Source organism: Bufo bufo, chromosome 2 (assembly GCF_905171765.1).
Source record: "Bufo bufo chromosome 2, aBufBuf1.1, whole genome shotgun sequence".
Lineage (NCBI taxonomy): Eukaryota > Metazoa > Chordata > Amphibia > Anura > Bufonidae > Bufo > Bufo bufo.
This window is the reverse complement of record NC_053390.1, coordinates 4,770,862-4,915,040: the sequence shown is the minus strand read 5'-3', so window position 1 is coordinate 4,915,040 and position 144,179 is coordinate 4,770,862. Positions and strand designations below refer to the sequence as shown.

The 144,179-nt window shown below is 46.0% G+C and overlaps 1 protein-coding gene across 4 annotated transcripts; it reads right to left on the bottom strand.

Annotated features, from left to right (window-relative positions):
- Positions 1-28,061: 28,061 nt before the first annotated feature.
- Positions 28,062-124,177, bottom strand: LOC120991960 (B-cell differentiation antigen CD72-like). 4 transcript variants are annotated; one of them, XM_040420711.1, is made up of 7 exons: positions 124,004-124,140; positions 88,650-88,778; positions 87,698-87,787; positions 63,302-63,616; positions 43,022-43,173; positions 30,546-30,646; positions 28,062-29,465 (listed from the first exon to the last, which is right to left on the bottom strand). In XM_040420711.1, the coding sequence occupies exons 1-7, from the start codon at positions 124,071-124,073 to the stop codon at positions 29,285-29,287; spliced, it is 1,038 nt and encodes a 345-aa protein (XP_040276645.1). In that variant the 5' UTR covers positions 124,074-124,140; the 3' UTR covers positions 28,062-29,284. The 4 variants fall into 4 exon arrangements, with proteins under 4 accessions (XP_040276645.1, XP_040276646.1, XP_040276648.1 ...); XM_040420713.1 differs by having other exon boundaries at positions 29,381-29,465; positions 30,518-30,646; XM_040420712.1 differs by lacking the exon at positions 87,698-87,787 and having other exon boundaries at positions 124,004-124,177.
- Positions 124,178-144,179: the final 20,002 nt, after the last annotated feature.

The following is a 144,179-nucleotide window of genomic DNA, read 5'->3' as shown; positions in this document are numbered from 1 at the left end:
TTATCAGAACACCCCTATAATAAGCCCCCGGGGAGTCCGGAGGGATAACGTATAGTGAAGTGTGCCTGCCTCCCATCTAACAGTTATCAGAACCCCCCTATAATAAGCCCCCGGGGAGTCCGGAGGGATAACGTATAGGGAAGGTGCGCCTGCCTCCCATCTAACAGTTATCAGAACCCCCCTATAATAAGCCCCCGGGGAGTCCGGAGGGATAACGTATAGTGAAGGTGCGCCTGCTCCCATCTAACAGTTATCAGAACACCCCTATAATAAGCCCCCGGGGAGTCCGGAGGGATAACGTATAGGGAAGGTGCGCCTGCCTCCCATCTAACAGTTATCAGAACCCCCCTATAATAAGCCCCCGGGGAGTCCGGAGGGATAACGTATAGGGAAGGTGCGCCTGCTCCCATCTAACAGTTATCAGAACCCCCCTATAATAAGCCCCCGGGGAGTCCGGAGGGATAACGTATAGTGAAGGTGCGCCTGCCTCCCATCTAACAGTTATCAGAACCCCCCTATAATAAGCCCCCGGGGAGTCCGGAGGGATAACGTATAGGGAAGGTGCGCCTGCTCCCATCTAACAGTTATCAGAACCCCCCTATAATAAGCCCCCGGGGAGTCCGGAGTGATAACGTATAGTGAAGGTGCGCCTGCTCCCATCTAACAGTTATCAGAACACCCCTATAATAAGCCCCCGGGGAGTCCGGAGGGATAACGTATAGGGAAGGTGCGCCTGCCTCCCATCTAACAGTTATCAGAACCCCCCTATAATAAGCCCCCGGGGAGTCCGGAGGGATAACGTATAGGGAAGGTGCGCCTGCCTCCCATCTAACAGTTATCAGAACCCCCCTATAATAAGCCCCCGGGGAGTCCGGAGGGATAACGTATAGGGAAGGTGCGCCTGCCTCCCATCTAACAGTTATCAGAACACCCCCTATAATAAGCCCCCGGGGAGTCCGGAGGGATAACGTATAGGGAAGGTGCGCCTGCCTCCCATCTAACAGTTATCAGAACCCCCCTATAATAAGCCCCCGGGGAGTCCGGAGGGATAACGTATAGGGAAGGTGCCCTCTATTGTACTGTACTTCATAGCTGGCTATAATAGCTTGCCGTGCATTTACTTCAGAAACCCCCCGGGGCTTATTAACCCTATGCTGAAGGGACAGAAGCAAGAACATTTACATGGGACTGTATATTAAAGAAGCTGACATGAGGACACCACTATTTGTTGCTGTTGTTCTGCTCCATTGGATAAGCACAACCATGAAATGAATGGAAATTCAGGACTGGGCACATAACTGGGCTGAACAGAGCTAAGCAGAATCTGATAACTATAATGGATCTGTTTAGGATCTTGTATCTTTACCAGACTGACATGGTGTCCGTACAATGCTGCCACCTACAGGATGCAACTGGAAAAGACTCACAAGCTGAACCGAGCATTAGCTTATTGAGCAACTGAAATGGACACTGATCCCCACCTCATTGGGAAATCTGACCCCTCAGAAAAAAAAAGAAAAGATGTCTGTCGATTAATGGTTAAATGTGGAAGAAATGAAAAGGTGTCTGAAAAAAAAACCTTTCACTTACAAGGCAAAGTAGATGCCAATCAGCCATAGCAGCAACACACATGGATGTGTGTGATTTTATATCCTTCTAAATAAAAAAATAGCAGTGTCATTCTCTATTAAAATGGTTATATTGCAGTTCAGTACTGCCACCTGCTGCACTCAACTGGGATAGCAACTTAGACTTTGTTTTACCATTGCTCCATGCAGACATTGCTATACCGCAGTTCATTGCTGCCATCTGCTGCACTTAACTGGGATAGCAGCAGAGGTTATTTTTACCGATATTCTATAAAGAAATTATTCTATGCAGATCATTCTTCTTCTTTGTATTATTTTTATTATACCAATATCATATATATATAATATTATTAAATCATATTTTTATATTAATATAATAGTATACTACTATATTATTATTATTATTATTATTATTATTATTATTCTACCATTATTCTATGCAGACTATATCTCAGTTCATTGCTGCCACCTGCTGCAGTGAGCTGGGATAGCAATTAGGATATTTTTTTACCATTTTTCTATACAGACATTGTTATATTGCAGTTCATTGCTGCCACCTGCTGCAATTAAATGGGATAGCAACAGAGGTTATTTTTTTACCATTATTCTATAAAGAAATTATTCTATGCAGATCCTTCTTCTTCTTGTTATTGTTATTTTTTTTATTTATTATATCAATATCATAAATATTAATATTATATATGATATTATTAAATAATATTATTATAATATTATTAATATAATAGTATGTTATACTATTATATTAATATTTAGTAGAACCTCGTTTGGAAATCTGACCCCTCAGGAAAAAGAAAATGGCTGTCGATGATTCTATGGGTTAGAAGGGTGTGTTTTCACCGAAGGAAGCAAAGTGTGAGCTGAAATCTATCTGCTCTGAGAGACAAACAGTCACTGGGAACATCGATCAACTTTGCTAAAAATATAATTCTGAATATGAAAAGGATTTATAGGCATTTAGTAATGGTTAAATGTGGAAGAAATAAAAAGAAAATATTGGCACCTCTGAGGATTCAAACCCAAGATGCTCACAAAGAAGGCAAATGACATACCAATCAGCCAGCACACCAACTCATAGATATCAATGTGTTTATTTTTCTAGCTCATGAACACACAGATATCAACACTGTTACTCTGTATAGCAATTGATATGTCTCAGTTCAGTGCTGCCACCCCCTGCACTCAACCGGGATAGCCACTGGGCTTTTTTTTCACCCATTATTCTATGTAGATAGCTATATCTAGCAGTTTAGTGCTGCCACCTTGTGGACCAAACTGGTATATACTAACCATGCAAACCAAGAAAGGAGCAGAATAGCCCAACCTCGAGTGTAAATCAGACTCTTAATAGAAACTTTAGCGTTGGCTGGAAGGGTTACCGTTGGCATCAAAAGACCAAATGAGGGCTGTAATCGATGGTTTCAGAGTGCCGGAAAAAATTGCACGCGACTGTCAGATTTGCGAATGCGGTACCACATAATTTTTGTTAATTTTTGGCCCATTTTTTATGGCTTATTTACCCTTAAACGTAAGTTGTGTCCTTCGTAAAAAGTACCAATATTTTGTGCAGACTTTTACTTTTTGCCATCCGGTGTCAAAGAACCCGGAAAACCCTCCTTACGAGGAATCTACTCAGCGGTTTCAACTGCCAGTGGAAAGAGCCAATGATAGTAGTGTGGAGCGCACCATAAACGCAAACTTTTGCGGTCCAGGTCATAGCCCCACTTCAAAAGAACGCTCCTAGTGAAAATCGAAAAGGTCTACGACTTCAGAAGACCGTCAATCTAGAGGCTGTTGAGGTTGGTGTTACTGAGCTCACGGTGTACCATGTATCTGGCAAAGTCATTCATGTCTGGTCTCTCACCCTTGGTGTCAAAGTAACTTGTGGAACCCCTTGGGTGTCAAAGTTCTCTGGTGATGTCGGGTGAGGTGTACCAGGGAAAAATGATGTTGCATGAGCGTTTAACTGTAGTGTAGTCTCTAAGGCTGGTGTTGGCTTTGGTTCGAGCTGCGGCTTATCACTGGAAGTCACCTTGTTGTTGACATGAGTTGATCCGGTTTGCTGCATAGATCTACTAGCGTTGTAGACTTGAAGAGTCTCAGGCATATAGAGCTGAGAGGTCTCTGCGTTGGGAGAACATTGTCGTTAGTAGGAGGTACAGGAGATGACTCTGTATCTTTGCAGATGTTATGCTTTAGAAGGTATTCACTGGTGCGTTCAGCTGGATCTTCCAGTTCTGCTGGACTAAGGCAGCCTGAATTAGTACTTTGTCCTATTGCTTGTACAAGGACTTTCAGCCTTGCTAGAGAAGCTGCTTCCTCCCCTTCCATTTGCAGAAACTTTATTTGTGACTCTGTCTCTGCTTGGAGAGCTTTGCTTTGAGCTTCCATCTTGGCTTGATGAGCTTCCATCTCTGCTTTCTTTCTGGTAAAGGAGCTTTGCGCCTTTTTTTATTCGGCATCAGCGCGGGCCTCTTTTAACTTGTCGCTTAATGTTGATCTTCTGGAACAAGAGGATCTGGAAGAAAGTTCAGTGCGCTTGGTTGTGGTGGATCTGTGAGATCTGGTCTCCTGCAGTTGAGTAATGCGGAGTTCTGCCTTAATCTTAGCATTTTGCACTGTGAGATCCCTTTGTTGGTTCAGTGCATCAGTCCTGGTCAGTTCTGCTAAAGAATCCTCTATATTAGAGTCCTGCAAGAAGGCTGAGTATTTTGCAGACAGCTGCTGGTAGCGTACATACACGGGAAATAGGCGATTTATAGAGTCTCTTATATGAGCTGGTTGATCATTAGAGTGTGACAAAACTGACATGCGGTGTGAGGTTCTGTCCCAGAGGCCTGACAGATTACTGGAGAACTCATCTCTAGACGCTTGATAGTTTTCTCTGAGTTTCTGTGTTGGTTTTATTGTACGTTTGGGTCTTACACTCTGTTCCGTAATATCTGCAGAATCTGCTCCCTGTATGTCTCCTAGTTCAGAGGCATGATGTATCTGCGTTGGTTCAGCCATAAAATAGTGTCCAGAGCCCTGTCTAGACATTTTTTACGGTTTTGCGAAAAATGGTACTGTCTCTTTAAGAAGACGAACAGCGGCTTATACAGGTTAGGCAACACAGTGCAATGTAGAGGAACAGTATTTAACATTCACTTGAAGTGCAGTAAGCTTGTGCGACCATGTGCTTTCACAAGATGGTAGATGGCACTGAGCTTGATTGCAGATTAGGCACGCACATATACACAGCAGGCTGTAGGAACTCTCTGCATCTTTTGACTATTCTGACTCCGATTGTTGTAATAGCGATTTATCCCTAGTGAGATCTCTAAGCCTGGCCTGGATAAGCAGATAGAAAATGAATGCAACACTGAATGGAAATAAATCTTGACATTGCAGAAGCTTATTGAAACAATGCCACAGCGAATGCGTGCCGTAATAAAACGAAATATTACAGTGTGTGATCTTCTTTTTTTGGTGGCAACCTTTTTTTGGGACAGGCCGTGTATATATATAATTTCTTAATAAAATTAAGCAATTTGTTTCAGTATAATAAAGTACAATATTTGACTAAAACAATGTCAGAATTACTTGGATGAGCAAAACTATTACAGCTTAGGCTACTTTCACACTTGCGTTCGGGGCTCCGCTTGTGAGCTCCGTTTGAAGGCTCTCACAAGCGGCCCCGAACGGATCCGTAGAGCCCCAATGCATTCTGAATGGATGCGGATCCGCTCAGAATGCATCAGTTTGGCTCCGTTTGGCCTCCGCTCCGCTCAGCAGGCGGACACCCGAATGCAGCTTGCAGCGTTTTCGTGTCCGCCTGGCCGTGCGGACCCAAACGGATCCGTCCAGACTTACAATGTAAGTCAATGGGGACGGATCCGTTTGACGTTGACACAATATGGTGCAATTTCAAATGGATCCGTCCCCCATTGACTTTCAATGTAAAGTCAGGAGTTCCTATTAATATACAATCAGATCGGAGTTTTCTCCGATCCGATGGTATATTTTAACTTGAAGTGTCCCCATCACCATGGGAACGCCTCTATGTTAGAATATACCATCGGATTTGAGTTACATCGTAAAACTCAGATCCGACAGTATATTCTAACACAGAGGCGTTCCCATGGTGATGGGGACGCTTCATGTTAGAATATACTGAGAACTGTGTACATGACTGCCCCCTGCTGCCTGGCAGATGCTGCCAGGCAGCAGGGGGCAGACCCCCCCCCCCCCTCCTGTAATTAACTTATTGGTGGCCAGTGCGGCCCCCCCTCCCTCCCCAGTATTAATTGTAACCAGTGCGGCCCCCCTCCCTCTATATTCATCGGTGTGGCCAGTGCAGATTCCCGGTATTAAATATGACCAGTGCGGCCTCCCCCTCCCTCCCTCCCCAGTATTAAATATGACCAGTGCGGCCCCCCTCCCTCTATATTCATTGGTGGCCGGCCAGTGCGGATTCCAAGTATTGTGACCAGTGCGGCCTCCCCTCTTCCCCCCCGTCCTAATTAAAATCACCCCCCCCCATCATTGGTGGCAGCGGAGAGTACCGATCGGAGTCCCAGTTTAAATCGCTGGGGCTCCGATCGGTTACCATGGCAGCCAAGACGCTATTGCAGTCTTGGCTGCCATGGTTACTTAGCAATAAATAGAAGCATTATACTTACCTGCGAGCTGCGATGTCTGTGTCCGGCCGGGAGCTCCTCCTACTGGTAAGTGAAAGGTCTGTGCTATAAGCAATGCGCCGCACAGACCTGTCACTTACCAGTAGGAGGAGCGCCCGGCCGGACTCAGAGATCGCAGCTCTTCAGGTAAGTATAATGCTTGTATTTATTGCTAAGTAACCATGGCAACCAGGACTGCAATAGCGTCTTGGCTGCCATGGTAACCGATCGGAGCCCCAGCGATTTAAACTGGGACTCCGATCGGTACTCTCCGCTGCCACCAATGATGGGGGGGGGGGGGATTTTAATTAGGGGGGGGGGGAGAGGGGAGGCCGCACTGGTCGTCACAATACTTGGAATCCGCACTGGCCGGCCACCAATGAATATAGAGGGAGGGGGGCCGCACTGGTCATATTTAATACTGGGGAGGGAGGGAGGGGGAGGCCGCACTGGTCATATTTAATACTGGGAATCCGCACTGGCCACACCGATGAATATAGAGGGAGGGGGGCCGCACTGGTTACAATTAATACTGGGGAGGGAGGGGGGCCGCACTGGCCACTAATAAGTTAATTACAGGAGGAGGGGGCAGTCATGTACACAGTTCTCAGTATATTCTAACATGAAGCGTCCCCATCACCATGGGAACGCTTCTGTGTTTAGAATATACTGTCGGATCTGAGTTTTCCGAAGTGAAAAATCAGATCTGAAATGAACAGTTATGCAAACGGATCCGTTCTGAACGGATCTAAGCGTTTGCGTTATAGGAGCGGATCCGTCTGTGCAGACACCAGACGGATCCGCTCCTAACGCAGGTGTGAAAGTAGCCTTAGTTCTTCTCTGCTGAAGTGACACATGCCAGATTTCCAAGCAGGCCACGAAGTGGTTACAATGTAAGAAATCAGATGTTAGACGTCACAACAAGGGTTGTCACCAGTGGCATAACTAGAGTGTTACGGGCCCCACTGCAAACTTTGGATCGGGGCCCACCCCCATTTTTACAAAGAGGCGGCAGATTTTCTTTACACTAAGGGCTCTTTCACACGAGCGGATGCCGTGCGTGGAATCGGCTGCGTGAAAGAGAGCCAAGCCCCGTTCCGGACAGCAGAGACACGGAGCAGAGACATGATTGATAATGCTCTGTGCCTCTCTGTGATCAGTGAGATAAAGTTGTCACCGTGATGTTGTAGTAAAAAGATCACAGAGAGGCAAAGAGCATTATCAATCATGTGACTGCTCCGTGTCTCTGCTGTCCGGAACTGAGCTTGGCTCTCTTTCACGCAGCTGATTACCCGCACGGGATCCACTCGTGTTAAAGAGCCCTGAGCCCAATGCATGGCTACACTCAGTCCTAATAAAATCAGGTCCTACCTCATCCAGAGTGTCACTGGTGTCGGCGTGATGTCCACTGGATCCAGAACAAGGTCCCTGCGGTGAGAAAAAATAATAATAATCACATAAGGAAGGGATGGCGACTGCCCCTGTGAAATCACCAGCAGGGGGCGCTGTGCTGGCCTGTAAGACTGAGCCATGCCAATGTATAGCAGGGTAATCTAGGACATTTCCCCTAAGTGCTATTAATACACAGTACTAATGCCCACATTGTGGCCCATCACAGTCACAGTAATTAAGCCCACCTGGTGGCACCTCACAGCAGTTGTGCCCATCTTTGTTCCTGTCATATTAGTTATGCCCACTTTTGTGCCCCTCACTGTAGTTATGCCCAGATATGTGCCCCTCTCACAGTAGATATGCCCAGATATGTGCCCCTCTCACAGTAGTAATACCCAGATATGTGCCCCCTCACAGTAGTAATACCCAGATATGTGCCCCCTCACAGTAGTATTACCCAGATATGTGCCCCCTCACAGTAGTATTACCCAGATAGGTGAACATTTAAAATGACAACAATAATTGTATTTAACATGGTTTATGCACATTTGTGAATGACATAATGTAAAATCATATCAGATGACAAGGTAAAGGCTCTTAACAGATAGTAGCGGGGTAGAAGAGTGTCGTAACACAACTCTGGGGTGCTACATTCCCCCTTACTTCGAGTTAAGCCACCCTTGGATTATGCTTAGGAGGGGAGGAACCAGCTCTGGGGTACCCAAATAAATACAAAGTGCTGTATGTATTACACATAAGACATACAAAGACAAACATATAATGGCTACCCTGAGGTACCTGCCCGCATGAGTAGGGTGTCCTAAGTGAGAGTTTCCCTCTCGGTGTACCCAGTGAACCAAAGATCTGCACAAAGCACTCACTACTGACTGACTTTTGGAGTATTGTCCACCAATCCCAAAGAAAGCATGAGGGTGTCTTTACTCTGTAGTCCCACCATTATGTAATGAAATGCCCGCAAATGGAAGGGTGGCTTTATCCTGTATTCCCTTCCCTGCACCAAAGTCAAAATATAAGGCTTATAATATAGATAAACAGGGCACTCAAGGAAACCGCGACCATGTATTTAAAGCAAACATGAGCTTTTATTATTAAAACAGATCAATATAACAGATGAATAAAACAATGGATAACAGATGGCTAATAGCAATATAATATACAATTGACTATCAATTATGGAGTAATATTAGTATAGAGTAATCGGTAATATAAATCGATAATCCAAACTAACACAATATATTCAGTCCAATGATTGGAAGCAAAAAATCGATAATCCGATTTAACACCATATATTCGGTCCAATGTTTATGAACACCCGAAAAAGTCACTGATTGTCGATAAAACTTGCCACTTATTATTGAGACCAAAACCAGATGTCCCACAATTGATTACAGCGGCGTCCCTCCGAAGCAGCGTGGGTAGCGGCATCCCGCTACTAAATAACTTGCAAGTTAGAATATTTCTTTACCTTACAATCGACCGAATGTTCATCCAAAAATTTTCATCAAAACCTTGAGGTGTTCCATTACTCCATAATTGATAGTCAATTGTATATTATATTGCTATTAGCCATCTGTTATCCATTGTTTTATTCATGTTATATTGATCTGTTTTAATAATAAAAGCTCATGTTTGCTTTAAGTACATGGTCGCGGTATCCTTGAGTGCCCTGTTTATCTATATTATACGTTTTCCTTTATTGAGTGAGTGGTCTCAATTTACAGGAGCACCTGGTGGTGTTCAGTGCCCTTAGTTCGACATCTTACCTATTATTCAAAATATAAGGCTTATAGCACGATCACTATGGTGACTATGGGTAGCTAAAATGTCTCTAAGGTTTGAGGTGCCATACCTTAGGCAAAAGAAAAAAAAAATTGGGTTAAGCGGCACTCCAGGTCCCAATCTGGGGACAGTTGCCAGTAGAAAAATAGATTAGGTGGTGCCCACGGATGGGGATCCTGGCTGGGGGTCCCATAAGGTAACAAATAAAATAGAAAATCCACAGCACTCCTCAGTTCTGGTGAAAAAAGCCGGTTATTTTATTGGTAACAGCAGCATACAGAAAGCAACGTTTCAACCATCTCTGGTCTTTCTCAAGCTAGCTATTAGCTTCTCCATGCACTTCTGGCATTCACAGGAGGAGGGTATGATAATCCCATGGAACTCCTGGAAGACACCTCAGGATGGGAGAAATCCTGAACATATAACAAACGGGAAGGAGGGGTCAAAAACTCCTTTAACCATTCCCGAAGCAGCGTGGTTACCCGTGTAGTTACTGGACCTGCCGGGACTTACCACTTGGTCCTACCCTGGGTACCTATGGGCATATAACACCGGGTGTAGGCCATTAGTATTAAGCGTCTAGATAGGCAGTCCGTATAAAGGGGGAAGAGAACAAGAGCTGTAAAGCAAAGCACACAAGTAAGGTGCTACATATCTGGCTAAGTGCAAAGTTAAGTGCAATTTCACAAAAAGTGTATAAAGGTCACATTGTGGCACCTAGAAGAGAATACACACAATGGGCATATGATACTTAAACGTTGCATAACCTGTAAACTTGTAATGAAATTAGTGCAAAAACATAGTGCATTTAATAGTGCAATCAATATTATCACAATACGCTCAAATATGACTTGAGTCCCTTTTTCTTTGAAGTGCTTTCTGTAGAACCCTCTGGAAACAGTTAAAAGTCAATTGTAATCCACAGGAGCAATAAAGTTAATTGTAATCCAATAAGAGGCATAAAATGTTATATAAAAGCACATAAAAGCAGCAGGATGAGAACCATAGTTCCATGAGGCTATCAAGTAACCTGAGAAAGGGGATAAAACAATGTGAACTTGGGTGCAAAGGAAAATAGTTGGGGGGGAGTCCTCACAAGAGTGGCCTTCAGCCGAGGCTGTAACTAGTGGCAACGGATTAAAACAGAACTGGCCAACAGTCTCTCAGTTTTCAAGACCAGTCCATGCTGTGGCTCCCAATAGTCCTTTATTTTTAGAATAAAAATCCTCGCTGCTAGAGCTACTGAACCTCATTAGAGGGCACTCTTGCTTTTGGTAGCTCAACTGAGCAGCTGTAGTGGTGCGCCACTGCCTTCTTGTGGTGTCTTTTGTAATTGGCCGAGCAGTCAGCTTGGTGAATGCTGCAGTGACCTGCTGCAAGCCGGAATCCCTTGCCGGTGCAGAGGTGGACAATACCTCTGGCTGGAGAGGCTCTGGAAGGCAAACTGGGGCTGCCTGTGGGAGCTAACATGGCAGAACATAAAGTTGTACCCTCGGGTTAAAGGTTAGAACAGAATTGTTAATCTGGCCCACCCGTAGTGTTGGTGGCGCGGCCAGGTCTGGGATGAGGGGCTCCGGTTCTGGCTGGGGTGTGTTCCCTGAACCTCATCCTGCCATCTTGGGTCTCCTGTAGGCAGCAGACTCTCCCTGCAGAGCCTGGGTCTTCCTGCCAGGTCTCTAGGGTAAGTGCAGGGCATAATGGTTTGGCCAAAAAGGTCACTCCTGTGGCAAAAGGGCCTTGAATGGAGCGCATTGGGGTGTACTCGACTTGGTCACCCACATACAGGTTGTGACGGGCCTGTGGCAAGTAGGGACGCTTAACGGAGTGGCGGCCCACAAATATTTCAGCTCCAGAATGATTGCCCACTCCTCTCTCCACAGCAAACCATAGGACTGTCCCGGTGCGTCTGGTGAGCTTTGGGTCACCGGGCCGGGGGTCATCTAGGAACTGCTTGACCCACTCCTCTATTGCCGTTTTATATTCCCATTACGCACTTCGGTAATCCAACATGACATTGTCACTGAGCCTCAGGCAAAAGTCCGGTTAAAGCCATACCGGGTACCCGAGGCTCGGCGAAAAGCCATCTCGGAGGAAGTGCAGCTCATGTTGCGGCTTGACGTCATCGAGGAGTCTAAAAGTGAGTGGGCCAGTCCACTAGTCTTAATTCTAAAGCCAGACGGGACATTGCGATTTTCTTGCGATTTTCGGAAATTAAACGAAATATCTAAGTTCGATGCATATCCCATGTTTCGGGTAGATGAACTAATTGAGAAATTAGGCCAAGCCAGGTATTTTTCTGTTTTGGACCTCACCAAAGGGTACTGGCAGGTACCCTTGACGGAGGCTGCCAAAGAGAAAACTGCCTTCGTCACGCCTGAGGGTCTGTATCAGTACAAGGTGTTACCCTTTGGCCTGCATGGCGCCCCCGCCACTTTCCAACGTTTAATGGACATTGTACTACGTCCACATCGGCGGTACCCCTCGACTTACCTGGACGATATTATCATTCACAGTACCGATGGGGAAAGTCACCTGCCCAAAGTACAGGAAGTAGTGGACTCCCTTCGAAAGGCGGGACTAACAGCTAACCCAAAGAAGTGTGCGATAGGGTTAGAAGAGACTAAGTACCTGGGGTATGTCATTGGGCGCAGAGTCATCAAACCCCAAGTAAACAAAATAGAGGCGATACGGAATTGGCCCCGACCTCCCACCTCTAGACAAGTAAAGTCGTTCCTGGGAATGGTGGGCTATTACATGAGGATTTACCCCCATTTTGCCACTTTAGTGGCTCCGTTGACAGGGCTCTTAAAGGGACGTAAGTCCGTGATAGTCCGCTGGAATGACCAGGCGTAAGAGGCTTTCTCCGCTTTGAAGTCGGCCCTGTGTGGGTCCCCAGTTTTGGTGACGCCCGACTTCAAGAGGGAATTTGTGGTACAGACCGATGCCTCAGAAGTAGGTCTCGGTGCGGTACTGTCTCAGGAAGTCAACGGGGAGGAGCATCCCGTTGTCTTCCTCAGCCGTAGGCTCACTCCAGCGGAGACCCGGTACAGTATAATGGAGAGAGAGCGCCTGGCCATCAAGTTGGCACTTTAGTCTCTCCGCTATTATCTGTTGAGGAGGAAGTTCTGTCTGGGGATCGATCACTCCCCTCTCAAGTGGATGAGCCAGGCCAAAGAGAGGAATGCTCGGGTCACCAGGTGGTTCTTATCGCTGCAAAACTTTAAGTTCACAGTAGAACACAGGGCAGGCCGGTTACAGGGAAACGCGGATGCCCTGTCCCAAGTACACTGTCTGGCGTGTGTTCACCCCCTCAAGGTTGAACAAAGGGGGGAGGTATGTAGGAAGGCGCAAGGGTCCGTCATTGACGGAAGGTACGTGTCACCGAGGTTCCTGGCCTTGGTGAGATAAGAACCGGTAAATTTGTGCGTCAGCCGCAGCTAGTGCTCGCTGACACTGTTTTACTTAGTGTGGCTGTAAAGCCGATCCGGGTCGGTTCTTATTGGGAGCAGCCAAAGAGCAGGGTGGGAGGCTGTTCCCCACGTCCAGGCCAGGTTTTGGGCTGGGATTTAAAAGCCCAGCCAGCAGCTCCGCTGGGTGTGGAATGACCCTCCAGGTGATAGTGGAGCTGTGGAAGTTCTGTGTTTGGGAGCTGAGGAGTTCCGCCATACTGCAAGGCTGAGCGCCGCATGTGAGCCGCCTGCTGGGAGTCTGCCCTAAACCCTGCTGTGGTCTGCCCGGTGACGTGTGTTGTTCTGTGGACTCTTGCTATGTGAATTAACACCAGGACTCTAGTTGTGTGAATTAACATCAGGGCCCTGCAAAGTATTGTTTTTCTTTTCTGCCTTTTTGTGTGAATATGGGTTGATGCTTGTAACAAGTTTATTGACAAAGTAACAACATGTCCCGTATTCTAGGACGCGTTTCGGCTATGGTAGCCTTTTTCAACAGGTATGTCTATTACAAAACACAGGTTTATATACACCTATAATGCCAGGAATAAGGAACCTCCCCGTGACATCAGAGCCCAGAAGGGGCGGTACATACAAAATAACAGAAAAGTTACAAAAACATATATAAAGGAAATCGTGTCGCGGCAATGAATCAAGACACCTATATTATAGTATATTATAGATACCATCTCAGATGAGAAATCCTTCATTGGGTAGAAGATGTCTAAAAAAATAATAATAATAGTATATATTAGATAACCAAATTAAACAGGAATAGTGCATTAGTTGACAAAGGATCTTAAATATGCGTGATTTCATAATCCCTGTTGAGACCTCTTGGGTGTAGGGTGTCTAGGGTATGGATCCAATAGGCCTCCCGACGTAGTAGTAACTTCTTAATATCTCCTCCCCTTCTGGGTCTGATGACCCGTTCTATTACCTGGAACTTCAATTGGGCAATAGTGTGTTTGTATTTTTCAAAATGGGAGGGAATTGGAAGCAATAAGTTCTTAGTCCTAATAGTGGACTTATGCTTTCCAATGCGATCTCTAATAGTTTGCATGGTCTCACCAATATATAATAACCCACAAGGACATTTAATTAGATATACTACATTAGTAGACTCAAAGGTGAAAAAACCATCCACCGGATATGTTCGTCCAGTATGTGGGTGATAAATATTGGGTCCTTTAATTATATTTGAGCACTGGAAGCAATGCAGACAAGGGAACGTACCCTTCCGCTGTGTGACTAGTACACTCTGTTTGAGTATGCCTTTAGGGCTCCCCATATCAGCGCGCACTAGCTTGTCTCTGTAACTCGGGTTTTTTTTGTTACAAATGAGCGGGGGATTTTTAAATTCTTCAATCTGGGGGTATGCTTTTCCCAACAGATGCCATGTTGGCATCTGTTGGGAAAAGCATACCCCCAGATTGAAGAAACGCGTCCTAGAATACGGGACATATTGTTACTTTGTCAATAAACTTGTTACAAGCATCAAGTCATGTCTGCTGGGATCTTTCACTCCATTGCACGTGGAAACTGGTCCTGGTCCCGCGCGGCGTGCATTCAAGCGAGTGCTGACCTACTTATCCTCATTTTTGTGTGAATAAACACTGAACTTTTGCTTTTCAACCGCGGTCTTGCCTCTGTACTGCGTCCGCTTACCCTGCCTACCAGAGCAAATCCCTACAGCGGTTATACAGGCGAAGGAATTATAGAAATGGAAAACTTCTACAAGGGGCAAAAATGGTTAAAACATAAAACAGTTTTTATTAAAAGTCATAAAACATATAATAGACAAATCTGAGTCCCCATAGTCTTAGCGCCCGGTGCAGTGATGTCACGTGTTAGTCGCACAATGATAGAAGAAACGCACCACGCTGATAGGACATCTCGTTTCATTTCATCCTGAAGAAATGAAGGCAAAGCTATTGCAATCACCACAGGATACACAGTACATCATAGAAGTCAGTCCCATCTCAGGGACCTGCACCTGCTGTATGTTCAGAATGGGGCCCCCAACCCCGTCCCTGTCTGATTAGGGCGTCACCGGCTGCTGCATCCAAATGCACTTCTATGAAAGCTATGGAAACACCTGAGAATGCCTGTACGTCTACTACTGGATGCTGCAGACAGACAGACGTACTGTACAGGTGTACAGACATACAGACGTGAAGGTGTACACATATACAGGTGTACAGATATACAGACGTACGTGAGGACAGATACACAGACGTGAAGGTGTACATATATACAGGTGTACAGATATACAGACGTACGTGAGGACAGATACACAGACGTGAAGGTGTACATATATACAGGTGTACAGATATACAGACGTACGTGAGGACAGATACACAGACGTGAAGGTGTACATATATACAGGTAAAAAAATATACAGATGTACAGATATGCGGTACAGACGTACAGGTGTACATATAGACATACAGGTATTTAGATGTTATAAATATGAAATATTGTGACGCACAAGATGAGCCTAAGATCAAATGAGGTGCTCCCAGTAAATTAGATTCACCCAATCTACTCAATAAAGTAGCAATGTAAACAAAAAATACACTGGGCACTCTCGGATATCTCAACCAATACTGAATTTATTATATATGCTAAGTGCTACCCTATAGTAAATGGTACTAGGCACAATAAAATATCACATAAAAATCGAGGACATTAACAATCAAACATCACAATAAAATCAATAAAAAAAATTGATAAAAGAATCGCTGAATAAAATGCCTATGCTAATTATCGAACCATTAATGAAACAGCATACACAATAGCAGCATTCACCGGTGTGGAATATAAAGCCTTTGAATCAGAAAAATCGATGGTTGTTCGATCAATATTTATAGCATGAAGATAAAAGTCTTAATCCAATATGAATCACTTTAGAAGAACAAGATTAGTCACTGGGAACTCATATACAGCTTGTTATAAGTAGAGTTGAGCGAACACCTGGATGTTCGGGTTCGAGAAGTTCGGCCGAACTTCCCGGAAATGTTCGGGTTCGGAATCCGAACCCGAACCGAACTTCGTCCCGAACCCGAACCCCATTGAAGTCAATGGGGACCCGAACTTTTGGGCACTAAAAAGGCTGTAAAACAGCCCAGGAAAGAGCTAGAGGGCTGCAAAAGGCAGCAACATGTAGGTAAATCCCCTGCAAACAAATGTGGATAGGGAAATGAATTAAAATAAAAATAAAATAAAAAAATGACCCAATATCAATTGGACAGAGGTCCCATAACAGAGAATCTGGCTTCACGTCAGCAGAGAATCAGTCTCTTCATGCCATAGCAGAGAATCAGGCTTCACGTCACCCACCACTGGAACAGGCCACTGTCACACATTTAGGCCCAGGCACCCAGGCAGAGGAGAGAGGTCGCGTAACAGAGAATCTGGCTTCATGTCAGCACAGAATAAGTCTTCATGTCATAGCAGAGAATCAGGCTTCACGTCACCCACCACTGGAACAGGCCACTGTCACATATTTAGGCCCCGACACCCAGACAGAGGAGAGAGGTCCCGTAACAGAGAATCTGGCCTTATGTCAGCGCAGAATCTGTCTTCATGTCATAGCAGAGAATCAGGCTTCACGTCACCCACCACTGGAACAGGCCACTGTCACACATTTAGGCCCAGGCACCCAGGCAGAGGAGAAAGGTCCCGTAACAGAGAATCTGGCCTGATGTCAGCGCAGAATCTGTCTTCATGTCATAGCAGAGAATCAGGCTTCACGTCACCCACCACTGGAACAGGCCACTGTCACACATTTAGGCCCCGGCACCCAGGCAGAGGAGAGAGGTCCCTTTAACAGAGAATCTGGCCTTATGTCAGCACAGAATCTGTCTTCATGTCATAGCAGAGAATCAGGCTTCACGTCACCCACCACTGGAACAGGCCACTGTCACATATTTAGGCCCAGGCACCCAGGCAGAGGAGAGAGGTCCCGTAACAGAGAATCTGGCCTTATGTCAGCGCAGAATCTGTCTTCATGTCATAGCAGAGAATTAGGCTTCACGTCACCCACCACTGGAACAGGCCACTGTCACACATTTAGGCCCAGGCACCCAGACAGAGGAGAGAGGTCCCGTAACAGAGAATCTGGCCTTATGTCAGCGCAGAATCTGTCTTCATGTCAAAGCAGAGAATCAGGCTTCACGTCACCCACCACTGGAACAGGCCACTGTCACACATTTAGGCCCAGGCACCCAGGCAGAGGAGAGAGGTCCCGTAACAGAGAATCCGGCCTTATGTCAGCACAGAATCTGTCTTCATGTCATAGCAGAGAATCAGGCTTCACGTCACCCACCACTGGAACAGGCCACTGTCACACATTTAGGCCCAGGCACCCAGGCAGAGGAGAGAGGTCCCGTAACAGAGAATCTGGCCTGATGTCAGCACAGAATCTGTCTTCATGTCAAAGCAGAGAATCAGGCTTCACGTCACCCACCACTGGAACAGGCCACTGTCACACATTTAGGCCCAGGCACCCAGGCAGAGGAGAGAGGTCCCGTAACAGAGAATCTGGCTTCATGTCAGCACAGAATCAGTCTTCATGTCATAGCAGAGAATCAGGCATCACGTCACCCACCACTGGAACAGGCCACTGTCACACATTTAGGCCCAGGCACCCAGGCAGAGGAGAGAGGTCCCGTAACAGAGAATCTGGCCTTATGTCAGCACAGAATCTGTCTTCATGTCATAGCAGAGAATCAGGCTTCACGTCACCCACCACTGGAACAGGCCACTGTCACACATTTAGGCCCAGGCACCCAGGCAGAGGAGAGAGGTCCCGTAACAGAGAATCTGGGCTGATGTCAGCGCAGAATCTGTCTTCATGTCATAGCAGAGAATCAGGCTTCACGTCACCCACCACTGGAACAGGCCACTGTCACACATTTAGGCCCCGGCACCCAGGCAGAGGAGAGAGGTCCCGTAACAGAGAATCTGGCCTTATGTCAGCACAGAATCTGTCTTCATGTCATAGCAGAGAATCAGGCTTCACGTCACCCACCACTGGAACAGGCCACTGTCACATATTTAGGCCCAGGCACCCAGGCAGAGGAGAGAGGTCCCGTAACAGAGAATCTGGCCTTATGTCAGCGCAGAATCTGTCTTCATGTCATAGCAGAGAATTAGGCTTCACGTCACCCACCACTGGAACAGGCCACTGTCACACATTTAGGCCCAGGCACCCAGACAGAGGAGAGAGGTCCCGTAACAGAGAATCTGGCCTTATGTCAGCGCAGAATCTGTCTTCATGTCAAAGCAGAGAATCAGGCTTCACGTCACCCACCACTGGAACAGGCCACTGTCACACATTTAGGCCCAGGCACCCAGGCAGAGGAGAGAGGTCCCGTAACAGAGAATCTGGCCTTATGTCAGCACAGAATCTGTCTTTATGTCATAGCAGAGAATCAGGCTTCACGTCACCCACCACTGGAACAGGCCACTGTCACACATTTAGGCCCAGGCACCCAGGCAGAGGAGAGAGGTCCCGTAACAGAGAATCTGGCCTTATGTCAGCACAGAATCTGTCTTCATGTCAAAGCAGAGAATCAGGCTTCACGTCACCCACCACTGGAACAGGCCACTGTCACATATTTAGGCCCAGGCACCCAGGCAGAGGAGAGAGGTCCCGTAACAGAGAATCTGGCTTCATGTCAGCACAGAATCAGTCTTCATGTCATAGCAGAGAATCAGGCTTCACGTCACCCACCACTGGAACAGGCCACTGTCACACATTTAGGCCCAGGCACCCAGGCAGAGGAGAGAGGTCCCGTAACAGAGAATCTGGCCTTATGTCAGCACAGAATCTGTCTTCATGTCATAGCAGAGAATCAGGCTTCACGTCACCCACCATTGGAACAGGCCACTGTCACATATTTAGGCCCAGGCACCCAGGCAGAGGAGAGAGGTCCCGTAACAGAGAATCTGGCCTTATGTCAGCGCAGAATCTGTCTTCATGTCATAGCAGAGAATCAGGCTTCATGTCACTCACCACTGGAACAGGCCACTGTCACACATTTAGGCCCAGGCACCCAGGCAGAGGAGAGAGGTCCCGTAACAGAGAATCTGGCCTTATGTCAGCACAGAATCTGTCTTCATGTCATAGCAGAGAATCAGGCTTCACGTCACCCACCACTGGAACAGGCCACTGTCACACATTTAGGCCCAGGCACCCAGGCAGAGGAGAGAGGTCCCGTAACAAAGAATCTGGCCTTATGTCAGCACAGAATCTGTCTTCATGTCATAGCAGAGAATCAGGCTTCACGTCACCCACCACTGGAACAGGCCACTGTCACACATTTAGGCCCAGGCACCCAGGCAGAGGAGAGAGGTCCCGTAACAGAGAATCTGGCCTTATGTCAGCGCAGAATCTGTCTTCATGTCATAGCAGAGAATCAGGCTTCACGTCACCCACCACTGGAACAGGCCACTGTCACACATTTAGGCCCAGGCACCCAGGCAGAGGAGAGAGGTCCCGTAACAGAGAATCTGGCCTTATGTCAGCACAGAATCAGTCTTCATGTCATAGCAGAGAATCAGGCTTCACGTCCCCCACCACTGGAACAGGCCACTGTCACATATTTAGGCCCAGGCACCCAGGCAGAGGAGAGAGGTCCCGTAACAGAGAATCTGGCCTTATGTCAGCGCAGAATCTGTCTTCATGTCATAGCAGAGAATCAGGCTTCACGTCACCCACCACTGGAACAGGCCACTGTCACACATTTAGGCCCAGGCACCCAGGCAGAGGAGAGAGGTCCCGTAACAGAGAATCTGGCCTTATGTCAGCGCAGAATCTGTCTTCATGTCATAGCAGAGAATCAGGCTTCACGTCACCCACCACTGGAACAGGCCACTGTCACATATTTAGGCCCAGGCACCCAGGCAGAGGAGAGAGGTCGCGTAACAGAGAATCTGGCTTCATATCAGCACAGAATAAGTCTTCATGTCATAGCAGAGAATCAGGCTTCACGTCACCCACCACTGGAACAGGCCACTGTCACACATTTAGGCCCCGGCACCCAGACAGAGGAGAGGTTCATTCAACTTTGGGTTGCCCCGCAATATAATGGTAAAATGAAATTAAAAATAGTATTGAATGAGGAAGTGCCCTGGAGTACAATAATATATGGTTAAGGGGAGGTAGTTAATGTCTAATCTGCACAAGGGATGGACAGGTCCTGTGGGATCCATGCCTGGTTCATTTTTATGAACGTCAGCTTGTCCACATTGGCTGTAGACAGGCGGCTGCGTTTGTCTGTAATGACGCCCCCTGCCGTGCTGAATACACGTTCAGACAAAACGCTGGCCGCCGGGCAGGCCAGCACCTCCAAGGCATAAAAGGCTAGCTCTGGCCACGTGGACAATTTAGAGACCCAGAAGTTGAATGGGGCCGAACCATCAGTCAGTACGTGGAGGGGTGTGCACAGGTACTGTTCCACCATGTTAGTGAAATGTTGCCTCCTGCTAACACGTTCCGTATCAGGTGGTGGTGCAGTTAGCTGTGGCGTGTTGACAAAACTTTTCCACATCTCTGCCATGCTAACCCTGCCCTCAGAGGAGCTGGCCGTGACACAGCTGCGTTGGCGACCTGTTGCTCCTCCTCTGCCTTCGCCTTGGGCTTCCACTGGTTCCCCTGTGACATTTGGGAATGCTCTCAGTAGCGCGTCTACCAACGTGCGCTTGTACTCGCGCATCTTCCTATCACGCTCCAGTGTAGGAAGTAAGGTGGGCACATTGTCGTTGTACCGGGGATCCAGCAGGGTGGCAACCCAGTAGTCCGCACACGTTAAAATGTGGGCAACTCTGCTGTCGTTGCGCAGGCACTGCAGCATGTAGTCGTTCATGTGTGCCAGGCTGCCCAGAGGTAAGGACAAGCTGTCCTCTGTGGGAGGCGTATCGTCATCGTCCTGAGTTTCCCCCCAGCCACGCACCAGTGATGGGCCCGAGCTGCTTTGGGTGCCACCCCGCTGTGAACATGCTTCATCCTCATCCTTTTCCACCTCCTCCTCATCCTCGTCCTCCTCGTCCTCCAGTAGTGGGCCCTGTCTGGCCACATTTGAACCTGGCCTCTGGTGTTGCAAAAAACCTCCCTCTGAGTCACTTCGAAGAGACTGGCCTGAAAGTGCTAAAAATGACCCCTCTTCCTCCTCTTCCTCCTGGGCCACCTCCTCTTCCATCATCGCCCTAAGTGTTTTCTCAAGGAGACATAGAAGTGGTATTGTAACGCTGATAACGGCGTCATCGCCACTGGCCATGTTGGTGGAGTACTCGAAACAACGCAACAGGGCACACAGGTCTCGCATGGAGGCCCAGTCATTGGTGGTGAAGTGTGTCTGATCCGCAGTGCGACTGACCCGTGCGTGCTGCAGCTGAAACTCCACTATGGCCTGCTGCTGCTCGCACAGTCTGTCCAGCATATGCAAGGTGGAGTTCCACCTGGTGGGCACGTCGCATATGAGGCGGTGAGCAGGAAGGCCGAAGTTACGCTGTAGCGCAGACAGGCGTGCAGCGGCAGGGTGTGAACGCCGGAAGCGCGAACAGACGGCCCGCACTTTATGCAGCAGCTCTGACATGTCGGGGTAGTTGCGAATGAACTTCTGCACCACCAAATTCAGCACATGCGCCAGGCAAGGGATGTGCGTCAAACCGGCTAGTCCCAGAGCTGCAACGAGATTTCGCCCATTATCGCACACCACCAGGCCGGGCTTGAGGCTCACCGGCAGCAACCACTCGTCGGTCTGTTGTTCTATACCCCGCCACAACTCCTGTGCGGTGTGGGGCCTGTCCCCCAAACATATGAGTTTCAGAATGGCCTGCTGACGTTTACCCCGGGCTGTGCTGAAGTTGGTGGTGAAGGTGTGTGGCTGACTGGATGAGCAGGTGGAAGAAGAGGAGGAGGAAGCTGAGTAGGAGGAGGAGGAGACAGGAGGCAAAGAATGTTGCCCTGCGATCCTTGGCGGCGGAAGGACGTGCGCCAAACAGCTCTCCGCCTGGGGCCCAGCCGCCACTACATTTACCCAGTGTGCAGTTAGGGAGATATAGCGTCCCTGGACGTGCTTACTGGTCCACGTATCTGTGGTTAGGTGGACCTTGCCACAGATGGCGTTGCGCAGTGCACACTTGATTTTATCGGACACTTGTTTGTGCAGGGAAGGCACAGCTCTCTTGGAGAACATACTGTGGGACAGCAAGTGACATGAGCTGTTTGAAGCTGTGTGTGTCCACCAGCCTGAATGACAGCATTTCATAGGCCAGTAGTTTAGAAATGCTGGCATTCAGGGCCAGGGATCGAGGGTGGCTAGGTGGGAATTTACGCTTTCTCTCAAATGTTTGTGAGATGGAGAGCTGAACGCTGCCGTGTGACATGGTTGAGATGCTTGGTGACGCAGGTGGTGGTGTTGGTGGTACATCCCATGTTTGCTGGGCGGCAGGTGCCAACGTTCCTCCATAGGCGGAGGAAGAGGCCGAGGCGGCGGCAGCAGCAGCAGAAGAGGCCGAGGCGGCGGCAGCAGCAGAAGAGGCCGAGGCGGCAGCAGCAGAAGATGTAGCAGGGGGAGCCTGAGTGACTTCCTTGTTTTTAAGGTGTTCACTCCACTGCAGTTCATGCTTTGCATGCAGGTGCCTGGTCATGCAGGTTGTGCTAAGGTTCAGAACGTTAATGCCTCGCTTCAGGCTCTGATGGCACAGCGTGCAAACCACTCGGGTCTTGTCGTCAGCACATTGTTTGAAGAAGTGCCATGCCAGGGAACTCCTTGAAGCTGCCTTTGGGGTGCTCGGTCCCAGATGGCGGCGGTCAGTAGCAGGCGGAGTCTCTTGGCGGCGGGTGTTCTGATTTTGCCCACTGCTCCCTCTTTTGCTACGCTGTTGGCTCGGTCTCACCACTGCCTCTTCCTCCGAACTGTGAAAGTCAGTGGCACGACCTTCATTCCATGTGGGGTCTAGGACCTCATCGTCCCCTGCATCGTCTTCCACCCAGTCTTGATCCCTGACCTCCTGTTCAGTCTGCACACTGCAGAAAGACGCAGCAGTTGGCACCTGTGTTTCGTCATCATCAGAGACGTGCTGAGGTGGTATTCCCATGTCCTCATCATCAGGAAAAATAAGTGGTTGTGCGTTAGTGCATTCTATCTCTTCCACCCCTGGGGAAGGGCTAGGTGGATGCCCTTGGGAAACCCTGGCAGCAGAGTCTTCAAACAGCATAAGAGACTGCTGCATAACTTGAGGCTCAGACAGTTTCCCTGATATGCATGGGGGTGATGTGACAGACCGATGGGCTTGGTTTTCATGCGCCATCTGTGCGCTTTCTGCAGAAGACTGGGTGGGAGATAATGTGAACGTGCTGGATGCACTGTCGGCCACCCAATTGACTAATGCCTGTACCTGCTCAGGCCTTACCATCCTTAGAACGGCATTGGGCCCCACCAAATATCGCTGTAAATTCTGCTGGCTACTGGGACCTGAGGTAGTTGGTTCACTAGGACGTGTGGCTGTGGCAGAACGGCCACGTCCTCTCCCAGCACCAGAGGGTCCACTAACACCACCACGACCATGTCCACGTCCGCGTCCGCGTCCCTTATTAGATGTTTTCCTCATTGTTCCCGTTCACCACAATTTTGAGAATGGCAAATTTGGGAATAGTTTTTCAACCCAGAACAAAAACTGTGCTTTTACGGTCACTACAAATAACTTGACCAGCTAAAACAGTACAGATTTGGTTGAATAGAAATGTCAGGTCTATTTTTTAGGCGCTGGGTGACAGGCTCAACTTGCCCCTGATGTAGTATATGGCCAAAAAATAACCACACTGTTGATGGTTAAATGCACTTGGGTGACACAGGCTCAGCCTGCAGCTGATGTAGTATATGGCCAAAAAATAACCAGACTGTTGATGGTTAAATGCACTTCGGTGACACAGGCTCAGCCTGCAGCTGATGTAGGATATAGCACAAAATAACCACACTATCGATGGTTAAATACACTTGGTGGTAGCTTGTGCTGGCGCACCACAAGTCACAAAATGGCCGCCGATCACCCCAGAAAAAAAGTGATCTAAAAACGCTCTGGGCAGCCTCAAAAAAGTGAGCAATTCGATATTAGCACTTCAATGATCCACAGCTGCAGATCGATCACAGAATGAAGTCTTTTGGAGGAGTTAATCTGCCTAATCTCGCCCTAACGTCGCAGCTGCAACCTCTCCCTACACTTGTATCAGCAGAGTGACGTGCGGCGCTACGTGACCCAAGCTTATATAGAGGCTGGGTCACATGCTGCACTGGCCAATCACAGCCATGCCAATAGTAGGCAAGGCTGTGATGGCCTCTTGGGGCAAGTAGTATGACGCTTGTTGATTGGCTGCTTTGCAGCCTTTCAAAAAGCGCCAAGAAAGCGCCGAACACCGAACCCGAACCCGGACTTTTCCGAAAATGTTGGGGTTCGGGTCCGTGTCACGAACACCCCAAAATTCGGTACGAACCCGAACTATACAGTTCGGGTTCGCTCATCCCTAGTTATAAGCTATTCCCCAACAGTGGTTCCACTGAGGAAGGGGTTAATCAATACCCTGAAACGCGTCTGGTTCAAACCCCCCAAAGGATCACTTGCCAAGTGCGATGAAATAATATTATATGTAATTGCCCATCCAATACCGTCTGCCGCGCAATAGGTGACCTAAAGCTTGTTGAATTAAAGACTGTGCAAAACTATCGAGGTTCACGTGCAAACAAGCCGCCAGCGTGGGGATCCAGACAGAAGAAATTCGCAAAACTCGTAAGACTTTGGTCGATTTTACTGAAAGACCAACGTCCAGAGCAATGTATGAGCATTCGCTTCATCGAATGGTAAGACTGTTCGACTTTTTATGCCGGCTTATGTGTGTTGGGAACACACAGCTAATTGTTTCAGCGGGACGCCGCTGAGATTCTAACATAGCGGGACGCCGCTAGAACATTTTGTTGGGGAATAGCTTATAACAAGCTGTATATGAGTTCCCAGTGACTAATCTTGTTCTTCTAAAGCAGCGGTGGGGAACCATTTTGCTGCCAAGGGCCATTTGGATATTTGTAACATCATTCGGGGGCCATACAAAATTCTCAATAAAAATTTTTTACTGCTGTATTTGGTCAAACATATAATTGACTTAGGGATAAGTTACAGAAATTGCACTTCAATTAAAATAATCTAGAGGGCTGTATTTTTGCAGCACAAAATAGCGCCTGCACTATATATATACAGTATATTACATACAATACAGGCGCCATATTGACCACACATAGCAGTCTAATTTTTAAGTTCAGAATGTTACTTATTTGACATTAATGGCAGGAAGCTAAACCCAGGGGGTCCAGAGAGGGGTTCACCCAGCTTTCACTCTCCCTGCCTCTTTCTTCGCAACTGTCCCTGCCTTTGTCCCTTTCTCAGCAAAATATCTGCCCCCACCTCCATCAGCCTGAAATCAGCCTCCTATCAGACCCCCCAGGCCTACATCAGCCTCAGATCAGACTCCCATCAGACCTCTAAGCCTCAGATTAGACCCCAATCAGACCCTTCCTAGCTTCAGATCAGACTCCCATCAGACCCCCAGCCTCAGACCAGACCCGGATCAGACGCCCAGCCTCAGATCAGCCCCCATCAGACCCCCCAGGGTCAGATCAGCCCCTATAAGACCCCCCAGCCTCAGATCAGACCTTCATAATACCCTCCCTAGCCTCAGATCAGCCCCCATCAGACCCTCCCCAGCCTCAGATCAGCCCCCATCAGCCCCCCTAGTCTCAGATCAGACCCCTATCAAACCCCAGCCTCAGATCAGACACCCCCAGCCTCAGATCAGACCCTCCCAAGCCTCAGATCAGACCCCCATCAGACCCTCCCCACCCTCCTTTAGCCTCAGATCAGCCCCAATCAGACATCAGATCAGATACTGTATTTAAGATAAACAAATAAACTTACCTCTCCAGCTCCGTACGGCGCTGCCTCTTGGCAGATTCACTTACCCTCCCTGTTCTTCTTCCTGCCGCACTATATTGTCACCTCACACCGCACAGCGTCAGGTCATAGTGCACGTCTACGTGCACTGCGTCCTGACGCTGGATGTGTCAGGACACAGTGTGGGGCTGAAAGAAGACCAGGGAAGGTGAGGACAGCCAGTGCAGTGCTGTTCTCACCTTCCTGTGCCTCCCGTATGCTAATGACCGCTTCCATAATGGAAGGGGTCATAAGCATTTTCACATTATGTTCTGGCAGGGGGCCGGGGGCCACATGAAATGATACCGTGGGCCGCATACGGCCCTCGGGCCGGAGGTTCCCCACCCCTGTTCTAAAGTGATTCATATGGGATTAAGACTTTTATCTTCATGCTATAAATCTTGATCGAACAACCATCGATCTTTCTGATTCAAAGGCTTTATATTCCACACCGGTGAATGCTGCTATTGTGTATGCTGTTTCATTAATGGTTCGATAATTAGCATAGGCATTTTATTCAGCGATTCTTTTATCGATTTTTTTTTAGTACCATTTACTATAGGGTAGCACTTAGCATATATAATAAATTCAGTATTGGTTGAGATATCCGAGAGTGCCCAGTGTATTTTTGTTTACAAGGTATTTAGATGTACAGATGATCAGATGAACTGTCCTCCCACCTCTCCTCCTACTCCCTCTTTGACCGCCTACAATCTGGCTTCCGACCCCACCACTCGACCGAGACTGCCCTTACCAAAGTCACCAACGACCTACTGACAGCCAAAACCAAGAAACAATACTCTGTCCTCCTTCTCCTTGACCTGTCCTCTGCCTTCAACACTGTTGACCACTCCCTTCTGTTGCAAACTCTCTCATCTCTTGGCATCACTGACCTGGCCCTCTCCTGGATCACATCATACCTCACAGACCGCACGTTTAGCGTCTCCCACTCTCGCACCACCTCCTTGTCTCATTCCCTCTCTGTTGGTGTCCCGCAAGGCTCTGTCCTAGGACCCCTGTTCCTCTCTATCTACACCTTTGGCCTGGGACAGCTCATAGAGTCCCATGGCTTTCAGTATCACTCCTACGCTGACGACACGCAAATCTACCTCTCTGGTCCAGACATCACCACCTTACTATCAAGAATCCCACAATGTCTATCTTCTATATCATCCTTCTTCGCCTCTCGCTTTCTAAAACTTAACATGGATAAGACAGAATTCATAATCTTTCCCCCATCTTGTTCAATCCCCTCAACAGACCTATCTATCATGATCAATGGCTGCACACTCTCCCCGGTCAACAAAGTCCGCTGCCTTGGAGTGACCTTGGATTCTGCCCTCTCCTTCAGACCGCACATCCAAGCACTTTCCACCACCTGCCGCCTCCAACTCAAAAACATCTCCCGCATCCGTGCTTTCCTTAACTTTGAATCTGTGAAAATTCTTGTACATGCCCTCATTATCTCTCGCCTAGACTACTGCAACATTCTCCTCTGTGGCCTTCCATCTAGCACTCTCAAACCCCTCCAATCTATCCTCAACTCTGCTGCCCGACTAATCCACCTCTCACCCTATTACTCCTCTGCCTCTCCCCTCTGCCAATCCCTTCACTGGCTCCCCATTGCCCAGAGAATTCACTTCAAAGTACTAACAAATACATACAAGGCCGTCCATAACCTGTCCCCTCCCTACATCTCTGAGCTACTTTCCCGATACATCCCCACACGCACTCTCCGATCCTCACAAGACCTCCTTCTCTCCTCTCCTCTTATCGCCTCTTCCCACAATCGACTCCAAGATTTCTCCCGTGCATCCCCCACACTCTGGAACTCGCTGCCCCAACATATCAGACTCTCACCTACAGTAGAATCCTTCAAAAGAAACCTGAAAACCCACCTCTTCAGACAAGCCTACAACCAGTGACCCTGCTGCCTCTATACCGCCACGACCAGCTTCACCCGCACCTACTGCATCCTTCTCCCATACCAGGTAGATTGTAAGCCTCGCGGGCAGGGCCCTCTCTCCTTCTGTACCAGTCTGTAACTCGTCTTGTTCATGCTTAGTGCAATTGTCTGTATTATGTATGTGCACCGCTTATCACATGTACAGCGCCGGGGAAGGAATAACGCTTTAATAATAAATAATAATAATAATAATAACCAGTATACAGATATACAGGTTTACAAGTATACCGATTTACAGAGGTAAAGATATACAGATGTACAGATATACGGTACAGACGTACAGGTGTACAAATATACAGATGTACAAGTGTACAGATATACAGACGTATATACGACACAGACGTACAGTTGTACGTATAGACATACAGGTATTTAGATGTACAGATGATCAGATGAACCAGTATACAGGTGTACCGACATACAGATATACATTTGTACACATATCCAAATGTGAGGGCTAATGCTAAGGCAAGGCTAAGTCTGGCAGTCCACTGGTTTTCAACCCCTAATAAGGGACCTGGCTTTTGCTGTAGGGGGACCACCAGGCCACCCCCTCTTGGAATCATCCTGGTGTAGCTGACTGCTGACCCACTGGGATCAGAGATACTGGTCAGTGGCAACAAAGGAACAAGCAATACTAGTACTCTGCAATAGTCATGGTCAGGGTTGGCTTTGAAGCAATCCAAAAGGTCAGGACAGGAGGCACAGGATCAGTACGGTGAACAGGTATGGGTCAGGTCAGGCAGCTGCAGGTCAGAATCCAGGAATCAGGCAGAGGTCAGGTACACAGGCAGACAAACATTATAGCTCTATTACAAATTTAGCAAGCTGACAACACCTAGAAATATATGTAGAGAGAACATTGCACAGGCAAGGAAGCGAGGTCAGCAGCACGGCTATATATGAGCTCATTAGTCAGGCAGCTGAGCACAGGGTCAGAAAGGGAATTAACTCCTGCAGGGAAAAGTCTCTCTCATACACACACAGGAGGAGACTTTTTAGCCAGACTGTGGTCTACAGCATGGGACATAGGAGTCGGTGGACGGGCAGAAACTAGGTCAGTGATCTGGTGCCCGTGCCCACCACAGAGGGCAGAATGGTGGATGGCACGGAGTGTCACCATGACGATAGATTTCCACATGTTACATGTATTTGAATGTCACTATTCAGGATGATGGCCGGTTCCATGTATCACGGTTATGGTTAGTCTTTCCCTATATATTCTGGATTATTGAATGCTTTGGAGTCTCTCAGTCTGGAGGACGTGTCCTGCTCCCTTCCTTATCCTTCGAGGTTTTGTCACTGATTGTAGATTCCTGGCGATATTTGGTGAATTTTTTGTGGATTTTTCTTCGATGCTGATATTTTGTGAATCGGAGAGGTGACGCGGCGGCATCCTGCTGTGCGACATATCTACCAGAATCATGGGTGTCTACATTCATACTCCAGGTCCCACAAAGAAAAGCTGAAATATTTATCATTGTACTTTTCGTGAGTCTTCATAGACGTTAGTAGCAGATTCTTTTGACAGATGCATTTATTCTTGGATTGACAGCTCTCAGTCGTTAATTTTCTATTACTTAGTTTCCAGCAATTGTAAGATCTGGAAAAGATGAGATCAGATTGTCAGTGAGCGCGAAGAACAAGAAGGATCAGTGACAGGACGGAGAGAATAATACCGCAGATAGTGTCACATGATCCCTCAGCTCATCCCATTCATCCCTATAGGATTCATGCTCATACAAAGATGTGATCTCTCTCTGAAGGGACAGAGGTTACTACAACGGTCCCTCAAGTTACAATGGCCTCCGTAGACAATATTTCCTACATGCAATGGTCTTTCCTGGGCCATTGTAACCAGACCCAACATACAACGTCATAAATCCGGCTGATATACGGCACAGGTGACTGACCATCAGCCATGAGCATGGGTGCTTCACTTGGGTGCTGTCTAGTGGCGCCTCTCTACGGTACAGTGCGGTACTACATGTTCTATGCTGCGCCATTGAGGGCGGCTACATTATTATTTTGGTGTGTTACATCGGTAGTAGTTCACTGAAGTCAATGGTAGCAGCGCTGTATTACCGAGCTCACCTCAATACAATATTGATGGGTGTTGTAGTTCCGGTGCTCCACCCGAAGAGCTGATTGGTAGAGGTGGAGAGTGTCAATCTTCCCTCAATCAGCTAGTGATGGCTTATCCTAAAGAAAGGCTAGACAACCCCTCTAAGGAGGACGTAGCTCACCCCAGTTGTGTTTAACCCTTTGTCTGCCAAGGACATCCTTTACATCTCAGCATCAGTACATTGGACATTTACACCCAAGTACATGATGTTCACACCCTGGCTTCGCACAGTCCAGGACTCCACAGTCGTGGTTAGAGTCCTGGTGTTGGTGCCATTTGAAAGTCAAGAGTCTTCACTATCAAGGAGTTTATCAAGGAGTCTGTAACTGTCTGCACAGAAAGCTGCATAACGTGGTATAGTGGGGGTCCGGGGAGGTGCTGACGGCACGCAGGGACATGGACATCCTGAATCTAGTTAGAGCACCTGACGAGACAGGACTGCTGCCTACATCTGGTGGACAGCCCAAGCTGGATGACGTGAGACAGGAGGAGCTGTGGACATCATGTGTGGGCTCCGTGCGGTACACTACGTGTCACTGAGGACGATGGAAGACTCACTTGTAATCATAGTATTCCGGCCATTTCCATTCTTGATTCCAATAATTCCCTTTTAATTCTTTGCCGACCCAGAAATCTTCTTGTTTTTCAGCAAAAAAATCCTGAAAGAGACGATTAAAGAGACGGTCAAAATACGGAAAAGAGCAAAATACTGTACATGGACAAGACATTTTGGATGGGGTGACGGAGAAGTGGTCGGTGTAACCTGGTGACTGTGAGCTGTCAGTACCTGCGGCCCATATCACTGTCTGTACCAAGGAGCCCAGGGGCGGACTGGCCATAGACCTTACAGGGGAAGTTTTTGGGGATGTATTTTGTGCTGCTGGCGGTATTTTGTGATAGACTGTGGTATTTGGCTCTGCAGTATGGTATTGCTGGCATGCCTTCCATAAATTTGGACCTGACTAAAAAACGGGGCCAATTTTAGTATTTTTAAGTTCCTAGTCCGCCCGTTAAGGAGCCTGTCCTGTTATATCTCCTGAGTGTCCTACAGGGACAACGTATATAGGAAGGAGCAGAAGGAGCAGAGTTCACACTGGTTATGGCAGAGGTGCAATTTCCAGAAAACGGTAACCTGTTAGACTGTATTCACACAGACGCATCTATAGGGCCCCACTGACCGCTCTCCTTTTCCCTTGGCCAGGCCTCTGTACATTGTATGGACAGTAGAGCTGATGGCACTGTCCACACCCGGCAGATGGGTCCTATGGACGTCACACGTCCCTCCAGATGAAGGCTCTGATGGGACCAATTCTGTCTGCACTGATGGACGGTCTGGATGCTTTGTTCTTCACGGGCGCAGCTTTTATTTCACCCCCGTCTCTGTATTTGTATTAAGAATAGCTTAACCCCTTAACCCAAAGTCCTGTACATGTATGGCACCATAATGAATGGTCCATCACCAGAACAGTCCAGGAGGGTTGAGCTCAACATCCTTTGTTTCCTCAGAACGGAATAAATCTCCTGATTGTAAACTTGACTGTTAAAATGGGAGAGAGACCCATGAGGGGCCGGGATCAGCAACCTCTGGCTGCAAAACTACAACTCCCAGCATGCACACTTGGCTGTTCTTGTAACTCCCAAAGCAGTGAAAGGAGGATTCTGGGAGTTGTAGTTTCAGAAGAGCTGGAGGCTGAAGGTTGCTGATCCCTGTTGTAGGCAAATGTCATTAGTAGAAACTTCTGTAAAGATATTGAGGGATGAAAAAAGTCCTGAATCCTGAAGGCCAAAGTAATCCGCGGGAACAAAGGAAGAGACGACCTTTGTGTTGAGAGAAATATTTTGGTTCGCTGTGTTCTGGAGGCCATAACCTCTTCTTCCATCTGAGGTTCGCCTTTTTGTGGGTAACATTTGGTACAATTGTGGGGCGCATACAACTTTTTATTCCGTTTTTTGGAATGTGGGATGAAAAAGTTCCAACACTTTTTCTTATTTTTTTTTTTCTCAACGGCATTCACCATGAAGGATAAATCCTGTGTTAGGCTACACACGAACGTTAGGGCTCCATGCCCGCGCAGACCATGGGGCTGCCGCATGCAGATCGTGGACCCATTCACTTGAATGGGGTCCGGGATCTGCATCTGACGGTCCGCACCGCAAAAAAGTAGTACATGCGCTACTTTTTTGCGGTGCGGAGGCAAGGCCAGAAACACCACGGAAGCACTCCGCAGTACTTCTGTGGGGTTCCAATCCATGCCTCCGTTCCGCATCTCTGTAAATGCGGACCTATTCGAGTGAATGGGTCCGCGATCCGTGATGCGGAATGCGCGAGGCCGATGCCCGTGTATTGCAGACCCGCTGTAAGCGGGCCGCGATACGGCCACGGGGGGCACACGGTTGTGTGCATGTAGCCTTAGTCCTATAGTGCGGGTCAGTATTAGGGTAAGGTGTCAGATTACAGAATATGTCAGATTACCGTCAGTGTTAAAATTACAGTTAGTACTAGGTTACAGTAAGGGTTAGTTTAACGTCAGTGAAAGGTTATAGTTAGTATTTAGTTACATTCAGTATTAGGTTACAGTCAGTATTAGGATATAGTCAGTATTAGGATACACTCAGTATTAGGTTACACTCAGTATAAGGATACAGTCAGAATAAAGTTACAGTCAGTATTAGGTTACAGTCAGTATAATGTTACAGTCAGTATAAGGATACAGTCAGTATTAGGTTACAGTCAGTATTAGGTTACAGACAGTATTAGGATACAGTCAGTATTAGGTTACAGTCAGTATTAGGATACAGTCAGTATTAGGTTACAGTCAGTATTAGGTTACAGTCAGTGTTAGAGTACAGTCAGTATTAGGATACAGACAGTATTAGGTTACAGTCAGTATAAGGTTACAGTCAGTATAAGGTTACAGTCAGTATTAGGTTACAGTCAGTGTTAGAGTACAGTCAGTATTAGGTTACAGACAGTATTAGGTTACAGTCAGTATAAGGTTACAGTCAGTATAAGGTTACAGTCAGTATTAGGTTACAGTCAGTATTAGGTTACAGTCAGTGTTAGGATACAGACAGTATTAGGTTACAGTCAGTATTAGGTTACAGACATTATTAGGTTACAGACAGTATTAGGTTACAGTCAGTATAAGGTTACAGTCAGTATAAGGTTACAGTCAGTATTAGGTTACAGTCAGTATTAGGTTACAGACAGTATTAGGATACAGTCAGTATTAGGTTACAGTCAGTGTTAGGATACAGACAGTATTAGGTTACAGTCAGTATTAGAGTACAGTCAGTATTAGGATACAGACAGTATTAGGTTACAGTCAGTGTTAGGATACAGACAGTATTAGGTTACAGTCAGTATTAGGTTACAGTCAGTATAAGGTTACAGTCAGTATTAGGTTACAGTCAGTATAAGGTTACAGTCAGTATTAGGTTACAGTCAATGTTAGGATACAGTCAGTGTTAGGTTACAGTCAGTATTAGGTTACAGACATTATTAGGTTACAGACAGTATTAGGTTACAGTCAGTGTTAGGATACAGACAGTATTAGGTTACAGTCAGTATTAGGTTACAGACATTATTAGGTTACAGACAGTATTAGGTTACAGTCAGTATAAGGTTACAGTCAGTATAAGGTTACAGTCAGTATTAGGTTACAGACAGTATTAGGATACAGTCAGTATTAGGTTACAGTCAGTGTTAGGATACAGACAGTATTAGGTTACAGTCAGTATTAGAGTACAGTCAGTATTAGGATACAGACAGTATTAGGTTACAGACAGTATTAGGATACAGTCAGTATTAGGTTACAGACAGTATTAGGTTACAGACAGTATTAGGTTACAGTCAGTATAAGGTTACAGTCAGTATTAGGTTACAGTCAGTATAAGGTTACAGTCAGTATAAAGTTACAGAAAGTATTAGGATACAGTCAGTATAAGGTTACAGTCAGTATTAGGTTACAGTCAGTATAAGGTTACAGTCAGTATAAGGTTACAGTCAGTATTAGGTTACAGTCAGTATTAGGTTACAGACAGTATTAGGATACAGTCAGTATTAGGTTACAGTCAGTGTTAGGATACAGACAGTATTAGGTTACAGTCAGAATTAGGTTACAGACATTATTAGGTTACAGACAGTATTAGGTTACAGTCAGTATAAGGTTACAGTCAGTATTAGGTTACAGTCAGTATTAGGTTACAGTCAGTATAAGGTTACAGTCAGTATTAGGTTACAGTCAGTATTAGGTTACAGTCAGTATAAGGTTACAGTCAGTATTAGGTTACAGTCAGTGTTAGGATACAGTCAGTATTAGGTTACAGTCAGTGTTAGGATACAGTCAGTATTAGATTACAGTCAGTGTTAGGATACAGTCAGTATTAGGTTACAGTCAGTGTTAGGATACAGACAGTATTAGGTTACAGACAGTATTAGGATACAGACAGTATTAGGTTACAGTCAGTATTAGGTTACAGTCAGTGTTAGGATACAGTCAGTATTAGGTTACAGTCAGTATTAGGTTACAGTCAGTATAAGGTTACAGTCAGTATTAGGTTACAGTCAGTATAAGGTTACAGTCAGTATTAGGTTACAGTCAGTATTAGGTTAAAGACAGTATTAGGATACAGTCAGTATTAGGTTACAGTCAGTGTTAGGATACAGACAGTATTAGGTTACAGTCAGTATTAGGTTACAGTCAGTATAAGGTTACAGTCAGTATAAGGTTACAGTCAGTATTAGGTTACAGTCAGTATAAGGTTACAGTCAGTATAAGGTTACAGTCAGTATTAGGTTACAGTCAGTATTAGGATACACTCAGTATTAGGTTACAGTCAGTATAAGGATACAGTCAGTATTAGGCTACAGTCAGTATAAGGTTACAGTCAGTATTAGGTTACAGTCAGTGTTAGGATACAGTCAGTATTAGGTTACAGTCAGTGTTAGGATACAGTCAGTATTAGATTACAGTCAGTGTTAGGATACAGTCAGTATTAGGTTACAGTCAGTATTAGGTTACAGACAGTATTAGGATACAGTCAGTATTAGGATACAGTCAGTATTAGAGTACAGTCAGTATTAGGTTACAGTCAGTTTAAGGTTACAGTCAGTATTAGGTTACAGACAGTATTAGGATACAGTCAGTATTAGAGTACAGTCAGTATTAGGTTACAGTCAGTTTAAGGTTACAGACAGTATTAGGTTACAGACAGTATTAGGTTACAGTCAGTTTAAGGTTACAGTCAGTATTAGGTTACAGTCAGTATAAGGTTACAGTCAGTATAAGGTTACAGACAGTTTTAGGATACAGTCAGTATTAGGTTACAGACAGTTTTAGGATACAGACAGTATTAGGTTACAGTCAGTATTAGGTTACAGACAGTATTAGGTTACAGACAGTATTAGGTTACAGTCAGTATAAGGTTACAGTCAGTATTAGGTTACAGTCAGTATTAGGTTACAGTCAGTATAAGGTTACAGTCAGTATTAGGTTACAGTCAGTATAAGGTTACAGTCAGTATTAGGTTACAGTCAGTATAAGGTTACAGACAGTGTTAGGATACAGTCAGTATTAGGTTACAGTCAGTGTTAGGATACAGACAGTATTAGGTTACAGTCAGTATTAGGTTACAGACAGTATTAGGTTACAGTCAGTATAAGGTTACAGTCAGTATAAGATTACAGTCAGTATAAGGTTACAGTCAGTATTAGGTTACAGTCAGTAGTAGGTTACAGTCAGTAGTAGGTTACAGTCAGTATTAGGTTACAGTCAGTGTTAGGATACAGTCAGTATTAGGTTACAGTCAGTATTAGGTTACAGTCAGTATAAGGTTACAGTCAGTATTAGGTTACAGTCAGTATAAGGTTACAGTCAGTATTAGGTTACAGTCAGTATTAGGTTACAGACAGTATTAGGATACAGTCAGTATTAGGTTACAGTCAGTGTTAGGATACAGACAGTATTAGGTTACAGTCAGTATTAGGTTACAGTCAGTATAAGGTTACAGTCAGTATAAGGTTACAGTCAGTATTAGGTTACAGTCAGTATAAGGTTACAGTCAGTATTAGGATACACTCAGTATTAGGTTACAGTCAGTATAAGGATACAGTCAGTATTAGGCTACAGTCAGTATAAGGTTACAGTCAGTATTAGGTTACAGTCAGTGTTAGGATACAGTCAGTATTAGGTTACAGTCAGTGTTAGGATACAGTCAGTATTAGATTACAGTCAGTGTTAGGATACAGTCAGTATTAGGTTACAGTCAGTATTAGGTTACAGACAGTATTAGGATACAGTCAGTATTAGGATACAGTCAGTATTAGAGTACAGTCAGTATTAGGTTACAGTCAGTTTAAGGTTACAGTCAGTATTAGGTTACAGACAGTATTAGGATACAGTCAGTATTAGAGTACAGTCAGTATTAGGTTACAGTCAGTTTAAGGTTACAGACAGTATTAGGTTACAGACAGTATTAGGTTACAGTCAGTTTAAGGTTACAGTCAGTATTAGGTTACAGTCAGTATAAGGTTACAGTCAGTATAAGGTTACAGACAGTTTTAGGATACAGTCAGTATTAGGTTACAGACAGTTTTAGGATACAGACAGTATTAGGTTACAGTCAGTATTAGGTTACAGACAGTATTAGGTTACAGACAGTATTAGGTTACAGTCAGTATAAGGTTACAGTCAGTATTAGGTTACAGTCAGTATAAGGTTACAGTCAGTATTAGGTTACAGTCAGTATAAGGTTACAGTCAGTATTAGGTTACAGTCAGTATAAGGTTACAGACAGTGTTAGGATACAGTCAGTATTAGGTTACAGTCAGTGTTAGGATACAGACAGTATTAGGTTACAGTCAGTATTAGGTTACAGACAGTATTAGGTTACAGTCAGTATAAGGTTACAGTCAGTATATGATTACAGTCAGTATAAGGTTACAGTCAGTATTAGGTTACAGTCAGTAGTAGGTTACAGTCAGTATTAGGATACAGTCAGTATTAGGTTACAGTCAGTAGTAGGTTACAGTCAGTATTAGGATACACTCAGTATTAGGTTACAGTCAGTATAAGGATACAGTCAGTATTGGGCTACAGTCAGTATTAGTTTACAGTCAGTGTTAGGATACAGTCAGTATTAGGTTAAAGTCAGTATTAGGTAAAGTCAGTATTAGGATATAGTCAGTATTAGGATACAGTCAGTATTAGGATAAAATCAGTATTAGGTTACAGTAAGTGTAAGGATACAGTCAGTGTTAGGTTACAGTCAGTATTAGGTTACAGTCAGTGTTAGGTTACAGTCAGTGTTAGGTTACAGTCAGTGTTAGGATACAGTCAGTGAAAGAATACAGTCAGTATTAGGTTACAGTCAGTTTTAGGTTACAGTCAGTGTTAGGTTACAGTCAGTACTAGGTTACAGTCAGTATAAGGATACAGTCAGTATTAGGTTACAGTCAGTATTAGGATACACTCAGTATTAGGTTACAGTCAATATAAGGGTTCAGTCAGTATTAGGTTACAGTCAGTATTAGGATACACTCAGTATTAGGGTACAGTCAGTATAAGGTTACAGTCAGTATTAGGTTACAGTCAGTATAAGGTTACAGACAGTATTAGGTTACAGTCAGTATTAGGTTACAGTCAGTATTAGGATATACTCAGTATTAGGTTACAGTCAGTATTAGGATATAGTCAGTATTAGGATACACTCAGTATTAGGTTACACTCAGTATAAGGATGCAGTCAGTATAAAGTTACAGTCAGTATTAGGTTACAGTCAGTATTAGGTTACAGTCAGTATTAGGATACAGTCAGTATTAGGATACAGTCAGTGTTAGGTTACAGTCAGTGTTAGGATACAGTCAGTGTTAGGATACAGTCAGTATTAGGTTACAGTCAGTATTAGGATACAGTCAGTGTTAGGTTACAGTCAGTGTTAGGATACAGTCAGTGTTAGGATACAGTCAGTATTAGGTTACAGTCAGTATTAGGATACAGTCAGTATTAGGATACAGTCAGTATTAGGATACAGACAGTATTAGGATACAGTCAGTATTAGGATACAGACAGTATTAGGATACAGTAAGTATTAGGTTACAGTCAGTGTTAGGATACAGTCAGTATTAGGTTACAGTCAGTGTTAGGATACAGTCAGTGTTAGGATACAGTCAGTATTAGGTTACAGTCAGTATTAGGTTACAGTCAGTATTAGGATAAAGTCAGTATTAGGATACAGTCAGTATTAGGATACAGTCAGTATTAGGTTACAGTCAGTATTAGGTTACAGTCAGTATTAGGATAAAGTCAGTATTAGGATACAGTCAGTATTAGGATACAGTCAGTATTAGGTTACAGACAGTATTAGGATACAGTCAGTATTAGGTTACAGTCAGTATTAGGTTGCAGTCAGTATTAGGTTACAGTCAGTGTTAGGTATCAGTCAGTGTTAGGATAAAGTCAGTATTAGGTTACAGTCAGTATTAGGATACAGTCAGTATTAGGTTACACTCAGTTTTAGGTTACACTCAGTATTAGGGTACAGTCAGTATTAGGGTACAGTCAGTATTAGGGTACAGTCAGTACTAGGTTACAGTCAGTATTAGGATAAAGTCAGTATTAGGTTACAGTCAGTATTTTGTTACACACAGTATTAGGGACTGTCGGAAAAACCAGGAAAAAAAAAGGGGGGGGGGTTGAACTCCATCCTCCTTCTGGCCCTTTACCAATATGCATAAACCCCTTCAATATTCAGTATTAGGTTACAGACAGTATTAGTAGACACTCAGTATTAGGATACAGTCAGTATTAGGATACAGTCAGTATTAGGTTACAGTCAGTGTTAGGATACAGACAGTATTAGGTTACAGTCAGTGTTAGGTTACAGACAGTATTAGGTTACAGTCAGTATAAGGTTACAGTCAGTATAAGGTTACAGTCAGTATTAGGTTACAGTCAGTATTAGGTTACAGTCAGTATTAGGATACACTCAGTATTAGGTTACAGTCAGTATAAGGATACAGTCCGTATTAGGCTACAGTCAGTATTAGGTTACAGTCAGTATTAGGTTACAGTCAGTGTTAGGATACAGTCAGTATTAGGTTAAAGTCAGTATTAGGTACAGTAAGTATTAGGATACAGTCAGTATTAGGATACAATCAGTATAAGGTTACAGTCAGTATTAGGATACAGTCAGTGTTAGGTTACAGTCAGTATTAGGTTACAGTCAGTATTAGGATACAGTCAGTGTTAGGTTACAGTCAGTATTAGGTTACAGTCAGTGTTAGGATACAGTCAGTGTTAGGTTACAGTCAGTGTTAGGTTACAGTCAGTGTTAGGATACAGTCAGTATTAGGTTACAGTCAGTATTAGGTTACAGTCAGTATAAGTATACAGTCAGTATTAGGTTACAGTCAGTATTAGGATACACTCAGTATTAGGTTACAGTCAGTATTAGGATATAGTCAGTATTAGGATACACTCAGTTTTAGGTTACACTCAGTATAAGGATACAGTCAGTATAAAGTTACAGTCAGTATTAGGTTACAGTCAGTATTAGGTTACAGTCAGTATAAGGTTACAGTCAGTATTAGGTTACAGTCATTGTTAGGATACAGTCAGTATTAGGTTACAGTCAGTGTTAGGATACAGTCAGTATTAGATTACAGTCAGTGTTAGGATACAGTCAGTATTAGGTTACAGTCAGTATTAGGTTACAGACAGTATTAGGATACAGTCAGTATTAGGATACAGTCAGTATTAGAGTACAGTCAGTATTAGGTTACAGTCAGTTTAAGGTTACAGTCAGTATTACGTTACAGACAGTATTAGGATACAGTCAGTATTAGGTTACAGACAGTATTAGGTTACAGACAGTATTAGGTTACAGTCAGTTTAAGGTTACAGTCAGTATTAGGTTACAGTCAGTATTAGGTTACAGTCAGTATAAGGTTACAGACAGTTTTAGGATACAGTCAGTATTAGGTTACAGACAGTTTTAGGATACAGACAGTATTAGGTTACAGTCAGTATTAGGTTGCAGACAGTATTAGGTTGCGGACAGTATTAGTTTACAGACAGTATTAGGTTACAGTCAGTATAAGGTTACAGTCAGTATTAGGTTACAGTCAGTATTAGGTTACAGTCAGTATAAGGTTACAGTCAGTATTAGGTTACAGTCAGTATAAGGTTACAGTCAGTATTAGGATACAGTCAGTATTAGGTTACAGTCAGTATTAGGATACACTCAGTATTAGGTTACAGTCAGTATAAGGATACAGTCAGTATTAGGCTACAGTCAGTATAAGGTTACAGTCAGTATAAGGTTACAGTCAGTGTTAGGATACAGTCAGTATTGGGCTACAGTCAGTATTAGGTTACAGTCAGTATTAGGTTACAGTCAGTATAAGGTTACAGTCAGTATTAGGATACAGTCAGTATTAGGTTACAGTCAGTATTAGGATACACTCAGTATTAGGTTACAGTCAGTATAAGGATACAGTCAGTATTAGGCTACAGTCAGTATAAGGTTACAGTCAGTATAAGGTTACAGTCAGTGTTAGGATACAGTCAGTATTAGGTTAAAGTCAGTATTAGGTACAGTCAGTATTAGGATACAGTCAGTATTAGGATACAATCAGTATAAGGTTACAGTCAGTATTAGGTTACAGTAAGTGTTAGGATACAGTCAGTGTTAGGGTACAGTCAGTATTAGGTTACAGTCAGTATTAGGTTACACTCAGTATTAGGATACAGTCAGTGTTAGGTTACAGTCAGTATTAGGTTACAGTCAGTGTTAGGATACAGTCAGTGTTAGGTTACAGTCAGTGTTAGTATACAGTCAGTATTAGGTTACAGTCAGTATTAGGTTACAGTCAGTATAAGGATACAGTCAGTATTAGGTTACAGTCAGTATTAGGATACACTCATTATTAGGTTACAGTCAGTATTAGGATATAGTCAGTATTAGGATACACTCAGTATTAGGTTACACTCAGTATAAGGATACAGTCAGTATAAAGTTACAGTCAGTATTAGGTTACAGTCAGTATTAGGTTACAGTCACTATTAGGTTACAGTCAGTATTAGGATACAGTCAGTGTTAGGTTACAGTCAGTATTAGGTTACAGTCAGTGTTAGGATACAGTCAGTGTTAGGTTACAGTCAGTGTTAGGATACAGTCAGTGTTAGGATACAGTCAGTATTAGGTTACAGTCAGTATAAGGATACAGTCAGTATTAGGCTACAGTCAGTATTAGGTTACAGTCAGTATTAGGTTACAGTCAGTATTAGGATACAGTCAGTGTTAGGTTACAGTCAGTGTTAGGATACAGTCAGTGTTAGGATACAGTCAGTATTAGGTTACAGTCAGTATTAGGATACAGTCAGTGTTAGGTTACAGTCAGTATTAGGTTACAGTCAGTGTTAGGTTAAAGTCAGTATTACGTCACAGTCAGTATTAGGTTACAGTCAGTATTAGGTTACAGACAGTATTAGGGTACATTCAGTATTAGGTTACAGTCAGTATTAGAGTAATACTGACTGTAACCTAATAATAAGGTTACAGTCAGTATTACGTTACAGTCAGTATTACGTCACAGTCAGCATTAGGTTACAGACATTATTAGGTTACAGTCAGTATTACGTTACAGTCAGTATAAGGATACAGTCAGTATTAGGCTACAGTCAGTGTTAGGTTACAGTCAGTATTAGGTTACATTCAGTATTAGGTTACAGTCAGTATTAGGTTACAGTCAGTGTTAGGTTACAGTCAGTGTTAGGTTACAGACAGTATTAGGCAGTGTCGGACTGGGGTACCTAGGGCCCACCAGTAAAATTTATTTTGGGGGCCCACCGTATGGGTACATTCAAATATAATAAATCATCTAACAAGTTTTTTATATGAACATCGGCTGGTGGAGGTGCTGTACATTGAATATATGTATGTAGTGCAGTAAGTCTAATGTGTCATTTGCCACTTGTGCAGAGGGTGGGAGACTAGGGGCCCATCTAGCTCAGGGGCCCACCGGGGGATTACCCTGTACCACTGTGGGCCAGTCCGAGCCTGGTATTAGGATACAGTCAGTACTAGAATATAGTCAGTATTACGTTACAGTCAGTATTAGGTTACAGACAGTATTAGGTTACAGTCAGTATTAGGATACAGACAGTATTAGGTTACAGTCAGTATAAGGTTACAGTCAGTATTAGGATACAGTCAGTATTAGAGTACAGTCAGTATTAGGTTACAGACAGTATTAGGTTACAGTCAGTATTAGGATACAGACAGTATTAGGTTACACTCAGTATTAGGTTACAGTCAGTATTAAGTTACAGTCAGTATAAGGTTACAGTCAGTATTAGGATACAGACAGTATTAGGTTACAGTCAGTATTAGGTTACAGTCAGTATTAGGATACAGACAGTATTAGGTTACACTCAGTATTAGGTTACAGTCAGTATTAGGTTACAGTCAGTATAAGGTTACAGTCAGTATTAGGTTACAGACAGTATTAGGGTACACTCAGTATTAGGTTACAGTCAGTATTAGGTTACAGTCAGTATTACGCTACAGTCAGTATTACGCTACAGTCAGTATTAGGTTACAGACAGTATTAGGTTACAGTCAGTATTACGCTACAGTCAGTATTACGCTACAGTCAGTATTAGGTTACAGTCAGTATTAGGTTACAGTCAGTATTAGGTTACAGACAGTATTAGGTTACAGTCAGTATTACGCTACAGTCAGTATTAGGTTACAGTCAGTATTAGGTTACAGTCAGTATTACGTTACAGTCAGTATTACGTTACAGTTAATATTAGACTACAGTCAGTGTGAGATTATACTCGGTGCTAGGTTTGTGTTAGTGTTCATCTTTATTTGCCGTTTCCTGTATAGAGCGCTGCAGGGAACATTTTCCTTGTTTTTGACAATTTTGATTTTCGTTTCAATTTGCAATTTATTTATTCAGTTACATTTATAATCTGGAATTCAATGTGCAACGATCAATAGACGAGAGACTCCACGGACTGTACCTTCAGTGCAGCAGCATCATCCTCTTTTTGTACGACTATCATATGAGACTCTTTGTTTTCACAAAATGTTTTACTTTTCCACCACGTTTCAGCCTTTTCAGAAAAGAGTAAACATGTTTTTCCAAATAATATCCAATTTTTGGGGCAAAAACCTGAAAGAAAATGCCACAGTTATTGATAAAACCACAAGAAGGCAACAAAATATTCATAAACTGACCAGGCCATTCCTTCAGCCTTTATAAGCAGAGTACAGTGAATCCATTAATTGATAAGAAAAAAAAAAAAAATAACACTGGAGATTTTTTGAAAAATTCAGTGTGGCAGCTTCACAGAAATTCGACAAGAAATTTGATTTGTTACGAATTAATTCATCATGAATCGCTATAAGCCACGTTAAAAGTAACACTGGCCTGTAATCCTGACTCTTGGTGCACTGCACAGTTATGTACATGGTGATAAATTGTAGCAGAGTCTGTAGTTCAGCAGTTTCCCACGCTCTCCCTGCAGTCTCCCTCCCCTCTCCCTGCACTCTACCTGCCCTCTCCCTGCAGTCTCCCTGCCCTTTCCCTGCACTCACCCTGCCCTCTCCCTGCCCTCTCCCTGCCCTCTTCCTGCCATCTCCCTGCCCTCTCCCTGCCCTCTCCCTGCCCTCTCCCTGCAGTCTCCCTGCCCTCTCCCTGCACTCACCCTGCCCTCTCCCTGCACTCACCCTGCCCTCACCCTGCCCTCTCCCTGCCCTCTTCCTGCCCTCTCCCTGCCCTCCCCCTGCCCTCTCCCTGCCCTCTCTCTGCCCTCTTCCTGCCCTCTCCCTGCACTCACCCTGCCCTCTCCCTGCCCTCTCCCTGCCCTCTCCCTGCCCTCTCCCTGCAGTCTCCCTGCCCTCTCCCTGCACTCACCCTGCCCTCTCCCTGCCCTCTCCCTGCCCTCTCCCTGCCCTCTCCCTGCCCTCTTCCTGCCATCTCCCTGCCCTCTCCCTGCCCTCTCCCTGCCCTCTCCCTGCAGTCTCCCTGCCCTCTCCCTGCACTCACCCTGCCCTCTCCCTGCACTCACCCTGCCCTCACCCTGCCCTCTCCCTGCCCTCTTCCTGCCCTCTCCCTGCCCTCTCCCTGCCCTCTCTCTGCCCTCTTCCTGCCCTCTCCCTGCACTCACCCTGCCCTCTCCCTGCCCTCTCCCTGCCCTCTCCCTGCCCTCTCCCTGCCCTCTCTCTGCCCTCTTCCTGCCCTCTCCCTGCACTCACCCTGCCCTCTCCCTGCCCTCTCCCTGCCCTCTTCCTGCACTCTCCCTGCACTCTCCCTGCCCTCTCCCTGCACTCTCCCTGCCCTCTCCCTGCCCACTACCTGCAGTCTCCCTGCCCTCTCCCTGCCCTCTCCCTGCCCTCTCTCTGCCCTCTTCCTGCCCTCTCCCTGCACTCACCCTGCCCTCTCCCTGCCCTCTCCCTGCCCTCTTCCTGCACTCTCCCTGCACTCTCCCTGCCCTCTCCCTGCACTCTCCCTGCCCTCTCCCTGCCCACTTCCTGCAGTCTCCCTGCACTCTCCCTGCCCTCTCCCTGCAGTTTGCAGCAACAATGTCCCTAGTGCATGAGGTCTTTTCACATCTCATAGGAGAATGTTGGCGACTCCATGGGCCTCTAGCCTGGATACAAGATGAGATACGGCCTCTAGCCTGGATACAAGATGAGATACGGCCTCTAGTCTAGATACAAGATGAGATACAGCCTCTAGCCTGGATACAGGATGAGATACGGCCTCTAGCCTGGATACAGGATGAGATATAACCTCCAGCCGGGATAAAATATTAGATTCAGTCTCTTGCCTGCATATAAAAAGAGTTACTGCCTCTAGTCTGGATACAAAATGGATACGGCCTCCAGCCTTGATACAAGATTGGATATGGCCTCTAACCTGAATACAAGAAGGTATACGACCTCTAGCCTGGATACAGGATGAGATAGGCTTGGGCCTGGATATATACAGGTTCTCTATTGTATCTTCTGGTACATTTTCCTACAGATCTGATATTCCTTTCACATCTGCGGCAGAGATTCCGGCAGGCTGTTCCACCACAGATGCACGCTGTGGTTTGTGTCCGGCCAATTCCTGGAATTCTCTGCCGGATCAAGCAGCTGGATCTCCGTGCTGCAGATATGAAAGTAGCCTTGCAGCTGGGCCTGTAGATCCTTCACACTCATAGGTTGCTGAAGCTGGCATCTCAGCTAGTCCCATAAATATTGGATTAGCGATAATTATAGCGTCCGGTCAAACAAGTAATTGTTGTAATCCGGAGGAGACATTGCTTGGAAAACCTTGCTGTGTGTGGGAAAGCCCTGCCGTGAGAGGAACACATGTGGCGGCAGGATGTCCTGCACATATTGCTGAGCTGTTAGTGTCCTCGTATCACTATTCGGGGTGACCGACTGTCTATGCGATGGCTCCCAGATCATCACACCAGCAGTTGTCAGTCCTGCCATAAGAGGAACACATGTGGTGGTAGGATGTCCTGCACGTATCACTGAGCTGTTAATGTCCTCTTATCACTACTAGGGGTGACCGACTGTCATATGTGATGGGTCCCCAGATCATCACACAGCAGTCGGGGCAGTGTGTCCCTCCATAGCCACAGCAAAGGCAGTTTTGAAGCCCTCAACTGAACTATCATCGGATCCCAAACAGAACCTGGATTCATTACTAAAGACAATGGCCCAGATTCAGGTAGATTTGCCCATTACTTACACCTGAGCCGCTCAGCTGAATTTCTCTGCGCTGGAGCAATTTTGCCAAATTGCCACCTGATTCAGGAATCGTTTGTTCATTTAATTTGCTCCTGTTTAAGGCAAAGCTGAGGGCGCAAGGCCGTGCAAGTCAAAGTGGGTGTGCCCCTATGTAAATGAGGAATTTTCGGCTCAGCAGAGGTTTGCTAGCATAATTTCAGGGCAAATCCTGCTCAGCTGCTTGCACTGAGCAAATAAATAGGAGCAGACTTGCGCAGGTTCTTTGCTGAATTTCATCCTGCTTTTTCCTACCCCCCCTCCTCCCCCCACCCCTCCATCCCCACCCCATGCCTCCTCCGCACCACGGAGATTGAGGAGCCAGAGCCGGGGCACCCTTGGCCCAAAGAAAAAAACAAAAAAATAATTTTATGTCTACATTTTTTTGCTCAACACAATATGATTTTTTAATTATTTTTTTATATGCTCAGGATATGAGTTTTTATATTTATTTGGAATAGAATATCAAGAACCATAGCTGCCCCTGGCATGTTGGTGCACAGATGTGAGGTCCCGAAAATGTGGGTGCTCTGCTTGTTCAGATCGTCTGTCTAGGTGCTGCTGAAGTTGCGCGCTCCTTCAGATGACATTTGGCCATCTTTTGCTAACTTGCCCCTGCTTTTAACAGGAGCAAGTTTGCCCAGGGAAAAAAGCTTGCACGCTTCCAGCGCAAGATGCGCATCACACGCGCATGTTTCTGAATCATCGGCAGTACCTAATTTGCATATTCGCTGAGGGAATTCCATGAAGGCGCAACTTACACCCCGCGCAAAATTGCACGAAAATTGCGCAGGAACAGCTAGGCTGCGTGCGCGGGAAAATGGCCGCATTTCAGGCTTAACTGGTTTACAGAATCAGCCGCAAATTTGCATAGGAGCAAATCAGTACTTGCGCGGCGCAAATCACACTTGTTCCCGCGCAAGTGCTTCTTGAATCTGGGCCAATATGTTTCCAGTACATAAAAGTCTGAGACTCTCGTTAATGGCACCACTGCCAACCAAGGTGATGGTGAAAGGCTGTCAGGACACATAATGGGCACTCTGTGACACCAAATCCCCTTCTGCTAAGCACCTGGAAATGGTCAGGACAGAGGACGGGAGTGGTAGTGGCTGTCCTCACACTGCTTCCGGATCCGTGGCTTTGTTCCGAACAAGTGTTCCAAAAACTCTCTTTTTTTGAAGAGCAGCAAACGGTTTGGTGTAAGGATGAGCGAATTGATTATAAACTAATTGGATTCATTATGAATTTCCCCATAATTTGTCTGTAAATGAAGCCAATAATTTTTTATAATTAAGAATCAAGTGAAAACCAAGGTCAGTGCCGTTTACTGTGAGAATCTGCAGGGGAAATCCCTGAGGGAGGAAGAAGGATGCGCTCATGACCTTGGGAGGAAGTGGTGGGGAGTGTATGCCCGCCCCTGATTGGCTCATATCCTGACAGACAGCCTGGATGAGCCAATCAGTGTGGCAGGAGGCACATCATTTGTGTTGAGCTGTTGGTGAGGGTGGTTGGGTCTATGCCTTGTCTGACAGAAAAGACACAAGCATCTTTTCTAGTGTAACAGGGACAATGGAGGGAAAGAATAGATAGAAATAATTGTGTAGAATACTAGGGACTTTGAGCAGGGAAAGCTTTGAAGGAGTGAGGGGCTGGGGCACAGTGGTTAACAACACAGCTGCTGCAGAACTTCATTATAGCAGTTCTGCTTTACAAAACCAGCCAACTACAAGAAAAAAACAGGCAGCACAGCACCCCAATACCATTCTGCTGCTGAGCAATTGCACATTTTTTTCCAGTGCATAATAGCCATCTGTGTTATTAAAAACATTGCACTATAGCAAAAGCATTTTACGGCAATAACAGCATTTTTATATCAGTGCTATTGTAAGACTAATTCCACTGTAAACATCAGTTTTCTATACCAGTTATCGGACATATTACTGCATCAAGCCAATAATTTCATAGTTGAACAAGTGTTATTTCACACCTAATGGAAAAAACTGTATTGTTTATCCGTGTCAATTAGGGTTGAGTGAACCCGAACTGTAAAGTTCTGGTTCGTACCGAACATTAGGATTTTTTGGATCCTGGACCCGAACCCGAACATTTCAGTAAAAGTTCGGGTTGGGGTTCGGTGTTCGGCGATTTCTTGGTGCTTTTTGAAAGGCTGCAGAGCAGCCAATCAACAAGCGTTTAATCTTGTGCCCTTAGACGCCATCACAGTCATGCCTACTAATGGCAGGGCTGTGATTGGCCAGAGCAGCATGTGACCCAGCCTCTATATAAGCTGGAGTCACGTAGCGCTGCCCGTCACTCTGCTGTTACAAGTGTAGGGAGAGGCTGCTGGTGATTTCAGGGAGAGAATAGGAGAGAATCTGTGATCAGAACTCAGCGATCTACATACATTTAGTTATGTGGGTGCAGGGCGCAATCTTTTTTCCCTGCCCTGAGCCCAGAGACAAAAAAAAATAAACTTGTATCCGTCTGTTAGTTAGGCGGGCGGCAGCGGCAGCAATTTTATGCAAGCTCAGTGCACCGGCACTTCATCTGAGCTTTTGTGACATTCAAATCCAAGCTTGAAATACTGCACTAATAATCTGGGTTAAAAAAAACACACCCTTTTTTGGCAATATCCAACATCTGGTGCCTTTGCAGCATTAGTCAGTTTGCAATTTAAGCTAGAAATACAGCCATCATTTTCTGGGTTTTAAAAAACACCCTTTTGGGGCAAAATACACAATTTTACAGCCCTTGCTGCATCTGCACGTGTGAAATTCAAGGGTTATATACTGCTGTCATATTCTGTTAGTAAAAAAAACACCCATTTTGGGCAAAAAAAATATTTTGCAGCCTTTGCTGCATATGTCTTTGTGAGATACACCCTTTAGATACTGTGGTTCTATTCTGCTATTAATAAAACACCCCTTTTGGGCAAAAATCTTTAATTGCGGCCTTGTCTGCATCTGTACGTGTGAGATACACCCTTTACATACTGTGGTTCTATTCTGCTATTAGAAAAACACCCATTTTGGGCAAACAACTTAATTTTGCAGCCTTTGCTGCATATGTCATTGTGAGATACACCATTTAGATACTGTGGTTCTATTCTGCTATTAATAAAACACCAATTTAGGGCAAGATCCTTAATTTGAGAAATATGAGGAGAGCGTCAAATAAGGGACGTGGCCCAGGTCGTGGTGCTGCTGGTGGAGCTCCTGTTGCAGGGAGAGGACGTGGTCGATCTGTGCCAGCTACACGCACAAGTGAAACCCCTTCCTCAGGTGCGAGTAGGCGACAGAACCTGCAGCGGTATTTGGTCGGGCCTAATGCGGCTCTACGAATGGTGAGGCCTGAACAAGTACAGGCGATAGTAGATTTGGTCACATTGTCTCCCACCCAGTCTCCTGCTGAAAGACCACAGTTGGCACCTGCAGCCTATGTCCATCAGTCTTTCACCTCACCCCCTTGCAAATCAGCCAAGCAGTCTGAGCCCCAAGTCATGCAGCAGTCTCTTCTGCTTTTTGATGACTCTGTTAGCAGGGTTTCCCAGGGCCATCCACCTAGCCCTGCCTCAGAAGTGGAAGAGATTGAGTGCACCGATGCCCAACCACTTATGTTTCAAGATGAGTACATGGGAGGACCATCGCAGCACGTCTCGGATGATGACGAAACACAGGTGCCAACTGCTGGGGCTTTCGAAAGTGTGCAGACCGACAAGGAAGGCAGGGGTGAAGACTGGGAGAAAGATGATGTGGAGGACGATGAGGTCCTCGACCCCACATGGAATCAAGGTCATGCGAGTGACCTATGTAGTTCGGAGGAAAAGGCGGTGGTCGCACAGAGCCACCAGCACAGCAGAAGAGGGAGCAGGGTGCAAAAGCGGAGCGGCCGTCCCCTAGACAGTACTCCTCCTACTGCCCACCGCAGCAAGGGACCGAGCACACCAAAGCCAGCTCCAAGGAGTTCCCTGGCGTGGCAGTTCTTCAGACAATGTGCTGACAACAAGACACGAGTGGTTTGCACGCTGTGCAGTCAGAGCCTGAAGCGAGGCATAAACGTTCTCAACCTGAGCACAACCTGCATGACCAGGCATTTAAGTGCAAAGCACGAGCTGCAGTGGAGTAGACACCTCAAAAACCAAGAAAGGTCTCTGTCTCCTCCTGCTTCCTCTTCTGCTGCAGTCTCGGCCTCTACATCCACCTCTGGCATGAGTGTCACCTGCTACCCCACAAACAGAGGAATAGAGAAGATATCCAATTGGATTGTGAACATCACGGGGACGCGCAACATGGTGGGGCAGTAAGTGTGCACACGCCTACACGTACTGACTGATGGTTCTGCCCCCTTCAACTTCTGGGTCTCCAAATTGGGCACATGGCCTGAGCTTGCCCTTTACCCCTTGGAGGTGCTGGTCTTCCCTGCAGCCAGTGTATTGTCTGAACGTGTGTTTAGCACGACTGGAGGGGGTTATCTCAGGTTATATTTCCCAATGTTTTGGGGTGTACCCTAATTAAAAAAAAAAAAAATGTAAAACCAAAAAGCAGTGTAGGCTACCTCCTCTTCCTCCACCGCCGCTTCCACCTACACCGCCACATCCACCGCCCCCTCAACCTCCTACTCCATATGGACCTCGTCCTCCTAGATCAAGATTATTATTTTTTATTTTTATGTATTTTATGTTATTTGAAGTCATGTCCCTATCCACATTTGTTTGCAGAGCACTTGCCATGCTCTTAACCACATTTTGACTCCATGACATTTTTACAGCCATTTTAGTGCTCAAAAGTTCGGGTCCCCATTGACTTCAAGGGGGTTCGGGTTCGGGGTCAAGTTCGGGTCTCGAATTCGAACTTTTTTGAGAAGTTCAGCCAAACCGTCAAACCCGAACATCCAGGTGTCCGCTCAACTCGAGTGTTAATCGATGCATAACAGATCAGACTGTGTATTTTGCTAGAAAAATTTAATTAATGACCCAGTGATACTAAATTAATAGTTGATAGACATTTCACCGCAAAAAATGCCTATTCCCAAAGTAAATTGTTAATACCAGTGCGCAGTGTGTTTGTGGAAAGTGAGGGATTCAGGACAATTAATTGCACCTCTGTTTTTAAATTACAGAAAGCACACTTGCATTTTTGCTTGTTCCATGTAATAGACAGTAATAGTAGTGGTGGCACTTGCATCCATGATGGTGGATGGGGATGAAGTAGTAACATAGGCACTTGGGACAAATACTGAGCAGGGAATTGGGAGGATGACCAAGGGTGCTGAGGACTATGATGATGATTGCTTGTTGGACAGGGCTGAGGAGCTGAACTGGGGTGCTGCAATGGCAATAAACGCCAGAGGCAACGTAGGGCCAAAGCCTCCGAAAAAACTGTCAGGGCCAGATCACCTTCTATTGTGGTCAACCTGGAAAGTGGTGATACCGCCGATACTGTGGGTGTAGGCTCAAAACATGCCAGACCAAAGACCAGCTCGGCTGCCTGTAGCTCTGTGCAAGCAACTCCCACATTGTGTTTTTTTCTCCATAAGGCCGACATGCAAGACCACAGCCATGTGCAAGATCTGCAGGATTAAAATGAAAGCAGTGGCTGTTCAAACACAATCATAGGTACCAGAGGTCCATTGCAGCACAGGAGGTGGCACTACCGGATCCTGTGGGAAAATAGAACTGGCCAGAATTTCCAGTCAGAACAAGTCTGTCCTCCTTCACCTGGTCCTTTTTTTGGCAGCCACTGCAACGGCTGCTATTCCATGCTGCTAATCCTCTACTGGCTCTATCATTACCATTATAAAGCCACTACTACTACTACAGCCAACCTACTGCCAGTGCCTTGTATACTCCATGCTATGCTGCTTCTGCTGCTGCTACTATTGCCCCAACATGCCTCTAATACCCTACCCTTTCCACATCCACACTGCACTGCTGCTGCCACAACTACTGCCATGACTATTACTACCACTACTACTACTACCGCATCCACATTGCCACTGCTACTATTACTGCTACAACTACCACCACTACTAATCCCACCTGCCCTTTCCACATCCACACTGCACAGCTGCTGCTACAACTACTGCCACGACTATTACTACTATTACTACTACTACTACTACTACCGCATCCACATTACCGCTGTTACTATTACTGCTACAACTACCACCACTACTAATCCCACCTGCCCTTTCCACATCCACACTGCACGGCTGCTGCTACAACTACTGACACAACTATTACTACTACTACTACTACTACCGCATCCACATTACCGCTGTTACTATTACTGCTACAACTACCACCACTACTAATCCCACCTGCCTTTTCCACATCCACACTGCACAGCTGCTGCTACAACTACTGCCACGACTATTACTACTACTACTACTACTACCGCATCCACATTACCGCTGTTACTATTACTGCTACAACTACCACCACTACTAATCCCACCTGCCCTTTCCACATCCACACTGCACAGCTGCTGCTACAACTACTGCCACGACTATTACTACTATTACTACTACTACTACTACTACTACCGCATCCACATTACCGCTGTTACTATTACTGCTACAACTACCACCACTACTAATCCCACCTGCCCTTTCCACATCCACACTGCACTGCTGCTGCTACAACTACTGCCACGACTATTACTACTACTACTACTACTACCGCATCCACATTACCGCTGTTACTATTACTGCTACAACTACCACCACTACTAATCCCACCTGCCCTTTCCACATCCACACTGCACAGCTGCTGCTACAACTACTGCCACGACTATTACTACTATTACTACTACTACTACTACTACTACCGCATCCACATTACCGCTGTTACTATTACTGCTACAACTACCACCACTACTAATCCCACCTGCCCTTTCCACATCCACACTGCACTGCTGCTGCTACAACTACTGCCACGACTATTACTACTACTACTACTACTACCGCATCCACATTACCGCTGTTACTATTACTGCTACAACTACCACCACTACTAATCTTACCTGCCCTTTCCACATCCACACTGCACGGCTGCTGCTTCTCCCAATTGAAGGGAGAATAATTTAGGCATATTCATAACCTGCCACTTTTTCTTCCGACAAGTAACCCTCTGCGTGTCGTACGGGCAGGGTTCTGACTCTGCCAGTGCATCATTTTTGGACGTTTAGTCCCCCAAGCCACTTTTTCCCCATAACACTGTGTGTTGTTAATCATCATCTACCCCCTATTTTTGGAATCTTTGGAATATGAGGAAGCAGAAGACATGTGCCAGCCGGTGTGATATTAAACATGCTGTACGTTACCGCTGTCATACGTGCGTTTCCCCACAGCGATGTATGTCAGTATCACTCAGACATCATTTACTACTGCTGGGATTGCGTTCCAGAGCTCGGGGAGGGAAGAAAAATGTATGACAAGTTAAGAAAATGACTCGAAGGTCTTATATACAATTTTTAGTGCAATTGGAGCAACTTTGATTCATGTAGAATCAACTTGGACATAAATTGTCTTTTTATTTTTTTATTTGATGAATTGGACACAAAACAAATTTTAGGAAATTCTCTCATCTCTAGTTTGGTGTTATTTTAAAGTACATATATCTTCACTGGGCTTGAGCAAATCGACCTTCGGTTCCTAGATTCAAAGTCGATTCGTTCAAACACTTCGTTTTAATACGGTAAGAAAACCTTTCTCGTACAGTATTAAAATGTATTGCCTCAGTCGAGGCAAAATTAGTATTACTGAAGTCTCGCAAGACTTCAGTGAATGAATTCGGTAAACATTTTAAATTAGGAATCCGGAGTCAGGTTTAGTACTGAGTTACCAGCCGGTACCAAACCCAATTTCGGATTCCTAATTTGAAATGTTTTTGAAGATGTAGAAATGAATAGTGAATCACTGAAGCCTGACACGACTTTGGTGAAACAAATTTTGCCTCAAGGGATGCAATACATTTTCATACCATATGGAGAACGGACTCCGTACCGTATTAAAACGTGTTTGAACTAATCGACTTCAAAACTATGATCCGAAGGTTGATTCGCTCAAGCCTAATCTCCACCCTCAGTGACACTATGCCTGAGTTCCCAGGAAAGCAAAAAAACAATATATATTTTTTTTTTACAAAAGCCATAAAAATAGAGCAGAAGCAGTGCGGTATGGAAACTTACTGACAAGTCAAGAGATGTAGGGGTAGTAGTAGTGGCAGTACAATATAGATCATGATGGCCGGCAGACAGCCAGAGTGCCATCCTCAGCAGTGGAGCTCTAATGGTCATCAGGTGAAGGTGTGAGAAAATCCTCATGGATCCATGTCTCATTCATTTTAATAAATGTGATGTTTTGCACATTTATGGAGAACAATTTTGTCAGCTTCTGTGTGACAACGCCACCTGCCACACTGTATGATGTCTCTGACAGTAGAGGCTGGACAAGACAGTACACTAAAAGCAAACTGACACAGTTCTGGCCACTGGTCCAATCTGCTGACCCAGACGTCCATGGGGTCAAAGAACAGGGTATTTGCAGAAGAAAGTGCACAGACCAGGTTGGAGCAGCAGAGGAAAAACGGTTCCATCATGTTTAGCAAACAGTATTGGCTGCGGCTTCTGCTACTTGTTATAGCCGTAGGGTTGGCCGAGGCGGTGAGGTGCATCCTGGTAATACAGCGATTTTCTCTCACTTTAGGAAAGAGAAATGCATTTCCCTATTTTGATTTTTGCAGCAAGGGTCTACTTTTTTTCTAAGAATCTGTGACGGTAACGCATGGTTACGGCTTCTGGACTTCAAATGGCCTTTGCTGAGCAAAAAGGCCACCAGCTTGCAGTCATACCAGTGGTAACTGAAGTCATATTTATGTGAGCTATTGCACCCCTTTTCTGGAATGCAATGTAGAAAAGTGATATGTCAGCAAGTACACCGGGAGGTGACCCCCTTGATACAGCCCAGAACTGTTTAAGGGTTTGTCCAGGCTTTTATTATTGATCGGCGGGGGTCCGACACCCGCACCCCCTCTTATCAGCATTATGAGGAGATGGTGCGCTCAGTGTGCATGTGCTGTTTCCCGTCTCTCTTCCTGTCCGCTGTTTTTGCCATCGACAGCAGCGGTGAACAGGAAGAGGGACGGCAGATGATACAGCTGATACTGTTGACCTATTCTGAGGATAAAAGCCCGGAGACCCCTTTTAAGATTTGTGCCTCCATTTCATCTGGATGACTGTCAGAACTTACTCTCCAGTAAAGACTTCTGGTAAATGTTGAGCTGCAGGACTATCCTCATCTGGTCCTTAAACTGCACTGACACCGAGGGCACCCCACCTTCCACCGGGCAGGAGACCACGACCTGGGTGTGTGGCCAGGGGAAGAACTACAGCTATCCTCCCTTGGCCCCCTCATCACTGTAACCACCCTGAGAGTGAGGGAGAGGGACGCAGCCACCGTGGGCATCGGGACTACTAGCACCATTGTCACTCCCATTCTCCTCCATTTTTACTCTTGACATAAACACTTTTGGACCGGTTTCCTCCAGCATCTTCACAAGGTCGTTTGCTGTTGTTCTTGGATTCATCTGTGTTTTCCTCACCAGGGTCTCTTCACCTCTAGGAGAAAGAATGTGTCTCCTTCCTGATTGGTATGATGGCTCCATGGTCTCACAGTGTTTAAGCTGGAATATCATCATATGAAGAGATGAACAAGGAACCATGTAGAGATGGCCTTGCGGTTCGCCCAGCGGTCGTTTTGCGGCGAACTTTGCTCTCTCACGATTCGCCAAACATGCGAACATACGGCGATATTCACACGCGCCATATTTTTTTGGCACAGCACCTAACTTTGACCCATGACACATCCATCAGGTGGGACAGGACAGCCAATTGAGACGTTTCAGCACATGGACACACCCCCAACCCTATAACAGAACCCGATCTGGCCGCCATTTTACATTCAATCTTTTGCCAGTGTAGGGAGAGGTTGTGGGTGGAGCAGGGACAGGCTGGTAGGGACACCAAACGCTGGCTAATAGGGCCACAAAAGTCCTTTTAAGGACTGGTATAGGTGTGCTATCGATAGGTGTGATACACAGAGGGGTGTGATATACTTATAATATATATATAACATAGAAATTATATTATAGTGCATTTGTATTGTGCGGCAGTTGTGTGCGGTTCTGCTGCGATACCACAGGTATACAGAGGGACAAACGCTATTGGGACAAATAATTGCAACAGGTGTGATATATCAGATGCCCCCAAAAAAACAGCTTGAGGGCTGCGATATACCTTCTTCCACAAAATCCTGATTGAAGGGTGCCATATACCTGTTTCCACCAAATACTGATTGAGGGGTGCTATATACCTTATTCCACAAATACTGATCTTCTCTACGGACTTAGGAGGAGGGTCATTTAGAAAATGACAGGCAGAGGAAGAGACAGGCCATTCCGCAGGGGTGGTAGGGGTCGGGCAGATGCACCAGGCCGGAGCCTAAGTGGGAAGTTGAAGAAGGCCATGCGATAACTTCCAAGGGGGCGCACCACAGTTGGTTGAGTGGCTCACTCAGCCTTCCGCTTCTGCACCCTCCTCATCCTCTGTATCTGCACCCTCCTCACTCTCTGCTGTCTACACCCCCAAAGACACCACCACCACCATAGCCCCTCCACTCGAGTAAGAGGAATTATTTTCCTATCCATTCCCAGACCTTACCGATGTGCAGCCATTCTTGGCATCGGATGAGGAAGAGGAGGTAGCAATGGCCGCCACCCAGCAGCCTGAAGACAGTACCCAGATCAGCCCACGGAGGGTGCTCCCCACTGTCGCTGCCTACTCCGAGATCTCTAATGTCAGTGGTGGTGAAGGTGACGATGATGACGTGTCGATGGACGTCACGTGGGTGCCCACAAGAGAGGAAGAGGAGGGGAGTTCAGAGGGAGAGACGGAGCAGCAGATAGGGAGGAGAAGGAGGAGAAGCAGGCAGAGCTCGCAAGGCACAGGAGGCAAAAAGCAGACTGCAAATGTATCTGGAGCGAGCCATCCACCATGCATGGTCACATCTGCCGCTCCCAGGATGCCGGCACTTAGCTCCGCAGTGTGGGCTTTTTTTTTAACATGTCAGCTGCTGACAATAGTGTTGCCATCTGCAGCCTGTGCTGTCCTCCAAGCCGAATATGTTGGCTAATTCTCAATTTTACACCAGTACGAGGGTTAGTAAGACCGCAGAGTGCACCTGTCTTTGTTTTTGTTATGTTATTTTGACAATAGTGTTGCCATCTGCAGCCTGTGCTGTCAACGCATAAGTCGCGGTAAGTCCAACACTCACCTACGGACAACCGCATTAGGAAGGCACCTGGCCTCCCATCACCGAACCCAGTGGGAGCAACACCGTCAGAACCCACAAAGCCACACTCCTGGCGCTCCACGTCCTGCCTCTTCTCCTTCTCCTCTCTCCTCCCATTTGTCCTCCACTCCACCTTCCACCGTGCCGTCGTCAAGTTCATCTGGCACAAGGCAGGCTTCCGAGGCCCAAATGTTTGAGTGTAAAAAGTTTATGACGGCGGATAATCCTCTTGCCCAACGGCTGACCGCTGGCTTGTCGGAACTGCTAGCCCGCCAACTACTGCCATATAAACTGGTGGACTTGGTGGGTGTTTAAAAAATTTGTGGCCATTGGCACACTGCAATGGAAGGTCCTCAGAAGGAAATATTTCTCCCAGAAGGGCATCCCAGAGCTATATGGCCATGTTCAGCGGCAAGTGAATGTATCTCTGGCACAACAGTGTCGGTGCCAAGATACATATGACCACGGATACGAGGTCTAGCAAACACGGGCAGGGAGGGTACAGAACTTTTACTGCCCACTGGGTGAACCTTCTGACAGCCGTCAAGCATGTAACCCGTGGCACCCGTGTGGATTTGGTGTTACAGCCTCGGATTGCATGCAGGCCTGCCTCTTCTTCTCCTCCTCCTACTCCATCCTCCGTCTCCTCCTTTGGCTGACTCCTCCTTTTCCGCTGCTACCGCCTCTTCCGCTGTGCCCCCCAAGCTCCCCAGAACCTATTCGACGTGCCAGGTGAGACGTTGCCACGCTGTGCTGCGGCTGTTGTGCCTGGAAGCCAAGAGCCACACCGGTCCTGCACTGCTTTCAGCTCTGTGGTCACAGGCCGATCAGTGGCTAACCCCGCTCAATTTGACAGGTGGTAAAGTGGTGTGCGACAACAGTGCCAATCTGCTGGGCGCGCTGAAACAGGGCAAAATGACACACGTCCTGAACTTAGTCACGTAGCGATTCGTTGCCAAATACCCCGGGGTCCAGGATGTCTTGAGGCAGGCCAGTAAAATTTCTGGCCATTTTAGAAGATCTTACAAGGCCATGGCTCGCCTTGCTGATGTTCAGCGGCGACACTACCTGCCCTTCAGGCGTCTGATTTGTGACAGCACGACGCGCTGGAACTCCACCTTGTATATGCTCGATAGGCTGCTCCAGCAGAAACAGGCCGTTAACGACTACCTGTACGAACTCTGCGGCAGGACAGGTTCTTGGGAGCTTTTTTTTTTCACCGCGCCGGTGGCTGCTCTTGCGCGATGCATGCAGACTTCTGCGGCCATTTGATGAGATCACCAAACTGGTCAGTCGCAACAAGGGCACCATCAGTGACATTGTACCTTACGCCTTTTTTCTGGAGCATGCATTGCGTCGTGTCATTGATCAAGCCGTCGCGGAGCAGGAGCTGGAAGATAAGGAAGTCGCAATGCTGGATGAATTCCCAGGGGGGACTACTTCATCTGAAACAAGTCAGCAGGAGTCTGAAGAGGAGTCAGAGGAGGATGGTGCCTGTGGGGAGGAGGAGGAGGAGGAGCAAGAAGAGCAGGCTTTAAACCTTTCGGGGATCCCTGGTGTTGTTCGTGGCTGGGGAGGGAGACCGAGGACGACATTATCCTGGGCGATGAGCAGGAGCCAGGGCGCTCCACCGCTTCCAATTTAGTCCAAATGGGGGCCTTCATGCGCCAGTGTTTGGAGAGGGACCCCCGTATAAAAAGCATAAAGGTCAAGGACCTGTACTGGGTGGCAACGTACTTACACCACCGGTACAAACAAAATGGCGGACATGTTACCAGCATCACAGAGGGCTGTCAGAATGCAGCATTTCCAGGCCTTGCTGCGAGAGATGCTGCATTTTGCTGTTGCAGGCGCTGGCAGAGGAATTTCCACCCATAGCGAAACAGGTGCGGGTACCAATCCTACAGCGCCTGCAAAAATAGAGCGGTTTGAAGATGTGTTGGTCACTTTGGATAGGAGATCATTCTTGCAGCCAACCCATTAACAGCCACTCTCCAGATCCAGCCTCATGGAATACCAAGACTGACAGGTGTCCGACTACATCGGGTTAACGGCCGATGTGGACGCTCTGAGAATCGAGGAACCCCTGGACTACTGGGTGGGAAGGCTTGACCTGTGGCCAGAGCTGGCACAATTTGCCATGGAACTCTTGGCTTGCCCCTCCTCGAGTGTCCTGTCCGAAAGGACGTTTAGCGCAGCAAGGGGAATTGTGACCAATAAGCGCACTCGCCTCACGACAGTGTGGACTACCTCACATTTCTAAAAATGAATGAGGCATGGATCTCTGTCACGGCTGAGGATCGGGGAAACCCTCAGCCGTGTGCCGGGGGATGATGGTCGCTGCTTGACCAGGACGAACAGGATTAGGGAGCAGGTCACCTCCTAACAGCGTCCCTAACCTGACCCTAACTCCTACCTGCATGGGCCGACCTTGAAGGTAGGAGGACCCATGCGCAGGAACCTCGGATCCCTACTCGCCCTCCGCCGGTCCCTAGGCTAGGAGTCAGAGTAAGACATCCTGTTCCTTCTGGATACGGAGGAACAGGAGTCTAACTGGCCAAGCTGCAAGGAAGGGAGAACAAGTGCAACCTGTGGCAGTGGCAGGTACTTGCCACAAACATCACACTGACCTGCCACAGACAACCAAGCCTGGAACCCATGTGGGTGTACTGCCCACAGACAGCAGGACTCAGCACACAAACATACAACACACGGGAACCCAGGACCACAGGTGCAATAAAACAACATAAAGCAAACACATCTTCAGACACCAGAGGACATATATAAGCTTATGACCAGAAGGTTGGCCCCCACTGGCAGTTGGTAAGTAACCAGGAGGATGTCTACAGCCAGCATGGCTGAAACACCCTCACTGGCTACTGCCTACAACTGAGGCTTTATAGGGCCAAGAGGCCACACCCAACAATCAGACACACCCCGTGACTCAGACACACAGAAAGGGAGTTAACCCTTCCAATACCACAGAAGGGAAAACATAACTAAAGGGGAAGTGTCAAAACTACAAACACACTGTGGCTGTTGCCGCAGGCAACGACATGGGTGGCAAGCGTGTCCTGGGAGTCAGCCCGAAGGCCGGGACACTGCCACCACATGTACACATACAACCAAACGTTGCCACGGGCAACCACAGTGAAGGGAAGATGTCAGTGCACACCACACACAAAACAGAGTGCACACAGACATACGAAAGTGCATACAAACGTGCACATAACTCCAAGGGAACCGCACACATAGCTGTTGTCCGCGGCAACCGCACCTGAGGCTAACTACATTATGCCTCAAGCTGCGGTTGACACAACAACCCAAAACCGCGGGCAACAGTATGCGGCCCCCAAGGAGTCACGGCCAAAACCGTGGCCGTGACAATCTCGGAGGAAATCAACACCTGTGATGACCACGTGTAATTGAATTTCCTCATGACAGCCCACACATATCCGCCACCACCCAGAACAAAGAATGGTCCTTGCCTTATGTATAAACAGCGGCATAAAAGGCCTTTTCTGTCAGGTGAATGCCTAATTTTTGGGGCCTGTACTGGCCGGCAGTTACATATTTATCCTGTGACCGCCTATTGTCCCTCCAGCCACAGAATCCACAGTTCTTTGCTATTAGGTGAATGCCTATTGCCTAATTTTTGGGCCTGTTCTGGCCGACAGTTAATTTTTTTTATCTCTAGCCACATAATCACACCCCTGTCTCACTCCTCTGCCTCTCATTATGGTGGCGTATGAACCGCATTTACCATAAGGACCTTCTAATGTCACAGGGTCATGTGACTATGCCCCCACTCCGTACTGTGCCCCCTTATACCCTTTTATCCGGTCACGGTATGGCACTGTTATCCGGTCACGGTATGGCGCTGTTATCCGGTCACGGTATGGCGCTGTTATCCGGTCACGGTATGGTGGTGGTATCCAATGACTGGATGGCCATAACTGTAACCCTTTCCTGCCCACGCCATCCTTTTTTAGACCTGGCATGAGCGGGAAATATATACAGATTGCATTGCTAATGACCTTTGCGCCACAATCTGTGTCAGAAATACGCCTAACATAGACATATTTCTATATAATAAATGATCACCTAATTGTATTATTATTCGGGGGTAGGGCTAATATCGTTATATTATATAGATTCTGGTGTATTATACTGTGCCCTGTATTTCCCAGTAGATAATGATCCTTGGGAGACACAGTCCTCACCCCCGACCACCAGGACCAGGTAGCGCTCTGTCAGTACATGGCGGCCTCCTCTCTCCGCCACGCTACTCTGCTGCGTACTGGGGCTTATTTTGACACTAGGCCTGGGTTCACATCCTATTTGAAGCATCCATCTAATGCATACCAAAAATGTACGCGTTACCAGATGCCTCAGACTGATGTCGTACAGCGGCGTCCGTTCACCGTACTGTTCCATAGTAGAAAAAAAATGTACTTTAACGGCTGCACATTTGTATACATCAAACAGAGAGAATATAAAATCCTTCTAGGCTCCAACAGGGCACATTTTTGAGAGTTTCCCTTTAAGACGCATAAAAATTGCCTCTGATTAAAATACATATTTTTGGTGGGAATTTTTCCCAATGATCCCCCTCTGGTCACTGTCCATGTTGTGGGACTATTTGTGCACTTCTAGTAAGTGTTTGCTGGCTACAAATATGACCTGAAGGTTTTTCAGGTTCCCCTGCCATTAAAGTGAATTGGGCCCGCCACGAACGCGCGGTTCGCGAACATTTGATCATGAACGCGTGTTCTCGAATCGTCCCGGCGATGTTCATCCATCACTAGCGCTATGCACGAGGGCATGTGACGGGTGAGCTTCCTACATATTAGTTTGTATCATGTAATGCCTGGCTGACTGCGGCTTCTTCTGGTGAGATCAGAAGTTAGGTGGCCTTTTGATGAGACAACCCCTATAAGGTGGTAATCAATGTAGGGGGCACTTACTTATTCCACAGAAGTTAATGGGGGTGTAACGGTCACGTCCACACACACATAGGGGGAAGGGTAGTGACCACTGCGCTCCACCCTCACCCCTGGCCCTGCCTACTTGCCTCACGAGTCCTGATGACAGGGGACAACTGGACGGCAGTCCCTAACTTAGGATATGTGCAGGGAAGACAGACAAGACAAAATACGGAACATAAACGGACCGGGTCAGAACCAAGAGAGCTACGCAGTACAACGGATTAAGCTAAGAATGGTCAGGAGAAGCCGGGGTCAAATACCAGGAGAGTAGCGAAGTACAAGAGGAGTCCTAAGAGAGTAGTCAGGTGGGAGCCGAGGTCACAATACCAGGATGTATGCGCAGTACAGGAGGAGCAGGCAGAGGATCGTCAGGGAACAGGATCAGGTAAGTATTCAGCAGTCCAACAAATAGCCAGGAACCTAGAAATTAACAGGCAACCTGTAGCCAGCAGGCTGCCTGTATTTATAGTGGGGAGTGAGGGTCATGTGACGTGGCCAGCGTCACATGACCGACAGACCAACCAGTCGAGCACCGAGTGATCAGCTCGGCGCTCAAGGCAGACTTAGGAGCAGGGAGCCACCCAGCCAGCAAAGCCGCCCTGGGAATGAGGTCAAACACAGATCCTCATTCCCAAAGCTAAGCAACAGGTCTGCGGGCGATGGGGGACCGAGTGCACCTTCGGAACCCCGTGACAGGGGGATTTGAATATAAGTCAGGAGGAATTTATCACCCCCCTCCCGCCAGTTTGAAGATTCCTCTGGGGTGGAGTTTCTCTATTGTCTCCACCCAAATCTTCATTATTGCCCTCATGTACTTGTAGTATTTATAATACATGTTAAGTCAGTATTAGATAACCCCATATCTTATACTCCAGTCACCATCAAAGCGACATCCCCAGTATTGATTTCCAAAGGAACCAACCTTATGCTTAAAACACTCTGACTCTAATTAAAAACTGTAAGTAACGAAGCCGCCCGGCACTCGCTCGTTGCACACGCTGCCAAGGGAAGGAGCGAACCCCACACACGCAACATGAAGAATCCCAGCAGCAGCTGGGATTCTTCTAATTATGAACTGAACTCCCACAATGCATTGCAGTCTGTGAAAAAAGCAGAAATGTGGCTGCAGATCTAGTTTGGATTGGAGTAAAAGACCTGATATAAAGTTGGTTCCTGTACCTTTATTAAGCTCTTCTATCTGAAACTTTGCCTTCTTCAGATGTTCCTCCACTGTTTCCTTCTCATCTGTAGACTTCTTGACCTTCTGAAGACTCTCCAGTAGTGATGTATTAAGATTCTCTATCAGAGACATTGCTTTCTTCAAACTTTCCTCTGCTGCTTCCTTCCTCTCCAGTAGTGATGTATTAAGGTCTTTCATGTTCCACCCCAGCCTTTCCTTCTCCATCTGCCATCTTTTTAGGCTCTGGGTTCCATTGCTGATCACCTCCATGTGACTCACAGACAGATGATGGAATTGATGAGACAAGTCGATGTCTGTAATGAGAGGACAGAGTTTTGTGAATTTTTTGATGTTTCCCTTCAGTTATTAATGTGCATCAGATATGTTGGGACTCATGAGACCTGAAAGTAATACCAATAGTGAAGCTCAACTGGGCAGAGGGTGTGAGGGCGACCAGGCAGAGTAGATCAGTCCTACCCTCATAACAGGCTGTACAGCTTCACTTTGTTCTCACACTGGAAAATACAGGCAGGTCCATAAATATTGGGACATGGACTCAATTGTAACATTTTTGGCTCTATACACCACCACAATGGATGTGAGATGAAACGAAAAAGATGTGCTTTACCTGCAGACTGTCAGCTGTAATTTGAACGGTGCAGGAATTACAAAAGTTTACATATGTGCCTCCCACTTGTATATAATAATCATAAATCAAACTTTCACTTTTTAATACTTGGTTGCAAATCCTTTGCAGTCAATTACAGCCTGAAGTCTGGAACGCATAGACATCACCAGGCGCTGGTCTCATCCCTGGTGATGCTCTGCCAGGCCTCTACTGCAACTGTCTTCAGTTCCTGCTTGTTCTTGGGGCATTTTCCCTTCAGTTTTGTCTCCATCAAGTGAAATGCTCAATCGGATTCAGGTCCGGGGATTGACTTGGCCATTGCAGAACATTCCACTTCTTTCCCTTAAAAAACTCTTTGGTTGCTTTTGCAGTATGCTTTGGGTCATTGTCCATCTGCACTGTGAAGCGCCGTCCAATGAGTTCTGAAGCATTTGGCTGAATATGAGCAGATAATATTGCCCGAAACACTTCAGAATTCATCCTGCTGCTTTTGTCAGCAGTCACATCATCAATAAATACAAGAGAAGCAGTTCCATTGGCAGCCATACATGCCCACGCCATGACACTACCACCACCATGCTTCACTGATGAGGTGGTATGCTTAGGATCATGAGCAGTTCCTTCCCTTCTCCATACTCTTCTCTCCCCATCACTCTGGTACAAGTTGATCTTGGTCTCATCTGTCCATAGGATGTTGTTCCAGAACTGTGAAGGCTTTTTTAGATGTCGTTTGGCAAACTCTAATCTGGCCTTCCTGTTTTTGAGGCTCACCAATGGTTTCCATCTTGTGGTGAACCCTCTGTATTCACTCTGGTGAAGTCTTCTCCTGATTGTTGACTTTGACACACGTACACCTACCTCCTGGAGAGTGTTCTTGATCTGGCCAACTGTTGTGAAGGGGGTTTTCTTCACCAGGGAAAGAATTCTTCGCTCATCCACCACAGTTGTTTTCCATGGTCTTCCGGGTCATTTGGTGTTGCTGAGCTCACCGGTGCGTTCCTTCTTCTTAAGAATGTTCCAAACAGTTGTGGACCTTTCATCTGCTCATTGTAATTGGGATAATGAGGGAATAACACACACCGGCCATGGAACCGCTGAGAAGACAATTGTCCCATTACTTTTGGTCCCTTAACAAGTGGGAGGCACATATGGAAACTGTTGTAATTCCTGCACCGTTTTGAGGGGATTTACTGGGGAGGGAGGGAGGGGGGCCGCACTGGCCACCAATGAGTTAAATACTGGGAGGGGGGTCTACCCCCTCCTGCCTGGCAGCACCTGATCTCTTATAGGGGGCTATGATACGCACAATTAACCCTTCAGGTGCCCCTGTAAGAGATCGGGTGCTGCCAGGCAGCAGGGGGAAGTCATGTACATAGTTCTTAGTATATTCTAACTTGAAGCGTCCCCATCACCATGGGAACGCCTCTGTGTTAGAATATACTGTCGGATATGAGTTTTCACGAGGTGAAAACTCAGCTCTGAAAAAGCTTTTATGCAGACGAATCTTCGGATCCGTCTGTATGAAAGTAACCTACGGCAATTTCATGGCCTTCAATTTCATGGCCTTCAATTTCATGGCGGATCTTTGGATCCGTCTGTATGAAAGTAACCTACGGCAATTTCATGGCCTTCAATTTCATGGCCTTAAATTTCATGGCCTCCAACTCAAAGCTCGCCCCCTTGGTACAGTTTCGTCTAATCTGACAGAACTGGCCAGAAGGAATTTCCTAACTATATACAGTTTGTACAGCCATTATTAGAGGGAGTGCGTTACATACAGATTATATAGTTACCCCTAGAGGGAGCTCACTACATACAAAATATACAGCGACCACTAGAGGGAGCTCACTACATACAAAATATACAGCGACCACTAGAGGGAGCTCACCGCGTACATATTATACAGCCACCACTAGAGGGAAGCTCACTACATACAGATTATAAAGTCACCAGTAGAGGAAGCTCACTGCATATAGATTATACAGCCACCACTAGAGGGAGCTCACTACATACAAAATATACAGTGACCACTAGAGGGAGCTCACTACATACAGATTATACAGTCACCACTAAAGGGAGCTCACTACATACAGATTATACAGCCACCACTAGAGGGAGCTCACTACATACAGATTATACAGCCACCACCAGGGGGAGCTCACTACATACAGATTATACAGCCACCACTAGAGGGAGTTTACTACATACAGATTATACAGCCTCCACTAAAGGGAGCTCACTACATTCATATCATACAACCACCACTAGAGGGAGATCACTACATACAAATTGTATAGCCAGCATTAGAAGGATTGCACTACATACAGATTGTTCAGCCACCACTAGAGGGAGCTCACTACATACAGATTATACAGCCTCCACCAGAGGGAGCTCACTACATACAGATTATACAACCACCACTAGAGGAAGCTCACTACATACGGTCATACAATCACTAATATTGGGAGGTCACTACGTATGGATCATATAGCTACTACAAGAGGCATTTTACTACGAACAGATTATACAGTCACCACTAGAGGGAGCTCACTACATACAGATTATACAGCCTCCACTAGAGGGAGCTCACTACATTCATATCATACAACCACCACTAGAGGGAGATCACTACATACAAATTGTATAGCCAACATTAAAAGGATTGCACTACATACAGATTGTTCAGCCACCACTAGGGGGAGCTCACTACATACAGATTATACAACCACCACTAGAGGGAGCTCACTACATACAGATTATACAGTCACCACTAGAGGGAGCTCACTACATACGGTCATACAATCACTAATATTGGGAGGTCACTACGTATGGATCATATAGCTACTACTAGAGGCATTTCACTACATACAGATTATACAGTCACCAGTAGAGGGAGCTCACTACATACAGATTATACAGCCTCCACTAGAGGGAGCTCACTGCATACAGATTATACAGCCACCAGTAGAGGGAGCTCACTACATACAGATTATACAGCCACCAGTAGAGGGAGCTCACTACATACAGATTATACAGCTACCACTATAGGGAGCTCACTACATACAGATTATACAGCCACCAGTAGAGGGAGCTTATTGCATACGGTCATACAATCACTAATATTGGGAGGTCACTACATATGGATCATATAGCTACTACTAGAGGCATTTCCCTACATACAGATTATACAGTCACCAGTAGAGGGAGCTCACTACATACAGATTATACAGCCACCACTAGAGGGAGCTCACTACATACAGATTATACAGTCACCACTAGAGGGAGCTCCATACATATAGATTAGACAGTCACCAGTAGAGGGAGCTCACTACATACAGATTACACAGTCACCACTAGAGGGAGCTCACTACATACAGATTATACAGCCACCACTAGAGGGAGCTCACTACATACAGATTATACAGTCACCACTAGAGGGAGCTCACTACATACAGATTATACAGCCACCACTAGAGGGAGCTCACTACATACAGATTATACAGTCACCACTAGGGGGAGCTCACTATATACAGATTAGACAGTCACCACTAGAGGGAGCTCACTACATACAGATTATACAGCCACCACTAGAGGGAGCTCACTATATACAGATTATACAGCCACCACTAGAGGAAGCTCACTACATACGGTCATACAATCACTAATATTGGGAGGTCACTACGTATGGATCATATAGCTACTTAGAGGCATTTCACTACATACCGATTATACAGTCACCAGTAGAGGGAGCTTACTGCATATGATCATACAGACACTACTATGGGTAATTCACTATATATGGATTATACAACAACCACAATACGGAGCTCACTACATGCAGATTAGGCTACTTTCACACTAGCGTTTGGTGCGGATCCGTCATAGATCTGCAAAAACGGATCCGCTACAATAATACAACCGCATGCATCCTTAATGAAAGGATCAGATTGAATTATCTGTAACATAGCCAAGATGGATCCGTCATGAACTCCATTGAAAGTCAATGGGAGACGGATCCTGTGACAAACTGCCATTTGCCACTGGGCATTGTAGAAAACTTATGGCTAGCCTCCTGCCCTACGACTATGGCCCCGGGACATATTACCCTTCAAGAACAGTGTAACAGAACTATGCCGCATGTCTGGACTGTTAATAGGACTGAACGCGGTTGGAATTTGTGACAGACCCACCCGTATGGATTAAAAAATGGCACCCAGATAGCTAATTTTATTGTATTTGTGTACTCTGAGCGGCATTCCCCTAATGATATGCCCTCAGACTTGAGCTATCTGGGAATAGGTTAAATGTCTGTGTTTGCTGGGAGAGTGTGACATTGTGTGTTTGGGTGGTGATTCCTGTCCTGTTGTTCCCACATATGTATTGGTGATTTCCCTTTGTCCTGAGAGATAATTGAATTGCTCTTCGGGTGTCTCCAGGGCAGAGAGGAGGAAACCATGATGCATTGTGGGGATGTGTTGTGTCTGTGTATCCTGAGTGCTACGTATCTGTCCTGTGTCACAGTCTTCCTTCTGGTCCCCTAGGGGCGTGTACACCAGATGGGGACCTGCATAAATACGGGCAGGTAGCCCTCAATAAAGTGTTCATGATCTTTTTGATCCCTCAAAACGTAGCCTTGTCTCGTTATTGGAGGGAATTGCTGTGTCACGCTGGGGATTGCTATGCTCTGCATATTCCCTGGAGGAGAGATCTTTTCCACACGGTCCTGAATGCTGTAGGTTCATTCAGGGTGGAAGGAAGACGGCGCGGCTCCAGTTAAGCTACGGCGGTTGTGGAGTCTGCGGTGGTTGTGGTGTCCAGTGTGGTGCTTGTGGTCCTCGGCGCAAGCTAGGAAGCGTCCATTAACGGAAGGTGATCCGTTACATTGGTGGCAAGCGGTGGGATGTCTTCCCTAGTGCGAGGAGCAGCATCCTGGGAACACCAAGCAAAACTGGAATATTGGTATAGTCACGTACGGTTTGACGCTATACTGAAGAGGCGGTTGGCTATCTACGGGCCCCACCTAACAGAGGAACTTGTACCGAAAGTGAGGAGAGAACTGGCGGAGTATCTGCAGAAGGAAGCAGAATATCGGGCAGAGATAGTGAAGTATTCCGTCCCTGCGCCCCAGCAAAAGCGTGAGTTACAGGGGGCCGAAGGTGTCGTTCTTCCCCCCCAGCGGCAGTGTGTACCCCAGGGGGCTGAAGGTGTCGTCCTTCCCCCCCAGTGGCAGTGTGAACCCCAGGGAGCTGAAGGTGCCGTCCTTCCTCCCCAGCGGCAGTGTGAACCCCAGGGAGCTGAAGGCGCCCTCCTTCCTCCCCAGCGGCAGTGTGTACCCCAGGGGGCTGAAGGTGTCGTCCTTCCCCCCCAGCGGCAGTGTGAACCCCAGGGAGCTGAAGGTGCCGCCCTCCCTCCCCAGCGGCAGTGTGACCCCAGGGAGCTGAAGGTGCCCTCCTTCCTCCCCAGCGGCAGTGTGTACCCCAGGGGGCCGAAGGTGTCGTCCTTCCCCCCCAGCGGCAGTGTGAACCCCAGGGAGCTGAAGGTGTTGCCCTTCCTCCCCAGCGGCAGTGTGTGTTACAGGGAGCTGAAGGTGCCCTCCTTCCCCCCCAGCGGCAGTGTGTACCCCAGGGAGCTGAAGGTGTCGTCCTTCCTCCCCAGCGGCAGCCTGTGTTTCAGGGAGAGGAGCGCAGCACCCTCTCTCCCAGCGGCAGCTTACCATAACAAGGGGAGACACCAATCGCCCAGACGGCGCAGATGGGACCGTGGTTTCTGCGCCTGACCTACCGGGATGCTGGACAGCCTGTCCAGATCCCCCACTACCCTCACCAGGGCAACAGTACAAATTCCCCTCCCCAGTTAACTCCCAACGTGGCCTCAGGGTTAACAGAGGCGATGTTAACCCCTACTGACTCCCATGTTCCTCTGGCTACTGAGCCGGACTATGGTCTCAGCACCCCAGCAGAAGAGCTGGCAGCCGGGCAGAGTGCAGTCGGCCTCTGCCCTCCCTCAAGTCCCCACAGCAAAATACCCAGGTGCAGTAACTGTTTCTTGTGGGTGGGTCACCCTTGTACCTGTTTGTTGTGGGTGGGCTACTCGGGCATTTGGTTACTGTGGGTTGGTGGATCGACTAACGGAGGCACTGACTGACAGAAGGTCAGGTGCCTGGTTAGTCTTCCCCCCAAAGGGGAGATGTGTGACAAACTGCCATTTGCCACTGGGCATTGTAGAAAACTTATGGCTAGCCTCCTGCCCTACGACTATGGCCCCGGGACATATTACCCTTCAAGAACAGTGTAACAGAACTATGCCGCATGTCTGGACTGTTAATAGGACCGAACGCGGTTGGAATTTGTGACAGACCCACCCGTATGGATTAAAAAATGGCACCCAGATAGCTAATTTTATTGTATTTGTGTACTCTGAGCGGCATTCCCCTAATGATATGCCCTCAGACTTGAGCTATCTGGGAATAGGTTAAATGTCTGTGTTTGCTGGGAGGGTGTGACATTGTGTGTTTGGGTGGTGATTCCTGTCCTGTTGTTCCCACATGTGTATTGGTGATTTCCCTTTGTCCTGAGAGATAATTTAATTGCTCTTCGGGTGTCTCCAGGGTAGAGAGGAGGAAAACATGATGCATTGTGGGGATGTGTTGTGTCTGTGTATCCTGAGTGCTACGTATCTGTCCTGTGTCACAGTCTTCCTTCTGGTCCCCTAGGGGCGTGTACACCAGATGGGGACCTGCATAAATACGGACGGGTAGCCCTCAATAAAGTGTTCATGATCTTCTTGATCCCTCAAAACGTAGCCTTGTCTCGTTATTGGAGGGAATTGCTGTATCACGCTGGGGATTGCTATGCTCTGCATATTCCCTGGAGCTTTAATCTCTTTCTTCTTGTCCCTGATACCCTCTCCTGGAGGAGAGATCTTTCCCACACGGTCCTGAATGCTGTAGGTTCATTCAGGGTGGAAGGAAGACGGCGTGGCTCCAGTAAAGCTACGGCGGTTGTGGAGTCTGCGGTGGTTGTGGTGTCCAGTGCGGTGCTTGTGGTCCTCGGCGCAAGCTAGGAAGCGTCCATTAACGGAAGGTGATCCGTTACAGATCCTTTTTCTATTGTGCCAGATTGTGTCCGAGAAAACGGATCCGTCCCCATTGACTTACATTGTGTGCGGTTTGGCTCAGTTTCGTCAAGCAGACAACAAAGCGCTGCAGGCAGCGATTTAGTGTCTGCCTCCAGGACGGAATGGAGACGGATCGGAGGCAAACTGATGTATTCTGAGCGGATCCTTTTCCATTCAGAATGTATTAGGGAAAAACTGATCCGTTTTGGACCGCTTGAGCCCATGATGGATCTCACAATCGAAAAGCCAAAACGCAAGTGTGAAAGTAGCCTAAGGCTGAGTTCACACGAGCGTGTCCGGATAAGGTCCGGATGCATTGCGCAAACCCGCACGAGTAGGTACCCAATTGTAGTCAGTTTTGACTGAGATTGCGTTCTGTTGTTCAGTTTTTATCACGCGGTTGGAATGTGTTTTGCACGCGCGTGATAAAAAACTGACTGTGGTACCCAGACCCGTACTTCTTCACTGAAGTTCAGGTTTGGGTTCGGTGGTGTGTAGATGTTATTATTTTCCCTTATAACATGGTTATAAAGGAAAATAATAGCATTCTTTAATACAGAATGCTTAGTAGGTGGTCAATTGAGAGTTAAAAAATAAAAAATAATTAACTCACCTCCTCCTCTTGATCGCGTAGTTGCCGATCTCTTTTTACTTCTTTAATCATGAGCTGCCGGCTAAAGGACCCGTGGTGACGTCAGATCACATGGTCCAATCACATGGTCCATCACCGTGGTTTTTAACCCTCAATTGACCACCTACTAAGCATTCTGTATTAAAGAATGCTATTATTTTCCCGTATAACCATGTTATACGGGAAAATAATACAGTAAATAGACTGTCACCTAGCAACCGTGCGTGAAAATCGCACCTCATCCGCACTTGATTGCGGATGCTTTCGATTTATACTCAGCCCTATTCACTTCTATGGGGCCTGCGTTGCATTAAAAAACGCACAATATAGAGCTGCGATAAGTGATGCGTGAAAATCACCGCTCATGTGCACAGCCCCATAAAAGTGAATGGGTCCGGATTCAGTGCGGGGGCAATTCGTTCACCTCACGCATTGCACCCGCGCGGAAATCTCACCCGTGTGAACTCAGCCTAACATAGAAAGTATATTATAGTGCATTTGTATTGTGCAGCAGTTGTGTGCGGTTCTGCTGCGATACCGCAGCTATAAAGAGGGGCAAGCGTTATTGGAACAACTATTTGCAAAAGGTGTGATATAACTGCTAACCCCAAAAAAACTGATTGAGGGCTGCAATATACCTGCTTCCACCAAATACTGATTGAGGCCTGCAATATACCTTCTGCCACAAATACTGCTGTTCTATAGGGACTTTTGTCACAGGGCCATTTTGAAAATGACAGGCAGAGGAAGAGGCAGGCAGTTCCACAGGGGTGGTAGGGGTCGGGCAGGTGCACCAGGCCGGAGCCTAAGTGGGAAGTTGGAGAAGGTGCGTGAGATTACATCAAAGGACGCACCAGAGTTGGTTGAGTGGCTAACTCAGCCTTCCGCTTCTGCACTCTCCAGATCCCGCGTGTGCGCACTAGGTACTAGCTTTGAACCCGGCTGTAGGAGGTTGGATGGCTGGGATGAGCTGTAATAGGGCAGTCAGTGGAGGTTTGAGCGAAGTGCGCCGGCCGGCGCATGCGCACTTCGCTAAACGAGGCCGCTGCCAGTAGTCCGCACGGGCGCATCAGGTTATACCTATTGCGCACACGCGGGATCTGGATGAAGCGAGCGGTGGTTAGGGAGGCAGTGATGACGTGAGGTAGGCGGATCGAATGAAAGGGAGGGCGGCGATTTCAGCTCAGAAGGCGGCGCTGGGCACCTAAAGGAGATGGCTGCAGCCGGGCACTTTTCAGCATGAGTCCCCTTGGACACATTTTGAAGTATTGACAGGTGATATAAACCTCTTTTTTTATGAATATAGAGACACAGGGGCATTTGATAAACTCACTTTAGGATTTAGTGTTTTACAAGGGACATCGCCATATGTTTAGCTTATAGGACTAAGTTCTGATGACAGAATCCCTTTAAGAAGGAACCTGGCCTCCCATCACCGAGCCCAGTGGGAGCAACACAGTCAGAACCCACAAAGCCACACTCCCACTGCTCCACGTCCTGCCTCTTCTCCTTCTCCTCCCATTTGTCTTCCACTCCACCTTCCACCGTGCCGTTGTCGCTTTCATCTATCATAAATAAGGCTTTCATGGCCCAAATGTTCGAGCGTAAAAAGTTGATGACGCCGGATAACGCTCTTGCCCAACGGCTGAACGCTGGCTTGTCGGAACAGCTAGCCCGCCAAATACTGCCATATAAACTGGTGGACTCGGAGGCCTTTAGAAAATTTGGAACACCACAATGGAAGGTCTCCGGAAGGAAATATATTTCTCCCAGAAGGGCATCCCAGAGCTATATGGCCACGTTCAGCGGCAAGTGAATGTATCTCTGGCACACAGTGTCGGTGCAAAGATACATCTGACCACAGACACGTGGTCTAGCAAACAGGGGCAGGGAAGGTACATAACTTTTACTGCCCACTGGGTGAACCTTCTGACGGCTGTCAAGCATGTAACCCGTGGCATCCGTGTGGATTTGGTGTTACCACCACGGATTGCATGCAGGCCTGCCTCTTCTTCTCCTCCTACTCCATCCTCCGTCTCCTCCTCGGCTGACTCCTCCTTTTCCACTGCTTCCGCCTCTTCCGCTGCCCTCCCCCCAAGCTCCCTAGAACCTATTTGACGTCCCAGGTGAGACGTTGCCATGCTGTGCTGCGGCTGTTGTGCCTGGAAGCCAAGAGCCACACCGGTCCTGCACTGCTTTCAGCTCTGTGGTCACAGGCCGATCAGTAACTAACCCCGCTCAATTTGACAGTTGGTAAAGTGGTGTGCGGCAACGGTGCCAATCTGCCGAGCGCGCTGAAACAGGGCAAAATGACACTTGTGCCTTGCATGGCACACGTCCTGAACTTAGTCGTGCAGTGATTCATTGCCAAATACCCCGGGGTCCAGGACGTCTTGCGGCAGGCCAGGAAAATCTCTGGCAATTTTAGATCTTACACAGCCATGGCTCGCCTTGCTCACGTTCAGCGACGACACCACCTGCCCTTCAGACGTCTGATTTGTGACTGCCCGACACGCTGGAACTCCACCTTGTACAGTATACAGTATGCTTGATAGGCTGCTCCAGCAGAAACGTGCCGTTAACGACTACCTGTATGAACTCTGCAGCAGGACAGGATCTGGGATGCTTGGTTTTTTTCACCACGCCAGTGGCTGCTCATGCGCGACGCATGCAGACTTCTGCAGCCATTTGATGAGATCACCAAACTGGTCAGTCGCAGCCAGGGCGCCATCAGTGACATCGTACCTTATGCCTTCTATCTGGAGCGTGCATTGCTTCGTGTCATTGATCAAGCCGCCGAGTAGCAGGAGCAGGAAGATGAGGAAGTCGCAATGCTGAATTAATTCCCAGGGGGGGGCTACTCCATCTGAGACAAGTCAGAAGGAGTCTGAAGAGGAGTCAGAGGAGGATGGGCTGGGGGGAGGAGGAGGAGGAGCAAGAAGAGCAGGCTTTGAGGGATACTTTAAACTTTTCGGGAATCCCTGGTGTTGTCCGTGGCTGGGGGGAGGAGACTGAGGACGACATTCTCCTGGGAGACGAGCAGGAGCCAGGCCGCTCCACCGCTTCTAATTCAGTGCAAATGGGGGCCTTCATGCTCCAGTGTTTGAAGAGGGACCCCCGTATAAAAAGCATAAAGGGCAAGGACCAGTACTGGGTGGCAACGTACTTAGACCCCCGGTACAAACACAAAATGGTGGACATGTTATCAGCATCACACAGGGCTGGCAGAATGTAGCATTTCCATGCCTTGCTGCGAGAGATGCTGCATTATGCTGTTCCGGGCTCTGGCACAGGAATTTCTACCCATAGCAAATCAGGTGTGGGTACAAATCCTACTGCGTCTGCAAGAAGAGGGTGGCTTGAAGATGTGTTGGTCACATTGGATAGGAGATCATTCTTGTAGCCAACCCATCGACAGCCGCCCTCCGTATCCAGCCTCAGGGAACGCCTAGACCGACAGGTGTCCGACTACATCGGGTTAACGGCCGATGTGGATGCTCTGAGAAGCGAGGAACCCCTTGACTACTGGGAGTGCAGGCTTGACCTGTGGCCAGAGCTGGCACAATTTGCCATGGAACTCTTGGCTTGCCCCTACTCGAGTGTCCTGTCCGAAAGGACGTTCAGCACAGCAGGGGGAATCGTGACCGATAAGCGCACTCGCCTAGGTCACGAATGTGTGGACTACCTCACATTTCATACTAAAAATGAATGAGGCATGGATCTCAGAGGAATTCAACACCTGTGACGACCACGTGTAATTGAATTCCCTTATGCCAGCCCACACATATCCGCCACCACCCAGAACAAAGAACGGTCCTTGTCTTATGTACATCAGCAGCATAAAAGGCCTTTTCTGTCAGGTCAATGCCTAATTTTTGGGGCCTCTACTCCATTTGGGGCCTCTACATTTGATCGCGAACGCGCATTCACATTCGTGAAACACCCCGGTCAATGTTCGTCTACTAGTCACAACTAATGAAAGCTCTCTACATTGAGCTTATACATTTTCTACTAGGAGGAGCTCACTACATACAGATTTACTGCCACTACTAGAGGGAGCTCACTGCATACATGCTGTATTATACAGACACTACTAAGAGTAGCTCATTACATTCAGATTTTATTACAAGACCCGGAGGCTCCTATTGCTATTCTCCTTCTTCACTCTGACCAATAGCAGCAAAGAAAAACTGAACACGTGATCAGCCCCTCCCCATAGTCCCAGTATAACAGGCAACTCCGCCTGCATATCCTCCTCTTTCTTTGCTGCTGACCGCAGAGATAAGTATTTGTGATTGATTATTGCTTTGACTGCTTTATTGTATATATAGGTTTATCCTTACTAGTCTTATTTTATTTCTATTGTCCTCCACAAGTATTTATAACTTGTGTTTTTTCCTCTTGGGGGCTTATTGCCCCGTTTTGTATATATATCTGGTATATTTTTCCTCTAGGGGGTTAATTGCTTTTCCATCTGCCTGCGCTTGTCGGCTATTACCTTCCTTTTCGCTCCGGCCCCCTCCCCGCCATCCCCCCACCCCCCTTTTCTGGTCCGTTCCCGCCGCTTAGGTTGTTACCTTCTCATCTTGCCGCTTCGGCGCCTTCCAGCCTCAGCTTTCGCGAGCGAGATCTCGGGCGCTTCCTCTTCCGGACATCTCCTGTGCGGCGCTCTGGAGCTCGGCTGCCTCGGCCCATCTTGGGGATTACCTTCAAGATGGAGGGCATCCATCTTCTTCGAGACTTACTGCAGATGAGCGACTGGATGGTCAAACTGGACCTAAAAGACGCTTATCTAACGGTCCCAGTAGAGGACGCGTCCAGGAACCTCCTCTGTTTTTCCTGGAAAGACAGGATTTGGCAGTTTACGTGCCTCCCATTCGGCCTCTCATCAGCTCCATGGTGCTTTACCACACTGATGCGCCCGGCCATGGCCTGGCTGCGCAGTCGGGGAGTTCGCCTCATCGTGTACCTGGACGACATCCTGATCATGGCTCAGGATTGTTCGGTGTTGCTGGACCACCTTCGCTGGACCATGGAACTTCTATCCGATCTGGGCTTCCTGCTCAACCAGGAGAAGTCCTGCCTCACCCCGTCTCACAAAATGGAGTTCCTCGGGTTCATGGTAGATTCCACGGCAGGGACCCTCAGCCTACCATCGGCCAAGATTCGGTCTATTCGGAAAGAATTGCACAGAGCGAGGTCTTCTACCCAGATCCCACTGCGTCAACTGGCAAGGATAATTGGTTTTCTAGCCTCGTCTATTCAGGCGGTATTCCCAGCCCCACTCCATTACCGGGCTCTACAACGTCTGAAGATTTCTCATCTACGGACGGGAGCTTCCTATGCAGATTGGATCTCCTTGGACAAGGAGACCAAGGAAGAGCTATCCTGGTGGATCCACAACTTACACGCCTGGAACGGCAAGGCTATTTTCGGTCATCGTCCGGATTTCACGGTGGACTCGGATGCCAGCCTGTCGGGCTGGGGGGCACACTGCGAGGGAATCGCAACCGGTGGTGGCTGGTCAGAGACCGAAGCGGGATTCCACATCAATGCGCTGGAGCTGTTGGCGGGTTCGTTCGCAATCAAGAGTTTTACGAGGAACACGGCCAGATCGTGCATTCAATTACGCATGGACAATGTGTCGGCGGTGCGTTACATCAATGGCATGGGCGGAACCCGTTCCACCATATTATCACGTTTGGCGACGGACTTCTGGGACTACTGCCTATCCAGGGATTTGATGGTTTTGGCGGAATATCTTCCGGGCGTCCACAACATTAACGCGGATTGGAGCTCTCATTATCTATCGGACTCCAGCGATTGGCAGTTAGATCCAACGGTATTCCTTTCCTTAGCATCGATTTGGGGTCCTTTCTGCATCAACCTTTTTGCCTCCCGCCTGAACACGCAACTGCCACGGTTCTACAGCTGGCGCCCGGACCCGGAAGCCGAAGCGGTGGACGCATTTCTACAGGATTGGTCCAAGGGCCTTCTCTACGCGTTTCCTCCGTTCCAACTGATTCCCCGGACACTGATTCAAGTCCGCCGTTACATTGCCGATCTGACACTTCTGGTCCCATTTTGGAGCTCCCAATCGTGGTTTCACCTTCTGGAGATGATGATAGAGATCCCGCTGCTGCTTCCGATGTCTCAGACTCTCCTCCGCGGCCCGCATCACCAACCGCATCCTCTACTTCTGGACGGGTCCCTGCGCCTGTTGGCGCGTCGGATTTCAGGGGACCCTGGGAGGTCCCGGGAGTTTCGGGAACAGCTAGAGTCCTTTTGGAGAACGCATGGGCCCCAGGAACCAGAAGGTCTTACAGGTCAGCCTGGGGATCTTGGGCTAGCTGGTGCTTGGCTCGGGACTTGGATCCCGTTTCAGCACCTGTGACGGAGATTTTACATTTCCTGTCTTCCCTCTTTGACCAGGGCAAGGCCTATCGTACGATCAGCCTGTTCAGATCGGCCATCTCAGCGTCTCATCAAGGCTTTGACGGTACTCCGGCGGGTCAACACCCTTTGGTGTGCCGTCTCTTGCGTGGCTCGCGTATGTCTCGACCTCCAAGACCAAGGTTTTCTGCCACTTGGGACATGTCATGTTGTGGCGAAACCAACCTCGCCACTGGGTTTTGGAGGGGCCTGGCTCTGTTCTGATTGTCCTCATATGGCTTGGATCTGAGCGCTCAGATGCCACAAACACAGTCAAATCGCCATGGGGTTTAAGTTTTGCATGGGCTGATGAGAGGGCCCATAATCCTGGGGCAAGAGGCTGGTAGCCAGGCCCCTCCAAAACCCAGTGGCGAGGTTGGTTTCGCCACACATGTGTCCTCTCATTTTTGTCCTCTTGGCCTCAGAATTCAGACCTTTCCCTTAGGCAACTGTCTGCGAAGCTTGTCACCCTTTTCTGTTTGGTTTCCTGCAAGCGGGTTTCAGACGTCCGGGCTTTAGATCATGATGCCCGCTCGTACACCCCGGATGGCGCCACTTTCGACATCTCTAGGAGGACTAAGACCCACATACGTTCGGTCTCGTACCCTGCTTTCCTGGGCCACACACACGTTTGATAAAAATGTGCGCAAAGAGCTTCTATTTTTTCATTTCTAATAGGTATAATACCACTTTCATTTAGAATGATCCCTATTTCTCAGGTCTATTGTTTGCATGTGAAATGTTGTGCAGCCATGCTTTTATTAATTCAGATTATACAGTCACCACTAGAGGGAGCTCACTATATACAGTTTGTACAGCCACTATTAGAGGGAGCTCCCTACATTCAGATTATACAGTTACCCCTAGAGGGAGCTCACTACATACAAAATATACAGCGACCACTAGACGGAGCTCACCGCATACAGATTATACAGCCATCGCTAGGGGGGCTCTTCCCATAACCAACATACAAACACCACTAGAGGGAGCTCACTACATACAGATTATAAAGCCACCAGTAGGGGAAGCTCATAACATAAAGATTATACAGCCACCACTAGAGGGAGCTCACTACATACAGATTATAAAGCCACCAGTAGGGGAAGCTCATAACATAAAGATTATACAGCCACCACTAGAGGGAGCTCACTACATACAGATTATACAGCCACCACTAGAGGGAGCTCACTACATACAGATTATACAGTCACTACTAGAGGGAGCTCACTACATACAGATTATACAGCCACCACTAGAGGGAGCTCACTACATACAGATTATACAGCCACCACAAGAGGGAGCTATATCCTGACCACACAGTGCGTCCCGGTATATCACACATAGTCCTGTGTACTATCCTGATGACTATACTGGAGGTCTACATCATGGAGATGGATGACTGATCTACATATACTATATCCTGACCACACAGTCTGTCCTGGTATATCACACATAGGCCATTGCCATATGCATGACGCCGAGGAGCAGCATCCGCCGCCTTTTGATCTGTGGACAGTTAACATCGAAGGCTGTACAGATAAGTGACATTGTTGTCTCATGCACCTACCTAAAACCGCCGTTGAGCATGTAGGAGCATACACATTTGAAGAGCTCTTTGAATATTTCTTGATGTGAATGGTCAGGAGAGCTGTATTCAACATGTGGTAGTTAAACACTATTATGAACATAAGTGTGCAGGATCCAGGCTGCGCTTTGTATATATCTGGACTTTATCTTCACTGTTGAATGAATGTTTCTATAACAGTCGAGTAGTGACCCTAACAGATTTGGTCACATGAACTGAGGGGAAACCTGGCCATGAGCACTTGACTGTAGGGTGCTACCTAGCCTGGTTTAAATGGAAATTTGTTGAGGACTGGACTAATAAACGGACCTCACATGACCATCAGCACCCATGATTGACTGCAGCTTAACACTGCAGGGTGCTGTATAAGACTTGGTCTTCCATTTATACCCCATTGGATTAAAGTGACTTTGATTGATTGGTCACTGACATCATCATTTTTTGGTCCCCTGAGGAATCAGGAACCTCTGAGGAAACGCGTCGGGACTACCATTATATCTAGATACGCAGCTACACCATACATCTGCCAGTTGGTTGATTATACCGTACACTGTGGCGTCAGCCCCAGTTGTCACTTGGTTCTATTGACTCCATCATGCTGCCAGACGTACCTTATCTGCGTGTCTAGCAACTTATATACTATATATGTCAGATTGTTGATTGTACTATATTTTTTGCAGTGTCTGTTTCCATTAGACCGCAATTTAGTTCAATCAACTAGATTTTTCTGTCAGTTCACCTGCCCTCCTACACTGATCGATTAGCTAAGGGAACTTACGGACCTTATTCTGTCTATCGGGCAAAGCTGGGCAGTCCATTTTTAGGGAGGGTGACGGCAGGGTTATAGTAGTAGGCTAGTAGGACAGGGACTAGAGCAAGGGACATCTAGGGCGATTGACCCAGCACTGTGTCCCTCTTTCTACGTTTTTCTCCTCCTGCTCTATTTATACACCGCTATCCCTGCAGGTCCCCTTTCATCTCCTTGTTAGCTTTAATTGCCCAAGGGGATAACGCAGCCTTCTGCTGCAGCTTTTTGTATGTTTCATGTGTTTTGGGCCTATTATTTTATTATAGACATTATTAAATGTTACGTTTTAAACAAGCTACCCACTTATTGTGATTTTCTCTGGATTAGAAGGGTTTAGCATACCTGTATTAACAGTAGTTTGACCCACTTAAATTGGTTGTGTTAAATTTATATCCTGTTCACACAGTCTGTCCTGGTATATCACACATAGTCCTGTGCACTGTCCTGATGACTATACTGGAGGTCTACGTCATGGAGATGGATGACTGATCTACATATACTATATCCTGACCACACAGTACATCCTGGTATATCACACATAGTCCTGTGTACTGTCCTGATGACTATACTGGAGGTCTACATCATGGAGATGGATGACTGATCTACATATACTATATCCTGTCCACACAGTCTGTCCTGGTATATCACACATAGTCCTGTGTACTGTCCTGATGACTATACTGGAGGTCTACATCATGGAGATGGATGACTGATCTACATATACTATATCCTGACCACACAGTACATCCTGGTATATCACACATAGTCCTGTGTACTGTCCTGATGACTATACTGGAGGTCTACATCATGGAGATGGATGACTGATCTACATATACTATATCCTGACCACACAGTCTGTCCTGGTATATCACACATAGTCCTGTGCACTGTCCTGATGACTATACTGGAGGTCTACATCATGGAGATGGATGACTGATCTACATATACTATATCCTGACCACACAGTGTGTCCTGGTATATCACACATAGTCCTGTGTACTGTCCTGATGACTATACTGGAGGTCTACATCATGGAGATGGATTACTGATCTACATATACTATATCCTGACCACACAGTCTGTCCTGGTATATCACACATAGTCCTGTGTACAGTCCTGATGACTATACTGGAGGTCTACATCATGGAGATGGATGACTGATCTACATATTCTATATCCTGTCCACACAGTGCGTCCTGGTATATCACACATAGTCCTGTGTACTATCCTGATGACTATACTGGAGGTCTACATCATGGAGATGGATGACTGATCTACATATACTATATCCTGACCACACAGTGTGTCCTGGTATATCACACATAGTCCTGTGTACTGTTCTGATGACTATACTGGAGGTCTACATCATGGAGATAGATGACTGATCTACATATACTATATCCTGTCCACACAGTCTGTCCTGGTATATCACACATAGTCCTGTGTACTGTCCTGATGACTATACTGGAGGTCTACATCATGGAGATGGATTACTGATCTACATATTCTATATCCTGTCCACACAGTCTGTCCTGGTCTATCACACATAGTCCTGTGCACTGTCCTGATGACTATACTGGAGGTCTACATCATGGAGATGGATTACTGATCTACATATACTATATCCTGTCCACACAGTGCGTCCTGGTATATCACACATAGTCCTGTGTACTGTCCTGATGACTATACTGGAGGTCTACATCATTGTGATGGATTACTGATCTACATATTCTATATCCTGACCACACAGTCTGTCCTGGTATATCACACATAGTCCTGTGTACTGTCCTGATGACTATACTGGAGGTCTACATCATGGAGATGGATGACTGATCTACATATACTATATCCTGACCACACAGTCTGTCCTGGTATATCACACATAGTCCTGTGTACTGTCCTGATGACTATACTGGAGGTCTACATCATGGAGATGGATGACTGATCTACATATACTATATCCTGACCACACAGTCTGTCCTGGTATATCACACATAGTCCTGTGTACTGTCCTGATGACTATACTGGAGGTCTACATCATGGAGATGGATGGCTGATCTACATATACTATATCCTGACCACACAGTGCGTCCTGGTATATCACACATAGTCCTGTGCACTGTCCTGATGACTATACTGGAGGTCTACATCATGGAGATGGATGACTGATCTACATATACTATATCCTGTCCACACAGTCTGTCCTGGTCTATCACACATAGTCCTGTGCACTGTCCTGATGACTATACTGGAGGTCTACATCATGGAGATGGATGACTGATCTACATATACTATATTCTGACCACACAGTGTGTCCTGGTATATCACACATAGTCCTGTGTACTGTTCTGATGACTATACTGGAGGTCTACATCATGGAGATGGATGACTGATCTACATATTCTATATCCTGTCCACACAGTCTGTCCTGGTCTATCACACATAGTCCTGTGCACTGTCCTGATGACTATACTGGAGGTCTACATCATGGAGATGGATTACTGATCTACATATACTATATCCTGTCCACACAGTGCGTCCTGGTATATCACACATAGTCCTGTGTACTGTCCTGATGACTATACTGGAGGTCTACATCATGGAGATGGATTACTGATCTACATATTCTATATCCTGACCACACAGTCTGTCCTGGTATATCACACATAGTCCTGTGTACTGTCCTGATGACTATACTGGAGGTCTACATCATTGTGATGGATTACTGATCTACATATTCTATATCCTGACCACACAGTCTGTCCTGGTATATCACACATAGTCCTGTGCACTGTCCTGATGACTATACTGGAGGTCTACATCATTGTGATGGATTACTGATCTACATATACTATATCCTGTCCACACAGTCTGTCCTGGTATATCACACATAGTCCTGTGTACTGTCCTGATGACTATACTGGAGGTCTACATCATGGAGATGGATTACTGATCTACATATACTATATCCTGTCCACACAGTCTGTCCTGGTATATCACACATAGTCCTGTGTACTGTCCTGATGACTATACTGGAGGTCTACATCGTGGAGATGGATGACTGATCTACATATACTATATCCTGACCACACAGTCTGTCCTGGTATATCACACATAGTCCTGTGTACTGTCCTGATGACTATACTGGAGGTTTACATCATGGAGATGGATTACTGATCTACATATACTATATCATGTCCACACAGTGTGTCCTGGTATATCACACATAGTCCTGTGTACTGTCCTGATGACTATACTGGAGGTCTACATCAAGGAGATGGATGACTGATCTACATATACTATATCCTGTCCACACAATCTGTCCTGGTCTATCACACATAGTCCTGTGTACTGTCCTGATGACTATACTGGAGGTCTACATCATGGAGATGGATGACTGATCTACATATACTATATTCTGACCACACAGTGTGTCCTGGTATATCACACATAGTCCTGTGCACTGTCCTGATGACTATACTGGAGGTCTACATCATGGAGATGGATGACTGATCTACATATACTATATTCTGACCACACAGTGTGTCCTGGTATATCACACATAGTCCTGTGTACTGTCCTGATGACTATACTGGAGGTCTACATCATGGAGATGGATTACTGATCTACATATACTATATCCTGTCCACACAGTGCGTCCTGGTATATCACACATAGTCCTGTGTACTGTCCTGATGACTATACTGGAGGTCTACATCATTGTGATGGATTACTGATCTACATATTCTATATCCTGACCACACAGTCTGTCCTGATATATCACACATAGTCCTCTGCACTGTCCTGATGACTATACTGGAGGTCTAAATCATGGAGATGGATTACTGATCTACATATACTATATCCTGACCACACAGTGCGTCCTGGTATATCACACATAGTCCTGTGTACTGTCCTGATGACTATACTGGAGGTCTACATCATGGAGATGGATGACTGATCTACATATACTATATCCTGTCCACACAGTGTGTCCTGGTATATCACACATAGTCCTGTGTACTGTCCTGATGACTATACTGGAGGTCTACATCATGGAGATGGATTACTGATCTACATATACTATATCCTGTCCACACAGTGCGCCCTGGTATATCACACATAGTCCTGTGTACTGTCCTGATGACTATACTGGAGGTCTACATCATGGAGATGTATAGCTGATCTAAATATACTATATCCTGACCACACAGTGCGTCCCGGTATATCACACAAATGTGCGCAAAGAGCTTCTATTCTTTCATTTCTAATAGGTATAATACCACTTTAATTTAGAATGATCCCTATTTCTCAGGTCTATTGTTTGCATGTGAAATGTTGTGCAGCCATGCTTTTATTAATTCAGATTATACAGTCACCACTAGAGGGAGCTGTCACGACTGTGACTGATCCAGACAGGTCTGGGAGGAGAAGGTCGCAGCGACTTGCTACTCGCGATAGCTTGTGAGTTTGCTCCGTGGTTCAGGGTATGTCATCTGGGTTTGCCTTGTGAACCTTTTTGTCCTGACTGGGAGTTTGTAGGCATCCTTCTCAGGTGAGTCCTGTCTGCCACTCCCAGCTGCTATATTAGTTTCAGTTTCACTTGCAGTCATTGCCAGATATAGTCCTTACTTCCAGTGCTACTCTGACCTTGGAAGGAGATCGTTTGATGGTGTTGCTGTGGAGCTCTTGTCCGGCGTGGACTGTCGTGTTTGGGATCGCCTTCTCTGCTCGTGACTGGATAAGTCTATCTCTGCTGTCGTTTGTTTGTTGCTGTCTTCCCCTGTTGTTTTCCGAAGAGAGAATGTGGGTTCCAGCATCAGAGATAAAAGCGGACAGACTCATTCGGGCTTTTCATAGCTCCCATCCGGAGAGGCCTGGTCTTGAGGGTCCAGGGGCCCCTCGTAGAAAGGGGGGTACTGTCACGACTGTGACTGATCCAGACAGGTCTGGGAGGAGAAGGTCGCAGCGACTTGCTACTCGCGATAGCTTGTGAGTTTGCTCCGTGGTTCAGGGTATGTCATCTGGGTTTTGCCTTGTGAACCTTTTTGTCCTGACTGGGAGTTTGTAGGCATCCTTCTCAGGTGAGTCCTGTCTGCCACTCCCAGCTGCTATATTAGTTTCAGTTTCACTTTCAGTCATTGCCAGATATAGTCCTTACTTCCAGTGCTACTCTGACCTTGGAAGGAGATCGTTTGATGGTGTTGCTGTGGAGCTCTTGTCCGGCGTGGACTGTCGTGATTGGGATCGCCTTCTCTGCTCGTGACTGGATAAGTCTATCTCTGCTGTCGTTTGTTTGTTGCTGTCTTCCCCTGTTGTTCTCCTAGACGTGAGTGATGGTGACTAGCGCTCCCATCGGCCTTTCCCCAGTCCAGACTTGTTAGGGCGACTGAGGGTTTAGGCATCCTGCTCGCCGCACGGGTTCACACCCCGTCTAGGGTATCAGGGCAGACAGGTGCCAGCTTAGGTTTAGTCAGGGGTGGCCATTCTATTTCCCATCCGAAGATAAGGGTCCCCCTTCCCCTCCGTCTGGTGCGACACGACTGCTGCTGGGATAGCGGTCGTGACAGGAGCTCACTAGATACAGATTATACAGCCACTATTAGAGGGAGCTCCCTACATACAGATTATACAGTTACCCCTAGAGGGAGCTCACTACATACAGATTATACAGCCGCCACTAGAGGAAGCTCAATACATACAGATTATACAGCCACCACAAGAGGGAGCTCACTACATACAGATTATACAGCCGCCACTAGAGGAAGCTCACTACATACAGATCATACAGCCACCACTAGAGGGAGCTCACTACATACAGATTATACAGCCACCACTAGAGGGAGCTCACTACATACAGATTATACAGCCACCACTAGGGGGAGCTCACTACATACAGATTATACAGTCACCACTAGAGGGAGCTCACTACATACAGATTATACAGCCACCACTAGAGGGAGCTCACTACATACAGATTATACTGCCACCACTAGAGGGAGCTCACTACATACAGATTATACAGCCACCACTAGAGGGAGCTCCCTACATACAGATTATACAGCCACCACTAGGGGGAGCTCACTACATACAGATTATACAGTCACCACTAGATGGAGCTCACTACATACAGATTATACAGCCACCACTAGAGGGAGCTCACTACATACAGATTATACAGCCACCACTAGAGGGAGCTCACTACATACAGATCATACAGCCACCACTAGAGGGAGCTCACTACATACAGATTATACAGCCACCACTAGAGGGAGCTCACTACATACAGATTATACAGTCACCACTAGGGGGAGCTCACTACATACAGATTATACAGTCACCACTAGAGGGAGCTCACTACATACAGATTATACAGCCACCACTAGAGGGAGCTCACTACATACAGATTATACTGCCACCACTAGAGGGAGCTCACTACATACAGATTATACAGCCACCACTAGAGGGAGCTCCCTACATACAGATTATACAGCCATCACTAGAGGGAGCTCACTACATACAGATTATACAGCCTCCACTAGAGGAAGCTCACTATATACAGATTATACAGTCACCACTAGGGGGAGCTCACTACATACAGATTATACAGTCACCACTAGAGGGAGCTCACTACATACAGATTATACAGCCACCACTAGAGGGAGCTCACTACATACAGATTATACAGCCACCACTAGAGGGAGCTCACTACATACAGATTATACAGCCACCACTAGGGGGAGCTCACTACATACAGATTATACAGCCACCACTAGGGGGAGCTCACTACATACAGATTATACAGTCACCACTAGAGGGAGCTCACTACATACAGATTATACAGCCACCACTAGAGGGAGCTCACTACATACAGATTATACTGCCACCACTAGAGAGAGCTCACTACATACAGATTATACAGCCACCACTAGAGGGAGCTCACTACATACAGATTATACAGTCACCACTAGAGGGAGCTCACTACATACAGATTATACAGCCACCACTAGAGGGAGCTCACCGCGTACATATTATACTGCCACCACTAGAGGGAGCTCACTACATACAGATTATACAGCCACCACTAGAGGGAGCTCACTACATACAGATTATACAGCCACCACTAGAGGGAGTTCACTACATACAGATTATACATATTATACGATGATTACCTAACTTGACAGTTGTCACTTACACTTCACTGACAGTCCAATAGTGGAGGCCAGTAACATGACAGATGCCAGTAAGGGGACCAGCATCAGGAGCGGGGCTCTGGACCAGAATCCTAAAAGAGACACATAAGAGTCAGAATTACTGATTTTCGGACGTTTTCAGGCGCCTCATCCTCTGATAAATATAATATCCTACACCTCGCTCTGTTATCCCGCTGGAGACACCTGAACGAGTGTCTGTGAAATCCCCAGGACATAAAAAAAAAAAATGAGATGGGATCACTGTAAGCTTTAAGAAGACCCCCGCCCTTCTTTACAGGTGGTGACCGGAGGGAAGGTTTAGTTGTATCAGTACAAATCACATCATGCAGATGATTGAGATCACGTGTGCAGGTGACGGCGTCATTAGTGTCGGGTACCCTGATAGGTAATCACATCAGGGTAGCCATTCAGGCCACCTTCAAAAGACGGACTTAAAAACCACGCCCCCGGTCCAGTAGGCCACGCCCCTCCCACTCCGCAGCCGACAAGGATTGAAGGTAATAAAGGTAAAAATCAACTTCTGTCAGCTGCAGGGATGGGAGAGAGGGTGACTTTCTCCCTGCAGCTCACGCTCAGACAGCACGGTGCTGCTGTCTGAGAGTGAGCTGTTCAAAAGGACATCCCTGCGTCTGTCCAGGCCCAGCGCCGGATGAAGGACAGGGAGTCTGAAAGCCGGACTTTCAGGCCTAAAACCGGATCTCTGGCCACCATAAACCACACTGGAAAATCACAGGGGCACTGAAATTGATGACTGCACAGAAAAAAAAAAATTCCATCACAAAAACATCTGCACAACGGACAAAAGCGCTCCAGAAAATACTACATTTTCATCCTGAGAAGAGAAAACTTTAAACCAGGAAATATTCCACTCATTTCTCGATAATCCATAATCTAATTTTGCAGACACATGTACTAGCCCTGTAATACACAGACCTGTCCTCAGTGGGCGCTCTGGTCCAGTACGGAATGTTGGTAATTCTGTTCTCACCCTTGATGGTTTTGTACCAGTAAAATTCTCGTAGGTGACATCCCCATCATCCACAACATTCTCCTGGAAATCATCTGTAATCACAAAGTACAAGTGTGAATAAAAGATACTGTGTTCAGCTGAACGGTCCACAAACCCAGACATTGTAGGACTATGTGGATCCCATAAGGAACTATTTCACCACTGTAGAGCATTAATGTGTCTCAGCATTAAATAACCTAAAGGTTACGACACAGAGCAATGTAGTCCATAAACAGTCCTGTGCACTGTCCTGATGACTATACTGGAGGTCTACATCATGGAGATGGATGGCTGATCTACATATACTATATCCTGTCCACACAGTCTGTCCTGGTATATCACACATAGTCCTGTGCACTGTCCTGATGACTATACTGGAGGTCTACATCATGGAGATGGATGGCTGATCTACATATACTATATCCTGTCCACACAGTCTGTCCTGGTATATCACACATAGTCCTGTGTACTGTCCTGATGACTATACTGGAGGTCTACATCATGGAAATGGATTACTGATCTACATATACTATATCCTGACCACACAGTGCGTCCTGGTATATCATACGTTGTCCTGTGTACTATCCTGATGACTATACTGGAGGTCTACATCATGGAGATGGATGGCTGATCTACATATACTATATCCTGTCCACACAGTCTGTCCTGGTATATCACACATAGTCCTGTGTACTGTCCTAATGACTATACTGGAGGTCTACATCATGGAAATGGATTACTGATCTACATATACTATATCCTGACCACACAGTGCGTCCTGGTATATCATACGTTGTCCTGTGTACTATCCTGATGACTATACTGGAGGTCTACATCATGGAGATGGATGGCTGATCTACATATACTATACCTGTCCAAACAGTCTGTCCTGGTCTATCACACATAGTCCTGTGTACTGTCCTGATGACTATGCTGGAGGTCTACATCATGGAGATGGATGACTGATCTACATATACTATATCCTGTCCACACAGTGCGTCCTGGTATATCACACATAGTCCTGTGCACTGTCCTGATGACTATACTGGAGGTCTACATCATGGAGATGGATGACTGATCTACATATACTATATCCTGTCCACACAGTCTGTCCTGGTATATCATACATAGTCCTGTGTACTGTCCTGATGACTATACTGGAGGTCTACATCATGGAGATGGATGGCTGATCTACATATTCTATATCCTGTCCACACAGTGCGTCCTGGTATATCACACATAGTCCTGTGTACTGTCCTGATGACTATACTGGAGGTCTACATCATGGAGATGGATGGCTGATCTACATATACTATATCCTGACCACACAGTCTGTCCTGGAATATCACACATAGTCCCGTGCACTGTCCTGATGACTATACTGGAGGTCTACATCATGGAGATGGATGGCTGATCTACATATACTATATCCTGTCCACACAGTCTGTCCTGGTATATCACACATAGTCCTGTGCACTGTCCTGATGACTATACTGGAGGTCTACATCATGGAGATGGATGACTGATCTACATATACTATATCCTGACCACACAGTCTGTCCTGGTATATCACACATAGTCCTGTGCACTGTCCTGATGACTATACTGGAGGTCTACATCATGGAGATGGATGACTGATCTACATATACTATATCCTGACCACACAGTCTGTCCTGGTATATCACACATAGTCCTGTGTACTGTCCTGATGACTATACTGGAGGTCTACATCATGGAGATGGATGACTGATCTACATATACTATATCCTGACCACACAGTCTGTCCTGGTATATCACACATAGTCCTGTGCACTGTCCTGATGACTATACTGGAGGTCTACATCATGGAGATGGATGGCTGATCTACATATACTATATCCTGTCCACACAGTCGTCCTGGTATATCACACATAGTCCTGTGTACTGTCTGATGACTATACTGGAGGTCTACATCATGGAGATGGATGACTGATCTACATATACTATATCCTGTCCACACAGTGCTGTCCTGGTATATCACACATAGTCCTGTGTACTGTCCTGATGACTATACTGGAGGTCTACATCATGGAGATGGATGGCTGATCTACATATACTATATCCTGTCCACACAGTCTGTCCTGGTATATCACACATAGTCCTGTGTACTGTCCTGATGACTATACTGGAGGTCTACATCATGGAGATGGATGACTGATCTACATATACTATATCCTGTCCACACAGTCTGTCCTGGTATATCACACATAGTCCTGTGTACTGTCCTGATGACTATACTGGAGGTCTACATCATGGAGATGGATGACTGATCTACATATACTATATCCTGTCCACACAGTGCGTCCTGGTATATCACACATAGTCCTGTGTACTGTCCTGATGACTATACTGGAGGTCTACATCATGGAGATGGATGACTGATCTACATATACTATATCCTGTCCACACAGTGCTGTCCTGGTATATCACACATAGTCCTGTGTACTGTCCTGATGACTATACTGGAGGTCTACATCATGGAGATGGATGACTGATCTACATATACTATATCCTGTCCACACAGTCTGTCCTGGTATATCACACATAGTCCTGTGTACTGTCCTGATGACTATACTGGAGGTCTACATCATGGAGATGGATGACTGATCTACATATACTATATCCTGTCCACACAGTCTGTCCTGGTATATCACACATAGTCCTGTGCACTGTCCTGATGACTATACTGGAGGTCTACATCATGGAGATGGATGACTGATCTACATATACTATATCCTGTCCACACAGTACTGTCCTGGTATATCACACATAGTCCTGTGCACTGTCCTGATGACTATACTGGAGGTCTACATCATGGAGATGGATGACTGATCTACATATACTATATCCTGTCCACACAGTGCTGTCCTGGTATATCACACATAGTCCTGTGCACTGTCCTGATGACTATACTGGAGGTCTACATCATGGAGATGGATGGCTGATCTACATATACTATATCCTGTCCACACAGTGCGTCCTGGTATATCACACATGTCCTGTGCACTGTCCTGATGACTATACTGGAGGTCTACTCATGGAGATGGACTGGCTGATCTACATATACTATATCCTTACCACACAGTGCGTCCTGGTATATCACACATAGGTCCTGAGTACTGTACTGATGACTATTACTGGAGGTCTACATCATGGAGATGGAGGGCTGATCTACATATATATATCCTGCCACACAGTGTCCTGGATATCACACATAGTCCAGTGCACTGTCCTGAGGACTATACTGGAGGTCTACATCATGGAGATGGATGGCTGATCTACATATACTATATCCTGTCCACACAGTCTTCCTGGTATATCACACATAGTCCTGTGTACTTTCCCTGATGACTATACTGGAGGTCTACGTCATGGAGAAGGATGACTGATCTACATATACTATATCCTGTCCCACACAGTGTTCCTGGGTATATCACACATAGGCCTGATGTACTGTCCTGATGACTATACGGAGGTCTACATCATAGAGATGGATGCTGATCTACATATACTATATCCTGTCCACAACAGAGCGTCCTGGTATATCACACATAGTCCTGTGCTACTGTCCTGATGACTATACTGGAGGTCTACATCATGGAGATGGATGCTGATCTACATATACTATATCCTGTCCACACAGTGCTGTCCTGGTATATCACACATAGTCCTGTGTACTGTCCTGATGACTATACTGGAGGTCTACATCATGGAGATGGATGGCTGATCTACATATACTATATCCTGACCACACAGTGCGTCCTGGTATATCACACATAGTCCTGTGCACTGTCCTGATGACTATACTGGAGGTCTACATCATGGAGATGGATGGCTGATCTACATATACTATATCCTGTCCACACAGTCTGTCCTGGTATATCACACATAGTCCTGTGTACTGTCCTGAAGACTATACTGGAGGTCTACATCATGGAGATGGATAGCTGATCTACATATACTATATCCTGTCCACACAGTCTGTCCTGGTATATCACACATAGTCCTGTGTACTGTCCTGATGACTATACTGGAGGTCTACATCATGGAGATGGATAGCTGATCTACATATACTATATCCTGACCACACAGTCTGTCCTGGTATATCACACATAGTCCTGTGTACTGTCCTGATGACTATACTGGAGGTCTACATCATGGAGATGGATGGCTGATCTACATATACTATATCCTGTCCACACAGTCTGTCCTGGTATATCACACATAGTCCTGTGCACTGTCCTGATGACTATACTGGAGGTCTACATCATGGAGATGGATGACTGATCTACATATACTATATCCTGACCACACAGTCTGTCCTGGTATATCACACATAGTCCTGTGTACTGTCCTGATGACTATACTGGAGGTCTACATCATGGAGATGGATGGCTGATCTACATATACTATATCCTGACCACACAGTCTGTCCTGGTATATCACACATAGTCCTGTGTACTGTCCTGATGACTATACTGGAGGTCTACATCATGGAGATGGATGACTGATCTACATATACTATATCCTGACCACACAGTGTGTCCTGGTATATCACACGTTGTCCTGTGTACTGTCCTGATGACTATACTGGAGGTCTACATCATGGAGATGGATGGCTGATCTACATATACTATATCCTGACCACACAGTCTGTCCTGGTATATCACACATAGTCCTGTGCACTGTCCTGATGACTATACTGGAGGTCTACATCATGGAGATGGATGACTGATCTACATATACTATATCCTGACCACACAGTGCGTCCTGGTATATCACACATAGTCCTGTGTACTGTCCTGATGACTATACTGGAGGTCTACATCATGGAGATGGATGGCTGATCTACATATACTATATCCTGACCACACAGTCTGTCCTGGAATATCACACATAGTCCTGTGCACTGTCCTGATGACTATACTGGAGGTCTACATCATGGAGATGGATGGCTGATCTACATATACTATATCCTGTCCACACAGTGCGTCCTGGTATATCACACATAGTCCTGTGTACTGTCCTGATGACTATACTGGAGGTCTACATCATGGAGATGGATGGCTGATCTACATATACTATATCCTGACCACACAGTCTGTCCTGGAATATCACACATAGTCCTGTGCACTGTCCTGATGACTATACTGGAGGTCTACATCATGGAGATGGATGGCTGATCTACATATACTATATCCTGTCCACACAGTACATCCTGGTATATCACACATAGTCCTGTGTACTGTCCTGATGACTATACTGGAGGTCTAGATCATGGAGATGGATGACTGATCTACATATACTATATCCTGTCCACACAGTGCGTCCTGGTATATCACACATAGTCCTGTGTACTGTCCTGATGACTATACTGGAGGTCTACATCATAGAGATGGATGACTGATCTACATATACTATATCCTGTCCACACAGTGCGTCCTGGTATATCACACATAGTCCTGTGTACTGTCCTGATGACTATACTGGAGGTTTACATCATGGAGATGGATTACTGATCTACATATACTATATCCTGTCCACACAGTGCGTCCTGGTATATCACACATAGTCCTGTGTACTGTCCTGATGACTATACTGGAGGTCTACATCATGGAGATGGATGGCTGATCTACATATACTATATCCTGTCCACACAGTGCGTCCCGGTATATCACACATAGTCCTGTGCACTGTCCTGATGACTATACTGGAGGTCTAGATCATGGAGATGGATGACTGATCTACATATACTATATCCTGTCCACACAGTCTGTCCTGGTATATCACACATAGTCCTGTGCACTGTCCTGATGACTATACTGGAGGTCTAGATCATGGAGATGGATGACTGATCTACATATTCTATATCCTGTCCACACAGTCTGTCCTGGTATATCACACATAGTCCTGTGCACTGTCCTGATGACTATACTGGAGGTCTACATCATGGAGATGGATGACTGATCTACATATACTATATCCTGTCCACACAGTGCGTCCTGGTATCAGTGGCGTATCCAAGCTATGGCAGCCATGGCTAGTGCCATAGGCGCCAAGCGGGGGGGGCGACAAAAAAAAAAAATATCATGAAAAAAAAATTCCCACCCATTCTGCAGCCACCTCCTTTAGCCCCAGCGCTGGCGGCGGCACGCAAATTAACTTGGAAAGTACTTTTACCTTGGCTGGACAGTCTGGACTGAGGGCTGGCATGTAGGAGAAAGACAGGCGCCCCCATGATTTTCTATGAATGGGATCGCCCAGTCCGTCCGTGTATCTGCTAACTTGCAGAGGCTCCGCCTCCAGCTCCGCCTCAAGCTCCGCCTACCCTCCTCTGCGTATCGTAGCTTCATATTATCCAAGCGTGTCACTCGTGAGGTGACTGACTGCACTGAGGTGAAGTGAGGAGAAGAACTGTGAGAAGTTGGACGATTGGACCCCCAGCCAGGCAGCACTGCTAGTCTGCTACGGTACACACACACATCATGATCACACTGTATAATGATGTACTGACATTCTGCAATCTGCCAAGCACTGCAGGCAACCTAATAAATGTAACCTTGCTAAATACCTAATATAGTGCTGCTAAATATATGGAATAAATAAATTAGAATTATGCATAGATATCCTAAATAAAGTGATTTGTGCAAGTTGTACCTGCTGTTGCACAAATCACTTTATTTATATCTATGGCTATGCATAATTATAATTAATTTAATCCATATTGTGCAAGCACTATATTGGATGGGCTGCTTGCTTCTGTTTGAGACTGTCATGATGCCAGGCTTAGGCTATTGTCACACTGGGGCGTTGCGCTATTGGCGGTAAAGCGTCGCTATTTGAGCGGCGCTTTACTGTAGTTTTTGCGGCGCTATTCAGCCGCTAGCAGGGCGCCTCAAATATGCGGCTCGCAGGACTTTGAGCTTCCACTAGCTGCCCAAAAAGGGTTAAAACCGCCCGCAAAATGCAGCTTGCAGCGGTGCATTGCTGGCGGTTCGGCGGCGCTGCCCATTGATTTCAATGGGCAGTGGCGCTTTCGAATCAGTGTGTACACTGTTCCTACAGCGCCTCAAAGATGTGGCTAAAAGGACTTTTTTTATTGTCCTGCCAACGCACCGCTCCAGTGTTAAAACCCTCTGGCTTTCACATTGGAGTGCTCTATTTTGTAGCGCTGTAGCACCTGCAAAGCGCCCTGAAAGAGCGGCTCCATTCACTCCTGTGTGAAGAAAGCCAGAGGGCTTTAACACTGGAGCAGTGCGTTTGCAAGCAGCATCTTTGAGGCGCTGTAGGAGTGGCTCCTAAAGTGCCCCTGCCCATTGAAATCAAAGCGGTGCTTTGCAGGCGTTTTTTTTAACCCTTTCTCGGCCGCTAGCGGGAGTTAAAAGCGCCCCGCTAGCGGCTGAACAGTGCCGCAAAAAAGACGGTAAAGCGCCGTTAAAAATAGCAGCACTTTACCACCGACGCCCCCACCCCCCAGTGTGAAAGAGGCCTTAAAGTCATCATCAGGTGCGATTGTGCGTATGTGCTAAGCAGACAGGGCCGCTGGTGATCCTACTTCCTCTCTCCCCCCAGGGGCGCAGTTTCAGTGCTTGCCATAGGCGCCATTTTCACTAGATACGCCTCTGCCTGGTATATCACACATAGTCCTATGTACTGTCCTGATGACTATACTGGAGGTCTACATCATGGAGATGGATGGCTGATCTACATATACTATATCCTGACCACACAGTCTGTCCTGGTATATCACACATAGTCCTATGTACTGTCCTGATGACTATACTGGAGGTCTACATCATGGAGATGGATGACTGATCTACATATACTATATCCTGACCACACAGTGTGTCCTGGTATATCACACATAGTCCTGTGCACTGTCCTGATGACTATACTGGAGGTCTACATCATGGAGATGGATGGCTGATCTACATATACTATATCCTGTCCACACAGTCTGTCCTGGTATATCACACATAGTCCTGTGTACTGTCCTGATGACTATACTGGAGGTCTACATCATGGAGATGGATGGCTGATCTACATATACTATATCCTGTTCACACAGTCTGTCCTGGTATATCACACATAGTCCTGTGTACAGTCCTGATGACTATACTGGAGGTCTACATCATGGAGATAGATTACTGATCTACATATTCTATATCCTGTCAACACAGTGCGTCCTGGTATATCACACATAGTCCTGTGTACTGTCCTGATGACTATACTGGAGGTCTACATCATGGAGATGGATGGCTGATCTACATATACTATATCCTGACCACACAGTCTGTCCTGGTATATCACACAAAGTCCTGTGTACTGTCCTGATGACTATACTGGAGGTCTACATCATGGAGATGGATGACTGATCTACATATACTATATCCTGACCACACAGTCTGTCCTGGTATATCACACATAGTCCTGTGCACTGTCCTGATGACTATACTGGAGGTCTACATCATGGAGATGGATGGCTGATCTACATATACTATATCCTGACCACACAGTCTGTCCTGGTATATCACACATAGTCCTGTGCACTGTCCTGATGACTATACTGGAGGTCTACATCATGGAGATGGATGGCTGATCTACATATACTATATCCTGACCACACAGTCTGTCCTGGCATATCTCACATAGTCCTGTGCACTGTCCTGATGACTATACTGGAGGTCTACATCATGGAGATGGATGACTGATCTACATATACTATATCCTGTCCACACAGTCTGTCCTGGTATATCACACATAGTCCTGTGTACTGTCCTGATGACTATACTGGAGGTCTACATCATGGAGATGGATTACTGATCTACATATACTATATCCTGTCCACACAGTACATCCTGGTATATCACACATAGTCCTGTGCACTGTCCTGATGACTATACTGGAGGTCTACATCATGGAGATGGATGACTGATCTACATATACTATATCCTGTCCACACAGTGCGTCCCGGTATATCACACATAGTCCTGTGCACTGTCCTGATGACTATACTGGAGGTCTACATCATGGAGATGGATGGCTGATCTACATATACTATATCCTGTCCACACAGTACATCCTGGTATATCACACATAGTCCTGTGCACTGTCCTGATGACTATACTGGAGGTCTACATCATGGAGATGGATTACTGATCTACATATACTATATCCTGTCCACACATTGCGTCCCGGTATATCACACATAGTCCTGTGCACTGTCCTGATGACTATACTGGAGGTCTACATCATGGAGATGGATTACTGATCTACATATACTATATCCTGTCCACACAGTCTGTCCTAGTATATCACACATAATCCTGTGCACTGTACTGATGACTATACTGGAGGTCTACATCATGGAGATGGATGACTGATCTACATATACTATATCCTGACCACACAGTCTGTCCTGGTATATCACACATAGTCCTGTGCACTGTACTGATGACTATACTGGAGGTCTACATCATGGAGATGGATGGCTGATCTACATATACTATATCCTGTCCACACAGTGCGTCCTGGTCTATCACACATAGTCCTGTGCACTGTCCTGATGACTATACTGGAGGTCTACATCATGGAGATGGATGGCTGATCTACATATACTATATCCTGTCCACACAGTTCATCCTGGTATATCACACATAGTCCTGTGTACTGTCCTGATGACTATACTGGAGGTCTACATCATGGAGATGGATGGCTGATCTACATATACTATATCCTGACCACACAGTGTGTCCTGGTATATCACACATAGTCCTGTGTACTGTCCTGATGACTATACTGGAGGTCTACATCATAGAGATGGATTACTGATCTATATATACTATATCCTGACCACACAGTCTGTCCTGGTATATCACACATAGTCCTGTGTACTGTCCTGATGACTATACTGGAGGTCTACATCATGGAGATGGATGGCTGATCTACATATACTATATCCTGACCACACAGTTCGTCCTGGTATATCACACATAGTCCTGTGTACTGTCCTGATGACTATACTGGAGGTCTACATCATGGAGATAGATTACTGATCTACATATACTATATCCTGTCCACACAGTCTGTCCTGGTATATCACACATAGTCCTGTGTACTGTCCTGATGACTATACTGGAGGTCTACATCATGGAGATGGATGGCTGATCTACATATACTATATCCTGACCACACAGTTCGTCCTGGTATATCACACATAGTCCTGTGTACTGTCCTGATGACTATACTGGAGGTCTACATCATGGAGATAGATTACTGATCTACATATACTATATCCTGTCCACACAGTCTGTCCTGGTATATCACACATAGTCCTGTGTACTGTCCTGATGACTATACTGGAGGTCTACATCATGGAGATGGATGGCTGATCTACATATACTATATCCTGACCACACAGTTCGTCCTGGTATATCACACATAGTCCTGTGTACTGTCCTGATGACTATACTGGAGGTCTACATCATGGAGATGGATGGCTGATCTATATATTCTATATCCTGTTCACACAGTGCGTCCTGGTATATCACACATAGTCCTGTGTACTATCCTGATGACTATACTGGAGGTCTACATCATGGAGATGGATGGCTGATCTACATATACTATATCCTGACCACACAGTCTGTCCTGGTATATCACACAGAGTCCTGTGCACTGTCCTGATGACTATACTGGAGGTCTACATCATGGAGATGGATAGCTGATCTACATATACTATATCCTGACCACACAGTCTGTCCTGGTATATCACACATAGTCCTGTGCACTGTCCTGATGACTATACTGGAGGTCTACATCATGGAGATGGATTACTGATCTACATATACTATATCCTGTCCACACAGTCTGTCCTGGTATATCACACATAGTCCTGTGTACTGTCCTGATGACTATACTGGAGGTCTACATCATGGAGATGGATTACTGATCTACATATACTATATCCTGTCCACACAGTGCGTCCTGGTATATCACACATAGTCCTGTGTACTGTCCTGATGACTATACTGGAGGTCTACATCATGGAGATGGATGACTGATCTACATATACTATATCCTGTCCACACAGTCTGTCCTGGTATATCACACATAGTCCTGTGTACTGTCCTGATGACTATACTGGAGGTCTACATCATGGAGATGGATTACTGATCTACATATACTATATCCTGTCCACACAGTCTGTCCTGGTATATCACACATAGTCCTGTGTACTGTCCTGATGACTATACTGGAGGTCTACATCATGGAGATGGATGACTGATCTACATATACTATATCCTGTCCACACAGTCTGTCCTGGTATATCACACATAGTCCTGTGTACTGTCCTGATGACTATACTGGAGGTCTACATCATGGAGATGGATGACTGATCTACATATACTATATCCTGTCCACACAGTCTGTCCTGGTATATCACACATAGTCCTGTGTACTGTACTGATGACTATACTGGAGGTCTACATCATGGAGATGGATGACTGATCTACATATACTATATCCTGTCCACACAGTCTGTCCTGGTATATCACACATAGTCCTGTGCACTGTCCTGATGACTATACTGGAGGTCTACATCATGGAGATGGATGACTGATCTACATATACTATATCCTGTCCACACAGTCTGTCCTGGTATATCACACATAGTCCTGTGCACTGTACTGATGACTATACTGGAGGTCTACATCATGGAGATGGATGACTGATCTATATATTCTATATCCTGTTCACTCAGTACATCCTGGTATATCACACATAGTCCTGTGCACTGTACTGATGACTATACTGGAGGTCTACATCATGGAGATGGATGGCTGATCTACATATACTATATCCTGTCCACACAGTGCGTCCTGGTATATCACACATAGTCCTGTGTACTGTCCTGATGACTATACTGGAGGTCTACATCATGGAGATGGATGGCTGATCTACATATACTATATCCTGACCACACAGTCTGTCCTGGTATATCACACATAGTCCTGTGTACTGTACTGATGACTATACTGGAGGTCTACATCATGGAGATGGATGGCTGATCTACATATACTATATCCTGTCCACACAGTGCGTCCTGGTATATCACACATAGTCCTGTGTACTGTCCTGATGACTATACTGGAGGTCTACATCATGGAGATGGATGGCTGATCTACATATACTATATCCTGTCCACACAGTCTGTCCTGGTATATCACACATAGTCCTGTGCACTGCCCTGATGACTATACTGGAGGTCTACATCATGGAGATGGATGACTGATCTACATATACTATATCCTGTCCACACAGTACATCCTGGTATATCACACATAGTCCTGTGCACTGTCCTGATGACTATACTGGAGGTCTACATCATGGAGATGGATGACTGATCTACATATACTATATCCTGACCACACAGTCTGTCCTGGTATATCACACATAGTCCTGTGCTACTGTCCTGATGACTATACTGGAGGTCTACATCATGGAGATGGATGGCTGATCTACATATACTATATCCTGTCCACACAGTCTGTCCTGGTATATCACACATAGTCCTGTGCACTGTCCTGATGACTATACTGGAGGTCTACATCATGGAGATGGATGACTGATCTACATATACTATATCCTGTCCACACAGTGCGTCCTGGTATATCACACATAGTCCTGTGCACTGTCCTGATGACTATACTGGAGGTCTACATCATGGAGATGGATAGCTGATCTACATATACTATATCCTGTCCACACAGTGCGTCCTGGTATATCACACATAGTCCTGTGCACTGTCCTGATGACTATACTGGAGGTCTACATCATGGAGATGGATGGCTGATCTACATATACTATATCCTGACCACACAGTCTGTCCTGGTATATCACACATAGTCCTGTGTACTGTCCTGATGACTATACTGGAGGTCTACATCATGGAGATGGATGACTGATCTACATATACTATATCCTGTCCACACAGTGTGTCCTGGTATATCACACATAGTCCTGTGCACTGTCCTGATGACTATACTGGAGGTCTACATCATGGAGATGGATGCTGATCTACATATACTATATCCTGTCCACACAGTCTGTCCTGGTATATCACACATAGTCCTGTGCACTGTCCTGATGACTATACTGGAGGTCTACATCATGGAGATGGATGACTGATCTACATATACTATATCCTGACCACACAGTGCTGTCCTGGTATATCACACATAGTCCTGTGTACTGTCCTGATGACTATACTGGAGGTCTACATCATGGAGATGGATGTCTGATCTACATATACTATATCCTGACCACACAGTGCTGTCCTGGTATATCACACATAGTCCTGTGTACTGTCCTGATGACTATACTGGAGGTCTACATCATGGAGATGGATGGCTGATCTACATATACTATATCCTGTCCACACAGTCTGTCCTGGTATATCACACATAGTCCTGTGTACTGTCCTGATGACTATACTGGAGGTCTACATCATGGAGATGGATGACTGATCTACATATACTATATCCTGTCCACACAGTCAGTCCTGGTATATCACACATAGTCCTGTGCACTGTCCTGATGACTATACTGGAGGTCTACATCATGGAGATGGATGACTGATCTACATATACTATATCCTGTCCACACAGTCTGTCCTGGTATATCACACATAGTCCTGTGTACTGTCCTGATGACTATACTGGAGGTCTACATCATGGAGATGGATGGCTGATCTACATATACTATATCCTGACCACACAGTGCGTCCTGGTATATCACACATAGTCCTGTGTACTGTCCTGATGACTATACTGGAGGTCTACATCATGGAGATGGATGGCTGATCTACATATACTATATCCTGACCACACAGTCTGTCCTGGAATATCACACATAGTCCTGTGCACTGTCCTGATGACTATACTGGAGGTCTACATCATGGAGATGGATGGCTGATCTACATATACTATATCCTGTCCACACAGTCTGTCCTGGTATATCACACATAGTCCTGTGCACTGTCCTGATGACTATACTGGAGGTCTACATCATGGAGATGGATGACTGATCTACATATACTATATCCTGACCACACAGTCTGTCCTGGTATATCACACATAGTCCTGTGCACTGTCCTGATGACTATACTGGAGGTCTACATCATGGAGATGGATGGCTGATCTACATATACTATATCCTGTCCACACAGTCTGTCCTGGTATATCACACATAGTCCTGTGTACTGTCCTGATGACTATACTGGAGGTCTACGATCATGGAGATGGATGACTGATCTACATATACTATATCCTGTCCACACAGTGCGTCCTGGTATATCACACATAGTCCTGTGTACTGTCCTGATGACTATACTGGAGGTCTACATCATGGAGATGGATGGCTGATCTACATATACTATATCCTGTCCACACAGTCTGTCCTGGTATATCACACATAGTCCTGTGTACTGTCCTGATGACTATACTGGAGGTCTACATCATGGAGATGGATGACTGATCTACATATACTATATCCTGTCCACACAGTGCTGTCCTGGTATATCACACATAGTCCTGTGTACTGTCCTGATGACTATACTGGAGGTCTACATCATGGAGATGGATGCTGATCTACATATACTATATCCTGACCACACAGTCTGTCCTGGTATATCACACATAGTCCTGTGCACTGTCCTGATGACTATACTGGAGGTCTACATCATGGAGATGGATGACTGATCTACATATACTATATCCTGTCCACACAGTCTGTCCTGGTATATCACACATAGTCCTGTGTACTGTCCTGATGACTATACTGGAGGTCTACATCATGGAGATGGATGACTGATCTACATATACTATATCCTGTCCACACAGTGCGTCCTGGTATATCACACATAGTCCTGTGCACTGTCCTGATGACTATACTGGAGGTCTACATCATGGAGATGGATGACTGATCTACATATACTATATCCTGTCCACACAGTCGGTCCTGGTATATCACACATAGTCCTGTGCACTGTCCTGATGACTATACTGGAGGTCTACATCATGGAGATGGATGACTGATCTACATATACTATATCCTGTCCACACCAGTCTGTCCTGGTATATCACACATAGTCCTGTGTACTGTCCTGATGACTATACTGGAGGTCTACATCATGGAGATGGATGGCTGATCTACATATACTATATCCTGACCACACAGTTCGTCCTGGTATATCACACATAGTCCTGTGTACTGTCCTGATGACTATACTGGAGGTCTACATCATGGAGATGATTACTGATCTACATATACTATATCCTGTCCACACAGTCTGTCCTGGTATATCACACATAGTCCTGTGTACTGTCCTGATGACTATACTGGAGGTCTACATCATGGAGATGGATGGCTGATCTACATATACTATATCCTGACCACACAGTTCGTCCTGGTATATCACACATAGTCCTGTGTACTGTCCTGATGACTATACTGGAGGTCTACATCATGGAGATGGATTACTGATCTACATATACTATATCCTGTCCACACAGTCTGTCCTGGTATATCACACATAGTCCTGTGTACTGTCCTGATGACTATACTGGAGGTCTACATCATGGAGATGGATGGCTGATCTACATATACTATATCCTGACCACACAGTTCGTCCTGGTATATCACACATAGTCCTGTGTACTGTCCTGATGACTATACTGGAGGTCTACATCATGGAGATGGATGGCTGATCTACATATACTATATCCTGTCACACAGTGCGTCCTGGTATATCACACATAGTCCTGTGTACTGTCCTGATGACTATACTGGAGGTCTACATCATGGAGATGGATGGCTGATCTACATATACTATATCCTGACCACACAGTCTGTCCTGGTATATCACACATAGTCCTGTGTACTGTCCTGATGACTATACTGGAGGTCTACATCATGGAGATGGATAGCTGATCTACATATACTATATCCTGACCACACAGTCTGTCCTGGTATATCACACATAGTCCTGTGCACTGTCCTGATGACTATACTGGAGGTCTACATCATGGAGATGGATGACTGATCTACATATACTATATCCTGTCCACACAGTCTGTCCTGGTATATCACACATAGTCCTGTGCACTGTCCTGATGACTATACTGGAGGTCTACATCATGGAGATGGATTACTGATCTACATATACTATATCCTGTCCACACAGTCTGTCCTGGTATATCACACATAGTCCTGTGTACTGTCCTGATGACTATACTGGAGGTCTACATCATGGAGATAGATTACTGATCTACATATACTATATCCTGTCCACACAGTCTGTCCTGGTATATCACACATAGTCCTGTGTACTGTCCTGATGACTATACTGGAGGTCTACATCATGGAGATGGATTACTGATCTACATATACTATATCCTGTCCACACAGTCTGTCCTGGTATATCACACATAGTCCTGTGTACTGTCCTGATGACTATACTGGAGGTCTACATCATGGAGATGGATTACTGATCTACATATACTATATCCTGTCCACACAGTCTGTCCTGGTATATCACACATAGTCCTGTGTACTGTCCTGATGACTATACTGGAGGTCTACATCATGGAGATGGATGACTGATCTACATATACTATATCCTGTCCACACAGTCTGTCCTGGTATATCACACATAATCCTGTGTACTATACTGATGACTATACTGGAGGTCTACATCATGGAGATGGATGACTGATCTACATATACTATATCCTGTCCACACAGTCTGTCCTGGTATATCACACATAGTCCTGTGCACTGTCCTGATGACTATACTGGAGGTCTACATCATGGAGATGGATGACTGATCTACATATACTATATCCTGTCCACACAGTCTGTCCTGGTATATCACACATAGTCCTGTGCACTGTACTGATGACTATACTGGAGGTCTACATCATGGAGATGGATGACTGATCTATATATTCTATATCCTGTTCACTCAGTACATCCTGGTATATCACACATAGTCCTGTGCACTGTACTGATGACTATACTGGAGGTCTACATCATGGAGATGGATGGCTGATCTACATATACTATATCCTGTCCACACAGTGCGTCCTGGTATATCACAATAGTCCTGTGTACTGTCCTGATGACTATACTGGAGGTCTACATCATGGAGATGGATGGCTGATCTACATATACTATATCCTGTCCACACAGTCTGTCCTGGTATATCACACATAGTCCTGTGCACTGCCCTGATGACTATACTGGAGGTCTACATCATGGAGATGGATGGCTGATCTACATATACTATATCCTGACCACACAGTCTGTCCTGGTATATCATACGTTGTCCTGTGTACTGTCCTGATGACTATACTGGAGGTCTACATCATGGAGATGGATGACTGATCTACATATACTATATCCTGACCACACAGTGCGTCCTTGTATATCACACGTTGTCCTGTGTACTGTCCTGATGACTATACTGGAGGTCTACATCATGGAGATGGATGGCTGATCTACATATACTATATCCTGACCACACAGTGCGTCCTGGTATATCACACAGAGTCCTGTGTACTGTCCTGATGACTATACTGGAGGTCTACATCATGGAGATGGATGACTGATCTACATATTCTATATCCTGTCCACACAGTGCGTCCTGGTATATCACACAGAGTCCTGTGTACTGTCCTGATGACTATACTGGAGGTCTACATCATGGAGATGGATGACTGATCTACATATACTATATCCTGTCCACACAGTCTGTCCTGGTATATCACACATAGTCCTGTGCACTGTCCTGATGACTATACTGGAGGTCTACATAATGGAGATGGATGGTGTGACGGTAGTAGAAAATATCCCCGTCAAGCATTCCCTTCTTCTCATAAAATAAAATCACCCAATATTCCACGAGTAGGAATATCCCTGGAATCGCCGAATAATCCACACATGAGTCAAAACTTAATGCTGGAACAGACTGATTACTGGTACACAGAACTCACACTTTATGCAGCATAAAACTCCTCCTCTGGGCCAGGCTAGATAATTGAGTTCTGACAATACACACAGCTCAATTATCTGCTGGCCAGAACATTTACAATTTTTAACAATTTCAGAAAAGTACTTTCTATCCCACATACAAACATAATCTCAACATCTCTGTTCGGTACACGAATACATTCATTCTTGACATTTGGAACCGAACAATATAGACCTTAAAATAGCAGGGAGAGAATTAAACTGAAGCATATAGGCAATTGCATAAAAGTCCTTCACAGATGGCTGATCTACATATTCTATATCCTGTCCACACAGTGCGTCCTGGTATATCACACATAGTCCTATGTACTGTCCTGATGACTATACTGGAGGTCTACATCATGGAGATGGATGACTGATCTACATATACTATATCCTGTCCACACAGTCTGTCCTGGTATATCATACATAGTCCTGTGTACTGTCCTGATGACTATACTGGAGGTCTACATCATGGAGATGGATTACTGATCTACATATACTATATCCTGTCCACACAGTCTGTCCTGGTATATCTCACATAGTCCTGTGCACTGTCCTGATGACTATACTGGAGGTCTACATCATGGAGATGGATGACTGATCTACATATACTATATCCTGACCACACAGTCTGTCCTGGTATATCACACATAGTCCTGTGTACTGTCCTGATGACTATACTGGAGGTCTACGTCATGGAGATGGATGGCTGATCTACATATTCTATATCCTGTCCACACAGTCTGTCCTGGTATATCACACATAGTCCTGTGTACTGTCCTGATGACTATACTGGAGGTCTACATCATAAAGATGGATGACTGATCTACATATACTATATCCTGTCCACACAGTGCATCCTGGTATATCACACATAGTCCTGTGTACTATCCTGATGACTATACTGGAGGTCTACATCAAGGAGATGGATTACTGATCTACATATTCTATATCCTGTCCACACAGTGTGTCCTGGTATATCACACATAGTCCTGTGTACTGTCCTGATGACTATACTGGAGGTCTACATCATGGAGATGGATGACTGATCTACATATACTATATCCTGACCACACAGTCTGTCCTGGTATATCACACATAGTCCTGTGTACTGTCCTGATGACTATACTGGAGGTCTACATCATGGAGATGGATGACTGATCTACATATACTATATCCTGTCCACACAGTCTGTCCTGGTATATCACACATAGTCCTGTGTACTGTCCTGATGACTATACTGGAGGTCTACATCAAGGAGATGGATTACTGATCTACATATTCTATATCCTGTCCACACAGTGTGTCCTGGTATATCACACATAGTCCTGTGCACTGTCCTGATGACTATACTGGAGGTCTACATCATGGAGATGGATGACTGATCTACATATACTATATCCTGTCCACACAGTCTGTCCTGGTATATCACACATAGTCCTGTGCACTGTCCTGATGACTATACTGGAGGTCTACATCATGGAGATGGATGACTGATCTACATATACTATATCCTGTCCACACAGTCTGTCCTGGCATATCTCACATAGTCCTGTGTACTGTCCTGATGACTATACTGGAGGTCTACATCATGGAGATAGATTACTGATCTACATATTCTATATCCTGTCAACACAGTGCGTCCTGGTATATCACACATAGTCCTGTGCACTGTCCTGATGACTATACTGGAGGTCTTTGTCATCGAGATGGATGGCTGATCTACATATTCTATATCCTGTCCACACAGTCTGTCCTGGTATATCATACATAGTCCTGTGCACTGTCCTGATGACTATACTGGAGGTCTACATCATGGAGATGGATGGCTGATCTATATATTCTATATCCTGTTCACACAGTGCGTCCTGGTATATCACACATAGTCCTGTGTACTGTCCTGATGACTATACTGGAGGTCTACGTCATGGAGATGGATGACTGATCTACATATTCTATATCCTGTCCACACAGTCTGTCCTGGTATATCACACATAGTCCTGTGCACTGTACTGATGACTATACTGGAGGTCTACATCATGGAGATGGATGGCTGATCTACATATACTATATCCTGTCCACACAGTCTGTCCTGGTATATCACACAGAGTCCTGTGCACTGTCCAGATGACTATACTGGAGGTCTACATCATGGAGATGGATGACTTATCTACATATTCTATATCCTGTCCACACAGTCTGTCCTGGTATATCACACATAGTCCTGTGTACTGTCCTGATGACTATACTGGAGGTCTACATCAAGGAGATGGATTACTGATCTACATATTCTATATCCTGTCCACACAGTGTGTCCTGGTATATCACACATAGTCCTGTGCACTGTCCTGATGACTATACTGGAGGTCTACATCATGGAGATGGATGGCTGATCTACATATACTATATCCTGTCCACACAGTCTGTCCTGGTATATCACACATAGTCCTGTGCACTGTCCTGATGACTATACTGGAGGTCTACATCATGGAGATGGATGACTGATCTACATATACTATATCCTGTCCACACAGTCTGTCCTGGCATATCTCACATAGTCCTGTGTACTGTCCTGATGACTATACTGGAGGTCTACATCATGGAGATAGATTACTGATCTACATATTCTATATCCTGTCAACACAGTGCGTCCTGGTATATCACACATAGTCCTGTGCACTGTCCTGATGACTATACTGGAGGTCTTTGTCATCGAGATGGATGGCTGATCTACATATTCTATATCCTGTCCACACAGTCTGTCCTGGTATATCATACATAGTCCTGTGCACTGTCCTGATGACTATACTGGAGGTCTACATCATGGAGATGGATGGCTGATCTATATATTCTATATCCTGTTCACACAGTGCGTCCTGGTATATCACACATAGTCCTGTGTACTGTCCTGATGACTATACTGGAGGTCTACGTCATGGAGATGGATGACTGATCTACATATTCTATATCCTGTCCACACAGTCTGTCCTGGTATATCACACATAGTCCTGTGCACTGTACTGATGACTATACTGGAGGTCTACATCATGGAGATGGATGGCTGATCTACATATACTATATCCTGTCCACACAGTCTGTCCTGGTATATCACACAGAGTCCTGTGCACTGTCCAGATGACTATACTGGAGGTCTACATCATGGAGATGGATGACTTATCTACATATTCTATATCCTGTCCACACAGTCTGTCCTGGTATATCATACATAGTCCTGTGTACTGTCCTGATGACTATACTGGAGGTCTACATCATGGAGATGGATGACTGATCTACATATACTATATCCTGTCCACACAGTCTGTCCTGGTATATCACACATAGTCCTGTGCACTGTACTGATGACTATACTGGAGGTCTACATCATAGAGATGGATGACTGATCTACATATACTATATCCTGAAAACACAGTCTGTCCTGGTATATCACACATAGTCCTGTGTACTGTCCTGATGACTATACTGGAGGTCAACATCATGGAGATGGATGACTGATCTACATATACTATATCCTGTCCACACAGTCTGTCCTGGTATATCACACATAGTCCTGTGTACTGTCCTGAAGACTATACTGGAGGTCTACATCATGGAGATGGATGGCTGATCTACATATACTATATCCTGACCACACAGTCTGTCCTGGTATATCACACATAGTCCTGTGTACTGTCCTGATGACTATACTGGAGGTCTACATCATGGAGATGGATGACTGATCTACATATACTATATCCTGTCCACACAGTACATCCTGGTATATCACACATAGTCCTGTGTACTGTCCTGATGACTATACTGGAGGTCTACATCATAGAGATGGATGACTGATCTACATATTCTATATGCTGTCCACACAGTGCGTCCTGGTATATCATACATAGTCCTGTGCACTGTCCTGATGACTATACTGGAGGTCTACATCATGGAGATGGATTACTGATCTACATATACTATATCCTGTCCACACAGTGCGTCCTGGTATATCACACATAGTCCTGTGTACTGTCCTGATGACTATACTGGAGGTCTACATCATGGAGATGGATTACTGATCTACATATACTATATCCTGTCCACACAGTCTGTCCTGGTATATCACACATAGTCCTGTGTACTGTCCTGATGACTATACTGGAGGTCTACATCATGGAGATGGATGGCTGATCTACATATACTATATCCTGACCACACAGTCTGTCCTGGTATATCACACATAGTCCTGTGCACTGTCCTGATGACTATACTGGAGGTCTACATCATGGAGATGGATGACTGATCTACATATACTATATCCTGACCACACAGTGCGTCCTTGTATATCACACGTTGTCCTGTGTACTGTCCTGATGACTATACTGGAGGTCTACATCATGGAGATGGATGGCTGATCTACATATACTATATCCAGTCCACACAGTGCGTCCTGGTATATCACACAGAGTCCTGTGTACTGTCCTGATGACTATACTGGAGGTCTACATCATGGAGATGGATGACTGATCTACAGTACATATTCTATATCCTGTCCACACAGTCTGTCCTGGTATATCATACATAGTCCTGTGTACTGTCCTGATGACTATACTGGAGGTCTACATCATGGAGATGGATGACTGATCTACATATACTATATCCTGTCCACACAGTCTGTCCTGGTATATCACACATAGTCCTGTGCACTGTACTGATGACTATACTGGAGGTCTACATCATAGAGATGGATGACTGATCTACATATACTATATCCTGAAAACACAGTCTGTCCTGGTATATCACACATAGTCCTGTGTACTGTCCTGAAGACTATACTGGAGGTCTACATCATGGAGATGGATGGCTGATCTACATATACTATATCCTGTCCACACAGTACATCCTGGTATATCACACATAGTCCTGTGTACTGTCCTGATGACTATACTGGAGGTCTACATCATAGAGATGGATGACTGATCTACATATTCTATATGCTGTCCACACAGTGCGTCCTGGTATATCATACATAGTCCTGTGCACTGTCCTGATGACTATACTGGAGGTCTACATCATGGAGATGGATTACTGATCTACATATACTATATCCTGTCCACACAGTGCGTCCTGGTATATCACACATAGTCCTGTGTACTGTCCTGATGACTATACTGGAGGTCTACATCATGGAGATGGATTACTGATCTACATATACTATATCCTGTCCACACAGTCTGTCCTGGTATATCACACATAGTCCTGTGTACTGTCCTGATGACTATACTGGAGGTCTACATCATGGAGATGGATGGCTGATCTACATATACTATATCCTGACCACACAGTCTGTCCTGGTATATCACACATAGTCCTGTGCACTGTCCTGATGACTATACTGGAGGTCTACATCATGGAGATGGATGACTGATCTACATATACTATATCCTGACCACACAGTCTGTCCTGGTATATCACACATAGTCCTGTGCACTGTCCTGATGACTATACTGGAGGTCTACATCATGGAGATGGATTACTGATCTACATATACTATATCCTGACCACACAGTCTGTCCTGGTATATCACACATAGTCCTGTGCACTGTCCTGATGACTATACTGGAGGTCTACATCATGGAGATGGATGGCTGATCTACATATACTATATCCTGACCACACAGTCTGTCCTGGTATATCACACATAGTCCTGTGCACTGTCCTAATGACTATACTGGAGGTCTTTGTCATCGAGATGGATGACTGATCTACATATTCTATATCCTGACCACACAGTCTGTCCTGGTCTATCACACATAGTCCTGTGCACTGTCCTGATGACTATACTGGAGGTCTACATCATGGAGATGGATTACTGATCTACATATACTATATCCTGTCCACACAGTGCGTCCTGGTATATCACACATAGTCCTGTGTACTGTCCTGATGACTATACTGGAGGTCTACATCATGGAGATGGATGGCTGATCTACATATACTATATCCTGTCCACACAGTCTGTCCTGGTATATCACACATAGTCCTGTGCACTGTCCTGATGACTATACTGGAGGTCTACATCATAGAGATGGATGACTGATCTACATATACTATATCCTGACCACACAGTCTGTCCTGGTATATCACACATAGTCCTGTGCACTGTCCTGATGACTATACTGGAGGTCTACATCATGGAGATGGATGGCTGATCTATATATTCTATATCCTGTTCACACAGTGCGTCCTGGTATATCACACATAGTCCTGTGTACTGTCCTGATGACTATACTGGAGGTCTACGTCATGGAGATGGATGACTGATCTACATATTCTATATCCTGTCCACACAGTCTGTCCTGGTATATCACACATAGTCCTGTGCACTGTACTGATGACTATACTGGAGGTCTACATCATGGAGATGGATGGCTGATCTACATATACTATATCCTGTCCACACAGTCTGTCCTGGTATATCACACAGAGTCCTGTGCACTGTCCAGATGACTATACTGGAGGTCTACATCATGGAGATGGATGACTTATCTACATATTCTATATCCTGTCCACACAGTCTGTCCTGGTATATCATACATAGTCCTGTGTACTGTCCTGATGACTATACTGGAGGTCTACATCATGGAGATGGATGACTGATCTACATATACTATATCCTGTCCACACAGTCTGTCCTGGTATATCACACATAGTCCTGTGCACTGTACTGATGACTATACTGGAGGTCTACATCATAGAGATGGATGACTGATCTACATATACTATATCCTGAAAACACAGTCTGTCCTGGTATATCACACATAGTCCTGTGTACTGTCCTGATGACTATACTGGAGGTCAACATCATGGAGATGGATGACTGATCTACATATACTATATCCTGTCCACACAGTCTGTCCTGGTATATCACACATAGTCCTGTGTACTGTCCTGAAGACTATACTGGAGGTCTACATCATGGAGATGGATGGCTGATCTACATATACTATATCCTGACCACACAGTCTGTCCTGGTATATCACACATAGTCCTGTGTACTGTCCTGATGACTATACTGGAGGTCTACATCATAGAGATGGATGACTGATCTACATATTCTATATGCTGTCCACACAGTGCGTCCTGGTATATCATACATAGTCCTGTGCACTGTCCTGATGACTATACTGGAGGTCTACATCATGGAGATGGATTACTGATCTACATATACTATATCCTGTCCACACAGTGCGTCCTGGTATATCACACATAGTCCTGTGTACTGTCCTGATGACTATACTGGAGGTCTACATCATGGAGATGGATTACTGATCTACATATACTATATCCTGTCCACACAGTCTGTCCTGGTATATCACACATAGTCCTGTGTACTGTCCTGATGACTATACTGGAGGTCTACATCATGGAGATGGATGGCTGATCTACATATACTATATCCTGACCACACAGTCTGTCCTGGTATATCACACATAGTCCTGTGCACTGTCCTGATGACTATACTGGAGGTCTACATCATGGAGATGGATGACTGATCTACATATACTATATCCTGACCACACAGTGCGTCCTTGTATATCACACGTTGTCCTGTGTACTGTCCTGATGACTATACTGGAGGTCTACATCATGGAGATGGATGGCTGATCTACATATACTATATCCAGTCCACACAGTGCGTCCTGGTATATCACACAGAGTCCTGTGTACTGTCCTGATGACTATACTGGAGGTCTACATCATGGAGATGGATGACTGATCTACAGTACATATTCTATATCCTGTCCACACAGTCTGTCCTGGTATATCATACATAGTCCTGTGTACTGTCCTGATGACTATACTGGAGGTCTACATCATGGAGATGGATGACTGATCTACATATACTATATCCTGTCCACACAGTCTGTCCTGGTATATCACACATAGTCCTGTGCACTGTACTGATGACTATACTGGAGGTCTACATCATAGAGATGGATGACTGATCTACATATACTATATCCTGAAAACACAGTCTGTCCTGGTATATCACACATAGTCCTGTGTACTGTCCTGAAGACTATACTGGAGGTCTACATCATGGAGATGGATGGCTGATCTACATATACTATATCCTGTCCACACAGTACATCCTGGTATATCACACATAGTCCTGTGTACTGTCCTGATGACTATACTGGAGGTCTACATCATAGAGATGGATGACTGATCTACATATTCTATATGCTGTCCACACAGTGCGTCCTGGTATATCATACATAGTCCTGTGCACTGTCCTGATGACTATACTGGAGGTCTACATCATGGAGATGGATTACTGATCTACATATACTATATCCTGTCCACACAGTGCGTCCTGGTATATCACACATAGTCCTGTGTACTGTCCTGATGACTATACTGGAGGTCTACATCATGGAGATGGATTACTGATCTACATATACTATATCCTGACCACACAGTCTGTCCTGGTATATCACACATAGTCCTGTGTACTGTCCTGATGACTATACTGGAGGTCTACATCATGGAGATGGATGGCTGATCTACATATACTATATCCTGACCACACAGTCTGTCCTGGTATATCACACATAGTCCTGTGCACTGTCCTGATGACTATACTGGAGGTCTACATCATGGAGATGGATGACTGATCTACATATACTATATCCTGACCACACAGTCTGTCCTGGTATATCACACATAGTCCTGTGCACTGTCCTGATGACTATACTGGAGGTCTACATCATGGAGATGGATTACTGATCTACATATACTATATCCTGACCACACAGTCTGTCCTGGTATATCACACATAGTCCTGTGCACTGTCCTGATGACTATACTGGAGGTCTACATCATGGAGATGGATGGCTGATCTACATATACTATATCCTGACCACACAGTCTGTCCTGGTATATCACACATAGTCCTGTGCACTGTCCTAATGACTATACTGGAGGTCTTTGTCATCGAGATGGATGACTGATCTACATATTCTATATCCTGACCACACAGTCTGTCCTGGTCTATCACACATAGTCCTGTGCACTGTCCTGATGACTATACTGGAGGTCTACATCATGGAGATGGATTACTGATCTACATATACTATATCCTGTCCACACAGTGCGTCCTGGTATATCACACATAGTCCTGTGTACTGTCCTGATGACTATACTGGAGGTCTACATCATGGAGATGGATGGCTGATCTACATATACTATATCCTGTCCACACAGTCTGTCCTGGTATATCACACATAGTCCTGTGCACTGTCCTGATGACTATACTGGAGGTCTACATCATAGAGATGGATGACTGATCTACATATACTATATCCTGACCACACAGTCTGTCCTGGTATATCACACATAGTCCTGTGCACTGTCCTGATGACTATACTGGAGGTCTACATCATGGAGATGGATGGCTGATCTACATATACTATATCCTGACCACACAGTGCGTCCTTGTATATCACACGTTGTCCTCTGTACTGTCCTGATGACTATACTGGAGGTCTACATCATGGAGATGGATGGCTGATCTACATATACTATATCCTGTCCACACAGTCTGTCCTGGTATATCACACATAGTCCTGTGTACTGTCCTGATGACTATACTGGAGGTCTACATCATGGAGATGGATTACTGATCTACATATACTATATCCTGTCAACACAGTGCGTCCTTGTATATCACACGTTGTCCTGTGTACTGTCCTGATGACTATACTGGAGGTCTACATCATGGAGATGGATGGCTGATCTACATATACTATATCCTGTCCACACAGTCTGTCCTGGTATATCACACATAGTCCTGTGCACTGTCCTGATGACTATACTGGAGGTCTACATCATGGAGATGGATTACTGATCTACATATACTATATCCTGTCCACACAGTCTGTCCTGGTATATCACACATAGTCCTGTGTACTGTCCTGATGACTATACTGGAGGTCTACATCATGGAGATGGATGACTGATCTACATATACTATATCCTGTTCACACAGTCTGTCCTGGTATATCACACATAGTCCTGTGTACTGTCCTGATGACTATACTGGAGGTCTACATCATGGAGATGGATGGCTGATCTACATATACTATATCCTGACCACACAGTGCGTCCTGGTATATCACACATAGTCCTGTGCACTGTCCTGATGACTATACTGGAGGTCTACATCATAGAGATGGATGACTGATCTACATATACTATATCCTGACCACACAGTGTGTCCTGGTATATCACACATAGTCCTGTGCACTGTCCTGATGACTATACTGGAGGTCTACATCATGGAGATGGATGGCTGATCTACATATACTATATCCTGACCACACAGTCTGTCCTGGTATATCACACATAGTCCTGTGTACTGTCCTGATGACTATACTGGAGGTCTACATCATGGAGATGGATGGCTGATCTACATATACTATACCTGTCCACACAGTGCGTCCTGGTATATCACACATAGTCCTGTGCACTGTCCTGATGACTATACTGGAGGTCTACATCATAGAGATGGATGACTGATCTACATATACTATATCCTGACCACACAGTGTGTCCTGGTATATCACACATAGTCCTGTGCACTGTCCTGATGACTATACTGGAGGTCTACATCATGGAGATGGATGGCTGATCTACATATACTATATCCTGACCACACAGTCTGTCCTGGTATATCACACGTTGTCCTGTGCACTGTCCTGATGACTATACTGGAGGTCTACTTCATGGAGATGGATGACTTATCTACATATACTATATCCTGTCCACACAGTCTGTCCTGGTATATCACACATAGTCCTGTGCACTGTCCTGATGACTATACTGGAGGTCTACATCATGGAGATGGATGGCTGATCTACATATACTATATCCTGACCACACAGTACATCCTGGTATATCACACATAGTCCTGTGCACTGTCCTGATGACTATACTGGAGGTCTACGTCATGGAGATGGATGACTGATCTACATATTCTATATCCTGTCCACACAGTGCGTCCTGGTATATTACACATAGTCCTGTGCACTGTCCTGATGACTATACTGGAGGTCTACATCATGGAGATGGATGACTGATCTATATATACTATATCCTATTCACACAGTTCATCCTGGTATATCACACATAGTCCTGTGTACTGTCCTGATGACTATACTGGAGGTCTACATCATGGAGATGGATGGCTGATCTACATATACTATATCCTGTCCACACAGTCTGTCCTGGTATATCACACATAGTCCTGTGCACTGTCCTGATGACTATACTGGAGGTCTACATCATAGAGATGGATGACTGATCTACATATACTATATCCTGACCACACAGTCTGTCCTGGTATATCACACATAGTCCTGTGTACTGTCCTGATGACTATACTGGAGGTCTACATCATGGAGATGGATGACTGATCTACATATACTATATCCTGTTCACTCAGTACATCCTGTTATATCAAACATAGTCCTGTGTACTGTCCTGATGACTATACTGGAGGTCTACATAATGGAGATGGATTACTGATCTACATATACTATATCCTGTCCACACAGTGCGTCCTGGTATATCACATATAGTCCTGTGTACTGTCCTGATGACTATACTGGAGGTCTACATCATGGAGATGGATGACTGATCTACATATACTATATCCTATTCACACAGTTCATCCGGGTATATCACACATAGTCCTGTGCACTGTCCTGATGACTATACTGGAGGTCTACATCATGGAGATGGATGACTGATCTACATATACTATATCCTGTCCACACAGTCTGTCCTGGTATATCACACATAGTCCTATGTACTGTCCTGATGACTATACTGGAGGTCTACATCATGGAGATGGATGGCTGATCTACATATACTATATCCTGTTCACACAGTACATCCTGGTATATCACACATAGTCCTGTGCACTGTCCTGATGACTATACTGGAGGTCTACATCATGGAGATGGATGGCTGATCTACATATACTATATCCTGTCCACACAGTCTGTCCTGGTATATCACACATAGTCCTGTGCACTGTCCTGATGACTGTACTGGAGGTCTACATCATGGAGATGGATAGCTGATCTACATATACTATATCCTGACCACACAGTGCGTCCTGGTATATCACACAGAGTCCTGTGCACTGTCCTGATGACTATACTGGAGGTCTACATCATGGAGATGGATGACTGATCTACATATTCTATATCCTGTCCACACAGTCTGTCCTGGTATATCATACATAGTCCTGTGTACTGTCCTGATGACTATACTAGAGGTCTACATCATGGAGATGGATGGCTGATCTACATATTCTATATCCTGTCCACACAGTACATCCTGGTATATTACACATAGTCCTGTGTACTGTCCTGATGACTATACTGGAGGTCTACATCATAGAGATGGATGACTGATCTACATATTCTATATCCTGTCCACACAGTGCGTCCTGGTATATCACACATAGTCCTGTGTACTGTCCTGATGACTATACTGGAGGTCTACATCATGGAGATGGATGACTGATCTACATATACTATATCCTGACCACACAGTGCGTCCTTGTATATCACACGTTGTCCTGTGTACTGTCCTGATGACTATACTGGAGGTCTACATCATGGAGATGGATGGCTGATCTACATATACTATATCCTGTCCACACAGTCTGTCCTGGTATATCACACATAGTCCTGTGTACTGTCCTGATGACTATACTGGAGGTCTACATCATGGAGATGGATGGCTGATCTACATATACTATATCCTGACCACACAGTGCGTCCTTGTATATCACACGTTGTCCTGTGTACTGTCCTGATGACTATACTGGAGGTCTACATCATGGAGATGGATGGCTGATCTACATATACTATATCCTGTCCACACAGTCTGTCCTGGTATATCACACATAGTCCTGTGTACTGTCCTGATGACTATACTGGAGGTCTACATCATGGAGATGGATTACTGATCTACATATACTATATCCTGTCCACACAGTGCGTCCTTGTATATCACACGTTGTCCTGTGTACTGTCCTGATGACTATACTGGAGGTCTACATCATGGAGATGGATGGCTGATCTACATATACTATATCCTGTCCACACAGTCTGTCCTGGTATATCACACATAGTCCTGTGTACTGTCCTGATGACTATACTGGAGGTCTACATCGTGGAGATGGATTACTGATCTACATATACTATATCCTGTCCACACAGTCTGTCCTGGTCTATCACACATAGTCCTGTGCACTGTCCTGATGACTATACTGGAGGTCTACATCATGGAGATGGATTACTGATCTACATATACTATATCCTGTCCACACAGTCTGTCCTGGTATATCATACATAGTCCTGTGTACTGTCCTGATGACTATACTGGAGGTCTACATCATGGAGATGGATGACTGATCTACATATACTATATCCTGTTCACACAGTCTGTCCTGGTATATCACACATAGTCCTGTGTACTGTCCTGATGACTATACTGGAGGTCTACATCATGGAGATGGATGGCTGATCTACATATACTATATCCTGACCACACAGTGCGTCCTGGTATATCACACATAGTCCTGTGCACTGTCCTGATGACTATACTGGAGGTCTACATCATAGAGATGGATGACTGATCTACATATACTATATCCTGACCACACAGTGTGTCCTGGTATATCACACATAGTCCTGTGCACTGTCCTGATGACTATACTGGAGGTCTACATCATGGAGATGGATGGCTGATCTACATATACTATATCCTGACCACACAGTCTGTCCTGGTATATCACACATAGTCCTGTGTACTGTCCTGATGACTATACTGGAGGTCTACATCATGGAGATGGATGGCTGATCTACATATACTATACCTGTCCACACAGTGCGTCCTGGTATATCACACATAGTCCTGTGCACTGTCCTGATGACTATACTGGAGGTCTACATCATAGAGATGGATGACTGATCTACATATACTATATCCTGACCACACAGTGTGTCCTGGTATATCACACATAGTCCTGTGCACTGTCCTGATGACTATACTGGAGGTCTACATCATGGAGATGGATGGCTGATCTACATATACTATATCCTGACCACACAGTCTGTCCTGGTATATCACGAGTTGTCCTGTGCACTGTCCTGATGACTATACTGGAGGTCTACTTCATGGAGATGGATGACTTATCTACATATACTATATCCTGTCCACACAGTCTGTCCTGGTATATCACACATAGTCCTGTGCACTGTCCTGATGACTATACTGGAGGTCTACATCATGGAGATGGATGGCTGATCTACATATACTATATCCTGACCACACAGTACATCCTGGTATATCACACATAGTCCTGTGCACTGTCCTGATGACTATACTGGAGGTCTACGTCATGGAGATGGATGACTGATCTACATATTCTATATCCTGTCCACACAGTGCGTCCTGGTATATTACACATAGTCCTGTGCACTGTCCTGATGACTATACTGGAGGTCTACATCATGGAGATGGATGACTGATCTATATATACTATATCCTATTCACACAGTACATCCTGGTATATCACACATAGTCCTGTGTACTGTCCTGATGACTATACTGGAGGTCTACATCATGGAGATGGATGGCTGATCTACATATACTATATCCTGTCCACACAGTGCGTCCTGGTCTATCACACATAGTCCTGTGTACTGTCCTGATGACTATACTGGAGGTCTACATCATGGAGATGGATGACTGATCTACATATACTATATCCTGTCCACACAGTCTGTCCTGGTATATCACACATAGTCCTGTGCACTGTCCTGATGACTATACTGGAGGTCTACATCATGGAGATGGATGACTGATCTACATATACTATATCCTGACCACACAGTGCGTCCTGGTATATCACACATAGTCCTGTGTACTATCCTGATGACTATACTGGAGGTCTACATCATGGAGATGGATGACTGATCTACATATACTATATCCTGTCCACACAGTGCGTCCTGATATATCACACATAGTCCTGTGTACTGTCCTGATGAATATACTGGAGGTCTACGTCATGGAGATGGATGACTGATCTACATATACTATATCCTGACCACACAGTTCATCCTGGTATATCACACATAGTCCTGTGCACTGTCCTGATGACTATACTGGAGATCTACATCATGGAGATGGATGACTGATCTACATATACTATATCCTGTTCACACAGTACATCCTGGTATATCACACATAGTCCTGTGCACTGTCCTGATGACTATACTGGAGGTCTACATCATGGAGATGGATGGCTGATCTATATATACTATATCCTGACCACACAGTCTGTCCTGGTATATCACACATAGTCCTGTGCACTGTCCTGATGACTATACTGGAGGTCTACATCATGGAGATGGATGACTGATCTACATATACTATATCCTGTCCACACAGTACATCCTGGTATTTCACACATTGTCCTGTGCACTGTCCTGATGACTATACTGGAGGTCTAGATCATGGAGATGGATGACTGATCTACATATACTATATCCTGACCACACAGTCTGTCCTGGTATATCACACATAGTCCTGTGCACTGTCCTGATGACTATACTGGAGGTCTACATCATGGAGATGGATGACTGATCTACATATTCTATATCCTGTCCACACAGTCTGTCCTGGTATATCACACATAGTCCTGTGCACTGTCCTGATGACTATACTGGAGGTCTACATCATGGAGATGTATGGCTGATCTACATATACTATATCCTGTCCACACAGTCTGTCCTGGTATATCATACATAGTCCTGTGTACTGTCCTGATGACTATACTGGAGGTCTACATCATGGAGATGGATGGCTGATCTACATATACTATATCCTGACCACACAGTCTGTCCTGGTATATCACACATAGTCCTGTGTACTGTCCTGATGACTATACTGGAGGTCTACATCGTGGAGATGGATAGCTGATCTACATATACTATATCCTGTCCACACAGTCTGTCCTGGTATATCATACATAGTCCTGTGCACTGTCCTGATGACTATACTGGAGGTCTACATCATGGAGATTGATGGCTGATCTACATATTCTATATCCTGTCCACACAGTCTGTCCTGGTATATCACACATAGTCCTGTGTACTGTCCTGATGACTATACTGGAGGTCTACATCATGGAGATGGATGGCTGATCTACATATACTATATCCTGACCACACAGTCTGTCCTGGTATATCACACATAGTCCTGTGTACTATCCTGATGACTATACTGGAGGTCTACATCATGGAGATGGATTACTGATCTACATATACTATATTCTGACCACACAGTCTGTCCTGGTATATCACACATAGTCCTGTGCACTGTCCTGATGACTATACTGGAGGTCTACATCATGGAGATGGATGGCTGATCTACATATACTATATCCTGACCACACAGTCTGTCCTGGTATATCACACATAGTCCTGTGCACTGTACTGATGACTATACTGGAGGTCTACATCATGGAGATGGATGACTGATCTACATATACTATATCCTGTCCACACAGTACATCCTGGTATATCACACATAGTCCTGTGCACTGTACTGATGACTATACTGGAGGTCTACATCAAGGAGATGGATTACTGATCTACATATACTATATCCTGACCACACAGTCTGTCCTGGTATATCACACATAGTCCTGTGCACTGTCCTGATGACTATACTGGAGGTCTACATCATGGAGATGGATGGCTGATCTACATATACTATATCCTGACCACACAGTGTGTCCTGGTATATCACACATAGTCCTGTGTACTGTCCTGATGACTATACTGGAGGTCTACATCATGGAGATGGATTACTGATCTACATATACTATATCCTGACCACACAGTGTGTCCTGGTATATCACACATAGTCCTGGGCATTGTCCTGATGACTATACTAGAGGTCTACATCATGGAGATGGATAGCTGATCTACATATACTATAACGCTATACTTATTATATAAATTACTAGAAACATCCCCCTCCGAATCCCTACAACTTGGATAAGATAACACGTTACCCGCTGTTTTGATCTCCTTCATTGGAATCTCATTAAATTTCAGGTCGGCATAAGTCACAGCATCAGCCATGTCTGTCGTGATCAGCAGAAGACAGCGGAGAAAATCTCTGATTGAATAAAGAAATGTACAGAGAAGAAAGAGGAAGGAAGCGGTGTAATTATAATACAGTGAATACTATAATCTGGAGCCTGCAGGGGTTACAGGACTCATGTTTTCTGCATAGGTCCACTGGAGATGAGCGGAATCTTTGAGATCTGGTCTGGTCTCGGCTCGCCAAATTTTTGTGCTCTAATCAATTCTACTCGAATCAAAGTGACTCCAATTGCCCTGGAAATAGGGGTATAACCCTCTTCATTCTCTTGGGACTTTTAGGAAAACTTGTTACCTCTTTTTGTTTATTTTGTTAATGAATTTTCGCTCCCCCCCCAGCCCTCTCCTCTCTAAGCCCTGAAACACAATAACAGCAATAGTAAGAGATGTCTGACTGACACTGACATACATCGCCGTGGGGAAACGCACGTGTGACGGCATCATCATACAGCTGGTTTAATATCACACCGCGCCGGCACATGTGTTCTGCTTGTTCATATTCCAAAACTTCCAAATATTGTCCCTTATCGGGGGCAGATGATGATTAATCACACATGGGGGCTCATGCATCAGTTAAGGTTGTTTTTCAGTCAGTTTTAAGCTTTACTTTGCTTTGTGTGCGTGCACCACATTTATGAACTGGTGCACATTAATAATATATGTGGTGTGAGTGTTATGTGGATTACACATTGTACGAGTAGACCAGGGGATTGCCTGGAGTAAGATGCAAAATTTTAGTAAATGTGCCATAATTGAGGTCAAATCTAGAGTTTATAAAATTTAACTATTGCAGAATTGATGTGGAGACAAAAATGCCGCAAAAACAAAAAGAAGTCGCAAAATAGTGTAGACGCAAAAAGACCAGAAAGCAGGCGTACCATAGTTCATAGATGAGCCCCACGGTGTTATGAGAAAAAAATGTGGCTTGTTGGGACCAAGCGTCCAAAAATTATGCCTTGACAGAGTCAGAATGCTGGCAGTAGAAACAAGAGAAGGTCGTCAAAAGAAAAATAGTATCGCCATGAACGAGCCTAATAAAGTTCTCTTTTTTAGTTGGGAGTAGCAGCAATGTAGTGTGGATGTGGGAAGGGTAGGTGGTGGTAATAGTAATAGTAGTAGTAGTGGTAGTGGTAGTAGTAGCAGTGTGGATGTGGAAAGGGTAGGTGGTGGTAATAGTAGTAGTGGTAGTAGTAATAGTAGTAGCAATAGTAATAGTAGTAGTAGTGGTAGTAGTATCTGCAGCAGTAGTGTAGTGTGGATGTGGAAAGGGTAGGTGGTGGTAATAGTTATAGTAGTAGTAGTGGTAGTGGTAGTAGTAGCAGTGTGGATGTGGAAAGGGTAGGTGGTGGTTATAGTAGTAGTGGTAGTAGTAATAGTAGTAGCAATAGTAATAGTAGTAGTAGTGGTAGTAGTATCTGCAGCAGTAGTGTAGTGTGGATGTGGAAAGGGTAGGTGGTGGTAATAGTAGTAGTGGTAGTAGTAGTAGTAGTAGCAGTTTGGATGTGGAAAGGGTAGGTAGTAGTGGTAGGAGTAGCTGCAGCAGCAGTGTAGCGTGGATGTAGAAAGGGCATGTGGTGGTAATAGTAGTAGTGGTAGTAGTAGCAGTGTGGATGTGGAAAGAGTAGGTAGTAGTAGTGATAGTCAGTGACGGACTGGGGAGCCTAGGGCCCATGAGTAAAATTTATTTTGGGGGCCATCATATGGATACATTCAAATATGACCTGCTCACACAGCAGGAAGATGCTACCAGATGATTGAATATGGGGGTTCCTGCTGCATCTTTGAGAAGGTAGGTCCTGGGTAGACGAGGACACTGGCAGGTCTCCTCTATACAGAGTCATCTCCGCTCTGATCGTGTCTATAATAAACTAGGGAGTTTCTGGTTCAAGTGCTGCATATTGAATATATGTATGTAGTGCAGTAAGTCTACTGTGTTATGTTCCACTTGTGCAGTGGGTGGGAGACTAGGGGCCTGTAGCGGATCTCCTGGCACCCCGACTGGGTACCTCCGTTGATGGATGCTCCTAGTGCTTCCCAAGGACTCCAAGCACTCCGCTCAACACCGTAACCACCACAGGAACAAGGAACAGGAACAGCTCTTACAAGAGGTAGGGGTTATAGCCAGGGGAGTATACAGCGTATAGCAATCCTCACACACATGAGATGAGGCTCTATGTTGAAGGCAAAAACAGGAACTCACTTCATTGAAGACCAACCCAGTATATATACAGTTCAAGAACAACATAAATCAATCAACCATGAACAACATGCAAACAGACATCCCCCCCACTCCATAATGAATGAATAGGGAGAGAGGAGACACATGTGATGGGATTATCTCCTGAGTGTATCATAGGGTGATCTACTCATCTAGGAGTTGGCTGCTACTAAAGTCAGCTATCTTAATCCCATCACTAACTCAATCAGTGGGAGTCTCAGTGCAGAGTTAACCCTTTTTGTGTTGCTGAATTCACACCCTGCACCTTTAATGGGAAATAGGAAATATGTGGCATATAAATTCCACACATAAATCAGAGTTCATAGTTCCTTGTAACCCCAAAAGGTCTGAGGGGGTCTCCATAGTTCTGGGTCCATAGTCCATAGGAAGGAGGCTGGCCCTCAGACTTCTCCAGCAGCCCCAGTGACGGTTCTGTCCGTCACAGGGCCCATCTTGCTCAGGGGCTCACCAGGGGATTCACCTGTACGCCTCTGGGCCAGTCTGAGCCTGGTGGTAGTAGTAGTAGCAGCAGCAGTGCAGTGTAGATGTGGAAAGGGTAGGTAGTGGTAGTAGTAGTAGTAGTAATAGTAGTAATGGTGGTAGTAGTATCAGCAGTGCAGTGTGGATGTGGAAAGGGTAGGTGTAGTGGTAGTAATAGTAGTGGTAGGGGTAGTAGTAATAGTAGTGGCAGCAACAGCAGTGCAGTGTGGATGTGGAAAGGGTAAGTAGTAGTAATAATAGTAGTAGTAGTGGTAGTAGTAATAGTGGTAGTAGTAGTAATAGTAGCAGTAGTAATAGTAGTAATAGTAGTGGTAGAAGTAATAGTAGTAGTAGGAATAATAGTAGCAGCAGCAGTGCGGTGTGGATGTGGAAAGGGTAGGTAGTAGTGATAGTAGTAATTAGAGCGAATCGAAGTTGACAAAGTGGAATTCGATCCAAATTTCAGGAAAAATTCAATTTGCACCAAAGCCGAATTTCCTCATGCTTGGTAATGAATCACATTTTTTCCTAAAATGGCTGCTGCACGTGTGAGGACATGAAGAAAGGAACTCTGGGAAGGCGGGATCACCCACAATGTCATGCATGCAGCCAATCAGCAGCCAGCCAGCCCTGTGATGTCACAGCTTTATAAATAGCCTCTGCCATCTTGGATTCTGTCATTTTCCAGTGTACTTAGTGCAAGGAGTCAGCAGGCGCTAGGGACAGTGATTAGGAAAGACTTCATTGTGCTGAAAAAGTGATTGTCACCGCCACTTCTGTGAGAAGGTCTGACAGACGTCCTTTTCTACCTCTTGCATGATGTTCTTTGTTTTGGTTTCACTTTGTCATCTCATTTCCTTCTCCCAAGTGTCACCTATTTAGACTAATCCTCTTTCCTTTATATTCCCTCCCATACTGCCTCACTTTGCGGTTTATACTACTTCCTGGATTTGAAGTGTTCACTGCTGGAGACTTCTGTTGCTGCTTGTTCAGATAAGTCCTTTCATGTATTGTGTTTCCTTGCTGGCTTGATTCTAGGTGACCCTGACTCCCTCCGTATAAAGTGCAGGGAGCCTGTGGTCGTGTCCCCTCACTATTATAGGGTTTTCAGGTGTCACACAATCTAGGTACGAGGGCATGCAATCGTCTACCTCTGAGACCCTTGTATGTGCTTAGCAGTCAGGGTGAGCTCTTAGGGTTTTATAGGGGTCACCTTTATGCTCCTTAGTTTGGGATCAAGCCACTCGGATGTTTATCCATAACTTCCAGCTATCTGCAACATCATCCGTGACATTATAAACCTCCATTACTGTCTTAAGCATGGATCTGGTTTCAGCCTTGATTGACCGCATGCAAGGTCTTTCACTGTAGGTAGCAGATCTCCGTAAGACTGTGTCTCAGTTTCAGGTGACCGGTTCTGCTTGCGTTCATGGAGTTTGTTCCAAGCCTAAGATCTCGCTTCCGGATACGTTCTCTGGGGGTAGTGAGAATTTTGTTCGCTTTAGAGAGGCTTGCAAACTCCATTTTCGCCTACTTCCCCATTCCTCTGGTGATGAGGAGCAGAGGATGGGGATCATCATCTCGCTGCTCAGGGATAACGCTCAGTCTTGGGCCTTTTCGCTGAAGGTGGGGGCACGGCCCCTCCGATCGGTGGATGAATTTTTTGTAGACCTGGGGCAGAAATATGATGACTCGGATCGTATTGCTCTGGCTGAATCTAAACTGCGTCTTTTATGCCAAGGTAAACAGTCCGCAGAGATATATTGTTCTGAATTTCGGAGACGGGCAGCTGATACTGGTTGGAACGATGCTGCACTCCGAAGTCAATTTTGCCATGGTCTTTCGGAGGGATTGAAAGATGCATTTGCTTTTCATGAGAGACCTGCCTCATTGGAGTCTGCCATGTCTCTAGCTGTTCGCATTGACAGGCGTCTTAGAGAGATAGGAGAGACCACTCCTTCCTGTCATATTCAGTCCAAGGACAGTGGGGCTGTCTCATTCAGTGCGCAGGGGCCTCAGTCTCTCTCAATCCCCTCTGAGGAGGAGGCCATGCAGCTGGGTTTGCTTGCCTCTGATAGTAGAGAATTCAGCTCTCAGAGGACGGTTTGTTTCTGTTGTGGGGGTATAAATCATTTGGCAAATGTTTGCCCCTCTAGGAGATTCAGGGAGTATTCTGAGGGTAATATAGAAACAAGGTCTGAAGGTGATGAAATCCAGCTCACAGCCAAGCTTCCACACAACCGCCTAGCAGGACAACTAGTGCAATGTGAACAAAGCCAGACTGTGAGCCACACCCATATCAGTCCATGTGATGGAAGTTACCAGGTGCAAAGGAGTGTTTAAATGCCAGGTAAAGGCACATACACTACATATAAAACAAAACAAAATCACAGAAATATTGTGGCAAATATGGGGGAACTGCTCAAACCCCAAACACTGTAGCGTGTTTTTCATTGGGGGAGCAGTCCCACCGCATGTGGACCGCAGCAAACTACTATCCCCAGCAAAAAAATGCATACAATGGAGGATGTCGGCGCGGTCCACATGCACCACAAAGGCATCCCACACAAACCGAAGCATTGTGCGGATGAAAATATAATCATATAAATCACAGAAAAAAATGTACCAAACGGATATGCCACTGACTATACTGGCTAGTCATAAATGCAGATATTAAAAGCTGAGACTTTTGCCAATATATTCCTGTCAGGAAAATATCGGAGCCCATCATCTACCACGTCACGGTCACTCAGCATGGCAAGGGGTCCTACCACTACGCTAACTATGGTGTGAACAAGGTCTGAAGGTGATGAAATCCAGCTCACAGCCAAGCTTCCTGGGGATAGTCGTTTGCTGCGGTCCACATGCGGTGGGACTGCTCCCCCAATGAAAAACACACTACAGTGTTTGGGGTTTGAGCAGTTCCCGCATATTTGCCACAATATTTCTGTGATTTTGTTTTAATATAGAAGCAAAAAGAAAAAAAACCTCTAAAAACTTTCCATTTGCTACTATTGGCAAGTTTGATGCGGAAATTGAAGGTTTGCCGTTTGCTTGTAGTTCCCGTTTTCTCCTACCTGCCAGGGTGGCGCTAGATAGCAAGACCATTGTTTGTGAGATTTTTGTAGATAGTGGAGCAGCTGTCAATCTCATTGATAATTAATTTGCTATAACGCATGGTTTCCAGGTATGCACTTTGGGAAAGGATATACCTGTTTTTGCTATCGATTCCGCTCCACTTTCTCAAAGATCGTTAAAGGGCATAGTTCACAATATCCGTTTGACTGTGGGTGATGCTCATGTTGAGGATGTGTCATGTGTCGTCCTAAGCGGATTACCTACTTCTCTAGTGTTAGGGCTACCCTGGCTCACTAAACATAACCCCACCATTGATTGGCAAGCAAGGCAAATACATGGTTGGAGTGACTTTTGCAGAGAGATTTGCCTCACGGCGTCTCTTTCAGAGGTTTCTAGCAAGACTGTGCCATCTTTTCTCTCTGAATTTTCGGATGTGTTTTCCGAGAGTGGTGTCCAGGAGCTGCCCCCTCACCGGGAGTACGATTGCCCTATTAATCTCATCCCAGGCGCCAAGCTGCCAAAAACACGTTTATACAATCTCTCCCAACCTGAAAGAGTCGCTATGCGTGCTTATATCTCTGAGAGCCTGAGAAAGGGACACATCCGACCCTCGAAGTCACCTGTTGCCGCTGTTTTTTTTTTTGTTAAGAAAAAAGATGGTTCTTTAAGACCTTGTCTGGATTTCAGGGAGCTGAACAGTATCACAATTCGTGACCCATATCCGCTTCCTCTGATCCCGGACCTGTTTAACCAGATTGTTGGGGCTAAAGTTTTTTCTAAGTTGGATTTAAGAGGGGCATACAACCTGGTCAGGGTCAGAGAAGGAAACGAATGGAAGACAGCCTTCAATACCACTGAGGGTCATTTCGAGAATTTGGTTATGCCCTTTGGTTTGATGAATGCTCCGGCCGTCTTCCAACATTTTGTGAACAGCATTTTTTATCATTTAATGGGGAAATTTGTCCTGGTGTATCTAGATGACATTTAGATTTTTTCTCCTGATTTCAAAACTCATAGGGACAACCTACGTCAGGTCTTGCTCATTCTGCGGGAGAATAAATTGTACGCTAAACTGGAAAAATGTGTGTTTTTCCAGTTTCTTGGTTTTCTTCTCTCCGCTTCTGGTTTTCGTATGGACCCTGAGAAGTCCGCGCTGTGCTTGATTGGGAGCTTCCTGAGAATCAGAAGGCGCTGATGCGGTTTTTGGGTTTTGCCAATTATTACAGAAAGTTCATTTTGAATTATTCCTCTGTTGTTAAGCCACTCACTGATATGACTAAAAAGGGGGTAGATTTTTCCTCCTGGTCGGTAGATGCGCTTAAGGCCTTTTCTAGTATCAAAGAGAGTTTTGCTTCCGCTCCCATTTTGGTACAACCTGATGTCTTTCTACCTTTTATTGTTGAGGTGGACGCTTCTGAGGTGGGTGTGGGTGCGGTCTTATCTCAGGGTCCCTCTCCTGCCAAATGGCGACCGTGTGCCTTTTTCTCAAGGAAACTCTCCTCCACAGAGAAAAATTACGATGTGGGAGATAGGGAGTTGTTGGCCATCAAATTAGCTTTTGAGGAATGGCGCCATTGGCTAGAGGGAGCCAGACACCCTATTACCGTGTTTACCGACCATAAGAATCTGGCCTACTTGGAATCAGCCAAGCGTCTGAACCCAAGAAGGCCAGATGGTCTTTATTCTTTTCTATTAAACAAAAAAAGCAATGCAACAGCTCACTGCAAATCAAATAAAGTACAAAATTGCATCCTAATAGCAAATGCTGAACTAATAAGTTAGAGATACTTAGCAAATCATTTTGTACAAAATTATTTGAGCCCGCCTGCCGAACGTCAAGGCAATCTCTAGTTAGACGGGTTCCTAACACTAAATATACCTGTTATGTGCCATAGCGGCTATCATAAAATTCAGAAAGTGTAGGTTCCACTTACATGCCGGATCCGCCTGAATTTCCGTCATTTTCGGTGCCAAAATGGCCTCCATTACATCCAGGGAAAGCAGTTACCAGCATGCACGCCAAGCCCACTCCACCCCACCCCTGGCGCCACATGGTCACCAAGGACTGCAATGAGAGTCCACACACTATCTCTCTCCTGGTGCCATAGCAACGTGCCCCTGCGCATTGGGATGTGCTGACTGACCCCCTTTTCTTTGCAGTTTGTACTGGAGGTGTGGCTGCCTCCCCAGTCGTGCACTCCCTCCAGCTCGTCTGTCCCACAGGTTGATTTTAATCAGTGTTAGTATTTAGCTTGGCCTGCTCCCCCCCACTCACTGAGGCCATCTGGCACCAGGAGAGAGATAGTGTGTGGACTCTCATTGCAGTCCTTGGTGACCATGTGGCGCCAGGGGTGGGGTGGAGTGGGCCCGGCGTGCATGCTGGTAACTGCTTTCCCTGGATGTAATGGAGGCCATTTTGGCACCGAAAATGACGGAAATTCAGGCGGATCCGGCATGTAAGTGGAACCTACACTTTCTGAATTTTATGATAGCCGCTATGGCACATAACAGGTATATTTAGTGTTAGGAACCCGTCTAACTAGAGATTGCCTTGACGTTCGGCAGGCGGGCTCAAATAATTTTGTACAAAATGATTTGCTAAGTATCTCTAACTTATTAGTTCAGCATTTGCTATTAGGATGCAATTTTGTACTTTATTTGATTTGCAGTGAGCTGTTGCATTGCTTTTTTTGTTTAACAGTCTTGTTCTCAGCCATAGCAACGTGCCCCTGTGCATTGGGATGTGCTGACAGACCCCTTTTTCTTTGCAGTTTATTCTTTTCTAGGTTTAATTTTGTTGTCACGTTCCGCCCTGGGGTTAAAAATGTGAAGGCTGATGCCCTGTCACGTTGTTTTCCGGGAGGGGGGAACTTTGAAGACCCGGGTCCCATTTTGACTAAAGGGGTGGTCGTCTCTGCTCTTTATCCTGATTTGGAGGCAGAGGTTCAGGCAGCCCAGGCAGAGGCTCCTGATCTTTGTCTTCCTGGGAGGTTGTTTGTGCCTCTTGCTTTACGACACAAAGATTTTAAGGAGCACCACGATACTGTCCTTGCTGGGCACCCGGAGAGTAGAGCCACAGTAGATCTCATTGCTCGAAGATTCTGGTGGCCGGCTCTTCGTAAGACGGTTGAGGGTTTTGTGGCAGCCTGCGAGACCTGCACTCGTGCCAAGGTCCCTCATTCACGGCCATCGGGTTCTCTACTCCCGTTACCCATTCCTTCCCGTCCTTGGACACATCTGTCCATGGACTTCATTACGGACCTACCTCGTTCCTCGGGGAAGACTGTAATTCTGGTGGTAGTCGACCGTTTTAGCAAAATGGCGCATTTCATTCCCTTTCCTGGGTTACCCAATGCCAAGACGTTGGCGCAAGCGTTTGTTGATCACATTGTTAAATTGCATGGCATTCCTTCAGACATTGTTTCTGATAGGGGCACGCAATTTGTTTCCAGATTCTGGAAGGCCTTCTGTTCTCACTTGGGGATTCAGTTGTCATTTTCTTTTGCTTTTCACACGCAGAAGAATGGTCAGACAGAGCGCGTCAATCAGAATCTGGAGACACATCTGCGCTGTTTTGTGGCGGAGAATCAGGAGGATTGGTATTCTTTTTTGTCCCTTGCTGAGTTTGCTTTAAATAACCGTCGCCAGGAGTCCTCTGATAAGTCACCATTTTTTGGTGCATATGGGTTTCATCCACAGTTTGGGACATTCTCTGGAGAGGGGTCTTCTGGTTTACCTAATGAGGAGAGATTTTCCTCGTCTTTGTCATTTATTTGGCAAAAGATTCAGGGTAATCTGAAGAGGATGAGTGAGAGATATAGGCGTGTGGCGGCTAAGAGACGCGTGCCTGGTCCGGACCTGAATGTGGGTGATCTGGTGTGGTTGTCTACAAAGAATATCAAACTGAAGGTTCCTTCCTGGAAGTTGGATCCTAAGTTTATTGGGCCTTACAAGATCTTGTCCGTCATCAATCCCGTTGCCTTCCGTCTTGATCTTCCTCAGACTTGGAAGATCCATAATGTATTTCATAGGTCCCTATTAAAACCTTATGTCCAACCCACTGTACCCTCCTCTTTGCCTCCTCCTCCGATTTTTGTTGATGGTAATCTTGAATTCCAGGTCTCTAGGATTGTGGATTCTCGCATTATCTGCGGTTCTCTCCAATACCTTGTTCATTGGGAGGGTTATGGTCCTGAGGAGAGGATGTGGGTCCCAGTGGCGGACATTAAGGCCACTCTTCTCATCAAGGCTTTCCATAGGTCTCATCCTGAGAAGGTGGGTTCTGAGTGTCCGGAGTCCACCCGTAGAGGGATACTGTCACCGCCACTTCTGTGAGAAGGTCTGACAGACGTCCTTTTCTACCTCTTGCATGATGTTCTTTGTTTTGGTTTCACTTTGTCATCTCATTTCCTTCTCCCAGGTGTCACCTATTTAGACTAATCCTCTTTCCTTTATATTCCCTCCCATACTGCCTCACTTTGCGGTTTATACTACTTTCTGGATTGATGTGTTCACTGCTGGAGACTTCTGTTGCTGCTTGTTCAGATAAGTCCTTTCATGTATTGTGTTTCCTTGCTGGCTTGAATCTAGATGACCCTGACTCCCTCCGTATTAAGTGCAGGGAGCCAGTGATCGTGTCCCCTCACTATTATAGGGTTTTCAGGTGTCACACAATCTAGGTACGAGGGCATGCAATCGTCTACCTCTGAGACCCTTGTATGTGCTTAGCAGTCAGGGTGAGCTCTTAGGGTTTTATAGGGGTCACCTTTATGCTCCTTAGTTTGGGATCAAGCCAGTCGGATGTTTATCCTTAACTTCCAGCTATCTGCAACATCATCCGTGCCAATCTGCGAACCAAAACTCTGATTGCTCCATTACCGAGAACTACATCCTGAAATAGCAAACTCCCCGGCCTACTACCAAAGGGAGGGAGCAACTCGCCCACCCGGAGGGCAGCGAAAAAAGCCAAACTAAAACAGGCGGGGAACAAGGCGGCCTTAAAAGGCGAAACGCACACACCCGGACAAACTTCGACCAGCCTGCATAACAGGCTGAACGAGATGGGACGCCTGCAGTCCCTAACAACATATTCCTTTCTCCAACCTTTCAAACCCTGCCTAACAATGAAATGTTATTTTGACATCAGGCCAACCACATAGTAGGAAGTGGAAGGCTACTCCGGACAACCGGCACTGAGCCACTGGCGCCAACACACCCATAGAGCTCAACTTGAGCAACCACTCAACCGTCACTTCCAAGCCGTCCTGTGCAGCCACATCTCTCGAACCAACCCCAGACATCCAATCAGCCCAGGCCTTACAGTGAGCCTGCCAAGTCACCGGAGCCACCGACGAACTGATAAGGGACATCAGCTGCTGACTACCAAACGCCATAGGTGCTGTGGACATTCCTCCCCGGCTTGCTCCGCCTCTGGAAGCAGCTCCCGAAAAACCTGCCAATGAAAACAGGAAAGGGCGTCAGCAATTCTGTTATCAACATCTGGAACATGGCGGGCCCTGAAATAAATATTATGCTCCAAACAGCGCAAAACTAATTGTTGCAAAAGCGCAATCACCAGTAAAGAAGAGGCAGACAAACGGTTAATACAGTGAACTACCCCCAGGTTGTCAGACTAAAAACACACGTGGTGGTCCGCAAGTTTTCGCCCCCCAAATCTCAACTGCTACCACAATTGGGAATAATTCCAGTAACGTCAAATTTTTACAAAGACCCAGGGAGCGCCACAAATCCGGCCAAGGAGAAGAACACCATTCCTTACCTAAAATGGTCCCAAAACCACAAGAACCGGATGCATCCGAAAAAAGAGACAGAACTGAGTTTGGGACCTCCTCAGAGATAACACACGTGTGCCCATTATAGGAATGGAGAAATGCCTGCCAAACACCCAAGTCAGCCTTGAGCGACCTTGTGATGCGAATACGGTGATCTGGGGACTTAGCCCCACGGGTAGCTAGCGACAGGCGCCTGGAAAAAACATGGCCCATGGGCATTACTCGACAAGCGAAACAAAGCAGACCCAACAACAACTGTAGGTGTTGAAGGGTAACCTTCCGAGCTGCAAGGAAACCTTCAATTAAATACTGCAGCTTACAGATCTTCTCGTGGGGAAATCAGAAAAACATCTCAACGGAATCAATGACCTTCCGTTTTACCGACTGATATGGGAACCCCGAACCTAGCCATACGCACTAAGAATACAGGGAGTGCAGAATTATTAGGCAAGTTGTATTTTTGAGGATTATTTTTATTATTGAACAACAACCATGTTCTCAATGAACCCAAAAAACTCATTAATATCAAAGCTGAATATTTTTGGAAGTAGTTTTTAGTTTGTTTTTAGTTTTAGCTATTTTAGGGGGATATCTGTGTGTGCAGGTGACTATTACTGTGCAGAATTATTAGGCAACTTAACAAAAAACAAATATATACCCATTTCAATTTTTTTTTTTTACCAGTGAAACCAATATAACATCTCAACATTCACAAATATACATTTCTGACATTCAAAAACAAAACAAAAACAAATCAGTGACCAATATAGCCACCTTTCTTTGCAAGGACACTCAAAAGCCTGCCATCCATGGATTCTGTCAGTGTTTTGATCTGTTCACCATCAACATTGCGTGCAGCAGCAACCACAGCCTCCCAGACACTGTTCAGAGAGGTGTACTGTTTTCCCTCCTTGTAAATCTCACATTTGATGATGGACCACAGGTTCTCAATGGGGTTCAGATCAGGTGAACAAGGAGGCCATGTCATTAGATTTTCTTCTTTTATACCCTTTCTTGCCAGCCACGCTGTGGAGTACTTGGACGCGTGTGATGGAGCATTGTCCTGCATGAAAATCATGTTTTTCTTGAAGGATGCAGACTTCTTCCTGTACCACTGCTTGAAGAAGGTGTCTTCCAGAAACTGGCAGTAGGACTGGGAGTTGAGCTTGACTCCATCCTCAACCCGAAAAGGCCCCACAAGCTCATCTTTGATGATACCAGCCCAAACCAGTACTCCACCTCCACCTTGCTGGCGTCTGAGTCGGACTGGAGCTCTCTGCCCTTTACCAATCCAGCCACGGGCCCATCCATCTGGCCCATCAAGACTCACTCTCATTTCATCAGTCCATAAAACCTTAGAAAAATCAGTCTTGAGATATTTCTTGGCCCAGTCTTGACGTTTCAGCTTGTGTGTCTTGTTCAGTGGTGGTCGTCTTTCAGCCTTTCTTACCTTGTGCTTTTGGGCACTCCAGTGATGTTGCAGCTCTGAAATATGGCCAAACTGGTGGCAAGTGGCATCTTGGCAGCTGCACGCTTGACTTTTCTCAGTTCATGGGCAGTTATTTTGCGCCTTGGTTTTTCCACACGCTTCTTGCAACCCTGTTGACTATTTTGAATGAAACGCTTGATTGTTCGATGATCACGCTTCAGAAGCTTTGCAATTTTAGGAGTGCTGCATCCCTCTGCAAGATATCTCACTATTTTTGACTTTTCTGAGCCTGTCAAGTCCTTCTTTTGACCCATTTTGCCAAAGGAAAGGAAGTTGCCTAATAATTATGCACACCTAATATAGGGTGTTGATGTCATTAGACCACACCCCTTCTCATTACAGAGATGCACACCACCTAATATGCTTAATTGGTAGTAGGCTTTCGAGCCTATACAGCTTGGAGTAAGACAACATGCATAAAGAGGATGATGTGGTCAAAATACTAATTTGCCTAATAATTCTGCACGCAGTGTATGTTCAGGAGGGTAAGGAAATCATCCCCCGAACCTGGAGAAACAAACAAAAAGTCATCCAGATAATGAATGACTGACGAGGAAATGGCCTCATACCTAACAACCCACTCCAAGAAACACCCAAACATTTCAAAAAAGTGACAGGAGATGGAACACCCCATGGGGAGACATGTGTCATAATAAAACCGGCCCTCAAAAGAACATTCTTAGAAGGTGATGACAATCAGGGTGGACCGGGAGAAGTCTAAAGGCTGATTCAATGTCTGACTTAGCCAGGAGAGCGCCTTTTCCCGCCTCCCTAACCAACGCTACCGCCCGATCAAAAGAGACATAAGACACAGAAGCATCTTCAGGAAGAGTGGCATCATTCACCGATGAACCCTTAGGGTAGGACAGGTGGTGTATGAGGCGAAACTTACCCGGCTCCTTCTTGGGAACCACCCCCAAAGGCGATACCCTTAAGTTAGGAAAAGGTATAGACGGAAATGGCCCCTTAATTCTACCCAAAGAAACTTCCTTACCCAACTTCTCCAGGAGGACTTCGGGAAGCTCCCTAGCAGACCGTAGATTATCAGAACACTGGGAACCTGCTCAACATAAATGGTATAAAGAAGCCAAATGTGAAACCAAAGCGAAGCTGAGAGGCAGCCGGCTTATTAGGGTAGATGTCTAGCCAAGGGGACATCTCGACTACGCTCACCGGGGTCCTTGGGATCGCCTGCGCTGGGCTGCTTAAAGTGTTTAACTGGGGGGCGAGTGCATCGGTTTGCAGCGTGGTTGCCACTGCAGGCCGAGCATTCATGCTTGTATTTGCACAACCCTACATACTTACAATGTCCCTCATTAAAGAGCCAGCATGCCCCTGGGCGGCGAACAGCTACTGGTCCCTGCGTGGAAGATGCTCCAGGACCAGTGGCCGCACCTGAAAAGGGAGTCTGCCTCTGAGACATCATGAGGCGAAGATAAACATCAGTGGCCTTAACCCCCAACCCACCTCAGGGTGTAACGGTAAGCGCCGACGGAATTCCTCATCATATCTCCACCAAGCGCTACCGCCATGGGCTCTGTAAGCGCTATAAATCGTGTCCAGATAGACGAACAATTCCGAGCAACGGTCAGGGTGGCGCTGACCCATGATACAACCTAAGGCCTCATGCACACAACCGTTGTGTGCATCTGCGTCCGTTCCGTCATTTTTCACAGTTTAGCGGAGGTCCCATTCATTTCTTTGGAGCTGTGAAAAAAAACTGATAGTCCTCAGTTTTTTCTCCGCGTCCGTGATCCGTGATTCCAGTCCGTCAAAAAAATATAACCTATCCTATTCTTGTCAGTGGAAAACGGAGGACGGACCCATTCAAGTCAATGGGTCCGTCAAAAAAAACGGATGCACAACTGGTATGTCATCCGTGTCCGCGTCCGTGTCCGTTTTTTTCTACAAGACCTTGGTGCAATAAAATTACACTTTTCATTAACCTTCCTTTTTTTCCCCCTGTCAGACAAAAAAAAAGGAAGACACAAGGAAACACAACTGAAGCAAAATCGGACACGGACCACTGAAGCCAAATCACTGACAGTGAAAAAACACGTGTGCATGAGGCCTAAGACCGAGAAAGCTTGCAACCAGTTATTCATGGTCTTGGATACCCTTGGTTTATGTTCAAACGGCTTATCAGAAAAACGCCTCTCCTTGTCTATTGTATGCTGGTCCACCGATATCAATGACCAAATATCAATATATTGGTTGGACCAGATTTTGTCTTTTACTGTATCGTCCACATGGTATCCCAGAGGGCTAACCCCACAAAAGAAGGAGTCCTTATGGTCCCCCGTCAAAACTGGAGCGAGTTTCTGAGAAGGAGGAGGGGTTGGAGAAGAAGACAACTTATCTAGCAATGCTTTCAGCGTTGATTCCAAATCAACACGAACCCCACCCGCCTCCCATGCCCCGGTATATTGGTACTCACCAGGTGCTACAGTTGCCGACGCTGAGGAAGGACCGGGTTCCGCGACCTCAACCCGGGTTTCCACTGTTGGTGTCAGGCTGGGAGCCCTGGATGTATGACTAGGCACCTGCCTCTTGCGCTTAGGACATGACGTCCAGCCAGATGTGCCCGTCAATCCATCCGAAGATGACGGAGAGCGCCATCTAGAGGACCTGGAACGCCTACTTCTCCCGGAAACCCTGGAATGGTGACGGGACCGGCGCCTGCGAGAATTACGACGGTAGCGAGATCTAGCAATGGGAGCTGGGGGGGTGGGGTGGCGGTGGGGGGAAGTTGACAACAATAGGGGGTCCAGATGTACACTAGCTGCCCCAACCTGGCCCTAGCCACCATCTATAGCCATGGGGGCAACATCTAGTCCCCTCTGGCTATCGCCCAAAACAACTGCTGGCGCTGTGGGCTGGGAAGGAGGGGGGGTCGGGAGGTATTCATGGGCCGCTGAACTGCCATGCGCACCCATTTCATTGACAAAACTCACCAGCCACACGCTGCCTAGTTCGGAAGAAGTCGAAGGGGCGAGGCTAAAGCACACTGAAGCACATCTCTAACATGCCGGCCAAACGGAGCGGCGCATGCGCCGACTAGGGAGCTAGGGTGAGTGCGGGCGGCCCGGGAACGAGCAGAGGGCATTGCGGGTTGTGACCTAAACGGGCGGGAGGGCGAGTACGCCATGCGGACCGCCGGCCCCCTTTTGAAGCAACGGAGCTGCCTGTAGACTGCGGCAGCACCGTATCACTCAAAGCAGCAGAAGCAGAGGAGGAGGAGGAGGGCTGAGGGGAGCTGAAGCTGCTCAAAAATGAATGCAGCCAGCCCTCTCCCCCCTCAGAGTATCTCGCCAGAAGGGCATCCCTAAGGGAAGCATCCCTTGCGATCATCTTGGAGTGGACAGAGCCAGTCAGTACCTACCAAACTTGGCTTCCACGGACAAGAGGAAGCTCTGAGGCTGGTGTAAGAGCTATGTAACCTCCTGAGAGGGAGGGGTTAACACCCCGTCTCCACCCCTCATGACACCATCAACAAGGAACATTTCAGCATTAGCCCCATGCTGACCAGCACCATTATAGGGGCCAGACGACCCACATGACCATGGGGATTGGGAAGGGTGGGACCACCAGTCCCTAAGCACCCTGCCTAATCCGTCGGGCGCTTGCCCGGTCCGTCAGTTTTGGTGGGCGGCCGTCTCTTGGCAGGTTTGCTGTTGTGCCATGTTCTTTCCATTTGGTTATAATAGATTTGATGGTGCTCCTGGGGATCATCAAAGATTTGGATATTTTTTTATAACCTAACCCTGACTTGTACTTCTCAACAACATTGTCCCTTACTTGTTTGGAGAGTTCCTTGGTCTTCATGGCAGTGTTTGGTTAGTGATGCCTCTTGCTTAGGTGTTGCAGTCTCTGGGGCCTTTCAAAAAAGGTGTGTATATGTAATGACAGATGATGTGACACTTAGATTGCACACAGGTGACATCATGTCACTAATTATGTGACTTCTAAAGGTAATTGGTTGCACCAGAGATTTGTATAGGCTTCCTAACAAAGGGGGTGAACACATACGCACAGGACAAATTTCTGTTTTCTATTTCTAAACAATAGTTTTATTTATATATTTTTCTCATTTCACTTCACCGACTTAGACTATTGTGTCCTGATCCATCACATACAATTCAGATTAACAAAACATTGAACTTAAGGCCGTAATGTAACAAAATATGAGAAAAGTCAAGGGGGTGAATACTTTTGCAAGGCACTGTATATATAGGGAAAGCGTTTAGTGCCCTATTATAGTACAATATGAGAAAAATAGACACTGTTAACATTTGGTGTTATTTGCACTAAAAACATTTATTGTCAGTTCAGTACTGTCATGGCTGAGGATGGGGGAAACCCTCAGCCGTTCGATGCCAGAAGATGTTAGTGGCTGCTCGGCCAGGACGACAGAAATAGGGAGCAGGTCACCTCCTAGAGCTTCCCTAATCTGACCCTGACTCCTAGCTGCATGAGCCGACCTTGAAGGTAGGAGGGCTCATGCTCAGGAACCTCAGATCCCTACTGACCCTCCGCCGATCCCTGAGCTAGGAGCTGGGTAGACAGCCCGTTCCTCCTGGACACGGAGGAACAGGAGTCTCACTGGTCAAGCTGCAAGGAAAAGGGGTACAAAAACAGACCTATGGATATGGCAGGTGAACTGCACTAGTTCCACCTACCTGCCACAGCCTTGCTGACTGGATCCCTGTGCTGACACGCTGACGTCCACACCATACTTAAAAGGACACAGCCAACACACATACACACACAGGAACCCAGATCCATAGCTGCATTAAATAACAAAAGGAAAACAACATTGACTAAACATCACATAACATTTGCTATGACCACAAGGGTGGCCCTCACTGGCAGATGGTATGAGGTAGGAGGATGACTCCAGCAGACCATGGCTGAAGTACCCCTCTGACTACTGCTCTCAGCAGAGGCTATATAGGCCCATGTAGCCACACCCACACAGACACACCCAGTGCTCACAGTCTAGGAAGGGAATTAACCCTTCTCACACCAGGGAAGGGAAGACCGCAACTTAATTACACTGCAGCTGTTACCGCAGGCAACGACATGCATGGCAACCGTGTCCTGGGAGTCAGCCAGAAGGCCGAGACACTGCCACCACATGTACACAATAACACGTTGCCTTGGGCAGCCACAAGTGAAGGGAAAATGTCAGTGCACACACACAAACCTCGTGCACACCAAACCTATAAAAAGGCACACCTACAAAGACAGGTTGCCAGGTGCAACCGCATGCAGATTGCAGCAAGCTGCCAAGTACATCATAAGAACATGTTGCCAACGGCAACCACAAGTGAGGCAACATACAAGCGGCCCTCACCTGTGGTTGAAACAACCACACGAGACCGCAGGCAACAGCATGCGGTTTAGGAGTCACGACCATGACCATGGTCGTGACAAGTACAATACGAGAAAAATAGACGCTGTTCACATTTGGTGTTATCTGCACTAAAAGCGTTTCTTATCAGTTCAGTACAATACGAGAAAAATAGACACTGTTCACATTTGGTGTTATTTGCACTAAAAACATTTATTGTCAGTTCAGTACAATATGAGAAAAATAGACGCTGTTCACATTTGGTGTTATTTGCGCTAAAAGCGTTTATTGTCATTGTGCCACTCTGTGGTCTCCTCATGCTGCTTCCACCTCACCACTATGTTATAAGGCCACTCTGTGGACTCCTCATGCTGTTACCACTCTCCCCCCTTCATGGCTGGGCCACTATTTTGCCTTTTGGCCTGGATGACATCATCATTAGAGTTGAGCGAACACCTAGATGTTCGGGTTCGGGGAGTTCAGCCAAACTTTTAAAAAAAAGTTTGGGTTCGGGACCCGAACTTGATCCGAACTTGGACCCGAACCCCATTGAAGTCAATGGGGACCCGAACTTCACTTTATTATTTTCTGTTATAACATGGTTATAACGGAAAATAATAGTATTAGCTTTTTCAGATCTGAGTTTTCACGATCGTGAAAACTCAGATCCGCCAGTATATTCTAACACAGAGGCGTTCCCTGGCCTCCTGAGTCTGTTTAGAGGAAAGGCTGTCAGCAATCTTCACTGTGGCAACCGCTTCCCTTGTATCAGACCGTGGGGCTGGAAACTCTACCCTTAGAAAACTCGGCCGCGGGCTGTCATCTATACTGGTCTCCCTATCTTTCCAAGGTTTAAGTAAATTCACATGGTACACCTGCTCCGGCTTTCACCACCCTGGCTGGTGTACCTTGTAGTTTACCTCACCAACTTTTTTGAGTACTTTGTAAGGTCCCTGCCACCTAGCCAGGAACTTACTGTCTACTGTCAGTACCAGAACCAAAACCCAATCTCCCGGGTTAAAGATCCGGAACCGAGCCTGCTGATTATAGACCCGACTCTGGGCTCACTGAGCTGCCTCCATATACTCCCTAGCAAGAGGCAACACTGTCTCCATCCGCTCTTGCATCTGGGTGACGTACTCGACAACTCTTTTGTGCGGTGTGGGTTGTTGTTCCCACGCCTCTTTGGCTATGTCCAACAGACCTCAAGAATGTCGCCATACAGTAGTTCGAAGGGCGAGAACCCAGTAGAGGGGCACCTCTCGCACTGCGAACATGGGATAGGGCAGAAGAAGGTCCCATCCTTAGACTCCACTCTTTTTAACATGTTTTTTAATGTTTGATTAAATCTCTCTACCAGGCCGTCCGTTTGCGGATGATAAACGGACGTCCGTAGCTGTTTTATGTGCAGTAACTTACAGAGTTCCCTCATAACCTTTGACATAAAATGGGTCCCCTGGTCGGTCAAAACCTCTTTAGGTAGTCCCACTCGGGAAAACATCTCCATTAACTCCTTAGCTATGAGTTTGGCCGATGTATGTCGCAGGGGCATCACCTTCGGGTACCGAGTGGCATAGTCTAGGACGACCAAGATGTGTTGGTGCCCTCTAGAGGACTTCGGTACTGGGCCTATGAGATCCATAACAATTTGCTCGAATGGAACCACGATAATCAG

Excerpts from the sequence above, each read along its gene's own strand:
- LOC120991960 (XM_040420711.1), bottom strand. The coding sequence starts at position 124,073 with ATGGCTGATGCTGTGACTTATGCCGACCTGAAATTTAATGAGATTCCA. Across the intron at positions 63,617-87,697 it reads TATTGGACTGTCAGTGAAGT|ACATCGACTTGTCTCATCAA; the intron begins GTAAGTGACAAC and ends CTCTCATTACAG. Across the intron at positions 30,647-43,021 it reads ATGATGCTGCTGCACTGAAG|GATTTTTTTGCTGAAAAACA; the intron begins GTACAGTCCGTG and ends CGTCTCTTTCAG.